Source organism: Nelumbo lutea, chromosome 7, assembly GCF_056320005.1.
Source record: "Nelumbo lutea isolate HS-2025 chromosome 7, American lotus-T2T, whole genome shotgun sequence".
In the NCBI taxonomy this organism is placed as follows: domain Eukaryota; kingdom Viridiplantae; phylum Streptophyta; class Magnoliopsida; order Proteales; family Nelumbonaceae; genus Nelumbo; species Nelumbo lutea.
In genome coordinates, this window is record NC_142690.1 from 34421931 (window position 1) to 34566109 (window position 144179).

The 144179-nt window shown below is 38.2% G+C and overlaps 2 protein-coding genes across 4 annotated transcripts; both read left to right on the forward strand.

Moving 5' to 3' along the window:
• Positions 1–9525: 9525 nt before the first annotated feature.
• Positions 9526–91302, forward strand: HIT1 (Membrane trafficking VPS53 family protein). 3 transcript variants are annotated; one of them, XM_088954406.1, is made up of 26 exons: positions 9526–9970; positions 10093–10372; positions 10679–10765; positions 14210–14304; positions 19362–19418; positions 19649–19799; positions 38017–38087; positions 43397–43521; positions 44571–44731; positions 44847–44988; positions 53855–53918; positions 54872–55057; positions 55144–55185; positions 55693–55797; positions 55891–55950; positions 62290–62367; positions 63835–63942; positions 64024–64089; positions 67322–67399; positions 67529–67662; positions 67767–67860; positions 79188–79265; positions 87610–87672; positions 88840–88908; positions 89596–89691; positions 90812–91302. In XM_088954406.1, the coding sequence occupies exons 3-26, from the start codon at positions 10717–10719 to the stop codon at positions 91106–91108; spliced, it is 2469 nt and encodes an 822-aa protein (XP_088810532.1). In that variant the 5' UTR covers positions 9526–9970; positions 10093–10372; positions 10679–10716; the 3' UTR covers positions 91109–91302. The 3 variants fall into 3 exon arrangements, with proteins under 3 accessions (XP_088810532.1, XP_088810533.1, XP_088810534.1); XM_088954407.1 differs by having other exon boundaries at positions 9679–9970; positions 10093–10475; XM_088954408.1 differs by lacking the exon at positions 9526–9970 and having other exon boundaries at positions 10193–10328; positions 10677–10765.
• Positions 91303–95989: 4687 nt separating this feature from the next.
• LOC148846055 (disease resistance RPP13-like protein 4) lies at positions 95990–97864 on the forward strand. The gene has a single exon (XM_088955914.1). The coding sequence runs from the start codon at positions 95990–95992 to the stop codon at positions 97862–97864; it is 1875 nt and encodes a 624-aa protein (XP_088812040.1).
• Positions 97865–144179: the final 46315 nt, after the last annotated feature.

Consider the following 144179-nt stretch of genomic DNA (forward strand, 5'->3'; position numbering starts at 1 on the left):
TGGAGACCACCGCACAAAGAGCATGGGTGATGGGCCGACCTATTATGGTGTTGTACGGGGAGGGATTTGCGACCACCAAGAAGTCATAGTTAAGCCTCACTATGCACCAGGTGCCGACTTCCATAGGTACTGTGATTCTCCCCAGAGGCCTGCCTTCCTCTACGCTGAAGCCTACCAAGGGAGTACTTGCAGGCTTGAGATCATTCTCCTGGAGCTGAAACTTGTCGAATGCACTACTTCAAAGTCATTAATCCTTATCTTTACGACAAGCACGTCATCGTGGGGGTAGTGGACCCCACAAGCCTTAGTGAAGAAGATCGGGTCTTCTGTCCTTGGCCGCTTTGGGGGTTCTGCTCCTCCCTTCTGACGTCTCGAGCTGAAATCTGAGCTGCAGCCAAAGTGTAGCCTGCGATGATCGAACCTCCGACGATCACATGAATAGTCCCCCGAACTGGTCTCTCTTCAGGGGGATGCCTCTTTGGCTGCTCTGCTTGCCTGCTGCTGGACTCGGGAGCATCTCTATCTTGCTCCCCCTGTCGACCTGCTTTATTATTACTGTTTTGTACAAAATTTCTTAAGTATCCACAATGGATGAGCTCTTCTATCTCGTTGCGGAGATTCTTACAATTCTCGGTGCTATGACCGTGTTATTTATGAAAACTACAATACAAATTCTTATTTCTTACATTGGGGTCCCCTTTCAGCCGGGGTGGCCACTTCACATACGGGGCATCTTTGATCACCATAAGGATCTTGGCCCGCTTCCCGTTCAGGGGTGTGTAGTCAGTCCTTTCTACTGAAGGAGCTCGGAAAGGCTGCCTTGGCCTTGCCCCTCGAGCTGGGTCTTTTTTCTTCTTGTTGACCCCTTGGATTGAGGACTCACCTTCCCTTTTCCTTTTCTCGGGCACACTTTCATTTTTCTAGTTGATCTCCTCCTCCGTTCCTATGAACTGGTCCACGAGCTTAAGGAACTCGGTTACAGTCTTGGGCTGATTGACCACCACATACCACTTGAACTCTTTGGGTGTGATGTGTCTCTTGGCTGCTGTAAGCCGCACTACGGGGTCCAAGTCGGGTATCTGCAAACAAGCATCATTGAACCGCTTGATGTAACTCCGGATGGACTCTCCTTCCCTCTAAACTATGCCGAGGAGGCTCTCCTGGGTTACCGGGCACCGCTTGCTGTGACGAAATGAGAGGTGAAGACTTGCACAAATTGCGCCCAGCTTTTTATTGACTCAGGCACAAGGTTTTTGTACCATGTGCAGGCTACCCCTTTGAAAGTGGTGGAGAAGGCCACACACATGCAAGACTTACTGGCCCTTGCCAAGTTTATCTGCGACTGGAAGGCGTCGACATGGTCATTCGGATTAAAGGATCCGTCATACATGTCCAAGGAAGGAAGCTTGAAGTCCTTCGGCATTGGGACGGCAGAAGTTCTGGAGACAAGGGGGACGACACTGAGAGGAGCGGAGTGTCTTTCACTTCATTCGAGCTGACCTCTTCCTTACACTTGAGCTCGGGCAGGTTGTGAGTGGCAGTTCGGCAAGCTTGGTGGCGTCTCTGCTGCTTCGTTGGCTCGACGTTAGTATTGCTTGCTTCTGTGTTGCCGAGCTCGATGGGCCGACGGTGGGGCTCAAATTGCTATTGATGGCTATGAACTGAAGGGCCTTGTCTAGAGTTCGCACCTAGGACCTTGAACTGATTTTCGGCGAGCGGAAGCTCAAACTGTGAAGGCTGAGATGACGCAGGTTTGACTGGCTGAGAGGCCCCCAACTTGACTATAGGCTGTGAGGTGGGGGGAGTAACTTGTCTTTCCCCCTACCGACCTGGCTTCCGAGAGGGTTCTGGGTTCGAGAGTTCTCTCCTTGGCGGGGGAGACGCTCGCTATGACGGCGGGGCTGGGCTTGCTGCGTAACGGGGTGTTGAGGTGGAACTTGCTATTGATGCTAAGGTAGCGGTGGGAACTGCTGTTGGTACTGCTGTTGGTAGACGTGGTGAAGCATTTGCTACTGGTACAACTGGAACTGATGGACCTGTTGCATTTGAGCTTGCATAGCTCGCATGCAGTGTACCAGGTTTTCCAGCTAGTTCTGTCCGACCACTAGGAGAACTGACGGTTCTACAAAGGTTGCCTCCGCCGACGAAGGGTGTGGAACATTTACTGGCACCATGACTTGAGGCGCGCTCAGGGTAGGGGCTCCGTCTGCGGAGAGGGGTACAATGAACTGGCCAATGCAGACGGTAGGGAGCTGAGGTCATTCCCCAGAGGTGTTTTGGTCAGCACTTCGTCCGGCGTTGGAGGAAGTCATTGAAGTCTTACTGAAGTTGCTTGGTGAGAGGCTTTTTGAATCGTTTCCCACAGACGACGCCAAATGATGTAGCACGATTTGGTCACTCCTAGCTGGTAGGGGCCTCGCTCCTAGCTGGCAACGAATAGAACCTGAGAAGGAGAAGAAGACGAAGGATTCCCAGGGAGCTCGCCCGGCGGGAACACTCCGATGCTTAAGTTTGAACTCGGTGGAGAGCTTAGAGAGTTGTAAAGGAAAATGAGCTAAGAGTGGAGATGCGCACTTACTCAAAAAATTAAATTACCTTGCCCCTTGGAAATCGAGGCCTTTATGTACTGACGCTCTATCAAATCGGGTGTAACCGCTTCTGATTCTCTGCTACAGCTGTTATTCGCTATGTTGATTTGATTAGTGCAAGTAACCATCACAGAGTATGGTCCTGTCAGCTGAGAGACATTATGCAGAGCTGGCATGCACGACGCCGCTTGACGTGAAACGTGGGCGCAGTCCTCTGGACTGGCAGGTGCTGCGCCGCCAGACAAGAGGCATGGGAGCAGTCTGACAGACACGGTCTTGTCGGATAAGAAGTTTCTCGAAGACTTCGAGTTACTCAATAGCGAGCTCCTTTGTAGCGAGCTCCCTTGTAGCGAACTCCTTTGTAGCGAGCTCCAATAGCGAGTTGCCTTGCAGCAAGCCATTCTGTAGCGAGCTATCTTGTGGCGAGCTATTCAGGCTAGGTTTTAGCGTTCTCATTACGTCGAGTTGTGGCCAAGCTGTCTTGCTGAGCCGTCAGTACGTCGAGTCATGTCCACGTGTCACCTGGTTAGGAGGTCGGGTCAAATCACCCCCATCAACTAGCATATTCTTGTACTATGTTTTTGAAAATAGGTTGGTTTTATTTCAAATTTTGAAACCACTAGAATAATGTTTTTTTTAAAACAAAAACTATAGAAATTATATGATTTATCCGGATGAAAACGTGTTTTTGCTTTCAGTTTTGGAAATGAAAATACATTATGCAACCATGAACTGTTTTATATGTTTTTATTTTGAGCATACTTTAGGCATTTCAGTTGTTGATTGATTAATCCTTGCTTTCTTTAATGGCATGAGCAACATATTAAAGTTATCTTGGGTTTTGCTCGAACCATTAGATTTATTTTCGGTCTAATAGTTGTTTAATTTAATTAGCCATTAAAATTTATTTGTTTGAATAATGAATAGTTGAATACTTGAAACATAAAAGTTGGAATTTGTAAATTTGATCTTTGTTGGTAACTTGCTATCATATAATTCACTCTTAGGCATATGATTCATTAAGGCACAGTAAGTTACTTGATTCTATGGACTATTGACATTTGGTTAATGGTGAAAGTATTTCAGATTATATTATAATATTATGTAATCTGAAAAGTTATATTTTAGTAATTTTATTATGTTAAACATTTATTTTAGCAATTTTATCATGAAATAGCCTTGGCTCTCTCTCTCTCTATATATATATATATATGAATGCTATTTTGGTTCTTGTATTATTTATTTTTATTCATTGTCAATTGTATAGGTAGGATATGTCTCAAAAAGTTAGCTCCCAACATTCTATACCAAGTGATAATTTCAATCCATCAACACCGGTTTATAGCTTAGCTTTGGACTAAATACACCAAATAAAAACTCAAATCCATCCATAGAAGAAATGACAATGGAAAATTAAAGTATTTGTACTTTAGATGGTAAGAAACTTAAAAGTGTTGTGTGGGAATACTTTAAAAAAGAAAAAAATAAAGAATGGTGAAGACAATTGCAATTACTTTAGTAAATTACCTAGGGGTGCTTCAAAGAATGGCACAAAACATTTACATGAGCATTTAAAGAAGTGACCAAGGCATAGAGTGGTTGATATAAGGCAGAGGGTTTTTAACAAACAACTTCTTCAACACCAAAGCAGAGATAATTACTTATACATTTGATCAAGACATTGGAAGGAGACAACTTGCAATTATGATCATAATGCATGAATATCCCCTTTCTAGGGTGAAGAATGTTGGATTGAGGAGATATCCAAATGCTCTTCAGCCTTTATTTGAATGCCCTTCCAAGAACACTATAAAGAGTGATATTTAAAGATTTATTACTTTGAAAGAGTGAAGACAGTGAAAATGCTTGAGAAAAATGAAAGCAGAGTGGCCATAACTAGTGACATGTTGACATCTAGCAATCAGAAAAGGGGGTTTAAATTTAATTAATATTGTTTTTCTTTAGGTTTATTTATGTGCCTTGTTTGCATACAAGTAAGGTGCTTTGTGAGGTTTTATTGGATTGTTTGATTGGAATTTAGATACAAAATTGTACCACCGATGATGCTATGGTTAAGGCCATTAAAGGTAAATTGCAACTTGATTCATTTTTGAGTTTTGGTAGTTTGCTTCATATGCAATTTTGTGCACATATTTTGAATTTGATCGTGAAATATGGATTGGATGTCATTAAGATAGGGATAGGAAAAATTCGTAATAGTGTAGTGTATTAGACTGCAACAATTAAGAGACAAGAAAATTTTGAGAAAATAGTTAAGCAATTGCACATTCCTTGTACTAAAAAACTAGGTTGTCAAAATAGGTGGAACTCCACTTATTTGATACTTTAAACTGCTATAGAATACAAAGATGTGTTGTTCCGGTTGAAACATCATGAGTCTTAATACAATACTTTGCCAAGTAATGATGATTTGGAGTTTACAAAGGAAATTTGTGGGAGATTGAAGTTATTTTATGGTGTCACTGAATTGTTTTCTAAATGAAGTATCCCACTGCTAATATGTATTTTCTAAAAATCTGTGGGATTAAATTAACATTGTCTTATTGGCTCAGGCTTCCTAGTGTGGTGATTAATAAGATGGCTCAAAACATGTTGCAAAAAATTGATAAGTATTAGATTGTGATTCATGAAATCATGGGGATTGCAACTATTTTGGACCCAAGGTAATAATACTTAAAAACTATAATTTTCTTTTTTCTCTAAACTTTTTAGGGTAATTGATTTATTTATTATTTTATGTTTATATACAACAAATGGTGAGTAGGAATGTGCAAGTAGTGGATGCTTGGTTATCTTTATGAAGATGATTGGTCGAAGACTTGAATTCAAATTTTCTCATAGATGCAAGTGATGGATGGCTTAAAGGACATGTCACCTGTTATACATTTTTCTATCATGGTTTTAATTTTTTATTTGAGGGTTATATTTATGTTTGTGATGGACATATAATGATGAATTTTTGCTATGAGGACTATATTTGTGTATAATAGAGAGTAGAAAGGTTTACTTAATTACTTTGATATGATTGCTACGAGACCATCTTTGAAACTTGTGATTTGTTTTGGCTTAGTTTGGAAGGAGTACAAATACACATTTGTAGAGTGCAAAATCTTATATTTTGTACTATTTTGTATGTATTTGCACTGTACGTATTTGTATTTGTACTCTTTCCAATCTGAGCCTTTGCGAACATTCTTTAGAATAAACTTTTGTTTTAGCACTTAATGCAGTTTGGATACCAATATATTTGTATTGTTGCCAACAATGCATGCCTCTTTTCCTATTTTCCTAGTTATTCTTCCTTGCCTTTGCTTGTATATTAGATATGTTAACCAGTTTTGTATGCCCTTAGCTTCAATCAAAATGATGTACTTTATGAGTTTATTGTAAATGAATAAAAGTGCATATTTGATTCATGTTCCCTTTGTATGTTTCTGTGTAATACCCTTAAACTATACACTTAATGAGACTCGTGTTAATTTAGAATGTTCACAGCCAGTGGGTCGGTCTGGGGAGACCTATCCTGACAAGGCTGACAATGTGGTGCCACCAAGTCGGTTGGGGTGGCTTGTCTCAACTATCGGGGTGAAACCCTAGGCACATACAGTGTAGGATTAATTGAATCTTTGAACTAGACCAGATTTTCAGTATTGCTCTGGACCTTGGAGATTGATGGGCAAAACTGAAAAGTTACACCCGACCCCTAGACTCGATTATGATACTGCACTAGGTGTCGGATTAGACTGTCTTTGATGTACCAATCAGTCAAATCCTTAGCGGGGGTCAAAACCTGGGTATGTTGGGACAGTCTGAGAATTCATCTGAGTGGGTGATCATAGTGACAGGATCAACCCCTTTATCGGACAAAGGTAATGATCGGGGATGCACTCTCACTAATGGAAACCAAGACTGTCGGCAACCGATTTTAATCGTTGAGATTTGTTTTGCAAAATATATTTTATATGAGATATAAAAGTATATATATTATGGTTTTGAAATGTTTGCAAAAAGGTTTTAATTCCCGAGATCCATACTAGAGAGAGTGCAACACTGTTCCTTGTAGCCGAGGGAGAGGTCCTCTCTTGTCGGACAGTGTATGATCATTATGGGCTGAGAGGTTAAGTGTAAGACCATTGAGGATAATACCTGATGGGCTAATCTTGCATCTACCCATAGTCCCTCGGTGTTACAAGGTGGTTTGGCCCAGGGATCACTTAGGGTAAGTGTTGGGCCCATAGAGCCCATCTGATGGGTTTCAGGGGGTGCACTGTTCATAACAGTGTATTCGGCCATGCCTTGTAACAAAGGCTGGGCTGAACCCATGTGGCTGATGTGTAGATCAATGTTTGGGTCCCACACCATACAAGGAAGCCCATTTCGAACTGGGCTAATTTGATTAGTCACTTAAGGGGCGAATTCTGAAATAGATCAGCTGATAGGATTGGGCCCACATCCTATCCACTCAGAGAGTCCAAGATCTAAATGAGATTTAGATCTAGAAACTTCCTAATTAGATTAGGAGATGGCTGATCTAATCTGCAGATAAGATTGGGGTTATCCCTTATCTTAAAGGGACTTCTAATCCATATATGATTTGGGTTAGCAACTCCTAATGGGATTAGGAATTGATCCCTTTAAGTCTATAAAAGGAAGAGGGGGTGGCAGCCTTTAGACACACAATCACAAGCAACAAATAGTTTTGTTTTCAGAGCTGAAATCACAAAAGAGAGAATTCTGCACCCTGCAAATACTCTCTTGCCGCCTCCTCCTGCAGCCGCCACCTCCAGCAGTTCGATCTCCTGTTCTTGGGAGAAATCAAGATTGGATCTTGATTCCAATCTTTTGGAGAAAAGATTGGTGGGAGTTGTATTCACAAGCCATCCAGGTGATTCTTGAGAAGGATCAAGTTCTTTTGGAAGAACCCTGTTGATTCTGCTCCACCCTGCACTGTGCCATTTTCAGTGGGAGCAGATTTTGGATCATTCCTTGGGCGTGAACACCTCCATTGAGAGATATTATTTCTCTGTATCAGGTATTATCTCTTCCTACTCCCTTTTGGTTCAGATCTGGTTCAGTTTATGGTTCATGAATGATCATTGAAAATATGATATTCTAAATAGGGAATTCGATTCTCAGTTGAAGGGAGAGAAAATTTTTTTGAAATCCGCCCCCTTATTCTGCAATCTTTGGACGTCCATATGATGGATTTCCTATCCCTTCAAGATATGACCGACAAAGTATATTTAAATATGTATCCATACTTATGCAAAAATAAGATGCTTTTTGTAATGCTTGGATGATAGAATAAAGCTCCACTTGTTTCACCCTTGAGCCTTGTAATTTTTTTGGGAAATTATCTAAAACTCACTATGACTTTTGCGTATTTCTCTTAAATTTGCCATGACTGCTCAAAATCTCCAAGGAGCCCCATATGACTGACCTACAGTTCCAAATAAATAATTTTATTAGATTCCGAATACTACTCTTTCAAATATTCCCAAAGTCATAATGTCAAGAGGAGCACCATTTATCATCTTCTTCCTCTATATCCAAACGAGAGGTCTCTCTCTCTCTCTCTCTCTCTCTTCTTCAACTTCCTCTTTCCTTTTTCCCCCTTTCCCCCCCTTCCCTACTATACCAGAATGCAATCAGTTCCAGTAAACCAAACATTACAATAAGTGGTATTGAAGATAAGAGTAGGGATGGGGCAGCCCTCTAAAGCACACATGCTCCCCATTTCCTTGCTAAATCGGGAAATCCCCTGTGTAGAATTGCCATACTATTTGGTCTAAAGAGAATGGTTATGGAACCTGGGCAATTGTTTGCATCCAAACATGCCACACTAACAGTTGCTATGCTAATTTTCTAATTAAGTGGTAAGATTTGTAATCCATCCCCATGGAATCCCGATTTTGATTTTTAAAAGTCATTTTGTGATTGAAGCAAGGTTTTTAAAACTGAATCGAACAACAAACCATTCAGGGGCCTGATTCTTAGGTCGAACAGTCAGATTGTTCGAATCAAATAGACAACCCATTCTAATAAAAAATAAAAAAATAAAAATGGCCAAAAATCGTTATCTGGATCATCACTTCAAATAGTTCGACTGCTCGAGTTAATGATTTACTGACCAAATCGATAGTTTTTGGCCAAAAGACGATTTTGAGGTGAAATGAAACTTGTCAAATTCCCAATTTTTCCAATCTGGTATGCTTTCGAAAACGTTGGGTTGAAGAGCAGTAGATCTTCCCATAAATAGGAACCTATAGCAAGGCCTTGATAATGATCTATACAGAAATAAGTCAAAAACCAATGGTAATAATCCCTTTTTAAAAACCAAAAAGCATCCACAAGAGAGGTGTTCTATGTGTCGTATATGCAATGTGGTGGCTAAATCCTAAACGGTCGTTTACTTCTGTAGTGGCTGAATTTAGGGCTGTCAACGAATTGGGTCCAACCCGATGGACCCAAACTGATCGAGCCAGTTATGGTTTTGGAGACTGAAACCAATGGATCAGTTCCGGGTCATAATTATTATTGATTCGGAATCAATTCCACTTAATCCTGAACCGATTCAAACCTGACCCAATATATATCCGTTAACAGTGTCTTAACTGAATCTTGTGCACCTGAACAGGTTAGGATTGGAGTTAAACCTCCATCTTTCTCTCGATATGGTGAACCAGCGGTTTGGTTTTCTTCTCCGAGGAAGAGATCGATCGTGCTTGTGAACCCTGTCGTTTTGCCGGAGAAAACGGATTGTAATGTTGTATTAACGGCAAGGGAGGGTTTAGTCAATTATTCGAAAAGTTAAGAATACTCCAAATTATTATTGAAAGAATAGGGTAAGTTTTAGTTTATTTGATAAAACATAGGGTAGTTTGTATTTTATCCTTATTTTTTCATGCACACTAGCCAGTTCAGATCTGCTACCAACTTGACGCTCCCAACATTCCCAAGCAGCCATCGCACTCGCATGGGAACATCTGCCTTGAATCAGATGTTCCCAATGTACGGCTACAACGTTTTATCGGCAGTATTGGGAGCATCTAGTTGGTAGCAGATCCCTGCCCTTTCTGAACTCCCTGCTTTCCTTGCAGACACCGGAAAATCCAGCTTACTACGCTTCATCCGGTTAAAATTATCAATTTAGGAGTTCTCTTCAGCACAAATCTGCAATTTTCAATGTGGGCATTCACCATTCGGAAATCAAAAACTTAAAAAATCCCAGAATTCTACAGATAGAGAGAGAGGAGGTGGATCCTATTAGTGAAGGGGGCGGAATCTATTACTTTCTGCAAAGAGAGAAGGAAGAGGGCACCTGCTTTATGTTCGTTGAAGAGAAGAGATAGGGGAAGAAAGTGGGATCTTTTTTTCTTTTTAATTTTTTTTTTCACTTATTCCTTTTGTTTTTCGTTGTTTTCTGGACTCATTTTCTTACTGTTTTTCCTTTCTCCTAATTATTTGTTTTCTTTCATTGTAGTTGTATCCAGAACGACCCTTCATCTCTTCTATCTGGCATACAATAATTAGGCGGTCAAATTAGAGCTTCAAGGCGGTGCTCAAACTAGCAAAACTGCTACCGGAGTGATTTCGGAGGATCTGGGCTCCCAAGAGAATGCATTTTGGTTATCAATAATTCTGAGTCCTGATTTCCGACTCGGGTGTTAGCGCTTTTACGTAGTCGTCACTCTCAACGCCCATAGTCGGATTCATAGAAGGAAAGAGAGAGGCCGCAATTTTAGTTTATGATTCATTCCTAAGTTCGTAAATTTTATAATCTAAGTTCTTGAATTCGATGTGCAGAAAAGCATTCTCAGATCTTCATTATTAGTCCCGTTTCAATTTGAATCTGCTTTCTTCTTGGTCTCTCAGGAAACCTCAGACTTTATTTTTTTTTTCTATTTATTTTTAACTATACGGTTTTAATAATTTTTTTTTTGTTCTTTTCTTGATCTGCAATTATTGTGTCGCAATAACTACGTTTTAGTTGTTAGTTCTAGATCACTAAGAAATGTAAAAATTTGACTGGGTCCAGATGAAGCTCTCATTCATTCGTTTTCTTGCAGGTATAATAATTGAAACTATATCTTCAGTTCTAATCGCAATGGACAAGTCCAGTGCTCTCGAATACATCAACCAGATGTTCCCAACAGGTCCCTCTCTCTCTCAACCACTTAATTGGGTTATTGAGTTATTAATACTGTCATGTTAACTTATGAGTGCTTAAAACATTTGTCATGTATGGTATGTAGACTACATGAAAAAGATAGAAGAATGCCATCATGGAGTGAAACATTTATCATTGAAAACTCTGAAACTAGAAAAAAAGTGAAGCTCAAACAAAATCTCATAACTGAATGAACCATAATGTAAATATTCTTGCTAGTTTGCTTGAATTCAAATAGATAATGAAGACCAATCAGTTTGCCCAAAAATAAAGACTAATCTGGCAATCAGTTGATTATTTGAAATAAATTGGTTCGTACAATAAGCTGTTACAAGAACATGAGCTTATTATAACACTTTCTAAATGGCTGAGAAGGAGTTTAGGATTCTCTAGATCCTTTTTCAAAGTTTATCATCTTCTGCCTATAACTCATTTTCCCCGTACAATATATGGAGTTCTTTTGTCTCTTTAATAGTGGTCTTTATGGTGGAAGTGTCTCATCATAGTATCAACATGTACTACATGCTTCAGCAAAGGACTGAGGACTTTAGGATTCGAAAAGAAAAAAAAGAAAAAAAGACTTTAGATCCGTTGCTCTTCATTTTTGTCCTTATGTATGAGCAGAGAATTGATCTATCTTCTCTTCATCATGAGACTGTTTCCTACATTTTTGCCATTCTATTATCACAGACTGCAAATTACTTGGTTGTGCATTTCGACTTGCTCTCCCTTTTCCTTAATACTGAATTTTGTATTAGGAAGAAATTATGAGTCATGCAAAGAGGAGGCTACACCATGAAACTAATACTTTACAATGACAAGGAAGTCTCAATATAGAAAGTACTGCTTTACCTAATTTGTCAAGCTTGTATGCCAAGCCATTTGCCTAAGTCATAAAATTGTCTTTTTGGTGCTAAGTCAGGCGGTACCTAAGTTAGTGAGGGCTAAAGATATCCATGGAGCTTGCGTAGAGGCTGGTAATATGGAGGTGTATGTGAGTATGGCCATGGCCAACTGAGTTTGCTCAAGAGGAGTAGGGTGGGACGATTTAATTTGGATCCAGATGAGGAAAATGTGAAGGAGTGGGCGGTTGCTGTGTGGAAACCAAATGGTTTTTTCCAAGCGAGGAAACTGTATGCTGGTTTCTTTTTGTTCATTTTCAAAAATGAGGAGGCAGAGAACATTTTGCTTTGAGAACATAAACAGTGCTGGCCTCCTGATCTGAGGATTGGTAGATGGAATCTATTGGTTGGCGCTATGAGAGATGTTGGACCAACAATCTTGGTGTGGATTAATGTTTACGGCATTCCTTTCCATGCGTGGTCTTTCCAAACTTTTGAAGCTGTGGGTGAAGCCTATGGCAGGTCCAGATTTGTTGATCCAAGAACAAGCTCCTGGAGGAAGTTAGTTTTCACATGTATCCTGGTTCAAGTGGATGGAATCCATCTAGTGCTTTCCTTGTTGAGGGCTTGTAAGAGACATATGACTTGAGATGGGTGGAGAATATGACTTGAGACTCGTATTGATTGCTTGTATCTGAAGAGATGGGTGGAGAATATGGTTTTGTGGGGGAAGAAACCCTACTGGTTATTGTCCCCTGGCTGGTGTATCATGTTCAAATTGAATTGTGAGACTGCTCACCACCTCTTATTCTCCTGGACTGGATAGATCGTTTGCCATGTTTGTGATGCTCAAAAAGAAGGGGTAGAATCATGTGGAAATTCACAAGGGCAGCTTTTGATCTGGACAATTTGGGAAGAAAGGAATGCAAGGATCTCCAAGGAGAAAGAGAGAAGTAGGGAGGCATTAATCGAAACCATCACTTTAAGAGTGGCACATTGGGTGAAGACTTTGGAGCTATTCTCAGATCTCACTGTAATTGAAATTATCCGTCATCACTTTTAGAAATTGGGGAGCAGTAGTATGTCCTCTTCTAAAAAACCTAAAGGAAAAAAAAAGAGGGTTGGACAATTGGGCACCTCCAAAGGGTGGTCGAAGCTAAACTTTGATGGTAGCAGTATGGGTAATCTAGGGCCTTTTTGAATATGGGTGTTGGTGGTAAGGGATGAGAACAGAACCATATGTGCTATGTATTTAGGTCCAATAGGAGAAGGTGATTCAGTAAGGGTAGAAGCATTGACAGTAGTATTTGGTGTGCAAAAAGCTAAAGAAATAAGGGTGGAGAGGTTGATGATTGAAGGTGATTCAAAGGGTGGTGGGGAAAGACTGTAGTGTCTATGCTCTTTTTTGTTTTTTTCGTTTTTTGTTTTCACAACCTCTTGTTGTAACTCACTTAATTTTTAATTTTTAATGAATTCTTCTCTTTGTTGCTACTGATAAAAAAAATCTGATCTGGTTTTAAGAGGGGGGGGGGGTGGAGAGGGAGGATCTGGTCTATGTCAAACCATATAAATCCCAATTTGATCAGGTCTTGAGAGAGAAACAGCCTTGGGTTACATAAGGAGCACCTCATGAACTTTTAATTTAATGACATCACCAATAAAAGTAATTCTTCCATGTGAGCCTAGTAACATGAGACTGGAGCTTGAGGGCCTTGGGTTACCTAAGGTGCACCGATTGAAGTTTAATTTAATGATGGCATCACCCAAAGGAGGACACCTCACTGGCCAGGGTGGATGCGGCAGCCATTAGAAGTCCATGTAAATGAATGAATGAATGCCTCTCCAACCATCTGAGGGACTTATTTAAACTTTAGGGGCAGGATCCTGTGGAATTAAAATGGTTGTAATAATGTAGTTTAAATAGCTTGCATGGTGGATTCCCTCTCACAAATATTCTCCTGTTTCATTGGCCATGCAAATACTAGGTTACCATTTCTGGAACAGTGGAATGACCCCTAAACAATTTTGCTCCTCCAAAAAGGTTTGAACTGAAGAAAATGGTCAATCGTGTCAAATGTACAAGCAGACAAGTATATAAACAATGCCAGATCCATTTATAGAATATGCACCAAACTATGCAGTTGGTGTCCTTATGCCCAAAGAGATGGTTCATCAGTTTACTGCTCTTGCTATGCATGTGAAATGAATACCTTAGTCTGAAGCATGTCCATATTAAGCTTGTAAGGGGCCTAAATACACGTGAACTTAAACTTTTAATTTATTTAAGGCTAGCTAGTGATTTATCAAAAAGAAAGGCTAGCTAGTTTGAAATTCATAGGTGCAGATTTGCCTTGCTGCAAATTCAAAATTATCTCTATTTTTTGATTGGTATACAAAATTATCCTCTTTTCAATCTCATATAATTCAAAGGACAAATAATGTTTCAAATTCAAAAATATTCCTCTTTAATAATTTGGGTTAAATATATGTATGAAGCAGTAACTTATGCAGTCACATCTTTTTCCTCTTGTTTCTCTGAACTATCACTTTCTAATATATTGACATTGTGGAGAATCATCAATATCCAGAGGCATCTTTATCTGGTGTGGAACCCCTTATGCAAAAAATACACAGCGAGATTCGCCGTGTGGATGCAGGGATATTAGCAGCTGTTCGCCAACAGGTAATTCTTTTTCTTTTTAACTTGTTATCCATAAGAAAAAGTTGACTTTCTTCCCCCTTTCAGATCTTTATACAACTCTAGTTTCCAGGATTTTATTGGTACATTCTGATGCTCAGGATTATTGGGAACTAAAATGCATTCGCTTGTATTTCCTTCCTGTTCCTATTGCAATTGTATTTTTCTATAATACAGAGGTTATTAATCCTCCTGATAGGGACCTTACTGCAATGCTTTTGGAGGGTTTTCACCCAGATTCTTGCATCTTTTTGCTCAGGCCTAGGCATCTTGTAATTTCTGCATTAGCTCTGCTAGGCCTGGCTACCTTCATTTAACATATACATGATTTAGATCCTGTAAAATAGAACATACTCCAGACTCAAAATACAACCCAAACCCATACATCTAACACACCTTCAACAATCAGAACAACAGACCAAAGGTGGCAGACAACTAAGCCCCCACAAAGCTGAAGTGTTGAACAACTGAAAATAAACGAAAACTCAAACAAAGATCACGCTAGGCAATGCTTGATTAGTTCACTCCACCAGCAGGATGAAACTGAATCCTCCATGGTTACTTCACACCGTCAACATGATTAGTCTGAACTCCTTTGAACCTCGTACTAACTTTCTTAACTATCTTCACCTTCTTGACTGTCCCAACCCCAAATAAACCCCCTTTCAATCTAGCAAACACTTTCGAGACTTGAACAGGGTGGTGATAGTTCCGATTTATGAAGTGTTTAACTGCATTACAGAAGTGCTTGAAGTCCTGATTTTTATGACTAGCTTTGATTCTCTCTATTTTTTTTGAAGAGTAAAGTGAAAATTCATTAATAAAAAAAAGTGAGTTACAACCCAATAGGTGACAAGATGGAACCTCGCCAAACACATCAAAACAAATTCTAATTAAGAACAAAAACTGATCCAAATTACAGCAACTGAATTTCAAGAACATTCCAAAAATTCTCCCCCAGCTTTTCTTTACCCTTCTGACACCTTGATTCAAATTAAGCCGTAAGATCAAAATCTTTCGGTTGGTTTAACTCCAAAAAAGAGGAAATGCTTGTGGTGCCTTTCCTGGTCAACAAGTCCTCTCTTTCCTTCTTTGTGTAACATTCCATCTGTTGTTTACTCGCAAATTTTCCTTGTCCGCATGTTGAACCATCTGTCACCTTATCATCCCTTACATTGAAGTCTGCTCTGTACAAGCTCACCTCCATTGGAGATGTGATCCAAACCTTGTAGGCATAGTTGTCAAGGTCGCCTAGGCACCCTTGGCTGGGTGCCTCACCCAAACGCCTTGACTTTTAGCAACTAGGCGCCCTTCTAGGCGACTAAGCACCCGCCTAGGCGACAAAAATGACAAGGCGGACGCCTTTTATAATATCATTTATATTGTTGTATCTTACTTACTAATGTATGTGTTACTACATTTTATTATATGCTATATATCAATATACTTTGTTTTAATGTTTTACTATTGAAATTTAAAAGATCAAAGGTTTTTGAGGAGAGAAAAATAAAGAAAGAAAGAAAGAAAGAGGAAAGAAAGAATAGAATTATAAAGAGGTTCTGTTTTTTTCTATTCTCTCTCTAATTAAATAAAACAGAAACCCCATCCTTGTTTTTTTTTCTATTTTACTTTCCATATTGAATATTTTTCATATAAAGTTGACCTTCTTTAGCTGCTAATTGACATCAGTATTATTTTTAAAAATAATTAAATTAATATATGTAAAAGATTTTTATCATTTAGATGTGATGATTTTCTACATTTTTAGAGGAAATTTAATGTTCTTAACAAAGAGAATTGCTATTTTTTCAATTAATATACATGCTGAATGGTATATAAAACTAGGGAACTAGCCAAAAGTTAGATTTTTATATTATAAAATTTTTATCGCCTAGGCGATGCCTAGGTGCCCCACTGTCGCCCAGCATCGCCTAGGTGCCTTGAAAACTATGCTTGTAGGTATCACCTTTGTAATGGATATGAAGTGCTCGAGGGATTGCATCTGCTGACTTCCCTTCAATTTTAATCCTCTCCCACCGAAGACCAGTCAATGTCTTTGTGAGTTCATGGATTTCTATAAGGCCGCCACAACACTTGCTTGTTTGATAAAAGACCTCTAGTGTCCAGAGATTGAATGGCAAATCCCAAATTTCCAGGTCAACCTTCATCTTCTTCAAATGGTTTGTGATAACATTGGATATTGGAACCTTGCAATCAGTTTACTTAGACCCCAATTTGGAGGATTCTAGATTCTGGGTAATCCCCCTAGATGGGATCTTTTCTTGCTCCTCTTTTTTTAGTCATCTTGCTTCTGCTAGGCCCCAAGGGGTGGCTCCCCTAGTGAAAGAAATTTGGAGCAAACCTACCCCACCAAAAATCCAAGCTTTCTGGTGGGCCCTTTTCCTTGGTAAGGTAAATACTTGCGACTTGCTGCAGAAAAGGAGGCCTTCCACTAGCCTCTCTCCTCATTTGTGTTTTCTTTGTAGGAATAGTGGAGAGTCCCTCTCCCACTTGTTGATCTCCTGTCCATTTGTACATCGTATTTGGAAATTTTTCTATTCTCTCTTTGGTTGCAGATGGGACCTTCCCCAAGAGGTGACAGACATTTTCAATCCTAACCTCTTGAGGCAACCAAAGAAGAGAGGGAGAATTATGTGGAAATTTACCAAAGCGACAATTGCTTGGGGAGTATGGGAGGAAAGAAATAACATAATTTTCGCTGGAAAATCTAGAACTTTGGAAGAGGTCATTGACAACATAAAACCGAAGGTTGCATTGTGGATAAAAACCTTGGATAGTTTTCACGTTTTCTCTATAACTGACATCCAAACTCCAAAGGGCATGGAAAGAGTAGTCGATCAAGACTACGATCAGTCTTGAATCCCAACTGATTTTGGATTGAGAAAAATAGAAGGAAGAGGAAGAAGAAAGGAGAAGAAGCAGAAGTGCACAAGGGGTTTGAAAGGAGGGACAGATTGAATAAGTCTGCCGCCGCCACTCTCTTAATATTTATAGGTTATGTTCACTACATGTAGGAAAGGACAGAACTGCCCTTAATACTTACATGGCAAATAAAACAAATAAAAGACTGAAATAAATAACAAACTGAAATAACAAGCTGTCATACGAACACAGTGGGACCACAGCCGTGGGGCCCACATCAGTGTTCTCTACAGAAAGAAATAGCACAGTCCTCTAGGGGCAAGGAAACCATAAGAGTTGAGTGGAAACCACCATAGGTAAACAAAGTGAAACTGAATTTTGATGGAAGCTCTATGGGCAACCCGGGAGTGGCAGGAATTGGGGGAGCAATCAGAAATGAAAAATGCAAGATATTAGCTCTATATTCAGGGCCAATTGGTATTACAAACTCAACAAAGGCTGAGTTATTGGCATTATTACAGGGCCTCCAATTGGCAAAGCAATTGGGTTTTCGTCAGGTGGAAGTGGAGGGGGGACTCAAAAAAGTTGTAATCTCTTGGGCAAAATGTAATAGACATGTCCCGTGGACCCTCAAGCATATCTTCAGAGAAGGGGAGAGATTAGCAAAGGATATAAATGCTGATTTTAGGTGGATCAGGAGGAGTGCAAATGGGTTAGCAGTTACTTTAGCCAAACAAGGGGCTGCAAGGCAGCAACTATATTGGGCATCGTTGTAACTTGGGTTATAATCCTTGGGGATGACTATTGGGTCATCAGTCTGTAATTAACTCCACATATTTTAATTAATGAAACAATCTTTTTGCTGATAAAAAAAACATTGGATATTGGTTTCCAGTTAGAGATGGCATAAGACACCATACTGATAAAAAGAAATGGCATAAGACACCACTGAGAGGGAAACACTGCTGCTGTAATCTCGGTGACCTCTTTGATCAGTCAGATAATTGCTTGATTAGAGAAGAAAGCTCTGATAGTAGCTCCTGAGAATCGATGAAACTTATAAACTATAACCGGCAACACCTACTCCCAGTTGGGTTTTTCCTTGACTGAGACCACATAAGAATTATTCCAGTTCAAGCTATTAGTTAACCTGTGTGTCACTAACTGCGACTTTGCTTTTCCCCCCCTTCTCTGCTTCCTGCTGCAGTATCTTTTCTTTATACTGGTCCTAAACCTCCTTGATTTGCTTCCTAAGAGGGTGGCTAACATAACATGTATGCAAAATATGGCATTGTATAGACACCTCTAGAAAACACCTTGTTTCCTAGGCATTGACTTCATAATTATGCTCCTATACTCTTGGAAAACATTAGCAGTGAAGTAAGCAATCTACCCTTTTACCAAAAAAGAAAGGAAAAAACAGCAATCCACCCTGATAGAAATCAAATCATTTTGGCCTAAGATTGATTCTGAAAAATCCTTGCAATCCTCTTCTTTCAGATGCCTATATTATAGCTAGAAAGGCATATCTTTACGGCAATTCACCTTTCATATCATAAGGCACAGAATACCATCTTGACATAATGTCTTAACATATCTCTAGAGTCACCCATTGTATTGCAAAGCTTGAATGCAGTAAAAGCATATTTGTCTACAAATTGGCATTGCATAAGAACTGTTTATTCTCATTTCTATGCATATACTACATGACTTAAAGTGATAGCTTTCCAATTCCTCCTTTTTCTTTGTCATGGTGCATGTAGTGTCTCTCTCTCTCTCTCTCTCTCTCTCTCTCTCTCTCTCTCGTTAATAATCTCCATCAAAAGGCCCTCACAATATGAGGAGACACAAACTTCTGCTCTACTTTCTCATGAAGAAGATTCTCTATATCAGTGTTTCTCTTTTGAAAAAGGTTTGATGGATTTTTTCTTTTTATGCAGAAAATATATGTGAAACCTGCAATATAGTTGACCTTTATTTCAGTTCATTTCTTTTTTCCTTTTACCATTTCTGTTTTCTTCAAAAGCTTCCTGTCAATACAAGCTGGCCAGCTTTTAAATTTAAACACAAATTTTGTCCTGTGATTGATCATGACATTACCCTCCTTTTCTTTTTGGGTCATTCAAGTTAGTTGATGTGTAAATCATTTATCATTTCAGAGTAATTCAGGAACCAAGGCTAAGGAAGATCTTGCTGCAGCAACACGTGCTGTTCAGGTTTATTCTTTATGCACAAAATTATGACTACAAATTTTTTATTGATCATCAAATATAAATATCTAATTGTAAATGAAATCTAGTTTTGAAGGCATCATTTCAGTATTCATTTTTTGGTTTTGTTAATCAGTGATGGGAACCCATTAAAATCCTAGTCTTCTAAATGCTCGATCGAGTATTATGATTTTTCTTAATTGTATTTGGTAGTTATACTTTTTTTTTCTATTCAGGAACTCATGTACAAAATCCGAGAGATAAAAACAAAGGCAGAGCAAAGTGAGACAATGGTTCAGGAAATCTGCCGTGACATTAAAAAGTTGGATTTTGCAAAGAAGCATATAACGACTACAATAACTGCTCTTCATCGTCTAACCATGCTAGGTTAGTTTTCTTCTTCCTTCTTTTGCTTTTGTTTTCTTTTTGTGCTGATAAGTTACTAGAAATGATTGATATTGTATTCTTGCTGTATTGATGTTAACAAAAAGATGTATACAGAATATATTTAGAAACCATGATCCAGACTCATATATTATAAATCAGTTTTTTAAAAAGAGTGGTCCAGGTGAGGTGCCCCAAAATGCCCTGAGGCATATGTTTTTGATGATAGAGTGCCACAATTTATTTGCTTCTAGAGGAAATCTCCACAACCATTTCTTCAATACTAACCTATTCCTTTTGACAGTTTTCACCAAATCTAAATCCCCATCCTTTTTTCCTGCACACAATTTACAACTTAAGAAGATGGCATCTTCTATGTTCACCCGATTCCCACTGAAATCTCTCATCATCTTCTCCAATCTTTTTGCCACTTGCATAGCTATTTTGAAGACTGAAAGAAAGCATACTGGAAGACTGAAAGAAAGCATACTGGAAATTTCTTTTTTAAGAGGCTAGTTTCTTATTGAACCTGCCACCACGGGGTTCCAAAAGTTGAGGGACCTAGGATTCTCTCCAAAAGGTAATCCTAAGTAGGTTTCTCCTTGAGCTTGGTTTGATAGGTTTAAAGGAGCTGTTCAAAGATGTGGTTGTCAATGGCATGCTGATCACACTCTCTTTGTTAAGAGGAAGTGTGAGTTGGTGACCATGTTGATTGTGTAAAGGTAATCCTAAGTAGGTTTGTCTTTGAGCTTGGTTTGATAAGTTTAAAGGAGTTGTTCAAAGATGTGGTTGTCAATGGCATGTAATAGTCATGCTTCGGGAAACAAAACTTTCAGGAACGAAAGAGTGGAATGAAGATTCTTTGTTGGAATTTAAGAAGGTTAGGGAGTGCAAAGAAGAGGAGAATCGTCAGGATGTGATAAAAATTGAGAGATCAGTAATAGTCATGCTTCAGGAAACGAAACTTTCAGATTTGGATGGAAGATGGATAAGAAGTATCTGGCGTAGTAGGGGTCTAAGTTGGCCTTTGGCCCCATCTTGGGGAGCCTCGGGTGGTATCCTTACAATTTGGAAGAATGAGGAAGGGAATGTGTATGGTCCTAACTCATATAGAGAAAAAGGATATCTTCTAGGAAGAGCTAGCGGAATTAGGGGCCTTTGGGAGGGACCATGGTGTTTGGGAGGGGACTTTAATGTGAGAAGGTACATAAATGAGACAAATAACCCCAACCATTCCATAACAACTAGTATGAGACACTTTAACTCCTTGATTGAGTCCCTAGAACTAAGAGAACCCACCTTGTTACAAGCCTCTTTTACTTGGTCAAATCTTGAGGAAAGTCAAGTGTGCTCAAAGTTGGAGAGGTTCCTTTTCTCCATTGATGTGATAAGGTGCACAAATAAGATCATTGCAAAAGATCTGGCTGGTTGGCTGAAGATTGTCTTGCCCTTTATTGTTTTTTAGAACCAAGGAGCTTTTATAGAGGGGAGACAAATAATGGATCAAATCTTAGTGGCAAATGAATGTGTGGCAGCGAAGAAAAAAAGGGTGGCAAAGGCTTGACTTGTAAATTGGACCTAGAGAAAGCCTATGATATGGTGGATTGGTCTTTCTTGACGAGTGATGAGTCTCATGGAAAAGATGGGTTGAGGTGAAAGATGGAGACCGTGGATTAAAGGATGTATTAGCTTGACACATTTCTTTGTCCTTTTAAATGGGGTAGCAAAGGACTTCTTCCCGGCCAAAAGAGGACTGAGACAAGGTGACCCCTTATCCCCCTTCTTGTTTACCTTTGTTGTTGAAGCTTTGAGTAGACAAATCATCAAGGCTGACCAAGAAAATCAGTTTAAAGGTTGGAGGATTGGCAGATCAGAGGTGGTGGTGTCTCACCTGCAATTTTCAGATGATACTATCATTTTATGTGAGAACTGTGATGGACCTAGTTTGAGGAATCTGAAAAATTTGGTGGATAAGTTTCAGCGGGCCTCAAAACTAAAAGTGAAATAGGGAAAAAGTTGTATTGCTAGATTAAACTTGGAAGAGGGTGACATCCAAACCATGGCAGATTTACTAGGCTGTGAAGTGAAAAGCAGGCCTCTAGAATACTTATGTATGCCCTTGGGGGGAACCTGAAAGCTGAAAGCTTCTGGAAATCAGTTTTAGAGAGATTCAGTAAGAAGTTGGCAATGTTGAAGAGAAGTTATATTTCCTTGGGGGGAAGAATACCTTGATAAAATCCACCCTAGCAAATAGGCTCGTTTATTTCCTCTCCACCTTTAGGATCCTGGCGAAAATAGCCAGGAAGTTAGAAAAGATAATGAGGGATTTTTTGTGGGAACCCGGTGATGAAAAGAGAGATAATTTAGTGAAGTGGGAACAAGTCTACAAACCTAAGGAGCAAGGTGACCTAGGTATATAGAACATCTTAAAGACAAATACAGCCCTCCTAGGGATGGCTGTGGAGATTCCCTTGTGAAGAAGATAGGTTGTGGCATAGGGTCATTAAAAGCATTCATGGTGAAGCAGAAAACGGTTGGATTGCAAACCTTTCTTCACTTTATCCTCTTTAGTGTTGGGTGTGGCGATAAAGTGTTATTCTAGGAAGACCTGTGGGTAGGGGATTTGCCCTTCAATGTTAAATTCCCTGACCTTTACTCCTTGTTAGACCTTAAAAACAAACCTGTTGCTAGGGTTGGCGTGTTTTCAAACTCGGGGCTCTCTTGGGACTTTGGCTTCCGAAGGGGTCTGAGGGAAAATGAATGTGCTTCCTTATTGCTCTTGATCTCAACCTTAGAGATGGTCCACTTAGACCAAAATGTAGCTGATAGCAGAATCTGGTCCCCAACCCTTGACGATTTATTCTCTTGTGCCTTTTTCTTTAGTCTGCTTACTCATTCTGAATTTTTGGAGGTGAATTTCCCGGCGAGAGAAATCTGGTGCAAACTGATCCCTCTTAAAGTACAAGCCTTCTCTTGGGAAGTATTCCTAGGGAAGGTAAACACTTGTGATGTGCTACAGAAAAGAAGGCCAAACAAATGCCTCTCTCCTCATGTGTGTGTCCTTTGTAAGGCTTGTGTTGAAACCCTACCCCATTTACTCTTATCTTGCTCTCTTGTTTCTTGTATTTGGGAAATTGTTTGTTCTCTCTTTAGATGCAGATGGGCTCCCCCACAGGATGTAGTAAGTCTATTCAGCCCCTGTTTCCTGAGGCAATAGAAGAAAAGAGGAAAGTGCTTATTGGAAGGCAGAAAGAGCTGCTGTGTGTGGACTATATGGGAGGAAAGAAACCAAAGAATCTTCTTTGAAAAAAGCAAATCAAAAGAGGAAGTCATTGAAGCCATAAAAATTAGAACTGCACATTGGGTGATGACCATGGAACTATTCAAAAACCTCTCCACAAATGACATTCTAAGGAACTGGACTGAAGTGGCACAAACAGATGTACCCAAAGAAATTGTGAGTGGAGTGGAAGCCACCTGCCCTAAATAAACTAAAACTAAACCTTGATGGGAGTTCCTTTGGCAACCCGGGAAGGGCAGGTATAGGGGGTGTGCTTAGAAATCATCAAGGAGAAGTTGTGGCACTTTTCTCAGGACCAATAGGTATTGGTGACTCAATTCAGGCTGAATCTCTGGCTCTCCTACAAGGATTAAAGCTGGCTGAGCAGATTGGAGCAACAGATTTAGAAATTGAAGGAGACTCACTACTAGTCATTTCTTGGGCTAAACAAATCACATCAGCACCTTGGAAGCTCAAATTTATCTATAGGGAAATTGACATACTTGCAAGGAGGTTCAATTCTCAATTTGGTTGGGTAAAAAGGACTACAAATGGTTTGGCGGATACCCTAGCAAAACAGGGGGCAAATAGATCTACCTTGTTCTGGGCAGAACCGTAACTGTTTGTATGTGTTTGTAGCTTGGGTCATTGCAATGCTGAAACCAAACTCATGTAATTCAATATATTTTTGATCTTAATAAAAGACTTATTTGCTGATAAAAAAATTAGTATATAAACACATAAAATGAATAGTCAAGTTTAATAATGTCTATTTTATAATTATAATGTCAAAAAATTAAAAATATAAAAGCATTTTTAATAACCCAATGCACAAAACTGCTTGGCAATTGGGCAAAGGGCGCCTAGGCGTCGCCTTGACAACTATGTGATTATTGAGAAGGAGGTTGTGTGTGAATACTACAAGAAGCCGAAACACTTGAAGGATACCTGCTGGAAGTTGCATTCAGAGCTCCTACATCCTAGAGGGTGAAAAGGGGAAGGTGACAATGCTAATGTAACCTCCTCCTTAGAGGGTGAAATGGGGCAATGTGATGAGAAATCAGTAGGGGAACAACTTGCAGCCACCAGGGCTGAATATGAGGATAATCTTGCAAGTGAATCAGATGAGGAAAATGCTATTATCAATGCTTTGTGTGTGTGTATATTATACGCGCAATTGTATGATAGGTACATATATTCAAAATAGATAATTATAATTTTTTGTTTTAGTTTCAACTTTTATGTTAAGAATTAAGATGAGGGAAAAAAAAGCATTCTAGGCAAAAATAGTGGGCCAGTGTACCTTCAACTCCTTGGAAACATGTAGGCCTCAAAAAGTTACCCAAAAAAGAAAAAAAGATCACCCCAATTAGACATCTGAGCACAAAGTTATGGCCTCTGCAAGTTTGCCTCTGTTTGAAAAAAATTTCAAAAAACTGACCAGTTTCCTAAAACGGGGATTGGTTAACCAGTTTTTCTGTTGGACTGGTTTAGTAAATGGTTTTGGGTGCTTTTTTGTTTTTTTTTTTGATCAGCAAAAAAATTTTAATAATTACAGAGAAATATTGAAATACAATGGATATAGGTTGCAGAAAGCATTAACCCAATCTGCAAACACTACAAAGCATTTACAGTTCTGCACAGTACAAGGTAGATCTATTTGCCCCCTGTTTTGCTAAGTGTCTGCTTACCCATTTGCTTTTTTGTTACTTCTGGTTTTAGGGGTACGATCGATCTGGCTGGGGCCTCGGGTCATGGTTCAACTGGTCCGACTGGCTGGTCCGATCTGGTTTTCTAAACGTTGGAGGCCTACTGATTTGGAGACAGTGGTCAACAAAGAAGTAGAAGTAAAATTTTGGGTTTGTCTTTTTTTTGGAGAGCAATTTGCAAGAAAAACCTTTAGGAAACTGGAAGAAAAATCTTGCATGTTGTCGTAGGATAGAGGGCATAATATTATGGATTCTTGTGAAGCAAGATTTTGTGCAGCAAAGGATGGCGTGCAAAGGAGACAGAATTTGTATAAGGGTGTAGGTGGTAGTGGAAACGATGATGTAAAGGCAGACCGATTTTGAGAAAAATGTGGTCCTAGAATTTGAAAGGACAAATGCTAAGGGAAGGGATATGAAAGGCATGGAGATGATACCTAACGCAGTTAGAAGATTCAAAAATCAGAAAATTTAGGGAACAATCCTGGTTTCAAATGTTTTTGCAAGATTGGGGGGGGGGTATTTGGGATGAGTCTCCTTAAGAATGTAAAGAAATCAAAGATCATTAAGAAAAGCAAAGAGGCTTTGGTCCATGCTATTGGAGTAAATTGGTAATAGGGTTTTAGTGCTTTTTTACTTTATTAGAAGGGCTGAGTATGTTATAGTAGGGTGTTGTCTCTTTGGGTTGAAGGGTAAAATGCTTTTAGGGTGGAGGGTTGCCTTATGGATAACAGGAGTTTTGGTTTGTTCTAGATAGGGTTGGTTTTTTCTTCTTTGTTATGTATTCTTAGGCTTTCAGGAAGAGGTGGTTGGAGCTTGTATTGGGTCTTTCTTTTTTTGGTTTTGGGTGATTTCTTCTTTTTTTGATGAATAATTAGAATTTTATTAAAATTCTTGAAGTAAAGACTTTACAATCATCCCTTAGAGAGGCATGAGCTGCTACCTCTCATACAAAGAAAAAAAAACATATTACCACTTTGCCCTGAATAAACTAGACCTGTTCACCCCTTGTTTATCCAAAGCATCCACCATCCCATTTGCTGATCTTTTCATCCATTGTATCCTTAAATTCATATTCCTGGTTAGCCAAGTTTCGAATCCCCTTCTATCACCGCATTTGTCAAGTTTAGCTCACTAACTATATGCACCCCTTGAATTTCGGCAAGCAGTTCAGCTTTGAGAGAGTCCCTCATACCCACAGGATCAGAAAACAGTGCTATAAGTTTACCTTCTCCATCTCTCACCACCCCTCCAATTCCACAAAGGCCTGGATTACCTCGGCAACTCCCATCAAAATTCAGTTTAGCAAAACCTTCAATCTGTGGTGTCCAGGCCACCTCCATTCTATCTTTCCCCTTAGAGTTTTTAGCAACTATCTCCCAATTCCTCCAAATGTTGTCGAAGGTGAACTGGGAGAACAACTCCAAAGTCTTTATCCAGTGGATGACTCTAACCATCACATAAAACCTGATTTCTTCCTTGCTTCTCTCCTTCTCTACGAAGATTCTTGCATTTCTTTCTTCCCAAATGGTCCAAATCAAGGCTGCTCTAACACATCTCCACATTATCCTCCCTCTCTTCTTTGGCCAATTAAAACAGGAGGGATCAAATAACATAGTAACCTCCATAGGTAACGTCCACCTGCACCCTAACAACGAAGAAAACCAAAGCCAAAAATCTGCAACAAAGGGGCAGGAAATCAGTAAGTGGCAACAACTTTCGTTATTGGATTTTCATAAGACAGACCATTTCGGGGAGAGACAAGATTTAGGTCTTCTCTTCTGAAGCAAGTCCATAGTATTTATCTTCCCATGAACTATTTCCTAACAGAAGGCTCTTACCTTGGTTGGAATGGGTCTACACCAAAACTCTTTGATGGGAAAGGAAGAAACTGAAGAATCACAAAAGGTCTTGAACAAAGAAGCACAAGAGAACAAGCCCTTAGGGTCAGGGGCCCAAATCTGCTTATTAGGTTTACTACGTTTCAAGCAAATATTTTGAAGGAGTTGTAGAAGGTTCGAACAAGCCAAAATTTCATTATCTCTAAGACCTCTACAGAATGCAAAGTCCTAGCTGAGGTCCACAGGATTTGAAGGGGAAACAACAAACCTTGACATAGACTCATTTTTGTACAAAGAAACCAAGTATAAGTTCCATTAATGGACAAGAACCAAACCAAATATCATCCCAAAATTTAACCGAAATCCCAGAACAAACATCATACTTGACGAAGCGGAGAAAGTGAGGTAGGATATTGTGAATAGCTTTCCAAGGTGAGGCCAGGGTAGCTTTGTTGGATACACCTGCATCACAATCATTTCCCAACCTTTCATGTATGCTGGCTATTACATCATGCCACAGTCTATCCCTTTCCACCATCCACCTCCAAAGCCATTTCCCTAACAATGCCTTATTCTTTTTATCCACACTACCAATACCCAATCCTCCTTGTTGAAGATTTCTACAAACCACCTCCCATTTAATCAAATGATCCTTCCTTCCATCACCTGACTCCCACAAGAAGTCTCTCATAATCTTCTCAATTCTCTTGGGTTCTTTTTGGGGAATTCCAAACACTGATAGGAAATAGATTGACAGGTTAGCAAGTGTTGATTTGATCAGGGTAATACTTCCTCCCAAAGATACATAATTCCTCTTCCAAGCTGCCAGTTTCATTGCACATCTCTCCACTATGGGGTTCCAGATTCTACTTTTCTTGGGGTTTGCACCTAGAGGAAGTCCTGGGTAGGTCAAGGGCCAACTAGCGGTAGAACACTCCAAAATATTTGCAACAAAGTTCAATTCCTCTTCCTCTAAGTTAATTCCTGCTATGCAACTCTTATCCCGTTTCCATCAGTTAAGGTGTGATAACCCTTAATTTTGATGGTTGTGCCTTAGGCAATCCGGGCTTTGCAGGTATTGGTGGTACAATAAGGGACAAAAGGGGCAATATCTGCTGGACTTTTAGTGGCCCTATCGGTTGGGCCGACCTCACAAAGGCTGAAGTGATGGCTGCTCTCACTGGAATCAGGATAATTAGGAATTTGGGTATTCAGAATTTGATCATTGCAGGTGATTCAGCAAATACAATAAAATGGTTAAGAGATAAAAAAGGGGGCCCTTGGAGATTTTATCACTATCTGACTGAAGCTTGGGATGCTTTGGATGGATTGAATGTTAACTTAGTTTGGATTCCTAGGGAATACAATCATACTGCAGATGGCCTAGCTAAATTTGGTGTGTATTTGGAGCATCTGTATAGCGACAAGCTTCCTCCTTTGTAACTTGCAGGGGTTCCCCCCCTGTTTTGTATCTCTCCTCTTGTTCCCCTCACCCCCTTTTTATTCTCAATAAATCTTGGTTAAATTTTCTCAAAAACAAAGGTTGACTTTCAGATTAGAGATGAGCTCAAAATTCTTCACCAGCTCCTTCAGATTTATTATCAAAATTTGCTCTCCACCCTCATAGAAGATTATAGTATCATCAGCAAATTGCAAGTGTGTAATTGGGACCCTATTTCTTCCAACTTTCCACCCTTTTATTAAGGTCTCCCTATCAGCCTTTAAGATCATTTTACTAAACACATCTGCTACTAGGGTGAATAAAAAGGGTGAGAGAGGATCACCTTGCCTCAAGCCCCGACGAGCTGGAAAGAAATCTCTGACAATCCCATTAACCAAAATGGAGTAATGGCAGGATTTAATACAACCAAAGATCCATTTGCACCATCTCTCCCCAAACCCACAATTTTTCATCACCTCAATAAGGAAGGTCTATTCCACCATGTCATAGGCTTTCTCCAAGTCCAAATTACAAACAAAGCCTTTCCTCGATCTTTTCAAATCCTCCACATATTCGTTAGCAACTAGGATTTGATCAGCTATCTGCATCCCCTGAATGAAAGCCCCTTGATTTTGAGTGATTACAGCTGGGAGAGCTAATTTTAATTTCAATGAAAGGACCTTGGCTAAGATCTTATAAAAGCTGGTTACTAAGCTGATTGGTTTGAAATCCTTTGGATGACTAGCATCAGCTCTCTTTTGTATAAGAGCTAAAAATGTTGCATTTACCCCCAGGCTAATTCTATGCCTCTCTGCAAATTCCTTGAAAATCTCAATCAATCACCTTCCCTTTAATGCTCTTTCTTCTTCAACAAATTTTCTTCTTTATTTATTATCAAAAAAGTAGGCATTAACATAAACTATCAGGAGCTTGAGATAATAGCAGTGATTTTAGGCTGATCCATCAGATTTGTACATTAGATATCTTGGCCTTCCACTTGTAGAGAATCTATGGCTGATCCATTTGCTAGGAAAACAGTCTCTGGCCCCAAATCCTGCATCTCATTGAGAGCTGACTGGGTCATAAGTCTTATCTCTTCTCTCAAAAGTTCTCCCAGGATAACATCCAGGCTTGGAGTGGTATCTTTACTCATAATATCAGACCTAATTACTTGATATTCATGTTGCAAATTCATTAAAAAATGTATGATCTTTCTTCTATCAAAGTGACTCTTCATGGTTTTAATGCAACAGGCTTTCAAGGATTCACCCATATGCACAAGTTCATACTTGGTCCACAGATTTATTATTATTTTTTATTTCTCTTGAAGGAGCTGCACACTCCCCCCCAACTCAGCTGCAGGCGGGATTCGATCCCAAGTCTCGCTACGACCAGCAGGAGACCTTACCAACCAGTTGGTTGGCGCCAACCAACTGGTCCACAGACTTATGAAGCTAGCATAATACTCCCAAATTTTCTCCTCCCCTTGGGAATCGGAGAAGATCTCAGTTTCAATCTAGTACTGTCTGGAAATATTAGATTGTTGTAGACCTTTTTCATATAATCAAGCATCTCATTTGCAATCTTTAGGCCTCTTATTTTTATGGCAATATCAGTTTCGACCGATTCAAGAATCCAAGAAACTATCTTAGCATTATCTATTTTCCTTTGTCCAAAGCCATTGCAATAAGGATTTTATAACCAAGCCAACAACAATAAAGAGTATTTTTTTATTGAAGAATAAGGAAAATATTTCATTAAAGGAAAAATGAATAAAATAGAAAGGTGATAAGGTATCACCTGAAAGAGATGCACAACTAAAAGACCCTTACAGAGACAGCAACAATCCCATACCAACCCAAAGCCACACAAACAGGGAGAGGCCAAACTCTACCGGAGAGCACCTAAAAACCCCATAAAGAAAATGGAGACCCCTTGGACTTGGAGCACCACCAGCCAGATACCTGAATTGCTTGAGCCTCTACTAGTGAAAAGAGCACAACCTCAATCTTCATCCACTAGAGCATCTTGCCCTGAATCATCTTCATCCCAAACCTTGCCTCCTTCCATTTGAGCTTTTTATTGAACTTCTCATCCCTTCTTTCTCTCAAACTCCTCGAAGGCCCTTCTAGCAAATTCCTCACCACTCCAAAAAAATAAACCCAGGCTTTTACCTATCGTTACCTCTCTTTCCACTAAATTCTGGATAGACACGCTATCTGAATCCTCCTTTTTGTCTCCTGTTTGAATTGGCAAGTTCTCACCCGAATTAACACCATCAACACTTACCATGTTTACTTGTTGCTCCTTAATTGGGAATCCAATGATTGAACCTGCATTGTCCCCTTTGATTACTTCCACCTATCTCATTGTTTTTTGCACCTTTTCTCTTATAAACCCTTTCGTAGTTCTTTGTCGGACCTGTTCCAACCAGATCAAGCTTCATCTTGAAAAAAACTTTTGTCACATGGACATCATTATGATTTCTTGAGCTGTGAGGTTTTTTTAGTTTTAACCTCATTAATTGCCATCTTCTCCTTCTCAAACTTTTTCCTTCTACCCAAGGCTACTCCCAACTTTCCAACCCATACCTCCTTAAAACATAACTGGTCACCGATATGACATTGATTCTTATCACCACCACACCACCAGTAGATGGAATCCCCTCTTCTCTGGTCACATTTTCCTTTTCGGATTTATCATCGATGATGGGAAGTTTGCTTCTGTCTTTCTTTTCTCCGTTCTCCCATCCCCCAGACCCCTTAGGAACAGGTCTCAAAGCAGCTGTAATTGCAGAATCAGATCTTAATTCTTGGGAATCCACCTATTCACCCCCAGGTTCAGAAATGGTGCAGTTCTCTGTAGGCCCACTGGTGACATATAAGCTCCTCCCAAATTTGCTCTCCACAGAGGAAGTTTGGCTGTCAACAAAAAAATCCCCTATTCCTCCGACCAACCTCTTCTTCCCACTTCTATCATATTTGGTGATCACCCAAACCCACCTCTCCCTCTTTCTTTTCTTAAACTCCAACAATGTACCTCCTCTAGACGTCCTATGTCTTTTAACGGTTGATCTATTGGGGCCTAATTTCGATCTCTTGTCCACTTAACCTCTTCCAAAACTGCTGATTTCCCTATCATCACTGCAGCTGGTACTTGAGGTCTAACCTTCGCTTGAACCTTTTTCTGAGCGAGGAGTCCTTGAATGAGTTGACTGGGTGAAATGGGATGATGATAGACTAGAACTAACATCCATAATATGAGCCACATGCCTTTGTAATATCTCATGTAAACCCATTTTTTCACACTCATTATCTGGGCCCGCTTTCTGGATTGGCACAATATCCACTGTAGTCAAATTAATTGGTCTCCAAATGCTTCCTAGCATCAAGTTAGATTGATGTAGGGAATTTCGCTCGTCGAATTGAGTTTACCACCAGAAACAAATGGTCTAGTTGACCAACTAGCAAAGCAAGGGTTAAACAGGGCGGTGTGTCTTTGGGCTCAGTTGTAAGACTGAATATTAAATTGTCTTTGTATTTTCTTGGTGGGAGCCAAGGCTTCCTTTGATTTGTACATTTCTCTTTATCTAAGTAATAAAATTTGATGTTGATGCTGATAAAAAAAAAACAATTACAACACTTTCATTTTTGAGGCCTACCTCGGTTTGGACCCCAGCTTTCGACTGCTCTCCTTCCAGAAAACACATGCCACTTAACTCTTTATCTCCTTCCTTACCTCTTTCGCCACATGTACTCTTAATTGCCAAATCATCTTTGTCTTCAATCTCCAGCCCATTCTTCCAAAGCGTCGATTCATATTCTGTCACCGACAATACTTTGGTGCAGAGACCATTGGCGAGAATGTCAATTGTCTGAGGGTCATGTTTCATATTCCTCAGACAATACTTTGGTGCATAGACCTTTACCACCAGACCCTGATGGGGAGATGTTTCATATTCTTCTCAGGGTGTTTGGGTGTGTCTGCTTTGCACATATTCTTGGTCCTCACCGCTCGAAGCTTAATCCCTAGGCAAAGAAGTATGCCTTCCTTGGATATGCAGAAAATCAGAAAGGGTATTGCTGCTATGATCCAGTCTCTAGGAGCCGGTATGTTACCATGGATGTCACCTTTTTTGAATTCACATACTTCTTCTCAAAGAATCCTTGTTAGGGGGAGTGTTTTGGGGAAGTGAGTCAACAGTCTATTCCTCTCCCAGTTCTAATCCCTGTGTTTACTCCTGTGCTTGACCCTCCTGTGTCACCTACCTTACCACCTCCTTTGCGTCTTGCTTCTCAGCATTACTTACGACAGAGGCTTCACAAGGAGGTTGATTCCACTACAACAAAACTCACATCACTTCTTGTTGGTTCCTTGGAGACTCTAGATTCAGCTGACATGGACTCAGGTATTCCTCTTGGTCCCACTACTGTTTCAGTTCCCATTGATTCTACTAACCCTATTATAGATAACCTCGACCTTCCTATTGCTCTTAGAAAGGGAAGAGAAAGTGTACTGCTCATTGTATTTCACAGTACTTATCCTACAGTGGACTTTCTTCTTCCTACCATGCTTTTCCTTCTTCTCTTGACTTTGTGTCTATACCCAAGGGTGTTAGTGAGGCTCTCTCCAAACTTGAGTGGAAGACAACTATGCTGGAAGAGATGGAAGCTTTGATTAAGAATCAGACATGGGACATTGTGGATCTACTAGAGGGCAAGGAGATAATTGGATGCAGATGGGTTTACACAGTAAAATATAACGCATATGGAAGTATAGAACGGTACAAGGCGAGACTTGTTGCAAAAGGGTACACATAGACCTATGGCGTTGATTACTTAGAGACCTTTGCACCAGTTGCATAGATGACCTCTGTTCGGATACTTCTTTCTCTTGCTACCTCATACTCTTGGCCCTTGTTTCAACTTGATGTGAAGAATGCTTTCCTAAATGGGGATCTGCGAGAGGAAGTGTATATGGATCTTCCTGCTGGCTTCTATGGTGATGCTGAAAAGGGAAAGGCATGCAGGCTTAAGAAGTCACTTTATGGCTTGAAACAATTTCCCAGAGCATGGTTTGCCAGATTCAGAAAGGCCTTGATTGCTTTTGGCCACACTTAGACTCAATCTGATCATACCTTGTTTGTGAAGCGGAGGGGATCTTTGGTGTCAGTCCTAATTGTTTATGTGGATGATATTGTTGTCACGGGGAATGACCTAAGTGAGATTGATTGTCTGAAGTGGAATCTAAATAAAGAATTTGAAATTAAGGATCTTGGAGAACTGAGATACTTCTTAGGCATTGAAGTTGCAAGATCAAAATATGGAATTTTTATCTCTCAAAGGAAGTATGTCTTGGATCTTCTTCAAGAGATAAGGAAGCTTGGAACAAAGGCAATCAGTACCCCTATTGGCTAGAACCATAAAATCAATGCATCAGAAGGTGAGCCAGTAAAGGACATTGAGAGATATCAGAGACTTGTGGGTTGGCTGCTATACTTGTGTATGACAAGACCAGTCATTTCCTATGCAGTAAGTGTGGTAAGTCAATACATGCATGGTCTACGAGTCCAGCATTGGGAGGCGGTTGACAAGATTCTTGCTTATCTGAAGGGACACCCGGGCAGAGGCATATTGTTTACTGATCATGGACAGTTGAAACTAGAGGTTTATACAGATGCAGATTGGGCAGGATGCCTTGATGACAGGAGATCAACTTCAGGAGTGTGGACCCTTGTTGGGGGTAACCTTGTCTCGTGGAAGAGTAAGAAACAAGTGCTGAAGATGAATATAGGGCCATGGCACATGGAGTTTCAGAATTTCTTTGAATCCGTTCCCTATTCGAAGAAATTGGTGTACAAGCAGAAGAACCTATGATGTACTGTGATAACCAGGCAACAATTAACATTGCCCATAATCTAGTCCAGCATGATCGAACTAAGCACATTGAAGTGGATAGACATTTTATCAAGGAAAGAGTGACTTCTGGAGAAGTTTGTCTTCCATACATTGCTTCTGATCTACAACTTGCTGATGTTCTCACAAAAGGTGTTGCAAAGAACAAGCTGGAGCATGATCTACACAAGTTGGGAATGTGTGACATTTACTCCCAATTTGAGGGGGAGTGTTGAGTTGGGCCTAGTTGTTTTTATTCTTATTTTAAGTTATTTAGTTAGGAAGTTATTGGGCTTTAGGCCCATTAGTTTATGTTTTTAAGTTGTGACTGTTCAGCTACATTGGTAGCCGCCCTACTAAGGGCATCCTTGTAATATCTCATCCTTTAAGTTAAGTATAAATTATAATGAGGGGTTGGTGGCTAGGGTTAATTTAAGAATCCTGGTTGACTTCCTACTCTTTTCTCCTCTTTTTTTCTCTACTGCTGAAATCTTCATCTTCCTCTTCTTTCCCTTCACAAGGAATTCAACTAAATATGCAATCAGTGATTTCTAGTCTATGTGTAGTTGGTTTATTAACTAGAGAACCAACATTTTGAGATATACTGCTTTTTTCATTTTAATGAAATTTCTCTTTATCCTTCAAAAAAATTACCGTTATCGGCCTTGTATCCAAAATAGCTCTTCTGTCCTCAAAGGGAATACTGAAACTCTAGAGGATACTCGTAGTTTCTCCAGTCAGGAACCTTCTTCTCAGCCTTTAAAATCAATCTCCTTTCCCAAACTCTACTATCATTTTCCGGAACTAAACTGTGAAACTTTCCTAAACTCACCACTGAAAAATGTTGCAGCATTTTCTCTTGTTTATTTGCCACTGAGGAGTATAATTGCTCTTCCTCAGGTTCACATTGCTCAGATTCTCTTTCGAATAGACAATTACCGGAATAGAGCTCTTAGGGTTCTCCTTCATTCAAGGCCGAGAATCTGTAAATGGCCACATCACCTGCCTTCCGCATCAGAAAATTTTGAAGCTTCTGTGACACCAATCTCCAACCCCAACTCCTTTTTCCTTCTGGGATACAGACGCACTGTCATCTATTTCTTCCGAAGAATCCTATAAACTCCAAAAACCACCCTTTTCGGTTATTTTTTAGAGTCACTTGATACCTTCTACTTGGCATATCTAGATAGCTTTTCCACCTGCCAATCTTAACAACGAATAGAGACCCATCCGTGAAACCTTTCAGCCACTGTGCTGCTTCTCCTATTAGAGAAATAGTGGCTCTCCCTTCTTCCCTGATCGTTAATATTGAATGGTTTCAACCTTTACTTTCTTCTAAAACAAAGATCTTCTCAGTCGTCACCTTGCTTCTCCACCGTCTCTCCATCGCCACCTTCAAGTCGTAGGGATTGAAACCCTTCTTGAAACATTCTAGACTCCAAATAAATTAGATGTGAACAAGGTTTAAAATGTCGATGTTGATGGAAATGTCGGTCATCCAAATATAAGAAACGTGTCAGAAATATCGGAAATACCATATGGAAATATTGTAAAAATTATAGACATGGTGGAAACATCGTAAAATATGCAAAATATAGAATGATATTTTATGAAATGACAAAAGAAGCATAGGCACACCTTTTTAAATTATTGTCTTGTTCCAAATTATTAAACAAAACTAAGAAACTAATGTTGTAGACAAAAGAATATGTTCTGAAGTTGCCCTGTAAACCTTAAGCTTTAGAACTTCATGATAGAATTAGTTAAAGCAAAATTTAAACTCATAGAAAATGTTAATGGTTGTAATCATGTAAGTTAGGTCGACAATAATTTGTTACTTCACAAGTTCACATATCTACAATATTGTCACCAACTTATGTTATAATACTCTCTCTTGTACTTCACATAGTACTGGTAGTGTTCACTAGGGAATATGTCAATTCTAGTAAAATTTCATGTTGCTACCCATGGAAGTGAAAATGGAAATATGTCGTGGATATTATTTCTTGTACTCCACCTAGGTTTGGTAGTGTTCATTGGGGAAATGTCGATTCCAGTAAAATTTTGTGTTTCTACCCATGGAAATGGAAATATGTCATGGAAATATTAGGGAAATTAGGGACATTTTAAACCATGGATGGGAAGATAAAAGACCCCAGGGAGCCATAGGATCTAGAGGCCCATGTCTTTGGTTCAGCCGATTGAGAGAAATGAAAGAAATCCCAACCTGAATGGTGTCTTTCTTGAGAAAACAGATGAACTTTGTATTGATCAAAGCAACCTTCAAAAGAGATCCAAACAGGTGTCCAACAGCAGATCTGAGTGCTCTTGAAATACCCTTTTAAAAGCTGGTTCTGAAGTTTGATCAGATGAGAGGAATGTGAACCTGCTTTGGTACCATGTCAAAGACAAGTTCTGGAAGGGAGAACAAGAAAGAAAGAATATTGTTTTTTTGATCAGTAGAAAGAAAGAATAAAAAGAATAAGTATATGGTACATAAGGTACTTTGGATTGTAATTCCTTTTTTGATTAATGAATTTTCATTCACTCTTCAAAAAAAAAAATGGTACATAAGAATATAGGATACTTGATAAAAAAGTGCTCTGAGTAATAGATCAGCCTGTAGATTCTCTACACCACTTGGGGAAAAGGCTAGCTACCTTTGGGATGCAGTGGTTGGGAAATTTTCTAGGAAGTTAGCCTCATGGAAGCATTTTTACCTTTTGTTTTGGGGGGAGAATTATATCTGTTTAGTCTCCTATTGTATTTCTTATATCTGTTTAGAATACTAGCATCTATATCTAATAGGTTAGAGAAAGTGATGAGGGATTTTTTGTGGGAACCTGGAGAAGAACGGAAATATCATCTTATTAGTTGGGAACTAGTTTGTAAAAGCAAGGAGGTAGAGAGTTTAGGAGTGGGTAACCCTGGCCCTTTGGGGATGGGGGAGTTACCTTTGTTGCTCTCTACTCTGGCCAAATAAGTGAAGGACACTCCATAAGAACATAACTGCAAGTTGTCTTTGAAGTCCTAAAAATATGCAAGAACCTTAACCTGCAAAATTTAGAGGTGGAAAGAGACTCTATGATAGTGATCGGCTGGTTAAGAAACAGTTCTAAAGGAAGATGGCAACACTGAAACACTCTAAGTCATGCTACAACTCTAGTAAGAGAGTTGGGAGTGGAATATTCATGGGCACATTAGGGCAGCAAACAGTGAAAATTTTCACTGGGTAGTTGCTTTGTAATACATATGAGAATCTCCCTATGGGAAGGGTTTGGGTAGCAATAATATACCCTAATATGCTGTAATATTCATGTAAATATTTTTTAGGATATAGTGCAAAGTTACAACTGAAAAAGAACATCAAGAGTAGAGGAAAAGGCTAGTAGGTTGATCAGATCTACTTCTCAGAAACCATGTTTTTGTGTGATTCAACATGCAAATCAGCAAGACAACAAGAAGAGATACAAGGGAGAAGAGTGAGCAGAAGATAGAAGGGGGAGATCATAGAAGGAAAGAGAGGATCATGGGAGAGAAAATAAGTACACTCCTTATTGGCCACGGTTGCTGCATCACAATATTTGTGAAGGTAGATGTTTTGTATCCAGTATGAACATCTTAATTCAAATGAAAACCAAGGTCAGCCAACATATTTGCTGATAGTCTTTTTAGAGAGTATCAGAGATCATCTGTTCCATCTTAAGTTTATCCATGGTTTTTGCTAGCTTCTGTTTGTTGATTCATTTTGTCTATGTGCTATCCCTGATTTATGCCTTCAGTCTCATTTCTGTTTCTGATGAAAGAAAAAAAGAAAATCACCACAAAAAAGAAAGACAAAAAATTCTGTTTCTGATAAAAGAAATTATTTGAAAGGTCTATGCATGCTCCTTATAATATTAAAACATGCTTAAAATATCTGGTAATGGAACACTTATCAAAAAAACAAAACATAAAACAAAAAAATCTTGTAATGGAACATCCTTGTGTTCGGAAGTGCAGAATATAGATGTCCCTCCTACTATTCTTAATGCATGACCCTTTCCTTTGCATTGCAGTGTCAGCTGTTGAACAGCTCCAAGTAATGGCTTCAAAACGACAGTATAAGGAGGCAGCAGCACAATTGGAGGTAGCAAAGTTATTAATTTATTTATACTAATCTATTAACGTCTTATAGTTTCACATGGTAGAGGAAAAGCATCTAAAATCTGATGAATTCTATTAACCCCACATGGCGTATCCAACTCAGACAATCTTTCTCAACTTTGAGTATAAAAAAAAAAGATTGCATAAATTTATTCTCAGCTTTCCACTTTTTTGTCCTTAACCCAGCTTTGGAGTATGGAAGCCAATGGTTTTCAACATGGAAAAGGGAGCAAATAGGTCATCGTCATCATTTAAGCCTTGTCCCACCTATATGGGGTTAACTACATTAATCCTGTTCCACCATTCTGTTTTGTTCAGTAGCATATCTATTATGGATATTTAAATCATTTCTCACTACTTTTTTCTTGGTAGAATATTTTTCACTACTTCTACCCTATCCTTTTTGGTCTGCCTTTAGCTGTTCTGGCCCTTTCAACATGTAATAGATCACTTCTTACTGGTTTTGTAGATAGATATACAACTTGGGTGAGCCCAACCTGACCCTAGACCGACCTAGTCCAAAATTTTACATGGACTGGGCTTGGATTTTTGATTCTCAGGCTGGGCCTAGGTCCAAAACCCCAGTTATTTTATTTTTTTCTTTTCTTGGATGGGCCCATGAGGCCATGACGTCCAAGCTCGAAAATGTCTTGAGCCCAACCCAAATGTTCCACCAATCACAAAGTCCAGTCGTCCAGAAACAGCAAGGAAATTGCCCAGTTCAGTATTTCTCAAAAATCTATAGTGGTATTGCCTTCCAAGTCAAGAGCTTGGAATCACCCTCATTTTCTCATTGCTTGCTCGAAAGCCTTGAATCACCCAAGGAAGAAGATCGACTATATTCTCGGCATATTACCTTACCCTTCTTATTGAGGCTCACGTGATCACTTAAGAGCCTGCGTGCCAGTGTAGACCTATGTGTCACTCCTTATTTGATCTGTTTATCTGGTTCTGTTTTGTTGCTACCCAGACCAGTCCTGGGCCGGTTCTCCACAGCATTTTCTTTAATAGCCATGCTACACTTAACACTACCACTGCTTCAGCATAGGTTCTTGAGTGCCTATATTCTATTTCTAAACTTTTGGATTTCTTTTTGATGGGACTAAGTGAAAACTGAACATCTTCTGAAATCATCCATTCCTCTCCTGCCATGTGTTATAGTCTTCACAAGCTCATTGTTGCCTTCAACCTCTGGCCTCCTACTCCTTAGCTTCTTCTCCATATCTGAAAGTATCCAAGCTTTGAGGTTAAGTCTTTTGCATTTGATTTACCACACGAAGGATTTGATGAGGTCTATCTCCTTTAATTTTAATGATCACAGCACTAAGATTATCGAAATTTCTACTTTGCTCCTCTGTTTTCACAGAGCCACAACAGGCATCCCCAATCTTCAGAAGGACCTCCTTCCATAAGTTGAACAGCAAGCCTAACACAACAATATTTGTGGTCTCAGGCTGATGGTACAGCTGCAGCTTATTCAAGCTTGGATACCAGTTTGATACTAGGAGTTGACCACAGTCTAATTCCACCACCATAGCATCAACTTCTGGGTTCTCCTCAATGGAGATTACTGCCTGATTCACCAAGAGAAGGCTTGAGAGTAATCCTTTCTCCAAACTTATTCTCATCACATTCTGCCCTGCTCACCAGTCTGCTATCAAGTACTTTGCTGAGGTTACCTTGTAATCTTCCCATGGTGCTTTACCTTTAACTACCATGTGGAAGGTCTAGATACTTCTGCTATGGTTAACATTTTCTTACCTACCTGTGCTTGCATTGATTGCTGACTTTGTCTCAAGGATCCTTACTGGTGGTTGGAAACCTACCATCTGTTCTTGTAACAGGCCTCCAAAGATTTCCATCCTGCCATCTTTCTGTACTTTGGATTTCATGTTGGTTGCCTTCTGCTTTACTCAACATATTCCACTGGGAACAATACATTGTCATTTGGTGTTTTGTCTTCTGACTGCAATATATGACCTGATGATCAACTTAATTGTATTTGAGTGCTCACCATCCAGACTAGTGAAGAGGACTCCATCTACAAATACTTTGAACTGGACTGAACTCTTTTCTTCCAGGATTATCATCCTTTCCCAATCTCTTATATCATCGACTTCCTTCTGTTTCCTTTGCCAAGTTCCTTAAATATGAATATCATTGCTTCGACCCTCAAGTCTTGGCACTTCTTTTTTACTGAGGCGATCACTCCATTCTTCGCCATGATCCTCATGGCTGTTATTCTTCAATCCATCTGACTATAGTTCCCTACATAACAACATACATTGCTTCCGTGGAATTAGCATGGAGTCACAATAGTCATATCAGTATTCATGTTTCTAAGAGTTTGACAAAAGTTTACTTGACACCATCTTCTCTATCCAGGCTTGGGACTGAGTGTAAGAAAAGCTTGTGTGAACAAAAGAAAAGTGAGGAAATGGAAAATCCTTAAAAGAGGAATGCTAATCCTACTCACCATGCCTATTATCATAAGTAGAGTTAGAGATATACTATTGCCAAACCTCTAGCACCCTTGACATGGGTAGATGTAAAGAGTTTGGATCTTTTGACCACAACATTGATGGCCATGTTCACCCAGCCACACATTGGGAACATCTCTTGTACTTAATAATTATATAACCGATGTTCCTGATATGTGTCTGGGTGAACGTAGCCAGCAATATGTTGTGGTCAGCAGATCTGGACTCAGAGATGCACCGGTAAGAGTAGATCTCTAATCCTACTCATGAGAGTATGATTGGCTGTCCTTATCCTCGAGATATCTGAGACAAGATTCTGTCATCGTCTTCAGTGCTACTTTCCCATTTGAGTTTGTATTGAATTGTTTTGCTTGTTTTTTAATAGGTAACATATGACAAGGGTTCAAATCTTGGAAACAGCCTCTCTGTGTATCTGCAGGGGTAAAGCTGTGTACATCTATCTTTCCCCAGACCCTGCATTGGCGGGAGCCTTGTGCACTGGGCTGCCCTTTTTTTATCTGTGTTTGAGAAATAGTAATACAAGTTGCATATGCAAAGGGTTATAGATAAGGGAAAAATAAAAGATACGCTACTGCTCTCTCTCGAGAAAAGGCCTGTAAGTTTTAGATATAATTGCAATTTTATACTTGAAGAGAGTGGTACACTAAGCCACCTTTGAACTTGAACAACTTCTGAATCATGTATAACATGAAACCTCCCCTAAAATTTCCACCTATCAAACGAGAGGTTTGGGGCTGGGAAGAGTAAAATTATTCAACAAGGAACTCTTAGGGAAATGGCTGTGGAGATTTGGGCAAGAGGGAGAGAGGGAGGAATTATGGAGGGTAGTGGTTGGGAAATATGGGGTGGTGAGGTTCATATGGGATAAGTGTATGGAAGGGAATTATGAAATTTAATCAGGACTTCATAAGTTTAGTTAAACTTAAAGTGGGGGAAGAGGTTAGGATAAGGTTTTGGGAAGATGAGTAGCTTGGGGTTGGAAAACTGTGTGAGATGTGTCCCAGGCTTTATAAGTTGACAGACCACAGACCAGCAAGTAACTATTGATCAGTGCTATGAGTGGAGAGGGGAGCAAGTGATTTGGAACCAAGAAGTGGAAGAGTGTATTCTGCTACTGGAAAAGTTACAAGATACAAATATATCCAGAGCTACAGCAGATGGATTATGGTGGAAAGAATGCAGAGATTGAAGATTTTCAGTTAAATCTTTCTACAATGCTTTGATTAGAGATAGTAGGGAGTCAGACCAGATTAAGGGTGTGTGGGGAAACCCAGTGCCCTCAAGGGTAGAAGCTTTTGCTTGGTTGGTGGCACATGACAGCATCCTAACATTAGATCACTTGAAATCCAAAGGCATACATTTAGAAAACTGCTGCTATATGTGCAATCAAGAGGAAGAAACAGTTCTTCATCCCTTCCTCTCATGTAGTGTGGTAGATTTTATCTGGAAATTCTTCTCTCTCCTGTTTGGAGAGAATGTATTTCTCCCTTCAGTTCCAGCAGAGATTTTCTCCAAATGACTGAAAATCAGAGCAAGTAAGAAAGCTAAAATCCTATGGAGTTGCATCCCATTCGCAGTATGCTGGACCATTTGGAAAGAAAGAAACAGAAGGGTGTTTGAGGACAAGAATAAAAGCATTGAGTGTTTGATAGCAGGAGTGGGTAATCTGATTTCAGCTTGGGTTCTCAGCCTTCCAGAGTTTGACCAAGTGAGCAAATCTGATCTGTTAGGAAATTTCTGGGGCACCTTGGATCTGAATCCTTGTAGTTTTGATTCTTTGTCAGTTTGAGCTGATCTGTATTTGGTTTGTGAACATGACAACCATCATGTTGAGATGTACTGCTTCTTTTTTAAATTTAATAAAATTTCCTTTTTATCCTTCAAAAAAAAAAAAATCCTACCAATGCTTATCTTCTGCATATTTCCTTCTCAAGGACCTTCTCTCCTCTTCTTTTATTTTCAATTACAATTCTTCTTGTCCTGTCCACTTGAACATCCTCCTTTGCTGAAGCTTTCTGTTCATTACCCTTCTCAACAGTTCTTTGATGTTGATAAAGCCTCTCATTGGTCATCATGCCTTCAAAGACTTTTCTTGACATTTACACTATCTCCTTATAGTTAGAATGAATTAAGTCTAGATGAGACCAGATATGTTACATCTTTTCTGACAGGCCTTAACGCCACAGATGCTGATAGACTGCCATCTCTCGAGGATTTATCAACCTTACTGGGTTAACATTAGACTTAAAAAGTCTTGGAAAATAGGCATTCATAACTTTTGAGTATTACATTAGTGTTTGTGGTTGGATTGACACTAGTTCAGTCCTAGTTCAGAAACAAGAAAGAAAGAGAGAAGAAGAAGAAGAGAAATAAGAGATGAGGGAAAGAAAGGGTTTGGCCAGAGAGAAAAATCATCTACTCTCAGCCGACCCACCTTGTATTTATAACTTATCCATTAGGATTTAAAAGACAACTATGTCCCTCATTAAGTATGGGACACACAACTTAAACACAGATAAAATAGACAACTCACTTTAAATTAAATGACAAAAAGATGAAACTACCCCTTATTCTGCCGACTCTAACAATTAGGATCTGTGATAGTGTTGTAACAGATATAGGTTCCTTGATATTGTTATGATTATAATGTCCCAAACTAAAATCTTGTTTCCTTCTATTATGTTTTATCTATTACTTGTTTCAGGTTTTGATCTAATTTAATAATTTTTGTAGAAAGGCACATCACTATTGTATTTTATGTTCACTGACATAGGATAATAATTATTTCCAGGCTGTAAACCAATTATGTGGTCATTTTGAAGCTTATAGAGATATTCCAAAGATTACTGAGCTTAGGGAAAAATTCAAGAACATCAAGCAAATACTCAAATCTCATGTATTCTCTGATTTCTCAAGGTATGTTAGTTTAAAACTTCTATATCTATAACCCTTTCTCCAACCATCATTTAGGTACCTCATTATTTTAAAAACATGCCAAGATTTTATTGTAAGTTATACATCATTCTAGCATTAATTTTATCCATTGGAACACTGAAACTATATGAACTTAACTGTCAAATTTATCATTTCCCTTTTTGTTCTTTTCTTTTTCTATTTTTGGATCAGTAACAATAAACTTTATTCATTGTAAAAGAATGTATAAGCTGTACAACAAGTGCCAAATACGAACAACCACCCCATCCCTGGTAGCCGCAAGCACACCTCACCCCCTTCCCCTCAATACATATCTATTTTGTTTACCACAAACTTTCTGGCCTGTCTGCCAAGCTGTGTCCTTCCCTTGGGATATATTGGGTCTGAACCCTCAATTCCCTTATCAAGGTCTTCGTCTCTCTTATTGAACTTCTGTACCTCCATGATCCTTGATTTTGCATTCAGCAGGCTGTTTACTGTACTGCTAGAATCACTTTCTGCTGAGAAATTGCTGAGATTGGGTGCCAACCTTAATCCATAAAGTAACATCATCATTTCTTCTTTTAAAGCCTTTTCCTTTCCTATTGCACCTGAGAATGCCCTAATCTGTCACGTGTCCCTTATAACTCCATCAATGCCTGCATTCCTTGAACTTTTCAGGCTACTTGTCTCAAAATTTAGTTTGAGATTGTCTAAATTAGGGGCAGCTGCTAAGAGTAATTAGTCACTATTCTTGCTTCAGTAGAGTAAGCTATGTGGTTCCAGCTCCTCAAAATATTCTCAATAGGAAAGGTTTCTAACTAAAGAAAACTGGAGTATAGGTCAACTGACTGTGATTCTATACTTTGTATTATTCGAATGACATGATGAATGGTCCATTAAAATTGATAGATCTTTTACATTTGTTTAAAATGATTTTCCTGTTGCATCCACATCCATTTGTCCTAGTTTCTTTGTTTCGTTTTTAATTGAAATGTTAAAATGGTATTAGCTTTCATGCTCTTCATAACATCATATTATGATTTTGGCAGCCTGGGTACAGGGAAAGAGACAGAAGAAGCAAACTTACTGCAGCAGCTCTCAGATGCATGCTTAGTAGTTGATGCCTTGGAGCCATCTGTAAGGGAAGAGTTGGTCAGGAATTTTTGCAGCAGGGAGCTTACATCGTATCGGCAGATCTTCGAAGGAGCAGGTTTATTTTTTTGGGTTTCGTCATGCATTTTTTCATGGATGAGCTAGGGTTAGCAGTGCAACTCAATTTTTATCATTAGTTCTGGAGTTTCTTGATATGTGCTATTTTCTATTAGAACTGGCAAAATTGGATAAGACTGAACGGAGATATGCATGGATTAAGCGTCGTCTGCGCACAAATGAGGAGATATGGAAAATCTTCCCTCCTTCATGGCATGTTGCATATTTGCTTTGCATCCAGTTTTGTAAGTTAACAAGGTTTGTCTTCTTTAGCTTTACATTTTTTCTTGTTAAAAAAACCATTCTAAGGTTATTTGCACACCTTTCTATTTCATAACATTTACCATTTGAGGTATGGAAGCTTCTAGACATTGAATAATTTGAATTGCTAGTAGGAAAGGTGTCCAGTTATAAAAAGTACACATGACCACTTCTTAAAATGATTTTTACTGTCCTGGATGTCATTGACTGCATAAATGCTCTTTCCAGTTATAAATGTCCTGTTTTGGCATGCCCATACATGGTTGGAGAAACACAAATATTTTCATCTGTTTCTAGATGCATTTAAGATGTTTTTATATTCTTTATAATGTTATCTACCCATCTTCGCAATTGTCCTACTTATATAGTTTGACAACATACACAATAAACAAGCATGGTTTTGGTGTTTTACATTCACTAAATTAATTAGAATATGGTTCAAGGCATCTACTTTCTCCCCAGGTCATATAATGCAAACTTTCTTTTGAATAAAACTCTTTAGGATTCTTTTCTGATAATGCTAAGTATAAGGTGATTACAACTGTTCTCAGGACTCTTATACAAGAGTTTGGATGCCCTGTTACTGGGTCCCATGAATCAATATTGTGACAGGCAAACTACTCTCAGAATAGCGCATAATCTAGTTCAATATGTTTGAACAAAGAATATCAAGGTGGATGGGAATTTTATTCATGAGAAGGTTGCTTTTTGAGGAAATTTGTCTACCCTGTTTTGAGGACTGGTGATGAATTAGCTGATGTGTTATACCAAAGCTTTTGATGAAACTTAGTTAACGGAAGTTCTTGATAAGCTGGGCATGTGTATGCACCAGCTTGAGGAGAAGTGTTGTCATATATATATATATATTTTACACTAATAGCATCAGTCAGATTACATTGTATCTAATCAATGACATTTGTTGTAATCTTATTCTTCCATTCACTTAATTAATAAAACAACTCAAGAAGGGTGTGGCTCTTATTGCACAATTTTTTCAAATCTTCTCTTTCTTCTATTTAACTGTTCTTTCTCTTTCTAAACGACCAATCCTAAAATTATTAAACTGTAATAAAGATCTTTTCTGGCCATTCTTGTCCTCAAAATGTGTTCAAGAAGTATTTATCAGTTTGGGTAAGCTTCTTATATTTGATGAGGAAGAATGTTATACAAGGAACCTTTTAATACCTATGAAAACTCAAGAGAGCTGCTTAGCTATATTTGAATTGTGAAGAGTTTCAAATCTATGACAGAAATTCAAGTTTTATATCTGATGAATAATTGCTTTTCTTCTTTATATTAAACATTTCAACCATGATGCCGTGGTCTGAAGGCCCATCCTTCACGATATGGTATAGCCCATAGGGGTATTTCCTTTTGTTGTTACCATGAGCAATTGGAACTTCCAGGTGAGGCACACCTTGGTGCACAGGCTAGGTGCATTTCAAGGCATGTGCTTCTTTGGAAAGGTGTGTGCCTGTTGCACCTTGTGCGTCAGCTCAGAGTGCACACATTTTTTAAATGCATCATTTTTCGCTATATTTTTTGTGGATTCACATCACTGTAATGGTTTATCAACCTCTAAATTATCTTTTATTGCTGTTCATACACTAGTAGTGCTCTATCAACTTTTAAAATAAATTGAAACAAAATTTTTACAAATATCTGAAGTGTTAATTCTTGCAAACATGGTTTGTATCAATATTGATTAACATTTTACCATGTATAGTTTCGAGAAGTTTTGGAGATATTTTGCTAAGATATTTGGGAAATCTAAAAAATTAGGAAATTTTTCTAGAGACATGGAGTTAGTTAATAAACCTTCAAGAGATCATTAGAAGAAATATAATTGCACATTTAAGGCTCAAAACCGTAACAAAGAACTATTTAAATCAAATAGGAGAAATTAAGAGACTAATAGATTTGTTTCTCTGTCTCCCTTTTGGTGTTTAGCCATCTTCTCTTCTTTATATATGCCAATTATTTGCCATTTTAACTTTTGGCTTTATTGTTTCTATATGTTTTGATTAGATTGAGAATACTCTTTTGTAGTTATATACATTTTTCTTTTTCTTTTGAATTAGTGACGTAGTAAGTAAATCATATCAAAGTAGTAAGCCAATTATCCAATCACCAATTCCCTACTGGTTCTTGTAGGAAAATATTTTAAAAAAATTATGATGATTTTAATGAGAAGAAAAACAACCTTTTGAGAAGAGATGACTGTTTAGAAAGTTGCAAAATTTCAAAAGAAAGTAGTAGAAATCAGAGTTTAAGAGGAGCGAAGAAGAAGAAGGTGGCGGCAACTTGGGTTCAGAGAGAGAGGTTTTCGAACATAGTCTCTTCTCTTACTCCCTTAATTCTATTTCATTAAGTTAAACTTTAGTAATTTACAGAGAAGCCCCTAGTTAGGCAGAAAATTAAAATGACATAACATAAGAAAGAATAAAGCCCAGATTAAGGCCCATTACAACAAAGGACATAAAAGATAAAAAAGGATAAAATAGCCTATGGGCCATTCAGCCCATCTTCTTTACACTCCCCCTCAAGCTGAGCATAGATGTTAATCATGCCAAGCTTGCTAGTATCACGCTGAAGTTTAGCCTTGGGAATGCCCTTGGTGAGGAAATTAGCTAACTGTCATTCAGAAGTGATGAAAGGTAGACACACTTCTCCAGAAGTCACTCTTTCTCGAATGAAGTGTCTGTCAACTTCAATATGCTTAGTTCTATCATGTTGCACTGGGTTGTGAGCAATGTTGACGGCTGCCTGATTATCACAGTATAACATCATTGGCTTATCATGCTCAACACTCAGTTCCTCCATCAAGGATCTAAGCCACAATAGTTCAGAAACTCCATGAGCCATGGCTCTCTGTATTCTGCTTTGGCTGAAGATCGAGCAACAACTGATTGTTTCTTGCTCCTCCAAGAGACAATATTACTTGCCACCAAGCTACAGTACCTAGAGGTAGATCTTCTGTCATCAATGTTTCTAGCCCAGTCAATATCTGTGTAGGCTTCAAGTTTCATATGGCCATGCTTAGTAAATAGAATTCCCTTTCCAGGGGAGCCCTTCAAATAACACAGAATCTGCTCTGTTGTTGCCATGCGAGTATCCCTGGGAGCATGCATGAACTGACTGATGCAACTGACAACATATGCAATGTCTGCCGAGTCATGCATAGATAAAGAAGTTTTCCAAGTAGTTTTTGGAAGACTCCCTTATCTTCTAACAATATTCCATCTAAAGCAGAGAGTTTATGGCTCATATCGATAGGAGTGGCAACTAGTCTAGCACCCATCTTCCCTGTTTCAGAGAGCAAATCAAGAACATACTTTCTCTGAGAGATAAGAAACCCATCATTGGATCTAGCAACCTTTATGCCAAGAAAGTATCTCAATTGCTCTAGATCTTTGATCTCAAACTCTGTATGAAGGAAAGACTTGAGATCATTAATCCCTAAGACATCATTACCAGTCATAACAATATCATCAACATACACAATCAGGTAAACGACCAATGATCTTCTCCTCTTCACAAAGAGGGTATGATCAGACTGTGTTTGTACATAGCCAAAGCTAACAAGGGCAGCCCTAAACCTTTCAAACCATGCTCTAGGGGATTGCTTGAGTCCTTAAAGAGATTTCTTCAGCCTGCAGACCTTTCCTTTCATATATGCTTCATACATCCCTAGAGGAAGAGACATATAGACCTCCTCATGTAACTCTCCATTCAGAAATGCATTCTTTACATCCAATGGGTAAGGTGGCCAGTCTGAGTGTGCAACCAAAGATAGCAGAACTCTCACAGAAGTAATCTTGGCAATAGGGGCAAAGGTCTCTAGATAATCAATCCCATATGTCTGTGTATAGCCTTTTGCAACCAGCCTAGCCTTGTACCTTTCAATGGTGCCATCAACATGATATTTGATAGTAAAAACCCACTTACAGCCTACTGGATCCTTCCCTTAAGGCAAATCAACCATTTCCCAGGTGTCATTCTTGTGTAGGGCATCAATTTCTGTTCTCATAGCATCCCTCCATTCTGGAATATTAAGAGCTTCTGACACAGACCTGGGAATTGGGTTAGAAGCAACAGAAGAAAGGTAGGCAAAATATGAAGGAGAGAGCAAACTATAAGAAAGGTGTTTGGAAATGCAATGTGCAGTACACTTCCTTTTTCCTTTCCTAATAGCAATGGGGATATCAAGGTCTGGGAAGGATGGCTCCAAAGGGGCTGTAACAGTACCTGTTGTCTCATCTGTAACTGGAAGTGCACGAGGCTCATGTGTTGTAGGGGAAACAATCTGCTCATTTCTGGTTCTCTGCTATTGGTACAGCCAGGGATTAAAAAGAGGGTGATGAGGTAAAGGAGGAGGAATAGGAACACTAGAATGAGAGTGAAGTGATTGATCCTCCCTTGACTCATTTGAAGGAGGAAGAGACTCAACAAAAGACTCAACTGGGAGAGGAAGAGGAAGAGCAAACACCTATGACAAATCCTCCCCCTTTGGACAATGTCTCTCCAGAGAATAACCATAAAAAGAAGAAAGCTCATCAAAGGTGACATCCATTGAGACATACCAAGTGCCAGTCTTCGGATCAAAACAACAATAACCCTTTTGTGTGAGGGAATAACCAAGGAAGATACACTTGTGGGCTTTTGGTTCAAATTTATGTCTCTGGACACTTGGGATATGTACATAACAAGTGCAACCAAAGACATGAAGAGGAATAGGAAAAAGATCCTTGTCCGGATGAAGAAGACTTAAACACTAAAACCCTGGGTGGCATACGGTTTATAAGGTAGGTAGAAGTGAGAACAACATCACCCCAAAATTTTGTAGGGACATGTGAGGCAAATAGAATACTTCTTGCAACTTCAACAATATATCTATTTTTTCTTTCACCAACTCCATTCTGTTCTGGGGTCCTAATACAGGATCTTTGATGAATAACCCCTAAATCAGTGAGATAGCAGGTCAGGTTTTTCTCAAAGTATTCTTTTGCATTGTCGGATGTGAAAATTTTAATTCTGGTATCAAACTGGGTTAGGACAAATTCATGGAATTGCCTCACAAGTCTGGGAACCTCATCACGGGACTTCATCAAAAATATCCGAGTGAACCGAGAAAAGTCATCAATGAACAAGATAAAATATTTGTAGCCACCCATAGAAGGTAAGTGGTAAGGCCCCCACACATCAAAGTGCACAATATTAAAAGGAGAAGATCTTTTATTACTTAGAGGATAACTGTTTCTACAATGTTTTGACAGTTCACAAGACTCACAATGAAGAGTGGACAAACTAATTCCCTTAAACAGTTCTGGGAATAAATGACTTAATGCAGAAAAAGAAAGATGACCCAAACGAAAATGACATAACATGACTCGACTGATAGACTCTGTAGATGTAGACCCAAAAGCAGCTTTTCTAGGTTGTTCATGGCACTATCCAGGAGTATCTAGTAGATATATTCCATTTGCTTCACAGCCACTCCCAATCACCTTTAGAGACTCCAGATCCTGAAAAACACAGTAGGAAGGGAAGGTTACACAACAATTTAATGACATAGTTAGGCTACTTACAGATAATAAGTTTGTATTTAGTCTGGGTACATGAAGAGTAGAAGGGAGAACTAATGAGTCTGTAGCCTTGATGGTTCCTTACCGGAGATGAGGGCAAGAGAGCCATCGGCTAGGGTGATTTTGTCACGTTCAGGAAGTAAATCATATGAAACAAACAAAGTAGAAAGGCTGGTCATATGATCAGAAGCACCAAAATCAATAATCTAAGGGATCCTACGGATTACCTGAAAATGGTTGCATGATTGGCAGAAGCCCGTATACCTAAATGAGCAAATGCATAATAGGTTGAATTTCCTAGAGGGTTGGAAGAAGAGGTCACACCCTCTAGGTGACTGATCATCCTCCCAAACTTCTCATATTCTGCCTTCATAGCTACGAACTACTCACTAGCCGTCATCTCTTTAGTTTGGTATCTGTCACTAATTGGACTAGTAGCAACATTGGCACTCCCTGCCTTTATATTGCCAGACTTTTTCTGAAACTAAAGTGGTAGGAGCTCAGTATGCAATTTCCAGTACTTGTCTTTAGTATGTTTTAGCTTTTTATAGTACTCACAGATAATCTCTTTCTTCCCTGAGCTACTTGGAGTCCCTGCAACCCCCTTGGGTTTTACTCTCATATTAGCAAAGTGATCATTTAGACCAGCCCCTTGGACCTGGACAAGTCTTCTGCTTTCTACACTACTTACCAAGACATATGCTTGAGATAGTGAGACACTATCCTTGGATAAAATATTTTGCTTTGTAATGTCATACTTTGGTTTTAGCCCTGTCAAGAACTCAAACACCCTGTTTCTCTCAACCAGTTTTTTGTAGGTCTCAACACCATTAGTGGTGTCCCAAGCTATAGTTTCTATCAAATCTATTTCTTGCCATAAAGACTTCAGTGTTGAGAAGTATATAGCTAATGGTTTCTCCCCCTGTTTCAAAATTTTCACATCACTTCTCAACTTGTAAACCCTGGCCACATTTAATTTTTGGGAATAGGTTTCAGCAACACTATCCCAAATTTCCTTTGCTGAATTTATCCACAAATAGTGATGACTAATCTGTGGTTGCATTGATTTCACAAGCCATCCAATAACAGTATAATTTTCTTGCATCCACTTTTCATATGATGGATCATCTTTCGGAGGAGCCTTTTTGCTCTCGGAGATAAAACCCCATTTGTCTCTACTACAAATATGAATTTTTACTAATTGTGACCAAGCCAGATAATTAGTTCCATCTAGCTTGACTGTGGTCACAGCCAGTAGAAAGTCTATAGAGGCTCCTGGAACCTGTCCGGATTCAGCAATATGATTGTTTTCAAAGTCTGAGGAGTTCATCTTCTTAAATACTTAAAAAATGACTTCAAACAACTTCTAATAACAACAAATGAAGACAAAACAAAAACTTTGTTGTGAGCCAACCTCTATGTAGCCGTACCAGTAACCTACGTCACACCTAGAAGCTAGGAGAAACATAGAAAACTCAGTCACTCCTTGTAGACTTCACAGAACACCAATCCACTTGATTCGATCTTCAAGAAGAAGAATGAGAAGGCCTTCAGTCACTGAGCGCCTAGGTCAAACTCCCTATGGGGCCTGCAATCAGATTTATCCAGAAAAATAGGGTTTCGGGCAACACACTTGAATCTGTCAAGAGGACGACAAAACCAGTTCCCTTCTCTCTAGAAACCACTAACAATTGGGATGAAATAGTTTTCTTTAACTGTTCATACGATTCAGTTCTCCATACACACTGTGTATGGGAAAAATGGTGAAAAAAAGGGAAAAACGAGCTTGCTCTGATACCAAGAAGAAAAACAGCCTTTTGAGAAGAAATGACTGTTTAGAAAGTTGCAAAAGTTCAAAAGAAAGTAGCAGAAATCAGAGTTGAGAGAAGAAGAAGAAGAAGGTGATGGAAACTTGGGTTCAGAGAGAGAGAGATTTTCTAACATAATCTCTTCTCTTAGTCCCTTAATTCTATTTCATTAAGTTAAACTTTAGTAATTTACAGAGAAACCCCTAGTTGGGCAGAAAATTAAAAAGACATAACATAAGAAAGAATAAAGCCCAGATTAAGGCCCGTTACAACAAAGAACATAAAAGATAAAAAAGGATAAACAGCCTATGGGCCATTCGGCCCATCTTCTCTACATAATGAAATACTGAAAAGATTTTAATTGTTTTACAATTTAAAATTTAAAATGTATAGTTTATCAATGAAATCTAAAATATTGCTGGCATGTGGGCAAAATATCGGGGATATTGGAAAAAAAATTCTTGAAGATTTTGTGTCACCACATAGAAAATGGGGATATATTGCCAAATATTGTTGATATTGCGAATGGTGTTTGCGAATAGTATCTCAAATACCAAAATTTCCATTAAAGAAGCCACAAGAATATGGAGGCAGGAAACTTTTTCATTGTTGCGAATTGTTGAAAGCAAAATTTATAATAAGACAAAATGGGCTTAACTGTGAGCCCTTGATATCCAATAAATTTAAAATAGTTTACAACCCAATTAGATGTGTTGGCTAGTGGGCTAACTAAAGCCCATTTAATTAAATGAAGCGTTCTATTGGTATTCCCTCTCTTTTAAGTTGGAAGGCCAGGTGTCATTGACCTATGAGGAGGAGGTAGTTGCATTGGGTCTCAACTTGTTCCAGATTGTCAATTGCTCATTTATTTTTACAAAGTTCTATTTAAGTTTGTCATTAAAAAGAACTTAAGATTGGTTGTTTGGTCTGCAACTACAGCTCTGGAGTGTCTGCTCATTGTTTTTTTTTCTTGTATGTCTCTGTTTGATGTGTAACATCATTTTCACTTGTATTTGTCGAAACCATTTTTGTTATACAAATGAAAATGTATTCTACACATTTGTATAGTGAAATGTATTCTTCACATTTGTATAGTGAAGAGCTAAGTTATTTTGGGGCTAGCTTTACCTTGGGAGATTGTAATTTTGTATGTAAACTTGTGTAGGGATGTTTTATGGGTTGGGTTGCCTCTGGCCTCCTATTGCTAGTATCAGGTCTTGCTTCTAGTATATTATCCTCGTTATTAATAAAAAGTTTATCTTTATTGATAAATAAAGGTTCTAAGGAAGTGCTCCTTTTATGAAATAATATGATTGAATGGGTTGAGTAGGAGGAGCTTTTGGTGATGTTATCATGCAGGTCTATAGGATTTTTGTTGTAAAGGTTTACTATACAATGTATTCATTCCTAAGATTTAATTATTTTTCCAAGTGATTAAAATGAACAAATTTATTGCTTCTGAATTTTCAGGGCCCAACTTGAGGAGATCCTTGATAATCTTAAAGAAAAGCCAGATGTTGGGACATTATTGATGGTATGTTTGGGCATTTGAAACAACTGTCATGTAAAAGGCTATTAGCAATATTTTCTGTATTTGTAGTTCCACATGTTCTTGATAAACAGAAAGGCTGAAAATGGTTATATCTAAAGTAGCTTTGTTCTAAATAGGAAAAAATTATTTTCTTTATTATTTCTTATTTTTTAATGAATATTTCACTAATTATAATGATCTATACAATGCAAAATTTGCGTGGTTGAGCTTGCAAGCAATCCTGTGTGCTCAAAATTGGATAGATTTTTGGTGAAAGTAGAGTGGAAGGATTAATTTTGTTTGTTGTTATTCAAAGCACTGGCTAGAACAACTTCGAATGATTTGGCTCTTAATGTTTGCAACTAGAGGAACTTACAATGGGTCCCCTCACCTTTAGGTTTGAAAATATTGTGAAATTGTTTGAAAACCATTTCATAAAGACTTAAACTTATTAGAACATTTATCTTTTTAAGCCTATTTTAGATTTTCCTTACTATTTGTATGTATATAATTTATAATATAGGATATGGCAGAGGCACATACTTTAAACTTCTTGAAATGCCAAAGTGTGCAATGCCCAAGCCTCTGTAGGATGCTTAATTCTCTTAGTGACACCTTTTCAATAATGAGGGGATATCTTCTGCTTGGTTGGTAGATAAACTAAAATTGCCATAAAGACCATTACTGTAGAAAAGAATTACTATGTAAAGGATGTGGCACCTATGTTACATGCAAGGTCCTTTCTGTCCTGGAAGCATGCTATTTTAAACATCCTATTTCAAATATAATTGGTTTAGTTTTCTCTTTTTATTTATTTGTAAATAGTTTTTGAGTCTGGTAAAATTTGTATAAAAGCAGTTTCCTTAACAGATCATTATGTACATCCATCTTACAATTATGCCATTATGGATCAAATTTGTTTCATATTGGTGATCTTTGTTTGTTGACCATTCTAGGCATTACAAAGGACTCTTGAATTTGAGGAGGAATTGGCAGAGAAGTTCAGTGGAGGAACCCGGAATAAAGAAACTGGGAGCATCACTGAGGAAATGGGTAAGGGCGAGAATGAGAATCCAACTGTATTGGATATTCGTAGAAAATATGAAAAAAAGCTTGCAGCACACCAAGGAACCGAAACTGAAGTATGTATTATATTTTTCTTTGGTTCATTTGTGGGAATCAAGTTTTCCTTGGATTTAAATGCTTATTTTACATACTGTAATGGCAGGGAAAAGATGGACATAGAGATCTGTCAGTGCCTGGTGCTGGGGTATTTTTTCCAATTCTGAGTTTGTTTTGTCTATTTTTTTATACCTTTTACAAGCATCTATTGCACTTCCAGATAGATCACATGGATGATTAGCCAATGCAAAATTACATATTTTACATGTGTATTGGGAACAATCATTCTGTTTGATATATCCAGCACGTATGAGCCAAATTGATCCTATTAGGTTGTCATACATGTTTGATCTTTCATGCTCTGTTTGGACATCCGAAAGAGAAGAAGGGGGATGGAGGCTGTCATCCATGTGTGTTGGTTGATGGGATTCTATGATCATATGATCATCTGTCACATGGGCCTCCAAGATGAGATCCACCAGAGGGTGGCGCATGCCCCCCACATCTAGAGATTGCCATTTTTATTGTATGTTTTTGTTTTTTCTTGGTTTCTTTTATGCTTCTTTTGGAGGCATCTGTGATTTTCTTCTTTAATTTTAGTCCTATTTTTGAAGTTATATCTCCTCAGAAGTATCTGTTTTCATTTATTTGACAGTTCAACTTCCGGGGCATTATTTCATCATGCTTTGAACCTCACATGACAGTGTATGTAGAATTAGAGGAGAAAAGTCTTATGGAGCATATGGAGAAACTTGTTCAGGTATATTTGTATTTGTGGATAACTGCAGCAATAAATGCATTGCTTGGTTTCATGGTTTCCACAGACTGAAACTTACTAGCCTAGTTTTAATAGGAGGAAAGCTGGGACATTGAGGAGGGAAGTCAGACTAATATTTTATCAAGTAGCATGCAGGTAATGTAAAATTGCTCTTAATTGTGGTTTTTTACTTTCTGCAGTCTTCCCCCTCCATCCCCTCCCACTTTTCTTTCTTGATGAAAGATTTTTTGTATGGACAATGCTGAAAAAGTAGTGGGCATAAAGGTTTCTTTGGACATGGCACCTGATACTGATTGCTCAGAATGTCCACCTCTACCCATTTGCAACACTACCTCTTTGTTTGATTTTTTTACCTATAATTCTATATTAATACAAAATGGTTGGTGATACATTCAAGAAATAATCTATTTATGACTTGGAGAACTTAGGTGGTGTTCAGTAAATCTGTGTTCTGACCATTTGGAAATAAAAAAAAAAAACAAAAAGCTTTGAGCTCAAACCATGGAAAATTTGGAGAACTCTAGAAAAGATTGAGCTCAAACCATGTATAATTTGCTTTTTGCTTTTGCAGCTCGCTGAATGTAATGAAGTTGTTAGGTAATCTGAATGCCGTGATTCCTGAGAATGGTTTAAAATGTCCCTAATATCCCTAATATTTCCATTTCCATGGGTAGCAATGTGAAATTTTACTGGAATCAACATATTCCCCAATGAACACTACAAGCACTATGTGGAGTACAAGAGATAGTTTCCACGACATATTTCCATTTCCACTTTCGTGGGTAGCAACATGAAGTTTTAATGAATTTGACATTTTCCCCAGTGAACACTACGAGCACATTGTGGAGTACAAGAGGTAGTACTATAACATAGGTTTGTGACAATATTGTAGGTATGTGGAGTAACAATGTTATTGCCCACCATTTGTAACATTTGTTCCTTGTGGGGATTGTTTGGACTTATTGTAGTATCAAATTTTAGTTCTTTTTAATAAAATTCTCAGTTTTTTGCTGGTCAAAAAAAAAAAAAAAGAAAAAACAATGTTATTGCTCACCTAACTTTAAGTTAAATATTAGTTTTGTTTGTGTAATAGATTATTTAGTTGATCTATTACAACCATTTACATTTTCTATGAGTTATTTTTTTTTAACTCATTCTATCGTGAAGTTCTGCATCTTAAAGGTTAGAAGGGCAACTTCAAAATGTTTCTTTTGTCTATGACTTTAGTTTCTTAGCTTTGTTTAGTGATTTACAAGATAATAATTTAAAATGGTGTGTCTATGCTTCTTTTATCGTTTCATAACATATCATTCTATATTTTTACATATTTTACAATATTTTCACCATGTCTATAATTTTTACAATATTCCCATATGATATTTCCAACATGTTTCTTATATTTAGATGACTGATACTGACATTTTAAACCTTGCTTCAGAGAAATGTCTGTTTACAATTTTCCCCTTGATTGAATCTGTTCTGTATTTCATGATGTTATTAACTTAATGCCACTGAACATCATAACTATTGCTTATAGATATATAATTTCAATAACATAATGAATAAGTTGAAAACAATAAATGATAACAAATATTCTATAATATTAACATGACTTAGCTTAGCAAGGGGTGCATGAGGCTGCATCTCGCATCTCTCTGTGGGAAGCCTCATTGTATAAGTTACTGTTATGATTATTTAATAGAACTTTTCTTTACTTATAAAAAGACTAATATTTTTAAATTCAAAAAATAAATAGAACATGAACAGAAATTTGTAAAATATATAAAATGAATATATAAGCACAATATAATTATGTAAGTAGATACATAATCAAATTTTTATACATATATAATCAGTTAATTTTTACATACAGAAAGAATTTTATATGCACATATACATATAAACAGATTATTTGCATAGTATTTTGACAAACAATAACACATTTTGCAAAACAATTATGATACTAGCAGAGGGCCCCTGCATGGAATTGTAACATTGCTATTTGCTTCATTAAAAAAGACAATGGTTTCTTAATAAGAAACTTGCAATTATAAGTACTCAAGTCTTGAAACTCATATAAAGACTTAAAAGAGATCATCATGTGCTTGTTTTTTAAATATTGTTTCAGCAAAGCATCTCATGTAAAAGAACACGATCATTCAATGATAGTTCTGAGTTCTACTTCATAGCTGTCCTTTGTTTCATATTGAGAATTCCGTTCAGAAAATGGAGTCCAAAGTTCTGCTTTGAGACGGAGCTAAACATACATGCAGTCAAAGAAAGAGACAAAGTAGATTGCCTTGTAAGAAAAAAAAAAAACTGCACAAGAAAACCCAAAGAAAAAACAAAAGGGAAAAAATAAAATGGTGGTAAACCCTAGACTGTTTTGGAGGATTTTGAAGAAGACCAAGCACAAAAAAGCAAAACAAAAATAGAAAATGAAGAAAAAGGAACATACCACACACGCTCGAATAAAGCCCACAGTAGAAGAAACCTTTGAATAGTGAAAATCCAAAAGCATAAAAACCATGGTTTTTGAACCACCGTTGACCCGGATGGACGGACATTTTGGCCTGGGAACCATCTACGCAACCGGTTTCGTTTTACTCCAATCCTGGTCCCTGGCCAATAGCCATTGAATCGGTTAACAAATCATTGACCCAGGCGGTTTAACCGTTGACCCGTTGACCCGTTCAATGGTTTTTGTCCGTTTTTTTTTATATTTTTAATTGGGAACCATCTAGCAACCGGTTCCGTTTTATTCTAATCCCAGTCCCTGGCCAAAAATCGTTGAATCAGTCAACGACCCATTGACCCGAGCGATCGAACCATCGACCCGTTGATCCATTCAATGGTTTTTGGTCGCTTTTTGTTTATTTTTTATTTTTGTTGTTAGAACGGGCTGTCCATTCGAACTGGATGGTCGAATTGTTAACCCGAAAACCGGTGGCCAGAACGGTTCCGCGCTCGAATGACATAACACGTATGGTACTGCTTAATGGACCTCACACACTCAATTTTTTGCCTATAATTTTTGTTGTCAGAACGGGCCCGTCCGTTTTTTATTTATTTATTTTAATTGGAAACCATCTAGGCAAATGATTATGGTTTTCCCCAATCTCGATCCATGGCCAAAAACCGTTGAATTGGTCAATGACCCATTGACCTGAGTAGTTGAACCGTCAACTCATTGACCCATTCAATGGTTTTTGGATGTTTTTTATTTTTTTTAATTTTTGTTGTTAGAACGAGTCGTCCATTCGAACCGGATAGTTGAATCGTTGACCCAAAAACCAGTGGCTAGATCGGTTCCACCTTCGGTCGTATGAGTCACACGCTCGAATGACATAACACGTATGATACTACTCAATGGACCTCACACTGAATTTTTTGCCTGTAATTTTTGTTTTCAGAACGGGCCACCCGTTCAAACTGGACGATCGAACCACCAACCTGAAAACCGGTGGCTAGAATGGTTACGTAATTTTTTGCTTGTAATTTTTGTTGTCAGAATGGGCCGTCCGTTCGAATTGGACGGTCAAACCATCGGTTGTCAGAACGGGCCGTCCGTTTGAACCGGACGGTCGAACCTTATGTTTCAATGAAGAATCTTATATATATATATATATATATATATATATATATGATTATTGACTATACATAAATATCAGAAAAAGAAACAAGAAAATAAAATAAAAATAGATTGCAAACTTCTATCTAGTGAATGGAAGTCTATTTGTATGTCAAAAGTATAAACCATTTAACATTGTAGAAATGTTGGGCTGGATGGACCATAATTTAGTTCAGCTCTATGCTTATTGTTTTTTGAGTTAATGGGCCTGTTAACCTGTTTTCTTTAGAAGCAGGTTAGAGAGAGAGTATGTTGACTCTTCTCCTTCTCCTTCTCCTCTCTTCTCTTCTCTTGCTCTCTTGCTCTCATACTTTTTCTTTGCTGTATTTTCTGATTAAACAAAAGAATTAATTGTTGGTTAGTTTTCTTCTTGGTATCGAAGCAATACAACTACCATTTTTCTTTTCTTTTTAATCCCATACACATCCACAATGTCTATGGAGAATTGAATGGTTGATTGATTAGAGAAGATAATCAACCTAGTTGGTAGAGGATATTGGGAGAAAAGAAGTGTTCAGACTAGTGCCGAAGACAGTTCTTGGAGTTCTTGTCTAAAACCCTAGCTAACTGGAGATTTTAGAATTAAGGATCCCAGAGGGGGTTCCAACCCACTGCTCAAGGCTTGAAGGGTTCCTTTCTGATCCCTTTACAGATCAATCCAAGTAGAATTGAATTCTGGAAGTCCTATAAGGGGCAGCTTGGTTTTTCTGTTTTCTCCCGGGTTGCCTGGTATGGTGAACTCACAGTTCGGGGATCCTGTTGAGGTCAGTAGCAGTTATCTTTTTCAGTCATTCGTTTTTACTATTTGAAGATTGTTCCTTGAAGTTTTAGAAGTAATGGAGCACTTTGAAGTAGAGATCAAGCAGAGCTCAAAGTTCAAACATGTTTTAGGAGCTTCCGTTGATCCTCTACTGGTTGTGACTACAATGAAGCTTGATGGAACCAATTATTTGTCTTGGTCATAGTCGGTGAGAATATATGTTTGTAGTAGATGAAAGAGGGATATATCTTCGCTAGTAAGAAGAAACCTAAGGAAGATGATTCCTCCTACAGGAAGTGGATACAAGAAAATTAATGCAGCCTCATATTAGCCAACATTACTTGTGGGTAAATTCTGAGAAGGGGATTTGGGATAGTGTTGCAAAGACATACTCCTAGAAATTGAATGGGGCTAAAGCATATAAGCTGAAAAATGATGTTTGATGGAGGTAAATGTTTGGGACAGTAAAAAGGATGTTGAAACATATAGAAGACTTGTGGAAAGAAATAGGGTGTTTGAACAAAAGCCACTATTTCTTCCTGCCTTACAGACCAAACTGTTAGAGAACACCCTAAACCTTCGACACAGAAGGCCTCTAAGGGATTCAGAGATTCCTGAATTAATAGACTTAATTCAGACCCTTGAAGGAGCCTGCACCCCCCTCCTATTCTGACACCCGAATCTGGACCCTTCACCTTACTGGCGAGTTCTCTTCTAAGTCTATGTTCAAGGTTTTGATTGCTGATGAACAACATTCCTCCTTTCCTTTTAAGAAGATCTTGTGTAGCCACATCCCTTCAAGAGTTTGTTTCTTTGTCTGGGAAGCTTGTCTCCAGAAATTAAATACTTGTGATCTCTTGCAGAAAAAGTTTTTGGGAAGACTTTCCATCTCTCCTCATGTTTGCATTTTATGCTTCAGTGAAAGTGAATCAGCAGATCACATTTTTCTTCACTGCAAGTTGACCCAAAAGATTTGTTTCCATTTCTTGAAAATGGCAGGTTACAGCTGGGTTGTATCAGAGCACATTATGAACTTTCTGCATCAATGGCATGTAACAAGTTTAAGTAAAAGGGGTAAAGTTTATTGGCAATCAGTGCTACATGCAGTCTTGTGGGGAGTTTGGGATGAAAGAAACAAATGCCTCTTTGGCAAAAAATTCAGGCCCTTGGAGGAGTTAATTTCAGACATTACTTACCTTCGCAACCTCTGGACGTTGAACTCAGATCACTTCCAAGGACTCTCAGTCAATGATCTCAATAGAGACGCTTACCCCTTTTTGTTTCTCCTCACCTCCATCAAACATCCTTGAGACATCCTGACCCCATCAGTGAAGGAGTGATGACCCTAAACTTCGATGGAAGTGCCTTAGGTAACCCTGGCCTATCTGGTATTGCAGGCGCAGTAAGGGATGAAGGGGGCAACATTTATTGGACTTTCAGCGGTCCAATTGGTTTGGCTGATTCCTCAAAGACTGAAGTGATGGCTGTTCTCACAGGAATCATAATAATATAAAATTTGGGAATCCAGAATTTAATCATTGCAGGTGATTCAGAAAATACTATAAAATGATTAAGAGACAAAGAGGGGGGACATTGGAGATTGAGTCACTATTTGGCAGAGGCTAGGGACTATTTGGACTGTTTAAATGTAAAATTAGTTTGAATTCCTAGGGAACACAATCATACAGTAGATGGCTTAGCCAAATGTGGTGTGCATTTGGAGCATTTGTATAGCGACAAGCTTCCTCCTTTGTAATTTGTAGGGGTTCTTCCCCTGCTTTGTACATCTTCTCATGTACCTCTTCTTCCTTTAATGAATCCTGGTTAATTTTTTTCTAAAAAAAAAAAGAATTCCTTACAGGGTTGAATCTGGAATATGACATTAGTAGACAGAACATATTGGCAAAAAATGATGTAACCCTCTCTTAGGCTAATTCCATGGTGAGTAGTGAGGAAAGCAGAAGGCAAGTACAAGTTTAGGGGCAATTTGCATTGATCCAAATATTATGCATTTTTTTTTCTGGTTTAGCATCATGAAATAAAGTTTATGTATGCTTCTTTAACTTGTCCTTGTCTTATGCAGCTATTTTTGGTAATCAGGAGATCCTTGAAGAGATGCAGTGCTTTGACAAAGAGCCAAACCTTATTTAATATGTTCAAGGTAAATTCTTGATTTGCATTGTTTTTGAAGGTATTGAGAGTGGTTTTATGTTACAGCTTTAACTCTAAAATTTGGAAGGCATTTTTTATTAAAGCATGACTCCATTCACACATACGAGGTATACATCTAGTAAATACCAAGAATAAGTCGCATGGTACAGCTTTAAGTGTTGGATTGATCACTAAGCTATCCAATGGTGGAAACCTTGTTTGCAAAATCCGGATCATCTAAATCACATGCCTTATATTTCTCAATTATGTGCTTTTCATTGTGGCCTTGCTTGATGAATTCATCTGCTACATATTTTGTCCAAATGGGTTTTACTTTCTTAGACACTAGCTGTCGTCATCACTCATCACCATGGCTCAAGACCCATCTATATGGCTTCAGCTACATGAATCCTGATTTGCCATTCCGTTCTGTTCAGTGCCATATCTTTCGAATTGCATGATATACTAGATTCTTTTTCTTTTCATGATCATTCTTCTTTTTCATTTCTCATTCTTTATATTGTATCATAGTTTCAAGGCGCCAAAGCAAGCCTAGGCGGTGGATTTTTTCAAGTAAAAATATGTATCCTAGGGTAGTTCCCTAGGTTCCATAATCATATTTCCTTAATAATTATCCATAGTTTTCATGAGAAAAGTATAAACTTCATGTTAAAGTATAGAAAATCAACATATTCCAACATATTCATGAGAGAAAAAGAACAAAGAAAAGAAATTTCAAAAAATATAAGGGCTGAACCCCTATTTCTGTTGTAGGAAAAGAAGAAAATAAAAGGTGGAAGAAGAAAAATTGGTATATAGTATAGACACACTAAATTAGTAAAGAAAAAGAAGTAAACATGTTGGTTAGACAACATTTTAAGTTCTTCCTTGTTGGTTCAGGTTTTGAAGTCTTTCAGGGTTCAATACAGCATTTAGCAATGTTTGTGTTGATTAAACCCTAACAAATAAGAAAATAATAAAAAGAAGTTAGTATATAAACACACAAAATGAATATTTTAGTTTAAAAATGTCTATTTTAAATTATAACCTCAAAAAATTAAGAATATAGAAGTTTTGTCTAACACACTATAGAAAACTGCTTGGCGATTAGGCAAGGCGAGCCTCCAAGGGCACCTTGTCGCCTAGGCGACTAGGCGTTGCCTAGACAACTATATATTGTATGTGTCCTGGATTTGTCATCTGTGTCAGCTTTCTTCTTGCTCAATGAATTTCCTTTTTTTGTCCTTACTTTAGGATATGATTTTTATCATCCCACTGTGAAATTAGATGACTTAAGTGAGGTTCTTGTATTATCAGTCAAAAAAAAAAGGCAAGGTTCTTAGTATCTTCAGCATGCTATTATTCATGTTATCAAGACTTTGTGTTAGCGATCTTTCTTTGTCCATATTTTTAGTGTTTCTTAAGATGGTTTTATTTATCTCACAAAGAATATTACTACCTGTATGTCCATTTTTAGGTATTTCAAAAAATTCTAAGAACATATGCCACAAAGCTTTTTGGAAAATTACCTAAGGCTGGTACATGGATTGTTGCAGCTGCCACGGGTACAGATGGACAGATCAAGGTAAGCATATGCATGTCTTACATGTCTCACTGAGGAAAACGATCTATTCTTTTTTACCTGTTCTGTGACAACACCTTGCAGACATCTGATAGGGATGAGAAGGTGATTTGCTACATCGTTAATACAGCTGAATATTGCCATAAAACGGTTAGTTGTATTCTGTATTCTTTAATATTCCACTTATTAGAATATTGCTTAATTTGATTAAAGTGCATGTGGTAATATATTGATTCTTATATAAAATTTGGGCTGATTTTTCCAGAATGGCCACATATTTTTGATTTTTGAATTTGTTAAAGATGATCCTCATTACATTTTCTTAAATAAAAAAGAAATAGTTTTAACTTTTACATTCCTTAGTTATAAGAAGATTCTCTATTTTTAACTGGTTGAGTGAAGAGATGCGTAGAGTGGGGGAGAGGAAAATGAACAAGGAGGGTGTATTAGGGGAGAAGAAAATAAATGTACCAAAATTTTTGCATGGTGGTCTGCACTCGAAGCCAAAGTAAGTATTGACATTTTATGGTAAAGATTGTTAGGAGAGTTGCATAATATTGGACAGGTTCAAAGATAGTGAAGAAATAGATAATAATAAATTTTTGGCTACCGAGATATACATCCATGTTGAACTTTCTACTTCTAATATGTTGAGTTTGCTTATTCAGCCAATTGATCCAGTTATATCGGGTAGCCACCATTTTGTCAACATGATCAAGATTTGGATTCTTCCACCAATTTCCATTACAAGTTAAATGGAGACCCTTGGTATGATATGAAAAATCACCTACCATTTCTGGACCCATAAAATGGATTACCGGTAGATCCATTAATACAATGGATTTAGATGAGACACTAGGGCTATGGGATCAGTCAATTTTTGAAAGCATATTGATTAATTGTGGGCTCTAATACTGAAGTGATGTATGGCAACTTATTTACTAAATTGATGTAGGATGGTTCATTGTCATTCAATGTAGGACAAGTATGATATAGGACTGGGATATGTGTTCTTTTATATGATTTCTGTTTATTGAGCTACTTGTTCTACTTGTATTGGGGCATATTGGGATATTTATGACTTTTCCCCTCATTGTCTCAGATCTAATAAATAAGGAGTTTGCAGTGATATGAGACATACAACCTGCATATGATTCATGGAAAAGTGAAAATAAGATCATAGAATAAATCAAGCTGGTATCAGAGCACTTATGCAAATGGAGAAGTTCATCACTGCTGGTGACATGATGACATCATCAGCCCATATGGGTGTGTCAGCGGTTGTACCATATAAGTAAAGTTCAGAAGGTTTATACCATTAGATTACTCTCAAATTTCGGAGTTTTTTCATATAAGTTCCATACTTGAATGGTTAAGCTTAACATTTTATTTTGAGATTTTCTCGTAGAAAAATAGAAAAAAAATTAGTTTCTGGTTTGTTAAGCCATGGAATACAGTTGGATGTAAATGGATGTTTACTGTGAAACATAATGCTGATGGTTCCATTGAAAGATATAAGGCCCAGTAAGTTGCAAAGGGATTTACTCAGACTTATGGTATTGATTACTTGGAGACTTTTGCACTAGTAGAAAAAATGACCACTATCAGAGTGTTATTATCTCTTGCAGCCAGTTTACTCTTGGCCCTTGTTCCAAATGAATGTTAAAAATGCATTCCTCAATGGAGACTTGCAAGAAGAAGTGTACATGCAATTACCTCTGTTTTTAAAGTACAGAAACAAGTAAGAAGGTTTGTCGATTGAATAAAGCTTTGTATGGACTAAAACAGTCCCTTAGAGCTTGGTTTGATAGATTCAGACAATCCCTTGAAAAGTTTGGCTATGTGCAGGCTCAATCAGATCACGCTTTGTTTATTAAGAAAGTTGATATTTCCTTGACTCTACTTGCTGTATATGTGGATGGCATTGTAGTAACAGGGAGTGATAACAGCGAATTGAGTCTCTTAAGAAACTTCTCCATCAAGAATTTGTGGTAAAGGACCTGGGAGAGCTACGATATTTCTTGGGTATTGAAGTAGCTTGGTCCAAGCATGGAATCTTTGTTTCTCAAAGGAAGTATGCCCTTGATTTGTTAGAAGAAACATGAAAGTTGGGTGTTAAGCCAGCTGATACACCTATTGAATAGAATCACAAGATTAGTGCAGAAGGTGGAGAGCCTTTTGATGATAAAGCTATGTTCCAAAGGTTAGTTGGTAAAATACTTTATCTTTGTCTTACACGAGCAGACATCAGCTATGCAGTCAGTGTTGTTAGTCAGTATATGCACTTTCCCAAAACTACCCACCTACTTACTGTTGAGAGGATACTGGCATATTTAAAGAGGTGTCCAGGCAGAGGTTTACTATTTAAGGATGGTAATCACATGAAGATAGAAATTTACACAGATGCAGATTGGGTTGATTGTCTCTTCCATATATCAGCTCCAACATGCAGCTTGTTGATCTTCTCACCAAGGCAGTTTCAAAGAAGTTAGAAGCAGATCTATGCAACTTGGGAATGACAAACATCTATTCCCAATTTGAGGGGGAGTGTAGAAATCACTGATGTGGTCCCCACCTCTTTCTATTGTAATCATATACAACTACTATGTGGTCCCCACCTCTTTCTAATTTACTTATATACAACTACTAGTTATTTAAGTGTCAGTCCACAATTAGTTGTTAGTCTTTTATTAGGACTTTAATTGTTGTCTTTTATTAGGATTTTAATTTTGCCATGTAAGCAGTCTTATCCTTACTTCAGAATTAATATAAATAGAAAGAGGGGGGGGGGGCGGCAGATTAAGCATCCTCTTCTTTTCTGAAATCCTTCATTCGGAATCTTCATCTCTTCTTTTCTCTTTCTCCCCCCATTCTTTCCTCTCATCCTCTTAATTTCCCATTGATTATACACCACAGCTTGGGCTGTCAGTAGTCTCATACGACTACAGAAGTAAACTCCAATATGTGATGACGAAAAAGTCAAAGTTAATGGTGAACAACCATTACTATGAGCCTGCATTTTCTATTTGGTTGACTTCTTACTAAGTGGATGACATACTCCTAGTGTAGATGTTCCTTCAGTTCCCTTGTTAATGCTTATCTTTATTTCTGTAGCCATAATATGATATACAAATGAGAATAATTTAAATTCAGGCTTTAATATTTTAATGGTAATACTTGTGATTCGCCAGATTAAATTGGGTTTGTTTGGCAGTCCCAAATATGAAGTTGCTGAATAATTTCATTCCACTAAGCAAATTAACATTTGATTAAATTGAGTTTGAAAGGTTTTCATTTTTCTTGGAAAACATTCATTTCAGAGGTAATTTAGGAAGATTAGCATGTAATATTGAATAACTGTTGTACCTTATTCTAATGACAGTCAGGTGAACTGGCTGAAAATGTATCAAAAATGATTGATTCTCAATTCTCAGACAAGGTCGATATGTCAGATGTCCAGGTAATTTGGATGTTTCATATCTGAATAGTTTTCTTTTTTTTCCTTTTGTTTTTTTTTTTCCATGGGAGAAGGGGAGGAAAAGGTTTGTAACGGTTTCTCAGTTCACATGTGTGAGGTTTGCGTGTGCAGGATGAATTCTCTGCAGTAATAACAAAAGCATTAATGACATTAGTGCATGGTTTGGAGACAAAATTTGATACTGAAATGGCTGCAATGACACGTGTTCCATGGGGTACACTTGAGAGTGTTGGTGATCAATCAGAGTATGATTCCGATAATTGAGTTTGTTTTATATTCAATAGTATTGTCCTATTGTTACAGGCTTCAATTACCTGAAAATGATTGTGAGAACTAATTCCATGCCCAGGTACGTCAATGGCATAAATTCAATCCTTACAAGCAGTATTCCTGTGTTTGGAAGCCTTCTATCTCCCATCTATTTCCAATTTTTCTTAGACAAGGTATTCATAAAGAAAGGGCTGTTAACCTTGAATTGTTACATTTTCTTTTCTCTGTTGGAAGTAGTCAAATATTCATTTGCACAACAGCTAAAGCATAGATGGCATCGGTGTGGGATATATTTAGTTCCTTGAATTAGGATTTAGTGTCTGTAACTCCATATCTGGTACCAGGAAAAGTTTATGGAGTGTAATATTAATTTTTGTGTTTTTATATGTTTTATGTGGTAATACCCCATGTTCCAATAACTCTTATTTGTTAAAACTAACACCATAGGTGTCAATGTGACAAGGCACCCATGGAGGTTTGTTTCACTTGAATACTTGGCAAATTTTTACATGGTGCTATGAAATATTTTTATATTCCTTATTTTTTGTGATTATAATAGACTTTTTTTTTTATAAGTGGTAAAGATGATTGTATCAGAAATAACTATAGGATGGTGAGAAACCCTCAAGCATATTTGTTTAGGGAGATGTTCTGCTGGTTGGGTATTTTTGTTTTGTTTGATGAGGATGACATGATTCTGAAGCAAGTTGTGGGTTAAAAGTTAAAAGTCATTATTTCTTTTTTTGGGCTTCGGAGCTTGTGCTTTTCTTGGTTGCTTTGTCTCTTGTAGTGGGTGATATCTTATCACCTCTAATGTACCTTTTTCTTTTTCTTAATAAAATTACTTTTTATTTATTACCAGAGTAAAAAAAAAGAAACCCTCAAGCATATACAAAAAGCGTGTCTGTATGTATGCACAGAAAATATACATTCAGATCCTATATGGAAAGATCAAAATATGAGAGAGAGAGAATTATTGGTGAATTGAATAGCTGGAGTTCCCTAAAAAATACTTGAAACAATGGTGCATCTTTTCATTGTTCATTCCACCTTAGAGATGATCGCTAAAGGAGCAGATTTGGCTTCAAAAATTCTGCAATTTTGCTACTTCCACACTGCCCAACGGATTGCTGAAGGCAAGCAGTTCTACAGAAACTTCCCTTTGGATGAAAAGATTCCCAAACTCCAAGAAGATAATATATTAGCCACTGAGAGAGGAAGAATCCACTGGACCAAAACAGCCTAAAAAAGTGGCACCAAATCTGATAGGTAAAAGAGCAATGGAGCAGTAGGTGATTAGCAGATTCTGGCTCCAACCACATAGACAGCAGATGTTATTCAACTTCATTCCCCTTCTTGCTAAGCCTCCATGATCTGAATCCTTCCTCTTCCAGCCAGCCACACAAGAAAAATGTCTATTTTATTAAACTAAAACATTCTTTTACTGGATTTATCTACCATGTTTTATTATTTTCTTATTTGTTTTGGTCCAATCAACATACATTTTGGTTGGTGCTTTCTTGAATCCATGAAGACTTCAAAACCTGAACTGATAAGTAAGTACGAATTAAGAACTTAAAATTTCTTCTTCTTCTTTCTTCTCATGAATACGTTGATTTTCTATCTTTTAATATGAATTGTACTTTTTTATGAAGATTAAATATAACTACTAGTGGAAGATGGTTTCTGCTTGCCATGGAACCTAGGGAATTATCCTAGAATTCATGGTTTTTATTTTATAAAAATGAAAAAAAGACATCCAACACCTAGGTAGGGGTGTAAACGGATTGAATTCAGATGAAAAACAATCCCAAAAGAATTAGCAAAACTGATTAAAAGAAGGAAGAGCAGAAGGAGACAACAAGAAGAGAAGAAGGGAAGAGAAAGATTGAGAAGAAAAGGTTAAAGAGAAGAGTTGTTCGTTTAGCTCCTATTTTTCCTAATCCTTTTCATTAGAGATTAAGCACTAACTATTAGAATTTACAAGTAAGCCCTTAGCTGGGTGGCAAGCTAATTAAACATAAACATAAACTAATGTTAACAGGCCCATAAAGAAAAAAGGCCCATTAACAGAACAAAACATAAACATAAAATTAAAACATAAGCTGTGGGCTATGGGCCATTTGGCCCATCTTCTCTACACTCCTCCTCAAGCTGAGCATAGATGTCAATCATGCGCAGCTTGCCTGTATCATGTTGTAACTTGGCCTTGGAGACTCTTTTTGTAAGAATGTCAGCTAACTGTTCTTCAGATGCAATGAAAGGTAGACAAACTTCTCTAGAAGCCACTCTTTCTCTAATGAAATGCATGTCAACTTTAATGTGTTTCGTTCTATCGTGTTGTACGAGATTGTGAGCAATGTTAATGGCGGTCTGATTGCCACAGTACAACATCAATGGTCTATCATACTCAACACCCAGTTCCTCCATTAGGGATTGAATCCAAAGCAACTCAAAAGCTCCATGAGCCATAGTCTGTATTTTGCCTTAGTGGAAGATCTAGCAACCACAGATTGTTTCTTGCTTCTCCAAGAAACAATATTACCTGCAACTATACTACAGTATACTGAAGTTGACCTCCTATCATCAGTGTTACCTGCCTAGTCAACATTTGTACAGGCCTCCAGTTTCATATGCCCATGCTTAGCAAAAAGAATACCTTTCCCTAGAGTACTCTTCAAGTAACATAAATTTCTCTCTGCCGCTGCCATATGTGTATCTCTGGGAGCATTCATGAACTGGCTAATGCAACTAACAACATATGCAATGTCAAGCGAGTCATACATAGATATAGCAATTTCCTTAGCAACCTTTGAAACACTCCCCTATCCTTAAATAGTTCCCCATCTAAGGCAAAAAGCTTGTGACTCGTATCAATAGGGGTAGCCACCGGTCTTGCACCCATTTTACCTGTTTTTGTGAGCAAGTCTAGCACATACTTGTGTTGAGATATGAAGATTCCATCTTTAGACCGAGCCACTTCAATCCCTAAGAAATACTTCAGTTCCCTCAAGTCCTTGATCTCAGACTCTGCTTGGAGAAAGGCTTTAAGGTCATCAATCCCTATCACATCAGTGCCAGTCACTACAATGTCATCTACATAGATTATAAGATATGCCACCAATGATCATCTCCTCTTCACAAAGAGGTTATGATTAGACTGAGTCTGTGTGTAACCAAAGTTAACAAGAGCAGCCCTAAAGCTCTCAAACCAGGCTCTAGGTGATTGTTTGAGCTCATAGAGAGACTTCTTCAGCTTGCACACCTTACCCTCCATGTCTGAACCATACATCCCTGGTGGAAGAGACATATACACCTCCTCATGTAAATCTCCTTTCAAGAAGGCATTTTCTACATCTTGTTGATAGAGGGGCCTGTCTGAATGAGTTGCCAAAGATAGTAGGACCCTCGTAGAGGTCATCTTTGCAACAAGAGCAAAAGTCTCCAGGTAGTCAATCCATACGTCTATGTATAGCCTTTTGCAACCAATCGGGCTTTGTACCTCTCAATAGAGCCATCAACATGATATGGCACACACCCACTTACAACCCACTGGCTCCTTCCCTTCAGGCAAATCAACCACTTCCAATGTGTCATTCTTGTGCAGAGCCTCTATCCCAGTTCTTATAGCATCCCTCCATTATGGGGTAGAAAGTGCTTTTGATACAGGCCTGCGTATAGGGTTAAAAGAAATAGAGGAAAGGAAGGAATAGTATGAAGGAGAAATAAAGCCATAAGAAAGATGTTTAGAAATGCAATGTGCAGTACACTTCCGTTTACATTTTCTTATGGAAATAGGGACATCAAAGTCTGGGGAGGGAGGCTACAAGGGTGTGACCTCAGTACTTGTTGTCTCTTTAGCAACTGGAAGTATAGGAGGCTCATGTGTTCTAGGGGAAACAATCTACTCACTCCTGGTCTTTTGCTGCTGGTACCACCTATAAATAGGAGGATAAGGAGGCAATGGGGGAGAAACAGATATAGTGGAGAGATTAGAAGGTGATTGTTCCCTTCTGGACTCAATAGAAGAGGACTTAAGTGAAAAAGACTCAACAAGAACCAGAAGGGGAAGTGTAAACAACTGTAACAAATACTCTCCCTGTGAACGATGCTCCCCTTGAGATGAATCGTAGAAAGGAGTAGACTCAGCAAAAGTGACATCCATTGAGACATAACGATCCCACTACTAGGATCAAAACAACAATAACCCTTCTATGTGTAGGCATAATCGAGGAAAATGCACTTATGGGCCTTTGGTTGAAACTTATGTCTCTGGATTCTAGAAATGTGAACATAACAAGTGCAGCCAATGACACGAAGGGGAAGAGAAAAAAGTTCCTTATTTGGACAAAGAAGATTAAAAGGAGACTTAAAACCCAAAACTCCGGATGGCATACGATTAATTAGGTATGTTGCAGTGAGAACAATATCCCCTTAGAACTTTGTAGGAACATGTAAAACAAACAAAATGCTCCTTGCAACTTCAACTATGTAACGATTCTTCCTCTCAACTATTCCATTTTGTACCGGAGTACGAACACAAGAGCTTTGGAGGATGACCCCAAAGTCAGTGAGATAAGAGGTTAGATTTTTCTCAAAGTATTCTTTTGCATTAAGTAGAAAGCCTTATGTGCTGATTTCGACCAAGCTTCTTGTGAAAGGAAGAGTAGAAAGTTGGGGATTTCAGCAAGAGACAGAGGAAAGGGAAGAAAAGAGAAGAAGGTCGACTCGGATAGATTTACATAACCCTAGCTGCCAGCCCCTCATTCTATTTATAATTAACTTAAGTATGAGATATTACAAGGATACCCTTAGTAGGGCAGCAACTCAAACTAAGTAATTACAGCTCTTTAAAATATAAAAACTAATGGGCCCAAGGCCCAACATCTTAATAAAAGAAAATAAACTAAACACAAGTCGGCCCACTCAACACTCCTCCTCAAGTTGGGAGTAGATATCATACATCCCCAACTTGCGTAGATCATGTTCCAGCTTATTCTTTGCCACGCCTTTTGTGAGGACATCAACAAGCTGCAGATCAGAAGAAATGTATGGAAGACAAACTGCTCCAGAAGTTACCCTTTCTCTGATAAAATGTCTATCTACTTCAATGTGCTTAGTTTGATCATGCTGGACTGGATTATGAGCAATATTAATTGTTGTCTGGTTACCGCAGTATAGCATCATAGGTTCTTCTGCCTGAACACCGATTTCTTCCAACAGAGAACGGATCTAGAGAAGTTCTGAAACTCCATGTGCCATGGCCCTATATTTGGCTTCTGCACTTGATCTTGCCACAATTGTTTGTTTTTTACTCTTCCATGAGACTAGGTTACCCCCAACTAGGGTGCACACTCCTGAAGTTGATCTTCTGTCATCGAGGCATCCTGCCCAGTCCGCATCTGTATAGGTCTCTATCTTGATCTGTCCATGATCAGTAAACAATATGCCTCTGCCTAGATGTCCCTTTAGATAAGCAAGGATCCTGTCAACTGCCTTCCAGTGCTGGTCTCGTGGAGCATGCATGTATTGGCTCACTACACTTACTGCATAGGAGATGTCCGGTCTTGTCATGCACAAGTATAGTAGTCGACCCACAAGTCTTTGGTACCTCCCAAGGTCCTTTACTGGTTCACCTTCTGATGCACTGATTCTATGGTTCTGATCAATGGGGGTGCTAGCTGCCTTTGTTCCAAGTTTCCCTGTTTCTTGGAGAAGGTCCAAGACATACTTCCTTTGAGAGATAAAAATTCCATGTTTCGATCTTGCAACTTCAATGCCTAAGAAGTATCTCAGTTCTCCAAGGTCCTTAATCTCAAATTCCTTATGCAGGTTCCTCTTCAGACTATCAATCTCACTCAGATCATTCCCAATGATAACAATATCATCCACATAAACAATTAGGATTGGCACCAAGGATCCCCTGCGCTTCACAAACAAGGTGTGATCAGATTGAGTTTGAGTATAGCCAAAAACAATCAGGGCCTTTCTGAATCTGTCGAACCATGCTCTGGGGGATTGTTTCAAGCCATATAGTGACTTCTTCAGCTTGCATACCTTTCCCTCTTTAGCATTATCATAAAAACCAGCTGGAAGATCCATATACACCTCTTCTTGCAGATCCCCATTTAGGAAAGCATTCTTCACATCCAGTTGAAACAAAGGCCAAGAGTATGAGGCAGTAAGAGAAAGGAGTATCCGAACAGAGGTCATCTTTGCAACTGGTGCAAAAGTCTCTAGATAATCAATGCCATAGGTTTGTGTGTATCCTTTTGCAACAAATCTTGCCTTGCACCTGTGCTACCTGTTGCAAAAGTCTCTAGAAACATAGTTTGCAGTGACATGTGGACTACCTGTGTTGGCAAGGGAGGTAGAGTGAGTTCCACCTGTGCTACTTGTACCTTGTTCTTCGGTTGCGGCTGAATTGGAACTAGCTGTATCCCTCTGATTCAGAAGTAACCCAAACCTCTCAAGCTCGGCCCTTATTGTAGCAGCTGCAACAGACTCCAAGGCAGCTGTAGTAGGGGGGGGGGTCGGAGTGTCACCAGTAACTGCCATATGTGCATTTCCTTTCTTATTCTTCAATCTGGTCGGCACAAGATGTGGGTGAAGCTTCCAGCAAGTGTCTCTTGTATGCTTCGATTTCTTACAGTAGTCACAAACTAAGTCCCTTTTATCTTCCTTCTTGTTCTCATTGCCATTCTGTTTAGGTTTCACAGCACTTACCATAGTAGATTGATCAGACATGAGATTCTTCATTATTACATCCCTCCTGCACTCCTCTCTTGACACGAATGCATATGCTTGGGAGAGAGTGACATTGTCCCTGGAAAGAAGATGCTGTCGTGCAATGTCATACTCAGGGTTAAGGCTAGCAAGGAATTCGAACACCCTATACTTCTCTAAGTGTCTTTGATAGGTAGCTGCATCCTTGGTGGTTTCCCAAGCAAAGGTCTCTAGATGGTCAATCTCCTGCCATAGGGTCTTAAGGACTGAAAAATAAGCTGCAACAGATCTATCTCCCTGCCTAGTAGCAATAATCTGATTTCTCAGTTGATAAGCCCTAGCAACATTCTCCTTCTGTGAATAGGTCTCTACAACCCCATCCCATATCTCCTTAGCAGTGTTTGCCCATAAAAGGTTTTTACTTATATTTGGCAACATAGAATTACACAACCATGTCATTTCCATATAATTTTCTTGCACCCACCGGGAGTTGCCAGTTTCGGGTTTTACCTCTTCACCAGTAATATACCCCAATTTTCCACGAGCCCCAATGGCCATCTTTGCAGATTGGGACCATTCCAAGTAATTTGTACCATCCAACCTAACTGTAGTAATGGTTCCGGCTCCGAAGGGGTCTCCAACACCTCCTTCCACTGGTCCCATTTCATTCCCGGGCTTATATTCAACTCTGTGTCCCTCCATGTGTCTCAAAGAGGTACAAAAAACAGCTAAAAAATGCAACAAGAATAATCAGAATACCTTCTGGAACCAACGACACTCCTTTGGTGTCCTAGACTTTCTTCCCACGAAAGATTCCTTTTCGGTGGGATGGGGAGAAGAGAGAGAAGGAGCAACCGCCCTCTCTAGAGGTCTCCAAACCACATGGAACTTGAATCGCCCCTTACAAAAAACCCAGAGGAACCCTAAAAAAAATAGGGCGCCACTACCTAGGTCAAAATTGAAGAGTCCAACAAAATCAGGACTCTTCCCCTTTCTCTAGTTTTTCCTGATTCTGATGAGAAACCCTAGACCAGCTACAGGGCATACAAATCCATCAAGAAAATAAAAAAACTGGGCTTACCTGAAAGCTTCGATCAGCCTCTTAAATCTCCATACAGTCGGCCGATCTAGGGCTGCAGGAACGAATCTCTTCAAGAACCTTCAACCTGCTCTGATACCAAGTAGAAAGCCTTATGTGCTGATTTCGGCCAAGCTTCTTGTGAAAGGAAGAGTAGAAAGTTGGGTATTTCAACAAGAAACAGAGGAAAGGGAAGAAAAGAGAAGAAGGTCGACTAGGATAGATTTACATAACCCTAGCCGCTAGCCCCCCATTCTATTTATAATTAACTTAAGTATGAGATATTACAAGGATGCCCTTAGTAGGGCGGCAACTCAAACTAAGTAATTACAGTTCTTTAAAAAATAAAAACTAATGGGCCCAAGGCCCAACAACATCTTAATAAATAAACTAAACACAAGTCGGCCCACTCAATACATTATCAGACCGGAATATCTTTATTCTTGTATCAAATTGGGTAAGAACAAATTCATGGAATTATCTCACAAGTTTGGGAACTTTGTCACAAGATCTCATAAAAAATAACCATGTACACTGAGAAAAATCGTCAATGGACAGGATAAAATATGAATAGCCACCTACAAAAGGCAAGTGATATGGCCCCTACACATCAAAGTGCACAATATGGAAAGGAAAAGTGGATCTTTTATTACTCAAATGATAAGTGCTTCTACAATGTTTTGATAGCTCACGTGACTCACAATGAAGACTAGACAACTTAATTCCCTTAAACAACTCTAGGAATAAATGACTCAAAGTGGAAAAGGATAAATGACCCAAACGAAAATGACATAACATGAGATGAGTAAAAGGCTCTGAAGAAGTAGACCCAAAAACAACTCTCTTAGGTTGTCCTTGGCTTTGTCCAAGAGTATCTAGTAGATATATTCCATTCGCCTCATGACCACTCCCAATCACTTTCTGAGACTTAAGGTCTTGAAAAACATAGTAAGAAGGAAAAATGTTACATTGGAGTTTAAGGATTTAGTTAGGCTATTCACTAATATCAAATTAGTATGAAGCTTAGGTACATGAAGGACAAAAGTAAGGGAAAGGGAGTTAGTGGCCATGATGACTCCCTTGTCAAAGATAGGAGCAAGAGAGCCATCGACTAGGGTAATCTTGTCACAACCAGAAAGTAAGTTATAAGAGCTAAATAGAGTAGAAATGCTGGTCATATGATCAAAAGAACCAGAATCTATAATCCAAGGGATCTTACGATTACCTGAAATAGCTACATGATTGGCAGTAGCATGTATACCTGAATGGGCAAATGCAGACATAGTTGGATTGCCTAAAGAGTTGGAGGAGGTGGCTGTACTCTCAAGATGGCTGATCATCCTCCCATATTTCTCATACTCTGCCTTCATAACAGCTAACTGCTCACTAGTAGCTTTCTCATCAGTGGCACTCTTGTCATTATTTGAAACTGTGGCTGCATTGGCATTGCCAATCTTCCCAACTTCGGCCTTCTTTTGAAAACGGGGTGGAATGAGGTCTAGATGTAGCTTCTAACATTTATCCTTTGGTTTCTTGCAATATTCACATACAACCTCCTTCTTCCCTATAACCACCTTAGGTTTCACCCCCATATTGGAAAAATGGTCAATTGGAATAGTCCCTTGAACCTGAACTAGCCTCCTACTCTCCTAACTGCTTACCATGGCATAAGCCTAAGACAAAGATACATTGTCTTTAGCTAGGATATTCTGCCTGGTAATGTCAAATTCTGGATTCAAACCTGTCAGGAATTTTCTATATGTTTCTGCATCATTTGTACCTTCCTAGACAACAGTTTTCATGGGATCTATCTCTTGCCACAAGGATTTCAGCATTGAGAAGTAGATTGCTAAAGGTCTCTCCCCCTGCCTTAGATTGTTCACATCACTTTTTAACTTATATGCCCTGGCCACATTCAGTTTTTGTGAATAGGTTTCCGCAACACTATCTCATATTTCCTTAGAAGAATTCACCCACAAATAGTGCTGATGAAATTGCAGTTGCATTGAATTCACTAACCACCCTATAACAGTGTAATTCTCTTGCTACCATTTCTCATAAGACGGGTCATCTTCCTTCGGTGCTTTCTTGCTGCTGGTAATATATCCCCACTTGCCTCTACTACAAACATGTATCTTTATTGATTGTAACCATGCTAGATAGTTAGTCCTATCAAGCTTGACTGTAGTCACAACCAATAAAGAGTCTACAGGTATTCTCGGAACCTGTTCGGACTTTGAGCCAAACTTATTTTCAACTCTAGAAATATCCATCTTCCTCAAAAACTCCCAAACAAATTTCAAGATGACAAATGGTGAGGACAGAAATAGAAAAACTACGTCTTACTTGGTAACCAGTAGAAATAGAGAAATAGTAGCTGCTCCCTGTAGGCTTCATAGAACTGAGCTATGCTTGGTTCGATCTTCAAGATAATCAAAAGGAACTCCTTCAATCACTGAGTGCCAAGGTGAAGCTTCCTATGAGACCCGCAATCAGAACTCTCTAGTTAATTAGGGTTTTGGGCAAAAAATTGAAAAACTGTTTAAATGATGAACATGATATCTTCTTTTCTCCAAGAAACCACTACCAACCGGGCTGAATGTCTTCTTTAAACAATCATTGATTTAGCTCTCCATACACATTGTGTATGGGGAAAAAAAGGAAAAAAAGGGAAAAGGAAAAGGGGCCCGCACTGATACCAAGATGAAAAACAGTCCCAAAAGAATTAAGAAAACTGATTAAAAGAAGGAAGAACAGGAGACAACAAGAAGAGAATAAGAGAAGAGAAAGATTGAGAAGAAAGGGTTAAAGAGAAGAATTGTTTGTTCAGCTCCTCTTTTCCCTAATCCTTTTCATTAGAGATAATCACTCTATTAGAATTTACAAGTAAGCCCTTAGTTGGGCGGCAAGCTAATTAAACATAAACATAAACTAATGGTAATAGGCCCATTAACAGAACAAAACATAAACATAAAATTAAAGCATAAGTTGTGGGCTATGGGCCATTTGGCCCATCATCTCTACTAATTTGAATCGAATCAGACAATATCCGAGTTCGGTACGATATCCAACGGATATTGAAAATTAATATTCGAATTCGAATTCAATTTGGTTCGTATTGGATCAATTAATTATTTTAGGTAATTAATAAATATATAAAATAAATCTTTTATTTACACAAGGTATATAAACATATAAATTATTTATATAATTTAATTATTATATATAAATGATATAAAACACTTAAGTATTTTATATATTATATATAAGAATTAAATAATCGGCCGAATTCAGATATTTATCGAATCAAATCAGGTCATATCAGAATCTGAATCCGATTAGCTATTTGCTATGAATAGGATATCCAAATTCAACCAATTAGATATTCGAATTATCCAAATTCGATCCAATTATGTTGAATCTCGAATTCAAAATCGGATTTTTGAATACTGTTGACACCCCTACACCTAGGTGACTAGGTGACAAGGCATGTCCTGCCACCTTGTAGTCTTAGCACCTTGAAAAGTATGTCTAACACTTGAATATCATTATAAGAATTCCAATATGGGTTGCATCAATAAGGAGCAATTTTCTATGATAAAGAAGTTGAATTTGGAAATTTCCTTCTTTCAGATGTTTTCTTGTTTTTTCATTTTAAATAATTTATTACCTTACTTTATCATTTCTGGATTGCAGCTTGCTGCATCGCTTGGTCCTCGTTTCTACCTCAACATTTACAAATGCAAGCACATATCAGAAACTGGAGCCCAACAGGTAGGGATCACTGTCAATGTGTTTCTTCATTGTCCTGCAATCCAGAGAATAGATGGTGCCAAAGGGGGAGACTTAAAATACTAAACATTTTAATCTTTGGCTAGAATTTTACATATTCTAAGGTGGTGTTGACCAATGTATATGGTTTTGTTTTCTAAAACAAAAATGACTGTCACATCAACAAAAATGTGTTTCTTTTTTTGACATGGAAGTTGTTTTTGTTGTTGAAAACAAAATCATTCATATTGGCAAAATTTTTCTGTCTATTTTACTATAAAGTAGATATCTTTATCTGATCAGAATCATGGTTAGTAATATTGGTGGGATTTGGCAAAATTTCTCTGAAATATCCTTATTTTTCTAGGTGACAATATGAAATTTTCAGATAATATATTAGTAGAAGTTCAGGACTGTTATCAGTCTTGAACTCTAATGGATTTCAGGATCAAAGATAAGAAGAAAGGTAAGAGGAAAGAAGAGGAAGAGGGAGGAGAAGCAGTAGAACACAAGGGTTGAAAGGAGGAGCAGAAGCTTAATGTCCTGCCGCCGCCACTTTAATTAATATTTATAGGTTATGCTCATTACATGGAAAGGACAGATCTGCCCCTAGTCTTTACATAACAAATAGAGCAAAAAATAAGACAAATAAATAACAACTGAAACAACTAAATGACCAATAGTTAACCCTAAGCAGACTAGAACATCTTCTACCCTACGAACACAGTGGGACCGTAGCTGTGGGGCCCACATCAGTGTTCTCTACACTCCCCCTCAAGTTGGGAATAAATGTTTATCATTCTCAACTTGGATAGATCTGCCTCTAGCTTCTTCCGTGGTACAACTTTGGTGAGGATACCTGCCAGTTGCATATTGGAGGTGATGTATGGGAGACACACTTCTTGTGATGAGACCCTCTCTCGTACAAAGTGTCGATCAACTTCAATATGTTTAGTCCTGTCATGCTACACTGGGTTGTGTGCTATATTAATAGTCGTTTGATTATCACAATACAACATCAGGGGCTTCTCATACTCAATACCCAACTCCTCAAGTAGTGATCTCAGCCAAAGAATTTCAGCCACTCCATTAGCCATTGACCTGTACTCGGCTTCAGCACTGGATCGGGAGACAACACTCTGTTTCTTACTCCTCCAAGAAACCAGGTTACCTCCCACAAGAGCACAATATCCAGAGGTAGACCTTCTGTCATCAACACTCCCAGCCCAATCGACATCCGTATAGACTTCCACCTTCATGTGGTCATTGTTCTTGAACAGTATATCTCTACCTGGGCATCTCTTCAAGTATGCTAGTATTCTTTCTGCTGCTAGAAGGTGCGTGGTTCTAGGAGAATGCATGTACTGATTGATAACACTAACGGCATAACTGATGTTTGGTCGGGTAAGGCATAGATATAGGAGCTTTCCCACTAACCGCTGGAACATAACTTTGTCTTCAAGCAGCTCCCCACTCTCTGCACTAATCCTGTGGTTCTGTTCAATGGGTGTATCTGCAGGTTTGACACCTAGCTTTCCAGTTTCAGCCAAGAGATCTAAAACATATTTCCTCTGAGAGACAAAGATCCCCTGTTTAGATCTAGCAACCTCATTACCCAAAAAATACTGTAGTGTACCCAGATCTTTCACCTCAAACTCTTGATGAAGGAGCTGTTTGAGGGACTCAATCTCATGGTTGTCATTTTCTGTCACCACAATATCATCAACATAAACTGCAAGTCTGAATCTGTCTGGGCCTGTACATAACCGAACTTCCCAAGGGCTAGTCTGAATCTGTCGAACCAAGCTCTAGGTGACTGCTTCAAACCATACAATGCCTTATTGAGCCGGCAGACCTTCTTACCTGCCTCTGTATCATAGAATCCAGGAGGCAACTGCATGTAAACCTCTTCCTGCAAGTCCCCATTCAGGAAGGCATTCTTAACATCCATTTGGTACAAAGGCCAAGTGTAACTTGCTGCAAGAGATAATAGAACCCGAATGGTGGTCATCTTGGCTACCGGGGCAAATGTCTCCAAGTAATCTATACCATAAGTCTGAGTGAACCCTTTTGCAACTAGCCGAGCTTTGTACCTCTCAATGGAACCATCCGCATTGTGGTTCACAGTAAATACCCACCTGCATCCAACTGGTTTCTTTCCTTTGGGCAAGTCAACTAGCTCCTAGGTATTATTTTTCAACAGGGCATCCATTTCAACTTGCATTGCACCTCTCCACTCCGGGACTGATAGGGCTTCTTGCACTGTTTTCGGAATAGGGACATTAGCAATGGAGGTGAGATAGGACCTGTAGGAGGGAGATAGGCGATCATAGGACAAAAACTGGGAGATGCAGTGGGCTGTAGATGTGGTGCAATGCCGTTTTCCTTTACGGAGGGCAATGGGAAGGTCAAGGTCATCTGCAGAGGGTGAGGTAGCAACAATGGGAGGAGTCTCTGTGGGCCCTGGGATTGTAATATCTGGACTTGGAGCCGCAGAAGAGATTGGAGCTGGCTGGGACTGCTGATGACCGGGATCAACCTGCCTGCATCGCCTGTGATAGACTCTCAACTCTCGATCCCTTTAACCACCCTCGCTACTACAGCCCTCATCACCAACTGGAATAGGTAAGGGAACAACCCCAAAGGTATTAACCCTGTCCTCACTGCACTCCTCCTGAAGAAAAGGACCCAAATCTCCACGCTCACTACTCTCTCCCTGAGGAGAGACCCGAGAATAGTAGGGTGTCTCCTCAAAGAAAGTGACATCCATGGATACAAACTTCTTCCCTGAGACAGGATCATAACAACAATAACCCTTTTGAGTTTGTGCATAACCAAGAAAGATGCATTTGGAGGCCTTGGGTTCAAACTTGGAGTGATGGGGACCGAGAAACTGAACAAAACAGGTACAACCAAATGTCTTGAGGGGAATAGTGAACAACTCCTCATTGGGGTATAGAAGGGAAAAAGGAGGTTTCATATCAAGAACCCGAGAAGGAATCCGATTAATAAGATATACCGCTGTAAAGATAGCATCACCCCAGAAGCGAATAGGGACATTGGAAGTAAACATAATACTTCTAGCCACCTCCAAGATGTGCCTATTCTTCCTCTCTGCAACCCCATTCTGTTGAGGTGTATGAGGGCAAGTGCTCTGGTGGATAACCCCATGATTAAGGAGGTACGATGCCAATGGCTTAGCAAAGTAATCCTTTGCATTATCAGATCTAAGCACTTTTATCCTGGCATCAAACTGGGTTAGGATCATTTGGTGGAAGTTTTGGGTCAGGGCAAGCACCTCATCTCGTGATCGCATAAGATAAACCCAAGAAAACCAGGTGTGGTCATCAACAAATAACAAGAAATACCTGTACCCACCCATAGAAGGAATGTGATATGGCCTCCAAACATCAGTATGCACAATATCAAAAGAACTATTACTCCTTTTATTACTCAATGAATAAGAGTTTCTACAATGTTTAGCAAACTCACAACTTTCACACTTCAACTGAGATGACTCAACAGACTCAAACAAAGTAGGAAACAGACTCTTCAAGGACCGAAAAGATAAATGACCCAATCGGTTATGCCAAAGCATAACCGGACTCACAACCTGAGAAACAAGTAACTTCTTATCCACTGACTCTTCCCGACGAGAACTCTCCCCGAGCAGATAGATCCCATTCGTCTCACAGCCAGTCCCAATCACCTTCTTCATCTCCAGGTCCTGAAAAACACATTGGTCAGGAAAGAAAGTTACTGAGCAGTTCAAATGTTTGGTAATACTACTAACGGAAAGGAGGTTAGTATCCAGTTTAGGAACATGCAAGGCAGAGGACAAGGATATAGTATCCGACGGTTTGATGTCACCCTTGCCAGAAATAGGGACAAGAGAGCCATCAGCTATAGATACTTTATCCCTACCAGAAAATAAGTGATAAGTAGTAAACAAAGAGGGCAAGCTAGTCATATGGTCGGATGCACCTGAATCTATTACCCAACACGGTTCAGTAGTACCTGGAGCAGAGGCATGGTAGGCTGAGGCTCGAGTACCTGAGTGTGCAAAGGCCGATGTGGCCAGAGCTGATGATCACTGCGGTAACTGAGCTGAACTGCCAACTTCCTTCTCCAATTGTATTAGAGCAGCCCGAACTGCAGCTAAGGTCTCTAATGGTGTGCCTCTCGTGCCAGATGAGGATGCTGAATCAGTAGTCATAGCCACATGAGCATTACCCCTTTTATTTCTCAACTTTGTCGGGACCAAATGTGGATGCAGCTTCCAACATGTTTCTTTTGTGTGTTTAGGTTTCTTGCAATGCTCACACACCACATCCCTTTTATCTTCCTTCTTTCTGTCCCTCTCTGAATCACCCTCTGTTTTGGGTTTGACAGCTACCAAGGCAGGTGTAAGCGGCTGAGGTTGCATCATGACTTTCCTCTTGGTCTCTTCTCTATGCACTAAGGAGTATGCCTGAAAGAGGGTCACACTATCTCTGGTCAAAATCTGCTGCCTTACAATATCATATTCTGAATTCAGTCCTGCTAGGAACTCAAACACTCTGTTTGTCTCGATGTGCTTTCTATCTATTTGAGCATCTTTGGGACTCTCCCACTCAAGAGTCTCTAAGTGATCAATCTCATGCCACAGGGACTTCAAGGTAAAGAAATAGACCGACACCGGTTTCTCTCATTGTTTAAGGGAATTCACCTCACATTTCAACTCATATGATCTGGCAACATTAAGGGGTTGGGAGTAAGTCTCTTTCATCACATTCCATATCTCCTTGGCTGTCTTTGCCCATAAGTAATTTCGGCTGATATGGGGCTGCATAGAATTACAGAGCCATGTCATAACCAAGTAGTTTTCTTGGACCCACTTGGTATACATTGGGTCTCCCTTGGAAGGTTTTGCCACATCTCCCAAGAGATACCCTACTTTGCCCCTTCCCCCAATAGCCATCATGGTTGATTGGGCCCATTCCAAATAGTTTGATCCATCAAACTTTACGGTTGTAATCTGAAAACCTGTCTCAGAACCACCACCATAACTGCTGTTCCCAAAACTACCTTCTGCCTTATTCTTAAACTCCATTTCGGTCAAGAACCAGAAGTCTCAAAATTATGGTTACTACAGTCAAAACCAGCACTAGGACTCCCAACCAGTCACAAAATCAGTATAAAACCAATCTGTACTCACGGTAGATGTGCATGAAACATGTATAAGACTGATCTGAAATCAATAACCACACACAACAGCAACAGTCCGAACTGTTTTCACCCCTTTAGAAGTGTTCGAAACCCCAAAAGAAAACTGAAAAACAGTTTGAAGAGCAATCTGATATGCTGAAGCCAATTTGAGGTTTTAATCAGTCCTAAGAGCCGTACACTCCAGACAGTACCGTATGGATAAGGTTTGTATTAGGGTTAATATGAAACCCTAAAACTGATCAATGTTGAGGAGAACTATTAGGGTTTGCCGCAGGGATAAGATCACAAGGTTCGGCCTAATACTAGGGTTTGCCGCAGGGATAAGACAAAACCTTAGAGAATAGAGAGATAAAACCCTAGAGTGGTTCGGCCACCCTTGCTGGATAGGTCCAACCTATCTTCTCTGATGTTACTTCTCTCAGAAAATAAAAGACTTACAATAGGATACAGTTCGTTGCCTACCAAGGTTACTCGAACCCTAGCCTTCTCTGATTCTTCCTGATCACCAACTCGCTGCAACTGTGGCACTTCTTCAAACAGCTGCTAATCCTCTGGAGATCTCCAAGAACCAGTCAACGAACTCTGCTTTCTCAGCTTCCAGTCTTAGATGGTTCTCATGTGGTCGGCTGGACTAGAATCACATGAGAAGCCCTAGCTCTGATACCAAGTAGAAGTTCAAGACTGTTATCAGTCTTGAACTCTAATGGATTTCAGGATCGAAGATAAGAAGAAAGGTAAGAGGAAAGAAGAGGAAGAGGGAGGAGAAGCAATAGAACACAAGGGTTGAAAGGAGGAGCAGAAGGTTAATGTCCTGCCGCCGCCACTTTAACTAATATTTATAGGTTATGCTCATTACATGGAAAGGACAGATCTGCCCTTAGTCTTTACATAACAAATAGAGCAAAAAATAAGACTGAAATAAATAACAACTGAAACAACTAAATGACCAATAGTTAACCCTAGGCAGACTAGAACATCTTCTACCCTACAAACATAGTGGGACCGTAGCTGTGGGGCCCACATCAGTGTTCTCTACAATATTTTTCCTAATATTTTTGATAGATTGTTGATATGTTAGCAATTTTCGGATATCATTGATAGACTACATATATGCCTTAAAATTTTAGAATATTATTAAAACTTATCATGATATTTATTAGAAAAATCATGATTTTTTAAAATATCTTTTCCTAAAAGGAACCAATGGAAAATCAGTGATTGGATGATTTTTACTAAGTCACTATAATTTAAAAGAAACAGAAAAATCAACTACGAAGAGGATTCTCAATGTTGTTTTTTTCTTTTTTTTTCTTTCATTTTTTCATTTTTTTTTTTTTTGCACAAAGTGTCCACTCTCGGACTGGAACCCACGTTCTCACACACTCAAAATGGAAAGTGACATGTAATGAAGAGATGGCCAAAAGACTAAAGGGGAGACAAAGAGAAAGATACATATAAGTCTACTAATATTGTCTTAATTGATTTATACATTTGTTCTTTGAGCCTTAAATGTGCAATTATGCTTCTAATGGTTTCTTGAAAGTTTATCAACTAATTCCATGTTACTGGAAAGTTTTCCTGTTTTTTGGATTTTTCAAATATCTTAATGAAATTAGTGAAATATCCCGGAAATTTTCTGATCTCTACAGGGTGAAATGTCCATCAATATCAAAATTGCACCAATGAACTGTTGTGTGATACATGCAGGGGTGCAGGACTTAGCTGATAGAAAATTAATTACTAGATGAGCATTATCATTTCTGATCGTATTTTCAGTCTTAACATCGAGAATAGAGGCTAGAAAATGAAAAAAAAAATAAAGTATATATTTTAAAGATCCTGTTGCTCCATGTATTTCTATTGGACTGTCCCATGACACCAACTGTAACATTAAATGTTTCTTGTACATATAAAGGATGGTCAGGATTGACGACAGCTTTTATCCATGTGGCATAAATAGGTGATCTGGTTCACTCATAATTAGTCTGTTAAGCCGAACCTTCTCTAGGCCACATAATAGCATTATCCGGTTCACTCATAATTAGTCTGTTAAGCTGAAGATACTTGGCAAGAGAGCAATGGAAGAACAAGATATCCTTGGCATTTTATAGAGCCATAAATTATATTTAGAGACTCACCATTATATCACAGTTGTGCTTTTTAGAGGTTTGTCATTTCATATTGAAAAGAAAAAAAAATGGGCAGGGGTTTTAAAGGTGTAGGAAATCCATAAAATCCAGAGACAGCATTTGTATTCAATAAATTGGAGGGCTCACCATATGAGGGTGCAAATTGGGTAGACTAAGGTTGGGGATTTGTTAAAATTTGATTGGGCCCTCTGCCCAGTGTCAATTCTTCAAATCAAGTCCCAACTTGCACCCCAATGACCATATCTATAAACTAGGCAGATTAAGGGAAGCATTTTTCCTTGCCACCATATTTATGATGCGTGCTGCTTTTATTGTTTAATCTGGGATTGAGAACCTGTTTGACCCAAACCTCGTACCTTGCTAAGAACTACTCCTGAACATATGTCAGCCATGTATAACCTTATGCCCATTTTAGAAGTCTAGAAGATAAGGGCCATTCATCATCGATATAGAATTAGGTGCTGTTTCGTGAGTTTTTTCTATGTAGATCTTTCGACAACCCAGCAAACCAGAAGATGTACTCAGCTTTTGGGGTCTTGTCTTTAAAGACCAAGACTGTCTGGTAAGCATCTTGGTCGACTGGGATGTTAAAAACAGATCGGAAGGCTATTTTCAAGTGTCGAAAGACCAAACGCTTCATTTGAAGCATCCTAATTTTCAGCTTTTTGGGTCTTTGTGTACTTGTCTTCTGGTCTTCCAATCTACCGGATACCAAACGGAGAAAGACCATTTTTTGGTCTTTCAAGCTTCCTAACGGAGAAAGACCTTTTTTTTTTTTGTTTTTCGAGCTTCCTGCAGGCAAAAAAATGTGCGGAAAAGATGTGCTAAACATCCTCTAAAGTTCTAGCCATAAAAATACCTTTTATTAATTTGCTTGTTTATTTATAGGTAATATGAAAACACTTTTTATTAATCCCCAACAGTCTAGAAGACTGGGTTGCCCTGTATTTTTGTAATGAGTTTTATTTGTTGTTTTGATGCAATTGCAGATGTTGTTGGATACTCAGGCTGTAAAAACAATTCTTCTAGACATTCCTGCCCTTGGAAAGCAGGTAAATTGTTGAAACATAGTTGTATATTAAATTTAATAGGCTCTATCTTCCTTTGATACAAGCTTTGTTTGCTGCTTTTTTGACTGATATATATTTTAAAGCAAACATTTTCTGTGGCTGGATATAGAAAAAAGAACATGCATTTCGTACAGATGCTGTGCAAGCAGCAAATATTCTTGCTATTATGTACCATTGGCACATATTGTTCAATCCTCAGTTTCATATAGTAAGCAGCAATACTTGAATAAACTATACCTGAAAATCTGCACGACCATTATTCTATGTTATAAAGGTTTTTGTCCAATATGAAACAATGTGTATACATGCATATACATATATATACACAATATACGGACACACACACACACACACAGTTTTCATATAATTATGGAAACTATAGAGATAAATCCATAATGAGTTGGTGAATTAATACAGACAGAGTCCTTGTCAAATAAAATGTTAGAAATGAATGGCTTTGGCTTCCAATTTTGTTATATATAAATACAATCTATCCATGTGACCTGTCTGAATCATCATTATATTTTTATCATTATCACCCTCCTTTATTTTATCATTAACCAATAATAGCAAAAATCAGAGTAAAGATACAAAAGATGAGCATAAGGGTATAGAGGAATCACTTGACTCCTCATCCTTGATACAGAGAAAATCCTTTGCCTAGCCCATTAATATATCTTTTAATGGTCTTAATGATATTTTGATTGAACTTTATTGGTATGCTTCAGTAACGTAGAAACCTAGAAGGCATTTTAACTTCATTCAGGGAATTTTGATTCTGAAAAGTAAAAATCTCTTTCACTTCTGTATGAAAATCATGGAAAAAGTTTATTACAGTATATTTTTGAGACAAGTTCAAATAGATCCATTTACCAGATGCCCTCTCCATCCCATTGTTGTGATTTTCTCAATGGCTGTTGCAAATAAAAATTATACTATGAGGATCAGGAGAAATGTAGAGTTGGTTGGATTGTGAACATGAATCGATGTGTTAGCTGTGGTTAGATGAGATATCTTTGATATATTTGTCCATGCATTTGTGTGTTTTGACTTCTTGGAACTCAGAATATGCAATTGTACTTCATTGCCTTCAAATTTTAGTTGAAATCTTCATTTATCATCTTCAGTTGATAACTCTCTCTCTCTCAGACATCAGGTGCAGCCAGCTACTCAAAATTTGTCAGCCGTGAGATGAGCAAAGCTGAAGCACTCTTGAAGGTGGGGATTTAAGCAGGGATACCTGTTTTTGGTTGCTAATATTCATGTTTATTAAGGAAAAGGATGACTTTGATTACAAAGGGAAGTGTACCTAGCACCTTCAAGATATATGTCAGTTCTTCTGCCTTACCCAATGGTTCCAATTTTTATATTCATGTGATTCAACTCCCTGAGTTAACAACCCATCAGTACAACTGATTTCTGTTCACTCCCTTCCTAGCTAATGCCCTCAGTTCCAAAGCTGGATTTATTTCTCTCAATATGTTTCTACTTGTTTTGGGGCCAATCAACTATTACTCTTGAATACCTTCCACTATAATATCTCTGTATTTTAGGGATATACTCAATGCCCTTGGAAAAATTCCAATAACTCAGTTCTAGTCAAATCTGTTGACCAATAGGTTCTGATTAAATATCAATGATAGTGTACCATGATGATCCCTAAGTACTCCAATACCTGAATCCCCTGTGTTACCTAAAGTCATCAAATTTTGATTTATATGGTCATCCAAAGATGGGGGAGACAATGATATGTAGCTTTGCTTCTAGTAGATGACGATCAGGCCAGAGACCACCTGCATCCTAGAAAAAATAAAAACTCCCAAATGCTTGAGACACAAGGGTTGGGCATTCCCTTTCAGGTGTAATTATGAGCTAATATATGTAATACTTATTTTCACTCTTCAGGTCATTTTATCTCCAATAGATTCTGTGGGGGATACATACCGAGCACTTCTTCCCGAGGGAACACCTTTGGAGTTTCAGAGGATTCTTGAGCTCAAGGTTTGCTGCATCACTTCTACACCTTGTATTGCAGTATCATTTATAGCTTCTATTGAATATAAAAAGCTTCTGGCCACATTTGCACCTTATCTGGCAAAGAACAATTTGGCAACTGTAAGGCAATAAATTGACATTGAGCTGGGTTGGTCCCAGCCAAAGTCACTTTAAAGTTAATACCAAGATGATATTTGTTTGAGAATTGAGAGAAGATGATCTATGGCGACTTGTCTTAGGAAACAGTACTCACTCAGATTTTCATCTCTTGACTGATACTCTATTGCACGTTATGTATGTAGATAATGCCCTAATATAACTACTATTATTAAGCAAGTCTCCATTATGATCATTATAATGTGCTTTTATTGTCTTATCTAATTTAGTATATAAAATATAGTATTTTCAATAACATTATATGTATATTATCTATAAATGAATCCACTGGCATATTCATCAAAAAAAAAAAAAAATCTACTGGCATAACAGATTTTTTTCACTGTTATACCAGTGGAAATAGTCTACCTCTGTTACTACTCCCATTAAACATTGTAAACCTCTTCGGCAAAGGCCCTGATCCTCACCCTCAAGTAAGAAAGGCAAATTTTGTCTGATATTTAACCATGTCTATGTTGGCATAGGATTTGTTGTTGCAAGTTTGTAGAATTAAATTATGGAAGTAAATGATTTGTAGGATACACAATGAAAGGAAATGGTTTTACTCCATTGAACATTTTTGTCTTAGAAACCTGGTGCCAGAGTGAAATAACAAATCAGCATTTTAAAGAGTAATGCACCTTTTATTTGAATGACGAAACAGAAAAAGATCAAGAAACTTATACCGAAGGATTGAGGTGCTGAGCCTCGCAATGAATTTTCAAATATTTACTCTTTAATGTAACTGTTGGGGATGAAGAATGCTGAAATAGTTGTGAGCCATCAGCTTTAGTCTTAGATGATTCTGAATGGTGGATTCCACAGTTTTTTTCAGAGATGACATCCTGTACATAGCAGCAGTAGTACAAAATTGGCCACTAATCAGGAACCAAGTTTCAGAAAATCATGTTCCATGTATCTTGTTTAGATTTGTTTACACACTAGATTCACTAATGTGAGAGGTATGCAGGGCCTGAAGAAAGCCGACCAGCAAACTATACTTGATGATTTCAACAAGCATGGATCAGGGATCACACAACCCCCAGCTGTCCAGTCTGTTGTTCCAGCTGTCCCAGTTGCACCGACTGCTCCTGTTGCTGCAAATTCGGCCTCAGCTGGAGTAATTGCCTCCAGAGAAGATGTACTCACTCGTGCAGCTGCACTTGGAAGGGGGGCTGCCACTACTGGATTTAAAAGATTCCTTGCCCTAACAGAAGCTGCAAAAGATCGGAAGGACGGGCCTTTCCGAAAGCTCTTTAATCCATGAGACCCAGATTACATTTATATATAGGGTTAGTGTTGACCTGCATTTTTTCTAAGGTTGGTTTGCATTTCCAACCAATGTACAGAAAGTAATGTATTGCTCACATTTATAGGAAGCTTGTTTTCCTTCTTGCTGTTTTCTTTGATCTTTTCTTATAATGAAAATAAAGAATTTTCGTTTTCTGTTTCAAAAACAAATTCTGAAAATTTATTTTCAAGTTTCACTCTTTCGACTTTTTTCACTTTCAATGCATTGAAAGAATAAAGCAATATCTATGGTACCCAAAAGGTATGACTGGTAGAGTTTCGACAATCAAAACCCGTTTGAATTTGATTAATATACTAGCAAATAGCAAGGTTCAAAATATCATTATTGTAAAGTCTGTCATTAAGCTTGGAAATGAATACGCATCATGATACACTGGATATCGGATATGCGTGGAAAGATTATAAATACTAAGGTTCTAAATATCGATATGTATTGACCTGTATTGATGCTCTTTTTTGTGTTTTATTTATTTATTTTTTAAACTGGTTCAGAGGGGTCGGTTTAAGTCTTGGTTACCCTCTGAACCATAGCCTGACTTGACACATTTCTTGTAGGGGTGTATCGGGAAGGCCCTGATATGGGCCGATATATGATGAAATTTTCATCCTTGACAAATACAAATATATAAAGTGCAGTGACCCTTGGGGATTCGGGTCTCCGATGGAGAATTCATCCCCATTGGGGTCGGGGATAGAGGAGGATTCCTTTCCCCGACGGGGATCGGGGATGGGGATGGGGGGTGATTTGGGGGTCAAGGTCGGGGATGGGGAATGTAATCCCTGCCCCGTTGCCATTCCTAGTAATATATGATATTTTGATCATTTTTGGTTTAACTCATTAACACTATTCAATATTTGACTGCAATCTAAATTCGATTCGAATCTAGTATAAATCCAATAGATATGATCCAATTTGAATTTTCCTCCCCAATTTGACTGGAATAGCTTAATTTTTACATCAAATAAATTTTTAACATGTTTAAATTTGAGAAAAATATGAAATACATCATATTTTTGGCTCAAGAAAAAATCCAAGCCAACTTGAAAAAGCATCTATAAATAAAATATAATACTTAACTCCACCATTAGAAGATACTGGGGCAGCTCCCCATACATTAGAACAAACTAACTCTAATGGATGATTATAATAAGTAGAAGATGTTGAAAGATGTAAACGACGACTTTTGCCAAGTTGACATGATCCACACACTATTGAATCAAATGAATCATTGTATTGAAGACGAAAATGTGAAATAGCATGTTAAATAATTTTGGTAGAATGTCAGATTTGAACTGTGGCTTTCTCTCCAATGAATGTAACTGCATTACTAATAGACGATTATGAAGACAGATCAATCCCTGTTAAAGTTGGAAACTGATAAAGTCTAACTTTACTGGGTCCTCGGAGCAACAAGAGGGAAAAGGATGAATGAAACTCAAAAATAATTGTTATCTTTGGAAAATTTACTAATTGACAATGGAGATTGTCAAGCTCGAATGTGATGTGATATCGCTCTTGAGTCAGGACACCATGCTGGACCAAACTGTGAAGAGTTTTCGGTGTGGAATGCGGTTGGTTTAGGAGTGGTGGGATTTGTAGCATTTTGGCGATCACCACTAGGGAATGAGAGATCAAATCGACGATTACTCTTCCATATCCCATGGCCAGGGATGTTGCACATTGACAGACAATGTTGTTATGTCTTCTACTGCAACCCAAACCATTAGTATAACCACCACGACCACCTCAGCCTATGCCGTGCTATGAAATGTTGTGTGGCTGTTGTGAGTTGTTCTTGCTGCCAAAGGAAGCAATATTAGCAGAGGCATGGTCATTAGCTTTAGAGTGTTGATTGTTTTCTCGAAGCCAAGACTCATGATTAAGTAGTTGACCAATAGTATAAAAAATTCTTAACTTATCAAGATCAAATCAATTAGTAATAGCAGTAATAATTGATTCATACTCTAGGTCCAAGTCCAATTAAAATATACAAAACAAGATCTTGTTTTGAAATAGGATCACCAACAATCGAGAGATTATCAACAATACTTTTGGCATTTTAAACATACTCAAAAATAGAAAGTGCACCTTTCTTGAGACTCTGAAGTTGTTTTCATAGTTGGAGAACTCTAGATCTTCTAATGCACTCCAAACTGCGACTAAGGAAGACATGCCTATGACCTAGCTGAGAACACCTTCAACGAGTGATGAAACTATCTAGTTTAGTACTAGTTGATCCAACTGATACTAGTGATTATATGCTAGGTCGAAGATCTTCCTTGATGGATCTTTTGGATCATTGATCTCTTTGGGAGGAGTTGGAGTTTTTCCTTCAACCATTCCCATCAATTTGTGAGTTCTAAGAATAGGAAGAAGCTGCGCAAGCCACAATAAATAATTGTTGTCGCTTAACTTTATAGGTAAGTAGTGTTTAATGTTTGGCATCGACATTGCAGCTCGTGGAGTCACAACAAAGACTAACAATCCATGACCGTTGGCTTCTATTTTGGCTAACCTATTGATCAAGGACATGGTGGTATTGGCTTTGATACCAAGTTTGAAATAAAGTAGTAAAGAAGAATGAATTGAAAAATGGTTCGGTGGTGTTGATCACCAGAACCTTGTTCAATATGTAACATTAAGAAGCAGAGTCCAAGTACAAGACTATCTTGTATAGATTACAACAAGAAGAAGATAAAGAGATAGAGAGGATAAAAATAATCGATCTAGAGAGAGGTTATCCTAGATCGACTAGAAGTGAGATTATCCGGCTCCAGTGGAGTCTTGGTTATTATCTAATGATGTGGCAACCTTTTATGGTGCAGCAACCTTACTCCTAATATGGTCAATCACCAAAGAGTTAATTACTACCCACGCTTGCTTCAAGATGAGGTAGCCAGCAACTTCAGCATCCTTTGTCGTCTCGTGGAGGAGTGGGATGGGCAGGTGGAGTCGGAGTTTCTCTTTTATTACACACCTAAGGAAAGTTATCTTGTCAAGATCGAATCCTGAACTCTTCATTCCAAACCCACGGCATCCAACAGTTCTTGTTGAACTCTCTCTAGATCCTCTAGACTTCTCGTCATCTCAGCCATGACCCACTCGATTTCCAATGCAACAATCTTCGCGCCACCAAACATCACATCCTATTATGTAAAGAAAATTAATAATTTTTTATAAAATCAGAGATATAATCGATAATGAGATGAAGAAATGGTAAAATATATAAATCTGGTCTGGTGGGTCAATAATCGTTTTCCTTCTTTTTGAGTTTCATTTCATATAACATGATAATGGCCTTGATGTTGTCTTTGGTTAAGTCTTCTGATTCATTTTTTTTTTTTTTTTTCATCTTCTTCATCATAAAACGCAAGCAGATCAAGTATAGACTAGGTGTGTTTTTCTTTAACGTCTCAAAACCACTCTCTTTATCGTAGTCATTTCAATTAACTTCAATGGAGAAGACAATGAATAATACAAAAATGGTAGTTTCAACATTTAGAAAACTATACATAGTTGGATGAGAATATTTTTTTTTTGAAATTAACTGATGGAACACTAATGGAAGGGGGTCTTTGTGGCTAAAATTTAGGGGGGTGTTTGTCACAAAAAAGTATTGGGGGACTTTGTCCCTAACCCCATAGTACAAGGGGGGTCTTTGTAATTCCCCAAAAAATTCACTCCTTTCTCCAAAAGAAACCTTAACCATTTCATTTGAACATTGAGTCTACCCAGAAATTTGCAAGGATCTATTGGAGCAACCGAAAGGACTTCAATGTTACATTTAGAAAACTAATTGAAATATAAATCGCTTAAATAAATGTGATTATTGAATGTGATTATTTTTCCAATTTAACTCGCGTAGCTTGTTATTACTAGAATTACAATAGAAGCCTTAAACAAAGACTACATAAATTTCCAAAGCAACTGATTCACCTCTGTCAAAGTAATAGCACAATGATGCTTTGTCAAAGTAATGTAAAGCTCACGCACTTGTGATGAGCATAGAAGACCATCTAAAACTTGCAATGGGCATTTCTTTGGGGACCTGTGATGAGCAAAGAGTACTACCTGAGACCTGTGATAGACATAAAACAATATTGCAAGTCTGGACTTGACTTAATACACTACCAGTACCCTACGATGAGCATAAAATAGCAGTATGTTTGATGAACAATTGATAAAGCCTAAAACCAGTGATACTTGTTCACAAGCGACTTATGCTCCTTCCAGTCACAGCAAGTTATGATGAGGCCGCGAGAGAATCCATAGATGGATGTAAATAGCAAGAATCCATATCTTACTAGACATGTGGCAAAACCTCAATGATAATCATCTAATGGTTGACGCATGGACAAAGATTTCTTTCCTCAAATAGAAAAGTCCTCTTTTGGGCTCTTCTCCATATAACCTCGAGATTGCCACTACAAAAAGGAGAGAGAGAACTTTAGGAATCCACTATCCGAAAATCCTCTTCCCCTTTTCTCTGGACTCTTGTCCAAAAAAACTTGCGCTACCTACAAAGTACAAAGCCTAACCTAAGTCCTGCAAGAAGACCATCCCAGATCACCTTACCACCACAATTATACGCATAATTCTGGTGGGAGTATTTGTTACAAAGTAAAAGTTGAGGGAGTGTTTGTGCAAATGAAAAGTATTAATAGTTTGAATGAATTGAATTGTCCAACCCAAAGTCTTATTTGAAGTCTCCATTTTTCTTGTCCGAACTGTCCACTACTGTCAACTGTTCATTGCGGAGTTTTTATGAGTCCTTCCGAGAAGAAAATCAAGAGCACAGGCCGCAACTTTTCACCTCTCCAATAGGAAGTTTTTGACATGTCTAATCTTCCCGGTTCTTCTTCAGTCGCGGTGACCGGAAGAATCTCCGAAGATATTCTGCCGGATTTGCTGAGGCAACTGGAGGAATTAAAGCATCGCAGAACAAATAATTCATCTCAGATGCAGGAATGGTTGTTCAACCTCGCGAAGAAAGAACTGCAATCCATGCAAGACTACGCCAGACTCGGAATCAAAAACTGGGAGCAACTCATCCTAGAAGACTTGAATGCTTTATCAAGATTCTTCCATCAAGATGCTAACCAAATTAATGGCATCCCTTCCAACCTGCAACATATCATCAATTGCATCGCCAGGATGAAAGTGCGAGTATCATCTCTCGTAGATAACATAGATTCCAACAATTCCCCGTCCTCTTCTCAGTCGCAGCCGGAGGAAGATCCCGACGTTGTTGTTCGAGAAACGTCACAAAAATGGAAAGATCTCCATATGGAAGAGGAGATTCTAAAGAGCCAGGGCATGACCGAGCTTAAGCTGAGTTACGACAATCTCGAACTCGCGGAGAAGCTCTGTTTGCTTTGCTTCTCCATCTTCCCAGAAAATTATGTAATAAAGAAGAGGCCCTTGATATACTGGTGGATCGGTGAGGGATTCGTAACTCCCACCGCAAACCATACCGCCGAGGAGATGGGCAATCAATGCTTCCGTAAGCTGATGAGTGTTGGCTTGATCGAGCCCGTCTACGAAAGAGGATCTAAAGCCGCAAAGTGCTGCAGAATGCATCCTTGGATTCGACGTATGGTGATTTCTGTCGCTAAAGAATTGAGATTCTTTAACTTCGATTCGAGCGGCAATCCCATATCTCCCGCTGAATTTTCCCGATCTGAAAATGGCGCAGATGAATTCTCTCGTCGAGCATGCTTGGTAACAACCAATAGAGGATCTCCAGATCTACGAAATTTCTATCACGAGGACCTGCAGACACTGTTTAATGTGAATGCCCAGTATCTTGATTTCAAAAAGGATGGCAAGAGTGATGGGTTATCGATGATGAGGAAGTTGGTTGTTCTTCAACTGGGTAAATGGCAGAGATGGCCGAAGCATCACATTGAGGTGGAGGACGAAATTTTTCTGAAAGATTTGGGATCTATGAAGCATTTGAGTTATCTGAGTCTTCAGGGCATATACGGAATAACGAAGCTTCCAGTTTCAATTGGCAGGCTCATCAATATCAAAATTCTGGATCTCCGAGCATGTCAAAATCTGGAGGAACTGCCGGCCGGGATAGCATCTCTGAAGAACCTAACTCACTTGGACCTGTCTGATTGTTTCTTGCTAGAGTACATCCCCAGGAGTCTTAGCTCGCTCTCTGAGTTGCAGGTGCTGAAAGGATTTATAATCTGTAACTCCAAGACCAAAGATGTATGCAGACTGAGCGATTTAGTTACATTGAAAAAACTAAAGAAGCTGAGCCTGAACATCAACATAGAAAACAGAGCAACTACTGAAACAGGAGAATTTAAGTTGAACGGGTTGGAAGCTCTTCGTTCGCTAACAATAACATGGGGAGCTTCGAAAACAATTCCGTCTTTTTCATTTCCCTCGAACCTTGAAAAACTCGACGTTCGATGCCTACCAGAGGAAAATCCACCAGATTGGCTCAGTCCCAGCGAACTGAGTAACCTAAAGAAGCTGTACGTCAGAGGAGGAAAGCTTGAACGGCTGGTGACTCATGGCAATACCCAGCGTCTCACATGGAAGGTCCAAGTTTTGCATCTAAAATTTCTGGAGAAGTTCCAGATGGAGAAGGTCGAATTGCTGCAAGTGTTTGCGGAACTCAAATACCTGTACAAGTTTGAGTGCCCCAAGCTAACCTCATTTCCCTGCAGTGACAATGAAATCTGCGAGAACTGAGAAGGGATTCGTTCTTAGCATTGGTGGATACTGGATTATTTAATTATCTTTCATTCATTCTTTTGGTTGATGATAAGTTAATTGTAATTTTTTTTGGATAAATTAATTGTAATGTTGGGGTGGATTCGAGCAGAGACGAGCCGAATAGTTCGAGCCTGGTTTGACCCAGAACCTTGAGCTCGAGCTCAGTTCGAGTCAAAAGTTCATAAGTTCGAGCTCGGCTCGGCTCGGCTTGTTTTATATTTTATAAAAATATCTATTATATATTTTATAAATATTTTATTATAAAAATAAAAACTATATATAAAAAAATTATTTTATATTTAAAAGTTAAGAATTATAATAATTAATAATTATACTATTTTTATTATATATGTTATTTTCTATAGTTTTATTATATATATATATATATTATATATATTATATATATTCGAGCCGACTCGTGAGTCTCACGAGCGGAGCTCTAGTAGGCTTGAGCTTGGCTCGTTTATTAATCGATCCAATGAGTTGGGCTCAAGGTCGAACTCGAGCTCGTTGCCACCCCTAACTAAGTGTACCCTCCTTACTGTTTGAAAATTGACTGACACTATCCTTGCTGCTTCTAACAATTCACTAGCTCTAGTTTTATTGTTAGAGTCTGTTAAAACCCATACAAAATGCCTAAACTACCCTTAAACTCGTGCAATTCGCTGAACCCGTCGCTATTGGTTCGATTTGCAGTGACGGGTAGAATGCAGGGGAGAAGAAGAAGATCGAAGAAGAAAAGAGACAGAGAGAGAGATAGAGAGGAGAAGAGATGCTGGAGGTGAAAGAGTTGTCACTGTCACTACTGCCGCCACTACTGTCGAAGAGAGAAGAGACAGATCAACTAAGGACCACCGCCGCTCAACCGAGAAGATAGTGAACATTATAAAGAAAAATGGAACAAAGAAGGGTAGGGAGAGAGAGATCGTGATCTGGGAGGTTTGTCATCGTTGTCGCTTGATTTCAGTTTCAAGGACGAGATGAACAATTCCCAAAACCATATTGGAATGAGAAGAAGCAAAAGAGGAAGAAGAAAAAAAAAAAGAATGAGAGGGAGAAAGAGAGTGAGACAGGTCTGGGTTCAGATCTACTGCCGCTGCAACTTGCATCGGTGGTGATGAAACAAAGGGAGAGAGAAAAATGGGGGGAAGAAGAAGAAGAAGAAGAAAGAGAGAGAGGGAGAGAGAGATCAGAGGGGGGGTGAGGAGATCGCCGCCACCTCCTCCTCTGTTTTGAGCAAGATGATGGTAAACAATGAATTCTCGACAAAAAAAAAAGAGAAGAGGAAGAAGAAGAAAGAGAAGAAGAGGAATAAAGGGCCTTGGGCGACGATGGAGGAGGAATAGAGGGTTTGCCTCTGCACTAGAGACCAAACCCTCAGATCTGAGTTCCTTATCTAAGAGATGCAAAAACCCTTTGAGATCTAAGAGATACCTCAGATAGATATAAGATATAAATAGAAACCCCCTTGCCAAGATCACTTTATCTTCTCCACTCGATGCAAGTGCGAACCATGGTAGTAACCTCCCTCCACCGAAGATTACCAACAAAAGTACGAGGACCAGTCTATGTTTGATCTGTTAAGATAATTGTTTTCTGCACGTTTATGTTTCTAATTGTAGTCTCAGTCAATGAGTCCTAGTCTTTAGGAGATTAGTTACAGTACTTGAATAATGAGTTTGTTCAGAGTCCATAGTTAATGTAATTGTGCAGATAGAACGTGGGTTTGTTTGGAGTCCTATTTACATGCATTTTCTGTTATGAATTTGTCTATTTATTAGGTTCAAGACTTCTGAATAAATATAGTGAGAAAAACGTATTTCTCTTATCCTAGGTTCTCTGTTTTTTCAATTGCCTTTGTTAACAGTATGCTCCTTTAATTTCTTTCATTGATAGTGGTATCAGAGCCTTTCAAAATGACTTCTGAAAGTTTTGTTCAACCAGCCATTCCACGTTTTGATGGCCATTATGATCACTGGAGCATGCTGATAGAGAATTTCTTGCGGTCTAAAGAGTACTGGCATGTTGTTGAAACTGGTGTAGCAACACCTACGGCTGGAGCGAAATTCATAGACGCTCAACACAAGGAGTTTGAGGGACTAAAGTTTAAAGATCTGAAGGCGAAAAATTACTTATTCTAGGCTATATTGATCGATCTATCCTGGAAACTATTCTTTGCAAAGAAAGTTCCAAGGATATTTGGGATTCAATGAAGAAGAAATATCAAGGCTCTTCTAGAACAAAGCATGCACAGCTCTAGGCCTTGAGAAAGGAGTTTGAGGTTCTATAGATGAAGAATGGTGAATCTGTAACCAGCTATTTTGCAAAGATCATGACTGTAGCAAATAAAATGCGGTTCCATGGTGAAAAGATAGAAGGATGTTGTCATTGTTGAGAAGATATTGCGGTCCATGGCACCCCAGCTCAATTATGTTGTCTGTTCAATTGAAGAATCCAAGGATGTAGACACACACTCCCTTGATGAACTCCAAAGTTCTCTGCTGGTCCATGAACAGAACATGAATCGAGATTCAACTATAGAGGAGCAAGCTTTAAAGACTTCTACCCCTATTTCTTCCTCAAATTCTAGAGGTAGAAGTAGAGGCAGAGGAAGGGGTGGCAGTGATGATCACTCTCAAGGTAGAGGCAGAGGACGGGATCAACAATCTGCCAAATCCAAAATAGAGTGTTTTCGATGTCATAAATTCGGTCATTATCATTCTGAATGTTACACTAAGCTGCCTAATGACAAAGAAAAAGAAGAGACTTCAAATTTTATTAAGAAAAAGGAGGCAGAAACACTGTTGATGGATGTTCAAGACGGAAAGGAACCCGAGTCAAAAATCTGGTACGTGGATACAGGATGCAGTAACCACATGAGTGGAAGTAAGTTTTCATTTTCTTATTTAAATGAAGATTTTCATTCTACTGTAAGTTTTGGTGATAGTTCTACTGTGAAAGTGATGGGAAAAGGTGATATTAAGATAAGAACCAAGAATAGTCTTGTGGAAACAATCTCTAATGTGTTGTATGTTCCTGACCTGAAAAGTAACTTAATGAGTGTTGGTCAGTTACAAGAAAAGGGCTATGTTATCACTATTAAAAAGGGTCTTTGTGAAATTTATGATCATGTTAGAGGTGCTATTGCAGTTGTTCAAATGAGTTCAAACAGATTGTTTCCATTAAAGATTGAAAGTATTCAATCTTGTTTGATGGGTGAAATAAAAGATCCTTCATGGTTGTGGCATTTTCGTTATGGTCACTTGAGCTTTGGTGGATTGAAGACCCTTCAACTGAAGAACATGGTCACAAGCCTTCAAGAAATTACTGCCCCTTCCCAAGTCTGTGAAGAATGTGTTGTTAGCAAATAACATCGTTCTCAATTTCCCAGAGGAAAGTCATGGAGAGCAAAGGATGTTTTGGAGCTAGTACACTCGGACATTTGTGGACCAATAAACCCATCTTCTAATGGAGGTAAAAGATATTTTATTACCTTTATTGATGACTTTTCAAGAAAAACTTGGGTTTATTTTTTACAGGAAAAATCAGAAGCTTTATCTACATTTAAAAACTTCAAAGCTCGTGTGGAAAATGAAGTAGGAAAGACCATTAAGAGCCTTCGTACAGATCGTGGTGGTGAATATTGCTCAAAAGAATTTGAAGTTTTTTGTTCAGAACATGGCATTCGAAGAGAGCTTACAACTGCGTATACACCACAACAAAATGGTGTATCAGAGAGGAAAAATAGAACCATTCTCAACATGGTGAGAAGCTTATTGGCAAGAGGAAGAGTTCTAAAGACTTTTTGGCCAGAAACAGTAAACTGGAGCATTTATGTTTTGAACAGAAGTCAAACTTTTGCTGTTCAAAATATGACACCAGAAGAGGCTTGGAGTAGGAGAAAATCAGCTGTGAATCACTTTAGAATCTTTGGATGCATCGCTTATGCTTGTCCCGGATGAGAAAATGAAGAAACTTGCTAAAAAGGCTGAAAAATGTGTCTTTCTTGGTGTGAGTGAAGCATCCAAGGCATATAAATTATTCAATCCACTGCCAAAGAAAATTGTGACCAGCCAGGATGTTGTTTTTGATGAAACGAACACTTGGGATTGGAATAGGCAGCAACCTACCCAAGTCCTTTACGACAACAATGATGAACAGGAAGAAATTTCAGCACCTTGTATGCATGAAAATTCATCAAGTACAGCCCCAACAACCACTGAAACTTCACAAACAGACACTGAAGTCAATGAAGAAGAAGCTCAAACTCTTTGTCGTGTTAGAAGAAGGCCTGCTTGGATGGAAGATTATGAGATAACTGGAATTCAAGAACCAATTACTCACTTTGCTTTATTTTCAGATTGTGATCCTACAACTTTTGAGAGTGCTGTTAAATAAGCAAAATGGTGAAAAGCGATGGATGATGAAATTGATGCCATTGAAAGAAATGATACGTGGGAACTATCTGACCGTCCAAAAGGACACAAAACCATTGGTGTAAAGTGGGTCTACAAAACAAAGCTGAAAGAAAATGGTAAAATTGACAAGTACAAGGCACGCTTGGTTGCCAAGGGATACAAGCAGCAATATGGGATTGACTATACAGAAGTTTTTTCTCCCGCTGCAAGACATGACACAATTAGATTGGTGGTTGCTTTGGTGGCACATAATTCTTGGCCTATTTTTCAGCTAGATGTCAAATCAGCATTCTTGCATGGGTACTTGAAGGAGTATGTATTTATTGAACAACCCCCTGGTTATGTCAAGATTGGAAATGAGCATAAAGTTTACAAATTGAAGAAAGCTCTTTATGGGCTAAAACAAGCCCCACGGGCTTGGTATAGTCGCATTGAATCTTATTTTATTAAAGTTGGTTTTAGAAAATGTCCTTACGAGCATACACTTTTTGTGAAGATTGGAGATAAAGGGAAAATGCTCATTGTTTGTTTGTATGTTGATGACCTTATTTTTACTGTAAATTGTGATGCCATGTTTGAAGAATTTAAGAAATCTATGATGAACGAGTATGAAATGTCTGATCTTGGTATGATGCATTACTTTCTTGGAATAGAAGTAGTGTAATCATGTGATGGGATATTTATTTCTCAGAAGAAATATGTGGGAGAAATTCTGGACAGGTTTGAGATGAAAGATTGTAATCCTGTAAAAACTCCATTTGATGTTGGCTTGAAACTGCACCAAGATCATGAAGGGAAGAAGGTTGACAGCAAACTTTACAAACAAATTGTGGGCAGTTTGATGTATCTAACTATAACAAGACCAGACATAATGTATTATGTAAGCATAATCAGTAAATATATGGAGAAACCTATAGAATTGCATTTGTTGGCAGCTAAAAGAATCCTTTGTTACTTGCAAGGAACTAGGGAATTTGGGTTGTTTTACAAAATGGGTGCAAAGTCTAATTTGCTAGGATTTACTAACAGCGATTATGTAGGGGACCAAGATGATAGGAAGAGTACTTCGGGTTACTTTTTTATGTTTGGGATAGGTGCTATTTCATAGTCATCCAAGAAGCAATCGATTGTCACCTTGTCAAGCACAGAAACTGAATTTGTTGTTGCAACATCTTGTGCTTGTCAAGCGATTTGTCTGAGGAGAATTCTTGAAGAGTTGAAATTCAAGCAACCAGATGCTACTACAATTTTTTGTGACAACAATTCAGCCATCAAATTGTCCAAAAATCCTGTGTTACATGGAAGAAGCAAGCATATAAATGTGAAATACTATTTTCTAAGAGATCTCAGCAGTGATGGCACCATTGATCTGAAGTATTGCAAAAGTGAGGAACAGTTGGCTGATATATTTACTAAGCCTCTCAAAATCTCTCCCTTCCAAACTTTGAGAAGGTTGATGGGTGTTTGCACTTTGAAGAATGCTAATGCTGCTGCTGCACAAGTAAATTGAAGCACTGCAGTGTTCAGTTTAAGGGAGGGATTGTTAAGATAATTGTTTTCTGCACGTTTATGTTTCTAGTTGTAGTCTCAGTCAATGAGTCCTAGTCTTTAGGAGATTATTATAGTACTTGAATAATGAGTTTGTTCAGAGTCCATAGTTAATGTAATTGTGCAAATAGAACGTGATTTGTTTGGAGTCCTATTTACATGCATTTTCTGTTATGAATTTGTCTATTTATTAGGTTCAAGACTTCTGAATAAATATAGTGAGAAAAACGTATTTCTCTTATCCTGGGTTCTTTGTTTTTTCAATTGCCTTTGTTAACAGTCTGCTCCTTTAATTTCTTTCATTGACATGATCTACCCAAACCGAATAGGGCGCTTTCAACCATACAAGGGTATATTACGGATTTTCAAAAAATATAACTATCACACTTTCAACCTGATTCTCTCATGTTGTGGCAAGAAGGGAGGAGACTTTTGAGAAAAATAAGGGCAGATTTTGTGTTTTAATCTCTATGTTTGGTTTGAAGGAAAAGTAGGGAAAGGAAGGGAAAGATAGGGAAACCTTTACAAACCTTTTATAGGTTTCCCTACCTTTTCCTTCAAACCAAACATAGCCTAAGGGCCTCTTGGTTTTTCACTTTAGGTTGAGTTTGTTTGCAATACAAAAGCTGACTTGTACCTCGGTTCGCTCTTTGCGATCATTTGGTTATCATACAAAAAACATAATGATTAAGATGTCAAAAATGTTTTTTTTTCTGATATATTTGTGTCGTGAGAAGAATATACCAATTTTTTGGATACAAATTTGTACTCTTTTGTCTATTTGATTGAAAATTCAAGGCATTTAATGATGAGGCCCATGTTTTTGCACCAATTTTTTTGGCTCTCAAAGTCTTAATGATGGGGCAATGCTAATACCAAATATAATACTGCTCAAAATACTTGTTTTAGTGTAGTTAGCTAAGTATGTACCAAACAAGTTTCATGTCAAAATGCCTATATTGGGTTTCTGGCATGAAATGCCATTGCCTCTCTAAAGAAATTATCTTTCTTAGCTAGCAAAAATAAATTGTAGCTATGAATATTAGTTTGCATTGGTGTGACCACTTTCTTGCAACCCCGTAATAAAATATTGATGCCAATGATGGAGAAATTTTCAAATGATACATTTTTGCTTCATTTCCATGCTAACACTTGGTAAAATTTCAAAGTTTGGATTTCCTACCCACAAACTTGATAACCTTCAGATTCAATCAAACTATGATGGGATTGATCATGTGAAAATTGGTAATGGCGCAGATTTGCAAATTAAAAATATTGGTTCTTCTGTTATTTCTCACCACCAATTTCACCTGCAAAAATAAATTATAGCTATGAATATTAGTTTGCATCTGGTGCAACCACTTTCTTGCAACCCCATAATCAAATATTGATGCCAATGATGGAGAAATTTTGAAATGATACATTTTTGCTTCATTTCCATGCTAACACTTGTAAAATCTTAGAGTTTAGATCTCCTACCCACAAACTCGATAACCTTCAAATTCGATCAAACTATGTTGGGTCTGATTAGGTGAAAATTGGTAATGACACATGTTTACAAATTAAAAACATTGGTCCTTCTGTCATTTTTCATGGTGACCACTAATTTCATTTGCAAGATATTTATGATGTTCCATAAAATGCAAAAAAAAAATCTTCTATCAATCAACAAATTTGCTAATGATAACAATTTTATTTTTGAATTTCATCCATCTTATTTTCTTTTGAAGGACCATACGGGGATAGTACTACTTTAAGGACCCAATAAAGGTGGATTCTTTCAGTTTCCTACTTCAGCAACAATTGATCCATCTTCTTCACCTAGTAGTGCTATTGCATTTGTTGGAGAAAAAGCCTCAGTTCAAGTTTGGCATCATCGACTTGGGCATGTTTCTACCAGAATTGTTCAAAATGTTCTTTCATTGTTTGGTCTTTCGTATAGTGGATTTTTTAGTTCACAAGTGCAGTGCATGTTAGTTAGGCAAAAGTCATCATTTTTCACTTTTAGTACCTTCTACTTCTTATAGTCATCCATTAGAGTTAGTTTATTTTGATGTATGACCTGCCCCAATTGCTTCTAGTTCTAGTAGTGGCTTTAGATATTATGTTTTATTTGTAGATGCCTTTTCAAAATTTTCTTGGATTTTTCCCATGCACAAAAAAAATTTGATGTATTTGACATTTTTCTTAAGTTTAAAAGGCATGTTGAAAATTTATTTGATGTAAAAATTAAACTTTTTCAATCTGATTGGGGAAGAGAATACCGACAGCTCACACAATATCTCGACTCACAAGGCATTAGACATCGGCTTTCCTACCCATACACTCATGAATAGAATGGTATTGTTGATGCAAGCATCGACACGTGATAGAGTCCACCCTCACTCTATTGGCATCCTCCTCTCTCCCTCAGATTTTTTGGTCCAGTGCTGCTGAAACTACAATATTTTTTATCAATCACCTCCCCACACCAACACTCAATGGCAAGTCTCCATATGAAACTCTCTTTCACCAGCCACCAGATTACTCTCTACTTTGCACTTTCGGCTGCGCTTGCTATCATTTTCTATGACCATAAAATCGTTACAATATGGAATTCAGATCCTCTCTTTGCATCTTCTTGGGTTATAGTTTCTCATACAAAGGTTATCACTGCTATGATGTGAAAACTAGTTGCATGTATATCAGTCACCATGTTGTCTTCGACAAGCAATACTTTCCAGGTGTACCATCGCCGACATCATATCCAATATCTAGCACCGACGGAGTTTCACTTCTTCCAATTTATACGGTTATGGTATAGAGTCCAACAACTCCACTAGTTGCAATCCCGCACTCTCCCTCACATTTGACGTCACCTACTTTATCTGCTTTTGGGTTTGCTTCTATGGCTTCTAATCCCAGCCCGGTTAGCTCGGGCTCTTCACCTTGAGTTCTCCAGCGCACTCGACTAGTTCAAGAGATCTTGGATACCACTCAATCAATTCTTGTTCCTCTAGCTCACACCCATTGTATAGTGACTCGTTCCATGAGCTCAACTTCTTCTCCATTTGCTTCTATTGCTACTCGGTATCATGTACCTCTTTGTTTTAACTCTATAGTCGCGACTACCGAATTTGAACCCACTTCTTACTACAAGCTTCCAAATATAAACATTGGCGTGATGCCATGGCAACAGAGTTTGGTACTCTAGTAGAAAATGGGACATGGAAGCTTATACCACATCAACCCTCCATGAATGTGGTTGGTTCTAAGTGGGTATATAAAATTAAACAAAAATCAGATGGATCTATGGATCACAGTAAAAACCGCTTGGTAGCTCAGGGTTTCACCCAGATACCAAGGGTTGATTTTTCTAACACTTCCAACCCTGTTGTTAAACCAGCCACCATACGCACTATCTTGTCCCTTGCGATCTCTCAATGGTGGGATATTCGCCAACTGGATTTTGACAATGCCTTTATCAATGGGCTTGTCATTGAGAATATTTGCATGCAACAGCTAAAGGGTTTTGAGGATGCTGATCGTCTCTCTCATGTTTGCAAATTATCCAAAGCCCTTTATGGGCTTCGACAGGCTCCACGAAGCATGGTTCTCTCAGCTTAGCACTAAACTTACTGAGTTGGGTTTGCGTGCTTCTTGTTGCAATCCATCATTGTTTATTTACTCTAGACGAGATCATCATGTTTATTTGTTATTATATGTGGATGACGTGCTGCTCATTGGGACTTCCCCATCTCTCATTCAGTATCTTGTTCATAGCTTGGCCCATACCTTCAAACTCAAGGATCTTGTACTAGCTCCAACCCTTCATTGTGTTAATGTGGGTGCTTCATATCTTGTTGTTCATCTAATTTTTCATGCTCACACCCACCATATTGAAGTCGACTTCCACTTTCTCTGAGATCTTCTTCTTAAGCATTCACTTCAAATATAACATATTCCTTCTCTTGACTACCTCACTGACATCATCACCAAGCCTCTATCATCTCCATAGTTCACACCAATAGTAGGCAAGCTGCATGTGCTTCCTATGCCCATTAGCTTGAGGGGGCGTATTAAGGATAATGGTGACATGTCACCAGAAGTTACCACATCATCAGATAGATATCAAGACTCCACTCAAACTGGTTAATCTCAGTTATAGTTTATCTAGGATTACTCTTCTCTAGATAAACTAGTTAGATAATCATTATCCTCCAATCTCTCCTGTTGTAATCCATACTAGTTAGTGTTGTACTTGGAGTCTTCTGACTCAACTATAAATATTGATCATGGTTCTGGCAAAGGCACCATTCAAACCATTCTAAAAAATCTTGTTCTGCTTTTATTATTTCAAATTCGACCCATCTCACCTTATCACTTGAAATCCACCTCTACTCACCCTCTATTTTTATAGATCCTTGTTCTTTTCCCCTTCCATTTCAGTGGGTGGAGCCCTCCTTTGCCTCGATTTCCCTTGAAAAATCATCCTTTCATTACATCTTCAACCCAAGTGACCACTCTCGGTGCAAATTGGCTAAATTCCATATAATGCAGCATAGTTCGCTTGGTTGTTTCAAAAAGGTAGTCCTCGCACTCAAGTTCATGCTTCTACGGCAAGCCACCAATGAAGATAGTGATACCGTTCCCTTGCTATGGGAGCTTGTGTCATGATGGATGCATGACTACTACTTAGATCCTGCAATAGTTGCACAAGGTCACTAGAAATTGGAAGAGAGTAACCATCATTCCCGCCATCACAATTTTGGTTGTGCCCTCATTTATCTTTTTCTACAGTTATAAGAACATTTCTGAGAGACTGCTTGGGGTTAGAAACTCCAATAGAGGCTAGGAGAGGACATCCCCCTTGACTAAAATCCTTGAACAAAGCAATGTTTTTCTTGGTGTAGGAAAGGTGAAGAATAGTAGACGCATTTGTCTTATAGGTCTTTTACATACCGCAATACCAAGTTTGAGGTTGTCAACAAGGGATGAACCATACTACTATGTAGGGTTGAGCATTCGGTTTTTCCTGTTAAAAACTAAACCAAATAAACCAAAATTTTAAAAACTAAATTAAAAAAATGAAAACCAAACTGATACTGACTTGTAGAATAACCAAAATAATCGAAACCAAAATTTTTGTATTGGTTTTTGGTTAAAACTGAATTTCAAGAATATATATTATGAAATCAATTTTCATTATATTATATACTAAATACTATATGTTATATATTATATATTATATATTACATATAATCGAGGTTCAAAATATTGATACAGGTCGATATGCCCTATTGGTGTATCAATAATATTTTTTATGTTTTTTTTTTAATTTTTGAAATTGGTTTAGAGGGGCCGGTTTAAGGCCGGCCTACCCTCTAAACCACTACCAACCCGAAACACCCCCTGTAGGGGCATACTGCGAAGGCTCCGATATGATACATATCGGCCAATACGTGACTAAATTTTGATCCTTACATGTCATATAGAAAGGTTCAAATAATTTGGTTTTTCTCGGTTAACTGAAATTTTAATTCTAAAAGCCAAAACCAAAACCAAAACTGAAATATTCCAAAACCAAAATAACCAAAATGAATTAGCCAAAAACTGAAATAACTGAACGGGAAAAACACTGAAACCAAAATTTTTGGTTCAGTTATTGGGCTACTAACTTTATTGACTACACTAGCTCTCTAGTTCAACAATTTGGGCTTCATTTTCTAACATCTACCAACTGCTAATCATTTTACAATTGATTTTATTTACTGTTTATTCATTATTCAATTATATCTATCCTTGAGATTTGGATAGCAACTACCAAGTGCTTGAATCTCAAGTTGATTATATTGGGATAACTAGTCTTTGTCTCAACTATCATATTGTAGCAAGTCCTTCTCTCCACTACTATTTGTGGCTAGTCCTCTCTCTCCAGCTATTTTTCAGGCACACACCACTAGGTGCAGCTGCCATTTACTTTTGTTGTTTATTTACATTGCCCATTTACTTTCTATAGTTATTTACTTTTAATGTTATATATATTTGATAACCATAGAATGATTAACTTGATAGCAGTTTACAGACTTCAAATGTTCTATTTATTTTTTTGTTGATATTATCTTGTTAGTAGTCCTTGTTATTATTGTTTATATTTGTTGATTTCTAACCCCTACAGCTCCTGCTATCATATTGATCATTTGTTTTGTAATTACAACTCTTATTCAACAATTGTGTTAATCAATGAGTAACATCTTATTTAACTGTTAAACTAAAATCATTAAGCCCTATATCCATTGCGTCTTGATTCATATTGTTATGAAGGCTTAGATTCAATTTTAGGGGAAGGGTTTTGAGCTTGACTTGGTAAGAGTTAAAGAATTCATATTTGAATTGAAATTTTTAAAGCTTTACCCAATTAACTCACCTATTGGGTAAGGCCACCGGTCCAAATTTAGCAAGTGGTATCAGATTAGGTTCACCTATACATAAGCTTAGTAGCTTGGTGAATAATGTCTACCCAAGCTAGTGCTCCATTTGCCTAGGGATACTTTACTTTCCTACCTCCTGTGTTTAATGGTACTAATTTTATCCACTGGAAAGGTAGGATTAGAACCTACCTCATCTCCCTAGACCACAATCTCTAGGAAAAACTATAGAGAAAGGGCTATCTATTGGAGAAAAGGCAAATAGTAAAGACATAAGCCTCCTAAAGAGAGGTTTGTGCTAAGAAGAGATTGGTAACATCACTTCTCAAACATCAACCTATGAAATTTAGCAAAGATTATAGTTCTTGCATGAAGGGATTTCATATGAAATGGTTGCTGAGTTTGTATGTATGAAAGAGGATCAAACCAATCAGGATTCACTCATTGATGTTCCACACACAACTAGCATAAGGAAAATAAGGAAGAGACCTCTATTACAAAATTATATGATGATCATTGTGATGGCCCAATTTCAAAAATTTGACCGAAGGAAACTAATCCTTTCTATCCTGAAACTCAACGAAAAGAGAAAGTATATGTAAAAGAATTCATTGTAAATGATCGACAGAGCTATAAGTAAGGGCATGCTGAAAGAAGAGTACGAGACTGCATCAACCGACGATTCAACAAGCAATGGCCCTCCACTAGCAAGGGAAAGTGCTCACATTAAGGTTACCCTAAAACGGTCCGACCGTTTGAGCCTGTTCTAACAAAAAAAATAAAAATTTAAAAAAAAGTCAAAACCGTTCAAACGGTTTGAATGGTTAACCTCTTGATTCAGCGATTTTCTGACCAAAATCAAAGTTTTTCTTTTAGAAAAACCGGTTTTGGGGGGAAACGGAACCGATCTCCCAATTTTTCTGATCCGACCGTCTGGTCCAGTCCGGTCTGGTTTTGAAAACCATGATATATAGTAGAGCCCATTAGGATAAGAAGTCCACAAAGGAACCTATTAGACAAATTCAAAGAAGCTTAAACATGTTTATAGTCAATTGGGTTGGTTTAATTTTAAGAAAATGTTAGGAAGACTAATGCCAATGTAATCCCTAACCAATCATAAACCCATTAGATTATGTTGTGGACTATGAAGCCCGTCCATTAGTGACTAGATGTTAATCTTCAAATCAATAATTAGAATGGAAGTCATTGCACTATTTAAGCCCAAAACAAATCAAATCCCTTTGTCTACTATAAAAGACAGTCAATAAACTATCTCAAGTGGTTGACTACTAAAATCAGTTACTCGACTACTTAGAACAATAATAATCAATTATATATATACGTAGTCACTAGTCAGTCAACTATATAAGCCATGCAACCAGTCATCCAATTTTGAAATACCAAAGGCTATTCAGGAACCTCCTCACACTCTATATCATTTTCTATTAAGATGATCTCAATCCCAAGTCTAATGGAAGTATCTAATGGCTCTAGAAGTGCTACAATAATAGGAATCTAGTTTACGGGTATTTTGGCCAATGAAAAGGCTTAGAATAAAGTCTTGGCTTGATAGATAGGTAAATAGGGGGATTTTGGTAAAGAAGTAGGGAGTTGAATTACAAAGCTATTGCCTATTGGGAAGGTTTGATTATGTCAGGGACATGTGGATCCTAGGTTTTAGGTTCGAGAAATGTCATACTACTAGATGCATCGATATAGAATCTTTGATGGATGAACGACATAATCAAGGAATTTAGGTCCAAAATTTGGTGTGATTGGATGCTCAAAGGTTTTGTTTCATGTGATGAAGTCTGATTGGGGGACAGGTATGGTGGCGTAGCACAATCATGACCATCGAAAGGGAAATGAGCGTAGCTAATGAAAGTGATACTTTGATGAAGGGATACCCCAATTTGGGTTGGTAAACTAACATGGTTAATGGAAATGGTCGCATGTTAAACCTAAGTAGGGGAATCAAAGTTTTTTATATACTTTTCCAATTGGGTTCATTCGTTGTTCACCAAAAAGGTTTGTCCTGTACTAAATGTCGATTTCTTAATAATCAAGGACTTATTGAATGGAACGAAACGTGTCTTAGGATGAGGTTCAGAAATGAAGGGTAAATAATCTACATAAGTATCCTATGATTGAATTGATAGCTAGGATATTGTGGGAACAAGCACTCTTTCTTTCTCTTTTCTTTTTTATCTCCTTTATGTAGCCTTAGTCGTGGAATATGTTCTCCATGTCTTTCATCGATATGTGTCACACTTTCTTATTGATCAGGGAGGACATTGAATTAAGACAAAATGTATATGAGGGTAAGGAAGTTGAAGCCAATGAATTGATGCCACTAATGAGGGCTTGTGAGACCATCATAGCTACTCCAGTTGTTTTTTCTATTTTTTTTAACTGCTTTTTCTTTTAAATCCTCTTTGATTAATCCCTTTGCTTCTGTGAGCTATACTCTAGTTCCTTTGATTAATCCCACCTTTCCAAAAGGATACTTTCCAAAATTTTCTTCTTTTTTTCTATTTTTCTATTTCAACTGGATGGATACCCCAGTTTTCGACACCCACTTGCTTCAAGTTGCTTGGTAAAAGAAGGGTAACATGGAAGGCTCAAAAAGGGAGCTAGTGGAAATACTTTGCAAGTTTTGAAGTGGAGTTATTAGGCGAGGAAAACAGCCAAGGATGGCACCTCTTCATTTCATTACCGATTGAATGATCCATATAAAAGAAATTCATGTTGAGCATGCCTTGCCACGTACTTGCTTGGTGGTAGATTGACTTTAAGAGCTTCTCTCTCTCTCCCTTTTTTTTATTTTTGAATTATTTTCTTGGCCATTGGAGAGTGCATCTTAAGGAATTTAGGCTAGTTTACCAAAGGAAATGTCTAATTGATTATCTCAATGGACTAATTAAGGACAAGAATGAAGATAATAGGGATAATTGAGAGATTTAATAGCCAGGGGTGGCCTCTAGTCCTTTCTTTGATCGATTGGCATGGTACCAAGTTTAACAATGCCTCACTCTAAGCTAGCTTAGAATGGATTTTCTTTCAATAGACTTAGATTTGTGGATACCCTAGTTTGGGTTATTTGAAGTTGATCTTGGTAGAGGTTTGATGCTTTCAATGACAATTTCAACATAACAAGGTTACCCCCTTCATATTGAAAAATTTCTGCATGTAAATCCATGATACAACAAACCTTTTGCAAAGACATACCCCTGGGACTTATCACAAATCCATGGTCTAGCTAGGTCTTTAATTGTACAACCATCATGAAAGGAGATAGACACTCTTGTTTCTCTAGGGTCAACATAGCCTAATTAAACCTACCACCTTGTTATGAATAAGTATCGAAGCCAAGAGAGAAGAGACACCAAATGAAGGAACAATCATAGAAATGATGAACTCTTTTTTCTTTTTTTTTTTTCTAATCCAAGTTAGACATAAGTTCCACTACTTGGGTTGCCTATGTACCCCTTTGAAGGGGATCAGACAGTAGTAATTCTAAGCATTTCTATAATTGCGAATAATTGATAACTACTTTTGATTGATTCTTTTAGAGACTTTTCCACCTTTGAAGATGTTGAGGATTAAGAATGTAAATAAAGGCTCATTTCTTTTATTTCTCTCTATTACTTACTGCTTTTTGTTATTTGATCCCTTTCTCTTGCCCATTTTTATTTATTTTATATTATTTTAATTATTTCTCTTTTTTTTTGTTTTTTTCATATATTTTTTTAAAGGGTCTTGCATGCACCCCGGGTCTAGGTGTAAGGAAGTGTCTAAAAGGTAGGTTTTAGGTTAAGGGTGAATAGGGCTGTTTGAGGTTGGCTCTATGTTGTATAAAGTCTAGATGAAGTGAAACCATTTAAGTGGGCTGAACTTAGGTGGAGTGAGTTCTAACTAACTTACGAAAACTAGGTTTCATTTAGAGTGATGAACCTGAATTGGTGGTTGTTGAGAAAGTAGGTTAAGTCAGGTTCAAGTGGGTTAAATAGGCTCGGCTTGGGTCAATTTGGTTTATCTTTAAGGGTTCAGGTAGATTGGTTGGACTTGGTTTCGGGCTATAGTTGGTTTGATTGGGTTGACTCAATTGAATTCTAATGGACTTAATAGGGTTGAGTAGATTAGGTTTCAATGATGTGCAAATTGTTAAATTGGTTCAGGCTCCACTGGTACTAAGTGTGTTGGGTAGGTTCTAGAGGATTATGATGTGCTAATCGAGGTTAAGTTTATTGATGTTACTGATGGGTTATATGGATAGGATTTGGTTCCCTATGATGTGGGATGCTTGATTGAGGTTGGTCCTTGTGGGCTTTGCAAAGGTTAATTCAGGACTTGGAGGGATATGGGCTAGGTGAGCTATTGGAGATGATTAGGTTAAGGGTTGAGCTATTTGGACTTCGAAAAAGGGGATAGCTTGGTCATGATGGGTTATAGACTATGTTTGGGTCTAGGTTTGTATCATAAGTTGGATTTGGGTCTAGGTTTGGACTTGGTGGTTTAGGTTTGGATCATGGTTTGGTACTGAGTCTATATGAGGGTCATAGATTTGGCTTAGGTTCTGGATTTAAGATTTTAGGTCATGGATCTTGGATCTAGGTCTAGTTATGGGTATGGATTTGGATCCAAGTTTGGGTTTGGATCTATATAGGCATCTAAGATATGGATTTAGGCTTTGGATTTGGGTCTGGGTTTGGATTTGGAATATAGGCATCTGGGATATGGATCTAGGTTTGGATCTAAGATTTAACCCGGGTTGGCATTTGGATCTAGGTTTACATCTGAGTCTTGGATTTAGGATATGGGCATAGGATCTAGATGATAAGTTAGAATTCAAATCTAGGCTTGGATCTAAGACCAATATCTTGGTTTGGACATGGAATTGAATATGGATCTAAATCTAGTCCATGGGCCAAGATCTAAATCTCGGTTTGGATCTAGGATTAAGGTTTCAGGTTTGGATCTAGATTTGGATTTTAATCTGGGTCTAGGTATGGAACTGGATATGGATCTAAGTTTGGGTCATGGATTTAGGATCTGGATCTGGGTGTGGATGTGGATGTAGGATCTGAATATGGGTTTAGATCTAGATTTGGGTTTAAATCTGGGTTTGGGTCTAGGTTTGAATTAGATCTAGGTTTGGCTCTTCATCATGGATTGATTGTGGTTCCTAAGGCCAACTAGGGTTGAGTGAAAGCAAGACTTGGAAGATGGGAATTTATTTTACTTTCTTTTCTTCCTTTCTTTTTGTTTAATTTTGAACTTTTATTTTAATTTGGGCCTTTCTAAAAAATAAAAAAAATAAAAATAAAAAATGCAAAGGAACAATCAACAAAACAAAGATGGATGACTCTCTAGTGACTTAAACCGATACACAATATACAATGCATGAAGGTTAGTTTGACACATAAACTGAAGGTTGCAACAAGGTTGGCAGTCTTCAAACCTCTACCCATTGGACCAATGGGCCTCTTAGTTTGGTGACTGTTTGGAAGCTCTTCACAAGAATCATTGGGTGTAAGGTCCTAATATCCTTTGTGTACCGGCCCTCGCTTATAGGACAATAGGTTCCTAGAATTCTAAGATGATGTGCAATGAATGTAGATGTGCAACAAGCAATAAAGGGTAAAAAAATACAAACATAATCATGTCAAATCATAGAAAAAACAATCAACATGTCCTATAAATATCAAACACCTTAATGTTTATTATTAGAGGTAGAAGGGTTGGGTTGAGGTGGGCCTAGGTAGGTTGGTTTGGGCATTGTTCAAATTTGGATCAAGGTCATAGGTCATGTATATAGGTCGTGGGTAATGGATATGGGTTATGGATCATAGATCAAGGGTATGGGTCATGAGTCATGGTTCATAGGTCATGGATCATGGGTCAGTGATATGGGTCATAGGTCATGAATCATTCGTCAAAGTTATGGACTGGGTTAGGGTCATGGTTCTGGTCCGGGTCAAAGTCAAGGACTGGGTGATGCTAGACTATGGCTTGGGGTGTGGCTATGGAAGCATAGCTTAGTTTATTACTGGACTATGGCTTGGGGTGTGGCTATGGAAGCATAGCTTAGTTTATTACTGGACTATGGCTTGGGGTGTGGCTATGGAAGCATAGCTTAGTTTATTACTGGACTATGGCCCAAGAGGCCTAGGCTATGGCTGGACTATGGCCTGGGCGGCCTGAGCTGACTAGGCTGTGGCCTAGGAGGCCTGGGCTACGGCTGGACTATGGCTTGGGCAGCCTGGGCTATGACCCAGGCTAGGCCATGGGCTGAACTAAGTTGCGGCTTGATTTTAAGTTGGAATTGGCTTGGGCCTAAGGTAACCTTCTAGGTTGCAATGGATTTGATCCTAGGCTTTGGCTTTGTTGGATACTGGGAGAGAATGGGCTTGGGCTTACGCCTATTTCGCTTTAGCCTAAGCTAGGCTTCTAGGTGGCTATGGACTTGGGATGGAAATGTGCCCTAAATTGAAGTGGTCTTGGCCTAGGCCTATTTGGCATTGGCCTTAGTTGAGCTATAAGATGAAATGGACTTTGGGCCAAAGCCTTCTTGCCCTTGGCCAAATTGGGCTTGGATGGGAAATGGGCTTGGGCTTGAACTCATCCTTCTTATTTTCTTCTCTTCACTTTTTCTTTTTTTTTTTTTGTTGTTTTTGTTTTAACTTCATAAGGTTGGCAATTATTTCAAATCAAAATAAGTCCTATCCTAGGAAAACTATGCTAATCTCTTTATTATTATTATTATTATTATTATTATTATTATTATTATTATTATTATTATTATTGCATTATTATTGCTATTATTATTATTATTTCATTATTTTCCATTTTTTTTTTCTTTTCCTCCCCCCACCCTTTGAATCCTTGTTAGAACTAGAGTTAATTTCTGCTAACGAGATCTCATCCTATACTCCAAATGGGCCTACATTTTGATCAACATTTACTCTTGAGTCCCTTCAAGTTTAGCCCATTAAATCCATCTTTTAGGAAGCTTGACATTTCTCCTAGTTAAGAAACAATATCTTATTAATCTTTCAAAATGATAAATCTGAAAAAAATCTCCCCAATCTTCTCTAACATTCTAGTTCCAAAGGATTAGATCAAACTCAAGAGGGTCTAAGCCTACCTAAACTGAATTCTTTTTATATTTTTTGTATTTTCATTTTTTAACGTTTTTAAGGAATAAAGGGAAACTCTAGTTTTTTGTCCTAAGAAAATTATTCATCTTCAAGAGACCCTAAAATTAACATAGCTACACCTAGAACTATGCTACCCCTAGTTCTTGAACCTAATTAAAATCCCACCATGATAACCTATTTACAAGACCTACTTGCCAGCCTAAGAAAGATTTATTGATTTTTTTTTCAAAATTTACTTTCTTGATTATGTGAATCCTAAAGTGACAATTTTCATATTTGGGTTAGGTGAATTTGATTATCAATGTCATAAATGACACTCAAACCTAACACATTTCAGTAAAGGAGGTTAATCATAAAGCATGCCAAGTTTCAAACATAAGCATGTAAATTATATTTCAGCACCAAAAAAAAAAAAAAAAACTTATCTCTAAACAATTTTCTACTTGCACATTCCATCTTGGAAACACAAAATATGCACAATTTAAGAGTATGGGCTCTGATGCAAATCATCCTATGTTTTACAGACATATTCCACATTTCAGCCTTAGAATCAATCCTAAATCATGACATTCCTTTCCTCTTGTACCTAAGAATGCACAAGGAAAGTAAGATTTTAGCATGGTGATTGGTTCTACAACGTGGCATCGATCACATAGTAAGATGGAAGCATGAATTTCAGCATTGACATTAAACCTTAAACTAGCATTTCCATCATTTATTAGGCCCACAATCTACTTGAAACAACATACTTCTAACTTGGTAATTGATCCTAAAGCAACATAAGACCATATTCCAATGCTAACCTATCATTGTATTTTTTCAAGAACCGCAAATTAAAACCAAATCCATGTTGAATTTTCATTACATAAACATGTAAGAGTTCTCCACTATTTGACAAGCTATGGGAATCAAAAAGATAAAGAGAACAAGAGAACTTGCCTCTCCTCCTTGTGCTAATCATCAATCTAAAAGCATCACCAAAGAAACAAAAGGTGTGGCAATGGAGAAACAAAAAAAAATAATAATAATAACATGCTGAAATTCACTAAATGATAATACAATTCAGGCATGTACAAGTCAATTTAACATGTTCAAAGGTGGGAGAACACCAACACATGCCTAATGCTTAGGTCTTTAGTCAACACAAGAAAAAATAAGAACGAGGAAAGAGGGGGAAATTCGATTCATCCCCTTGATGACAGCACTAAGAAATAACAAGAAATATCACATATGAAGCATTTTCAACATCCAAAACAAGCAAGTTTCAAGAAACTATTAATATAACAACCTAAACCACTTGATTTGGGACCTAAACAAGTAATTATATACATCATTTCAAATCTGAAAACATAGATTAAAGAGAAGAAAAAAAACTAAAGACAACCAAAAGAAATTACAAAAAGAAGGAAAAAAAGATTAGACAACTTTGCAAGCAAATAGAGGTGGGTTGAAATCATTTTTCCACTCAATGGTAAGGGAATGATACATACATATCATTTCTTCCCCATTGGAGTCGCCATTTTGTGAACATTCCAAATGGTTTGGGGGTTCACTCCATGGCTGAAATGGTATGGAGCCGCCACCCATTTAAGAAGGAAGCATGAGAATGATAGGCCTCCCATGTTCAAGAAAACAAGACATGACTCATGTGCCCAAAGATAAGCTATCTTAGGTATTTTTTAGAGGAAAGAGGGAAGGTATTAGGCACCCCTCTCCCATATTCAGCATGTAGTACCATTCCCCAAATTAAGTGAAAAGAAAGAAAAAAAAAAGCTAAATAGAAATAAACCTATAAGAATGCTATTAACCTTAGCTATCAAAGAAAATGCTAATCTTGGTGGACTTGTCTCCCAAATGATTCAATCCTTTCATTCCTCATTTGGGTGTGAGGAACCATCAGAGGAGCAAAGGAGTAGGCAACTATATGTATCCTCCCTCTTTATCCAAGGTTCTTCTCACTCTTACTATGCAAATGAGTGAGGTTAAAATACAAGGGACTCAATCCCCATGAGTTACCTCTCTTAAGGTGATTCCAACCTAAGATATAAGAAAAACAACATAGAAGCCAAAAAAAAAGCAAAAAAAGCAAAGAAGAAATCTGATTTGAATCATGATTAAAACAGAAGTAATAATACCATTAACATATATTATAGAATTTGAATAAATAATTTTAGCATGCAATGTTTCACTTATTCTACCCAAAACTGAATTGAAAAGCCATAAAGATAAATGCAAAGATTGTGACACTACATTTCCTAGTCAAGGAAGAGATCTTTCCTTATGGGTAGTATTTTGATATGCTTCATCTTATATAAGTTTGTTGTCCTTGGGTCTTCATAGGGTGGTTGAATCTAAGGACTATTTATGTGTAAATGTTGGGCCCAAATTGAGCCTAAGCTGATTGGGTCAGGGGTTCACTACCCCTAACCAGTGAATTCAACCAAACATCTACTAGAGGTGGGGTTGAACCCTTAAGGACTTGTGTGAGATCTTTGTGGGTCCCATGCCATACAATATTCAGCCCAAATTGGCCATGCAACACCTTGGGACATGAACCATTAGAGAAAATGGGCTTAAGGCCCATTACTGATCTAGAAAGAAAATGGGCATGGATCTGAGTATGGAGTACCCATTCTATTAAGAGATTTCTTATCTATTAAAGATAAAGTCTTAATCCAAATTTGATTTGGATCAACTCCTAATTAGGTTAGGAAAGTGCTGTATATAAGGGACTAAGAGGGGAGGGACAGATTAGCCAATTCTCTCCACTCTCTTGCTCTCTTTGTCTCCTAGAAATCCTAATTCAACCCAATTATAATAGGAACTAATTTCCATCAGTTCTCCATTGTGTTTTTGTAAGAAAAACATCAAAGGGTATCAACCTATCAGGTTCACATACCCATTTTTTATTCAAGCAAGTTGAAGATTGGTTTTGCTGAAATAGTGTTGTTGAATTGACTTCACATACAAACTACACCATCTTCAATTGGAGGTTGATTTTGGGACTCATATTAGGCAGAACCACCACTCTAGGATTTGTATATTGTAGACTCTGTATCAAGTATAATCAGTTTTTAATTTGGTTTTAGATCTGGTCTGATTTAGTGAAAGATCAATCCCAAATTTTTAGATTTCAAAATTACCAAGAAATCATATCCTAAGTAGAGTTAGAAAAATTTTAAAAATTCAACCAGCCACTAAACTTGATTCGACCATGTTTAATCTAATTTCTAACCCATTCAACAAAAAGAACATGGGATAATCATTCAAATTGACTAATAAGCTTCTTTAATTATTCCTACATTTAATCATTATGGAACTAACTAAAACAAAGGCATAATAGTCATCTATCAAGAAGATAAACAATGCTAAAAAATAGAGAACCACCTAGGATATCACTAAAATTCAAGAGATGAAAATGTTAAAAATAATAAAAATAAAAAGTAAAAGATAAAAAAAGTGAGGTGAGTAGTCTCACCCTCTTGTGACCTTTGATTGAATGTGTTATAGAGGATGGTGCTGACATCGTTGATAGTCAAATTCAGTTGATGTCTTGCTTGAACTGACTAAATGGAGAGGGTGTCTCGAATTCCCTCCACCCTTATCCTACTTCTTCACTTGGATGAACTACCAAAGCTGTTATAGGATTTTTCTTCCCTTTTTTTATTTCCTTAGTGGAGATGGAGAGTGGTGGTTCAATGGTTATGTTGATAGGAGAAGGTATAGGACGATTTTGGTTTTGATGTTGAAGTAAGATGCATGTAGGGTGAGGGGAAGGAGGAGGGAGGGATGTTAGTGGAGATGGAAGTTCGGTTGAAAAAGGAGGAAGAAGATAAGATGTTTGGTGGTTTCGTGGTTATGTGAGGGGAAGATGAGAGATGGAGTAAGGATGGAAATATGAGAGGGAGAGCCTTGGGTTTAGTTTACCTAGAGAATGGTGGTGGAGAGATCAATATTTCTCTTCTTTCTTCCCTTTTCCCTCTTCTCTCTACTTCTTCTTCCTTGCTCTTTTTCTCTTTTTCTTACTTTCTTAGTTGGTTCCTCTAAGAGTCTTCTTCTTTTTTTTTTTTTTTTTTTTGCATGTGTTGCTTGGAGGAAAAAGGTGGATGGAGATGATGATTCGGTGCTGAAGATGGAAGAGGAAGTTAGAGGAAGATGCTGGTTTGTTAATGGAAAAGGAAGATGGAGAGGATGATAGAGGAGGAAGAGGATTATGACTTGAGAGGCTAAGGTTTGGTTCAATCTTAGGGTTGTGAAAGGAGAGGAGGAAGGAGATGGGGTTAAGGTTCGGTGATGATAGAGATGTGAATGAGTGTTGTTGGATGTTTTATGAGAATGACTATTATCCTAGGGTTGGTTCGGTTTTGGGTTTTTCTTTTTACTTTTTCTTTCCTTTTTATTTTGTTGGTTTCTCTTTGAACCGAATGGAGGGATTAGAACATGTTCGATTAGGATTGGTTTAGGTTTGGTTAGGGGCCTTTGGTTGGGTTAGAACTGAACTTCGGATGGCCTAGTTAGGGTTTAAAAATTTGACAAATTATCGATTGGTAGGTTTTGGTGATGTTTGGAGGTTTTAGATAATATGTGGCAATGGATATCTTGAATTTGGAGAGTATTAAGTGACGAGGGTGGTCCATTTAGAATCTTTTAAGTGAAGGGTAAAATAGTCATTTGAGAGTTTAAAATTTTATGGATTGTCAATGAGGAGATTTCGATGGGGTTTGGAGGTGTTGGATGATGCATGTCAATGAATATGTTGAATTTGAAGAGTATTGGATGATGGTTATTATCCATTTAGAATCTTTTTAAGTTAAGGGTAAAATGGGAAAATTTGATGGATTGTTAATCAGGAGGTTTTGGTGGGGTTTGGAGGTGTCATAAGATGTGTGATGACAGATATCTTGAATTGGAGAGTATTAGGCGATGATGATGGTCCATTTGGAATCTTTTCCAGTAAATGGTAAAATGAAAATTTTAGTGTTTGAAATTGGCTGGATGGTTGATTGGGAGGTTGAGAAGGTTTTGGTAGGATTGAGTGGCCTTAGGAGAGTGTGTGATGATGGAGATCTATGATTTTGAGAGTCATGAACAACGAGACGAGAGTGGTCGATTTGAAATTTTTTTGTATGAAGGGAAAAATAGGTGTTTTGGGGTCTAAAATTTGATGGTTAGTAAATCAGGAGGTTGATGAATGTTTAGGAAAGGTTTGGGTGTCTTAGGAGAGGTGTCGTGATCGAGATATAAGGTTTTGAGAGTAGTGAACAACAAGAGTAGTCGATTTAAAATATTTTTATACAAAGGGAAAAATCAGTATTTTTGGGTCTGAAATTCAATAGATGGGTATCTTAGGATCTTTGGAGTCTAATGGGAATGTCTATTGGCTTTAGTGGTGTTGGGTAATGGGAATCTGGGTTGCAAGGATTTCGACTAATGGGGGGCTTAGAATGGAATCTTGGCTTAAGGGATAGGTAAATGAGGGGATTTTAGGTTGAAACTTTGTAGAGTGGCAAGGAGTTGAATTACAAGGCTATTTTCTATTGGGAAGGTTTGATCATGTCAGGGTCATGTGGATCATTGGTTTTAGCCTTGAGAAGTGTCGTAGTGTTAGACACGTCGAAATAGAATCTTTGTTGAATGAACAGTGGAAGCAAGGAATTTAGGGATGAAATTTGGTGTAATTGGATGTTCAAATGTTTTTGTTTCATGTAATGGAGTCTGATTGAGGGACAGGTATGGTAACATGGCATAATTATGACCATTAGAAGGGAATCTTATAAATTTAACGGTGGGTTTGATTTGAGATTTGGTTTCCTAGGGTTTTGGCACATTATAAAAAGATTTGTGAGATTTAATCTGGCATTTAGAGTGTGAGAAGTGGGTTGGAGAGGTGATCAAGCAAAAATCAGGTGCTGATAGTTAGGTTGTAAATTGTCAACAGATGATGGATCTATGTAGAAGTTGGTGTAGGTAATTGCCGTCATTGATATTTGAAAGACGTTTTGCATAGTTATGAAACTTATGAAGAAATTCAAAATTTTCACAATTGCCCCTACATAAATAAAATGGTAGGGAGTTAATTGGACAAATAAAATTTGGCTTTTTAAATGAGGTTCTTTTTACATAGAGGTGAATAGGTAATAAATAAAGAAAATTTTACAAGAATGACACCTATATCCTTATCTAATGTAGACCAATTTATGAGGTTTGGGACTTGAGATTTTAACTTTTACATTTTCTATTTTTCTTTTTTCACTTTTGTTTTTTGTTTTTTTATCTCATTTCATATCCCTTAATAGCTCAATCTCCTCACTTTACTTCCGTATCCTTTGACCTAACCTCCATTCCACAACAATCAGTCGTAATAGATGTTTCTTTTTGAATATATTATTATTTTTATCTTTGCATTGATGAGATGTTTTGTATTGATGGCTATTTCTATTAAAAAGTTGATATTTTTAACGTTGAAAGGACTGATTTAAGCCCAAAAGGTTGAAACTTACTAGGTTTACAGGTACAAAAATTAAATCTTTTATCAGCCCAAGAATAGAGAATTTGAAATTCACATGGAAAAATAATTTTTTCATATGATTGATCTAGGGTTAGATGATCGAATTTGATGTCCAAATTAAATTGGGATTCATACTTGATATAGATACGTAGTTCACACCCAAAACTTTGGTCCAAATCAAGTCCAAAGCTGATGGTGGGACAACCCCATTCAAGAACTTGACCTAGCAACTCTATGAATCAATGTGCATTCTAAGATTCTCCTTTATATGTAGTTGTTGATGACTTATATATTCTTGGTTTTTATTGGAAAATCCGAAAGTGAAAAGAGAGAAAAGTTTTCCCTTTAAACCTTGGTCGAAGTGTCGAACTAGGGTTTGGAGGTATGAGAATGTATTGCAATCTCTCTCAAAATCTTCTCCCACTCTATCTTAATTAGAAGTTCTCTAATTTGAATCTCCAAATCATATTAGAAGTAAGAAATATCCAAGCCTATATTCAATTTGACCCATATAGCCTAACTATCCTGTCATCTAGTGAAAATAGTCATACACTAGTCTTTAATGTGAATTAGGCCAATTACTCATGTCATTTTAATTCACATAATTAACTAGCACATTTGACCTGAATATTGTATGGCGCGGAACCCACTAAGTAGTCACATTAATCCATATGGATTCATCCCATGTAGAGAACGACATGAGTCGAATTCACTAGATAAACCTAGTGAACCTCTCACATAATCTAATTGGCATTAGAACAAGCCCAATACTTAAACCCAAGTAGACTTCGGCTTCAGCCAATGAATTAATATGAGAAATAAGCCCATCAGGTTTCAACCCATAGACTTTTGTTCTTAACCTCTTAGCCCATTATACTATTAAGTTCTCACACTAATCCATATGGATTTAGCCCATGTAGAGAACCACATGGGCCAAATTCACTAGATAAACCTAGTGAACCTCCCACCCTAATTGGGCTTAGAATAAGCCCAACACTTAAATATAAGTGGACTTCGGTTTCAGTGACCCTATGAAGCCCAAAGCCAATGAATTAATATGAGAAATAAACCCATTAAGTTTCAACCATGGACTTTTGTTCTTGACCTCTCAGCCCATAACACTACTAAGTTCTCACACTAATTCATATGGATTCGACCCATGTAGAGAACCACATGGGTTGAGTTCACTAGATAACTTAGTGAACCTCAGACCCAATTTAACTGGGCTTAGAATAAGCCTAGCACTTAAACATAAGTGGACTTTGATTTCAATCACCCTATGAAGCCCAAATCTAATGAATTAATATGAGAAATAAGCCCATTATGTTTCAGTCATGGACTTTTGTTCTTAACCTTTCAACCCATAACATTACTGAGTTCTTACACTAGTCTTGTAATCCATATGGATTTGGTCCATGTAGAGAACCACATGGGCTGAATTCACTAGATAACCTAGTGAACCTCAGACCCAATTTAATTGGCTTAGAATAAGCCCATAACTTAAACATAAGTGGACTTTGGTTTCAATCACCCTATGAAGCCCAAATCCAATTAATTAATATGAGAAGTAAGCCTATTATGCTTTAGCTATGGACTTTTGTTCTTAACCTCTCAACCCATAATATCTAAATACTACTTACAAGAAGGACTTCTTCCTTGACTGCAAAATGTAGTTTCACACCCTCTACTCATATGAATCTTCTTTTCATAAAATAATTTTTTTATAAATATAAATACATTTTGAAAATTAATTTCAAAGTACATTGAAATCCACTATCAACGGTTTTAGGTTTCCATCAGAGCGTGCCCCATGAAATCGGCTTTGGTCCTCAAAAGACTGTCCTCATGTTGTCTTCACAATCCCTTATGAGTCTGGATCTGCTCCTCACAACATGTGACATCTCCCATACTTGTATCTTATTATTCATGGGAGATGTTCCCAATACATAGTGGGATGTGGCTGTGAGGCTGGTCTAAGGAGCGCTTTGTGAGAAGTAGATCCCAATTGAGTTTGGATCTGCACTCCACTGCTTGGCACCCCAAAAGCATCCCACACAATAGAAATCCATGGCATGTCTTTCCACACACATGCCCCTGACCCTAGTTTATTATTCACTCTCCTCCATCCAATCTGAGCTTGAAATCCATGTGTTCTCTGATGCATCTTCCATCTGAAAATGAATGAAGTTGAACCATATTCCATCTCCATCTGATTTTAATTTCTTAATCTAGATCATTGAAGATAAGAGAATCATTGAATGGAAACTAGAAAGGCGGTTGGCTAGTTCCCCTTCTTCCAATAGTTCGAGGTGGATACATTTTGTTCTCCATTGCTCGAGTGGGAATGGCAGTCTGGGGCAATTGCTTTTCGCTTTCTAGTTCCACCCATCTCTTTCTCTCTCTCTCTCTCAATTTTGATTTTTTTTTCTATTGGAGGGAGATTCAAAATTTCAAGAATCTCTCTCCTTCCTCTCTTGTTTTTGCCTTTTCTTCTTCCCACTCTTGAGTGCATGGGAAGACTCCTTGTCCCACATTGCTTGGGAAAGGAGTGGAAGTAAAGTATATCTATAGTTTTTCTCTCTCTATGGGTAGGGACCCATAGGAGGAGAGCATTATAGATATTCCATGCATGTAAAGGGGGGTGGGGGTGCCTTTCACACGCGTGCACCAAGCCGAGCCGAGCCAAGCCAGGTCATGGCGTGGGCATAGGTGCAGGTACATGTACGTGTACATAAGCGCGATACACTGAATCGCTTATACTTTTTAACCAAATTTGAATTTCTAATTAAATGTTTTGTGTCTACTCAAGCAGGTGTCTATTCGAATTTCGAATTTAGTTTTTAAAATGCTTTCTCTTTCTTTATTTCGTGTCTCATCCTCTCTGTGCCTCTTCAAGCAGATGCACTGTTCTGAAGAGGCTTCTGTTTGAATGGACACTTTTGTGTCCATTCGGGTCTGAGACCAATCTATAAAAAGGATGTTGGTCGACCTAGTTTACACACATCAATTTTTGACATTCTTCTTCTCTGTCTTCTCTATAAAACCTGAGCATCATCCTTTTGTGGTTCGTGGAGGTCTGGTAAGTGAGTGCACACCTACCAATAGCCTATGGATAGTTTTATCTTGGCGACCGATTTGTGATCACCCGGTTGCACTGTAGGGGGAAAATGCGGTTTTAAGGAGAGTGACCAAGTGGCACGACTCGGCCCTCCTTCTCTCTGCAATTCCCAGTTTTGAGATTCTACAACAACAAACTCTTGCAAGTTTTGATTTGGATATCGATTATTGATAAGTTCCATTCTGACTTCTTTATTATTTTACAACATTCTTAAAATCGCATTTATGGAACCTATCTCTGCTAACCCCTTCATGAGGAACCAGATACTGACAACAGTTCCCGATTTCTCTAAAATTGAACCTTTCAATGAAACCAACTACAAGCATTGGAGAAAACGCCTGCTATTTGCCTTAGAGTAGTTAGGGGTAGCATTTGCTCTAATCGAACCGAACCCACTAAACATGGAGAAACCAGTCTGTTCTGTTGTTGTAGAACACTGGGCTATAGGCGACCACCTCTACACCAACCATATCCTTAACTGTCTGTCCAATGAGCTTTACAATGTCTACTCTTCCTACAATTATGCGTATGAAATTTGGAATGATTTGGACAATAAGTAGGCTCTAGAAAATGCTAAAAATAAGAAATATGTAATTGCCAACATCCTGTACTTCACCATGAAAGAAGACATGGATGTGTTTTCCCAAATAGATGGTTCTAGGTTCTTGTGGGGGAACTAGAAAAATAAGACATGATACTGCTAGATGAATTCATTGTCGGTTCTCTCATAGGGAAATTGCCACATATGTGGAATGATTTCAAGACTAGTATGAAGCATAAGAGGAAGGACACTACTTCGGACCAAGTAGTGGTCCAAATTAAGATAGAAGAAAAGAACAAAAAGAAAGATAAGGACCAGTTTTCCAAAACCAATCTGGTTGAGGAAAAAATTGCAAAATTCAAAAAGAACTTGAATGTGAAAAATGATAAAAAATTCAAGAAGCAACAAAAGAAAGGAAATTGCTATGTATGTGGCAAACATGGGCATTACAAGGACTGCCGATATCGAAAGGACTCTAGGAAACTAAAAGTCAAATTGACTGAGTATGTTACCGCAATCATGATAACTGAAGTAAACTTAGTTGATAAGTCGAAGGAGTGGATACTGGACACTGGTGCTACCAAGCATATATGTGGGGACCGCAGTTCCTTCTATGAGTATACAAATCAGTCTAAAGGAGAGCAAGTCTTCATGGGAAACTCACAAACTTTGAAGGTCATCGACAAAGAAAAGGTGCTCCTGAAACTGACTTCAAAAAAAATTCTAATGCTAAATGATGTGTTGCATGTGCTAGAGATCTGACGAAACTTGGTATTGGGAGCACTCCTCAACAAAGTAGGACTAAAGCTCACATTTGAAGCATACAATGCCATGTTAACTAAAAATAATGTTTTTATTAGAAAAGTATACAATGCTGGAGGAATGTTTGTACTGAATATTTATGATATTGTTATGCATAAAACTGTTTTTTCTTTTGCTTATATTGTTGAATCTTTTGATACTTGGCATGCTAGACTAGGACATCGTAGTGCTCCTTATTTAAAACAATTATGTAAATTAGGGGTCTTGAATGTTCCTATTAATTTTATAAATGAAAAATGCAAAGTATGTGTAGAAGCAAAATTCACTAAGAAACCTCATAAAAGTGTACAAAAAAAACTAAATTATTACAACACAATGATCTAGGAGACCTTAAATGTCATGAAGTTAGAGGAGGAAAAAGATACTATATAACATTTACAGATGACTTCTCTAGATATGCAAAAGTAATTCTACTTAGATCAAAAGATGAGACTGATCAAGCTTTTATAAACTACAAAACTGACGTACAAAATCAGTTAGGAAAGAAAATAAAAAGACTTAGAACAGATAGAGGGACTAAATATGATGGACAAACTATTAGAAATTCTTTGAAGAAAATTGAATCATATATGAAACCACAGCTCCCTATCAACCTGAATCTATTGGAGTTGTAGAAAGACTTAACAGAACATTAAAAGAAATGATGAATGCAATGCTAATTAGTTCATGTGCACCTCTGAATTTGTGGGGGGAAGCAATCCTAACGGCTTATCGCTTATATAATAGAATACCACCCAAGAAGAAAGGATAAATCCCTTTTGAACTTTGGCATAACAGAAATCCTAGTTTGAACTATCTAAAAGTTTGGGGCTGCCTAGAAAAGGTTGGAATACCTGAACATAAAAGAAAGAAATTAGGACCGAAAACTTGTGGTTGTGTTCATTGGATATGCATAAAATAGTGCAGCTTATCGGTTCCTTGTGATTAAAACAATTGATAATGTTGTAGAAAACAACACAATAATAGAGTCTCGAGATGCAGACTTCTTTGAACACATCTTTCCTTGGAGAAAAAGAAACAGTAAACAGGGAACCTTCCCAAATCCAAAATAGAAACCAAGAACAATTAAGTACTCCAAGAATCAATACTTCTCTTAGTCAAGACAACCTCGATTCTAGGAACCAAGAATCAGACCTAAGGAGAAGTAAAAAACAAAGGAAAGAAACAAACTTGGGTGACGGAATGTTCACATTTCTTATGGACAAGGACCTAGTAGCCTATTAGGAAGCCGTAACTTCACCTGATACAGTATTTTGGAAAGAAGCCATAAAAAGTGAGATAGACTCTTTAGTCACCAATCACACTTGGGAACTAATAGATCTCCCACCTGGAACTAAGGTACTAGATTGTAAATGGATTTTTAAGAAAAAATTAAAACCAGATGGTACAATAGATAAATTCAAGGTTAAATTGGTTGCTAAAGGATTCAGAAAAAGAAAGATGTAGACTTTTTGACACCTACTCCCCGATTGCAAGGTTAACAATAATTAGAGTTTTGTTTGTTATAGCATCCATTTGAAAACTAGTAGTTCATCAAATGGATGTGAAAACAACTTTCTTAAATGGGGAATTAAAAGAAAAATATATATTAAGCAACCTGAAGGCTTCATAATGCCATGACAAGAAAACAAAGTATATAAACTAATTAAGTCTCTGTATGGCTTAAAACAAGCTCCCAAACAATGGCATGAAAAATTTGATAACGTGTTAGTAACTAATGGATATAATAGAAATGGTTTTGATAGATGTGTATATAGCAAATTTGAAAATGATAAAGGAGTCATGATCTTTTTATATGTTGATGATATGCTAATAATGGGAATAAGTCTAAAGATAGTAAAAGAAACAAAACAATTTCTAATGTCCAAATTTGATACTAAGTACATGGGTGAGGTTGATGTAATCATGGGGATTAAAATCCATAAACAATAAGAAAACTTTATTCTCTCTCAATCACATTATCTAGAGAGTATTCTTAGGAAATTTGAACACTATGACTATAAATCGGTTAAAACACCTCTTCATTGTAGTGTTCACTTAAGAAAACATGTATAAGAACTTGTTTCACAAAAAGAGTATGCAAGTATAGTTGGATCTATGTCTTATTTAATGAACTGTACAAGACCAAACATATCTATAGTTGTGGGAAAATTAAGTCAGCATACTCATAATCACGGAAATAAACATTGGGAAACTCTAGTGAGATTATTAAAATATTTAAAAGGAACCACAAATTTTGGTTTACACTACTCAGGTTTTCCTCTTGTTTTAGAAGGCTTTACTGATGCGAATTGGATTTCAGATTCAAATGATAGAACTTCCACTAGCGGATATGTGTTTACTCTAGATGGAGGAGCAGTATCATGGAAATTGGTAAAGCAGCCATGCAATACAAGTTCAACAATGGAGGCCGAGTTTATTGCACTAGAATTGGCAGGGTCCAAGGCAGATTGGCCAAAGAACTTACTAGCAGATATACCACTTTGGCCATGGCCGGTTCCGTCAACATCTCTCCATTGTGATAGCCAAGTAGCAATAGCTAGAGCTAAGAACTAGACGTACAATGGTAAAAGAAGGCACATCCACTTAAGGCATAACCTGGTAAGACAATACCTCAGTGAAGGTACAATCACTCTGGACTTTGTAAGGTTTGAAAAAAACCTTTCATGTTCATTAACCAAACCACAAACTTCTAAAGTGGTTTATGAGGCAATGGTAGAAATGGGGATGAAGCCTGTTACAAAGTCATTAGTGATGGACACCCAACCTATGTGAAAGGAGATCCCTGGAATTAGGTTGAATGGGTAAAAACGAGTCACTAGATGACTTGGGAAAGCAATATCGTTTGTGTCCCATTTCAAATGCTGAGGTAAGTAAGATTGTACTCACTGCAGTTTGAGGAGGTTGAGAATGAGGCTCTTAATCGGTTAAGAATAGTGTGTGTAGTGCACGCTAATAACTGACTTAAGTGAGTGTGAAGTGTGACCACTTCTAAGAGAGATCTAGGAATGATTCTCTAAAAAATTCATGATTCCAAGAGGGGAACAAGGCCAAAATGTTCCAAAACAAAAGAACCACTAAAGAACTGGTGAGTTGAGTTGGTTGGCCGGTTAGCTAGTTACAATAAAGAGGAAAGGTTAAAGGAGTCTGACTCCACCCGTACTCTGTGACATAGCTTGTCATACCTAATTGTTGATTGAAGTCCAAAAGACATCACCATGAATACTTTTTTCACCGTGATGCTTAGATTGTTCGATCTTCTTGTAATTTTGAATCTTGTGGGGGATTGCTGGAGGGAGATTCAAAATTTCAAGAATCTCTCTCCTCCATTTCTTGATTTTGTCTTTTCCTCTTCCCACTCTTGAGTGCATGGGAAGACTCATTGTCTCATATTGCTTGGTAAAGGAGTGGAAGTAGTGTATATCTATAGTTTTTTCTCTCTTTATGGGTAAGGACCCATAGGAGGAGAGCATTATAAATATTCCATGCATGTGAGGGGGGGGGGGGTTGGGGGTTCTTTTCACACGCGTGCACCGAGCTGAGCCGAGCCGGGTTCCAATGAACTTTGATTGTTTCAAATTATATATTATTGTGGATTGTAAAATAAATTAATTAAAACTCTATTTTCTTCAAATTAAATTTACTTCGATATCTAAATACATACCCCCACAAACACCAATTTGGTATAGAGTTTGATCATCCTACAACTCAATATTGTGGTGGATGAGTTTTAGCCATTCAACTGAAATGTTGGTGGCTTGGCAAATTTTGTGCACTCCCAGAAGAGTCCGAATGTGCTGCTCCTCATAGCTTAGCGCCTCAAAGTGTCCATACAAAACGTGAGAATGCCATGCGTCCTCAAACACATGTGAACTCTATAAATGAGTGGAGGAGCCTAACAGTCTTTAGGCCTCCATTCCGTCAGTTCCCCTCCCCCCCTACCCAAGTCTTATTTGACATTTTCTCATTTTCTATTTAATTCCCACTTAAAGCCCTTGACTCTCCTCTTTTCTCTCCAACAATGAAAGAATGAAACTCTAATGCCCTCCACCGGTTGTAGTGTTTTCTCCAACGGCTGGCGATCTCACCTATGAGAATAGATTCCGGCGACAATACCCTACAGTCATCGATGAAACGAGATTCCAGCAATTCTGCTTATTTCTCTTTTCTTGTCCAAACTGTTATCCCTGTGCAACTACAACATTAGTCCATTCAGCATCTATGCCTACGCTGAATTCAACAAACTACAACTTTCATTCTTGTTGAGATAGTAGTTCTCATATGTAAATAGAACATCTAGAAGAATTAAATGTGAATTCTCAACTTGTTACTCAAGGAGATTCTGTGTAGCCACCATCTTCTATGCTTAAGTGCAATAGTAATATGTTAGCAGACTAAACAGTTGTTTCAACCAAAGCGACTACCTCTGAAATTGAATAAAGTACATATTTAATTCATGTAATTATGGTGTGTTTCTATGTAATACCCTTAAACTTGACACAAATGAGACTTGTGTTAGTTTAGAATCTTCACAGCCATTGGATAGATCTTGGGAGATTTATCTTGCTAAGGCTGACATTGATGTGCCGCCAAGTTGGTTGGGGTGGCTTGTCTCAACTGCCAAGGTGAGACCTGAGGTACATGCAGTGTGGGTTTTCTTAAAACCTAGGACTTGACCAGAATTCCAGTATTGCCCTGGACCTTGGAGATAGATGGGCAAAACTAGAATGTTACACCTGACCCCTAGACTCGATTATCATACTTCACTAGGTGTCAGATTGGGTTGTCTTTGATATGTCAATCAGTGAGATTCTTAGAGAGGGTCAAAACCTGGGTATGTTGGGACAGTCTAAGAATTCACCTGAGTGGGTGATCATAGTGATAGGATCAGCCCCTTTGTCAGACAAAGTGAATAATCGGGGATGCACTCTCTTTGATGGAAAGCTAAACTGTTGGTAGTTGATTTCAACCGTTGAAATTTGTTTTGTAAAATATATTTATATAGAGATATACATATACTATATATATATATATATATATATATATATATATATATATATATATATATATATATATATATATTATGTTTTCAAAATGTTTGCAAAAGGTTTTAATTCATGGGATTCATGTGAGTAGAGAATGCAACATTGTTCCTTGCAGCCGAGGGAGAAGTCCTCTCTTGTCGGGTAGTGTTTGATCATTATGGGCTGAGAGGTTAAGTGTAAGACCATTGAGGGCAATACCTGATGGGATAATCTTGCATCTGCCCACAGTCCTTGGGTTTTTATAAGGTGGCTTGACCTAAGGACCATTAAGTGTAAATGTTGGGCCCAATAAGAGCCCATGGTGATGGACTTAGGGGTTCACTGTTTCTAACAGTGAATTCGGCCAGGCCTTGTAACAGAGGCTGGGCTGAATTTGGGTCCCACGCCATACAAGGATAGTCGACTGGGCAACAGTTTGGAGGTTAAGTGAGCATAGAAACTTAATAGGCCTAAAGGCCAATTTGAACGTGCTTAATAAGATTAATTAAATAGGGGTGGTTCTGGAATTTAGATCAATAGATAGGATAAGGGATTATCCCTATCTACTAAGAGAGTCCAGATAAAAATAAAGATTTGGATCATGAAACTTCTAATTTGATTAGGAAGGCTAATCTTTATTTACAGGTAAGATAAGGGATTATCCTTATATCTTAAAGAGAGTTCAGATCCAAATACAAGATTTGGATTAGGAAACTCCTAATGGTATTAGGAGATACTCTCTTTAAAGGCTATAAATAGAGGAGCAAGGTGAACCTCCAATTACACAATTATCAATTCGCAGATTTGATAGAGAGAAGAGTTTGTAGTTTAACTGATCCAATCTTATGCTCTTTCCTGCTCTTGCCACCCCACCCAGTTCGATCTCCACCTGTGGGAGTGATCAAGAAAGGTTCTTGATATTACCTTTTGGTAGAAAAGGTAATCTGAAGTCTTGCTTGTTAGATAGTTTTGTATGCCCTTAGTTTCAATCAAAATGATGTACTTTATGAATTTATTGTAAATGAATAATAATGCATATTTGATTCATGTTTCCTTGGTATGTTTCTGTGTAATACCCTTAAACTGGACACTTAATGAGACTCATGTTAGTTTAGAATGTTCACAGCCAGTGGGTCCGTCTGGGGAGACCTATCCTGACAAGGCTGACACTGTGGTGCCACCAAGTCGGTTGGAGTGGCCTGTCTTAGCTGCCAGGGTGAGACCCTAGGCACATAAAGTGTAGGATTAATTGAATCTTTGAACTGGACCAGATTTCCAGTATTGCCCTGGACCTTGGAGATTGATGGGCAAAACTAGAAAGTTACACCCGACCCCTAAACTCGATTATGATACTGCACTGAGTGTCGGATTTGGCTATCTTTGATGTACCATTCAGTGAGATCCTTAGCGGAGGTCAAAACCTGGGTATGTTGGGACAGTCTGAGGATTCATCTGAGTGGGTGATCATAGTGAGAGGATCAACCCCTTTGTCGGACAAAGTTAATGATCGGGGATGCACTCTCACTAATGAAAACCAAGACTACCGGCAGCCAATTTCAATCGTCGAGATTTGTTTTGCAAAATATATTTTATATGAGATATAAAAGTATATATATTGTTTCAAAATGTTTGCAAATAGGTTTTAATTCCCGGGATCCATACCAGAGAGAGTGCAACACTGTTCTTTACAGCCGAGGGAGAGGTCCTCTCTTGTCGGGCAGTGTATGGTCATTATGGGCTGAGAGGTTAAGTGTAAGATCATTGAGGATAATACCTGATGGGATAATCTTGCATCTGCCCACAGTCCCTAGGTGTTACAAGGTGGCTTGGCCTAGGGACCACATAGGGTAAGTGTTGGGCCCAAAGAGCCCATGAGATGGGTTTCAGGGGTGCACTGTTCTTAACAGTGTATTCGGTCAGGCCTTGTAACAAAGGCTGGGCCGGACCCATGTGGCTGATGTGTAGATCAATGTTAGGGTCCCACGCCATACAAGGAAGCCCAACTGGGCAGCAGTTTAGAAGGCTAAGTGAATACATAACCTTAAATGGACCTTAAGCCCATTCGAACTGGGTTGATTTGATTAGTCATTTAAAGGGGCAAATTCTGAGATAGATCAGCTGATAAGATTGGGCCCAGACCCTATCCACTTAGAGAGTCCAAGATCTAAATAAGATTTAGATCTGGAAGCCTCCTAATCAGGTTAGGAGATGGCTGATCTAATCTGCAGATAAGATAAGGGTTATTCCTTATCACTTAAAGGGACTTCTAATCCAAATATGATTTGGGTTAGCAACTCCTAATGGGATTAGGAGCTGATCCCTTTGAGATTATAAAAGGAGGAGGGGGTGGCGGCCTTTAGACATGCAATCAACACACTCTTGTCTTCAGAGCTGAGATTACAAGAAGAGAGAATTCTGCACCCTACAAATACTCTCTTGCCGCCTCCTTCCTGTAGCCACCGCCTCCAGTAGTTTGATCTCCAGTTCTTGGGAGAAATCAAGATTTGATCTTGATACCAATCTTTTGGAGAAAAGATTGGTTGGAGTTGTATTCATGAGCCACCCAGTTGATTTTTGCGAAGGGTCAAGTTCTTTTTGAAGAACATTGTTGATTTTGCTCCACCCTGCACTGCACCATTTTCAGTGGGAGTAGATTTTGGATCATTCCTTGGGTGTGAACACCTCCATTGGGAGATATTGTTTCTCTGTATCAGGTATAATCCCTCTCTACTCCTTTTGGTTCAGATCTAGTTCAGTTTATGGTTCAAGAATGATCCTTGAAAATATGATTTTTTAAATAGAGAATTCGATTCCCAGTTGAAGGGAGAGAAAAATTTTTGAAATTTGCCCCCTTATTCCACATTCTTTGGGCGTCCATGTGATGGATATCCTATCCCTTCATTGCTCACCAACCCTCTATTACATTCTTGTTGAAGAATTCGGTTCTTGCTGAAGAACCGTCTTGCTGATTTTGCTTCATCCTGCACCGTGTCATATTCGGTGGAAGCAATCTTTGGATTTATCCTTGGGCGTGAACACCTTCATTGGGGGTTTACCATTACTTTGTATCAGGTGTATCCCTTTCCTCCTTATTGGTTTCAAATCTGGTCCAGTTTGATTTCAAGATTGATCATGGAAAATGTAGTTTTCTAAAATAGGGAATGTGATTCCCACATGGGAGAGAGAGAAATTTTTGAAAATTTGCCCAACCTTCCTGTAGGGTTTGGCCATCCATATGATGGATTTCTCATCCCTTCAGTGGTATCAGAGCCAGGTTCAAATCTTGAACCAAAATAAACCAGATCTGGATCTGCGCAAATCGGGTAGACATTCAACCCGATTTGCGCAGATAATGTTTTTTTCTGGGAATTGGTTCCTAGTTTTTGGGCGATTGATCTGAAATTAAATCTTTATTAATCTGATTAATGTTTAGAATGGTTCTATATATTTTTCTTGTTTTTTGGGTTGTTCGTATGGTGGAGATCGAATTCTTTAATGGCGCAAGAAATCTGTGCACTTGCTATTCTATTCCTTCTTGGTCTGTAATTAATTATTTTTTATTTCTTAATTTTAGACAGAATGTATAGGAATTCAATTTTGATGTAACATTGATTGAAAATTGGTTTTCTATTTTATTTCATTCAAAGACGAAGCACAAAGTGCAAGGAAGAGAATTTCGCAGATTAGGGTTCGGCCATCTGCGATTTGCAGTTTTGGAAACTACATACTACGAACTAACCTCTGTTTAGCAGGGCAGCAGACTTATGAAAGCCCTCCTATTGATTCTTGATTGTCTTGTATTAGTAATTTAATTTCAGATCATGTTCTTGAATTAAATCTTGATATTAAACATCGAACCCTAGACCCATTCGAACCAGATTGGACCAAACTAGTTGGACCGAATCAGTGGTTCGATAGGGGTTGTTATCAGCCCTATCTTTTCATATGGGCCGAGGCTTTGATGGTTAATTGCAAAATGCAATTCAGCACACTGCTGCAAAACCCAATTTTAATTTGTTAAAACTGCTTTAAGTCCAATTCAGCAGAAAAGCTATAAGGGCCAAACTGCTCTTTGCAGTTCAGCCCATATACCTAAATAATATTAATGGTAATATTGTGATAATTTCTAGGCTTAAATTATGGGTTTTACAGTTATTTAATTGATTGGATCAATTATGGTTTCCATGCATGTGATGTATGGATGTGTGATGTGCTGCATTCATGGGCCATAAGAACTTGGCTCATGTAGATTTGATAGTGGCTCTTACGCACACCATGGCTGAATGCACATCATTGCCATGGTGTCTTTAAGATCATTGGATGATTTCCTTTCGTGGTGGCCCCCACACTAGTTTCCTACCCAAGAGAAACTGTGCGGATCCCTAGCCGTTTAGGGCCCATCTAAATCTGGCTTTATGAAAGCCAGTGTGAGCCACTTTGGTTTGACCTAAATTAAACTAGGGCATAATCATTTGTTCCCTCCTAAAATATGAGTGCATGTGATAGGGAGATTCATGTGATGAACTCTCTAAAAGCCTTCCATCATTAACATGAAGATGGGTCATTCAGTAATGAGGAAACACACCATAAAATTGGGCTATCCATTTGCTGTTGGATCTGTTGGAATGTTTCATGAGATGATAGGGGCGTCATAGACCGATGTGGGAGGGGCCTATCCTAAAATAGAAGACTCTCTCACGGTACCTTGGCGTTCACGAACATGATGGATGAGCACTCACTGGACAGAAAGGTTAAACTAAAATGGCAATGAACCTTGTCTGACAGAGGCCAAAGGGAAATGTCATAAGATAAGTGGATGTGATCCTTCATAAAAGGTGGTGGGGTTATGTAGCTGAAACAATTGACTCCATGCTCCCTATGTGATTTCCCACATTTCGAGAAACATAATTTGTAGTCTTCGTAACTGAGATAGGAGTGAAATCTCAGAGATGAATAAATGGAAATGGAACATAGGTTAAAAGCCATATCTATGCAGATAACATGAATCAAATATGGTTGTGGACTAATATTTGCTTTGCCCTTTATCAGAAATGGCAAATGGTCAATTCACTAAACTGTTGAAAGACAACAAGGTTAAGGACCCAAACTATGTGGACTGGTTCTGAAACCTTATGCTGGTCCTAACGTCCAAGAATTTGGACAAATTTGCTAAAAACCCTGCTCCGGATCGTCCGAGTGACAAGGCTTCTGAGGCTAGACAAAGAGAGTATCAAGAATGGGAGGAGAAAAACTCTCTTTCCCAGTTTTATATTATAGTCTCTTTAGATAATCTGATATAGAGACAATTCGATAAGATCGAAGTGTCCAAGGACATATTGGATAGTCTGAAGACTATGTATGAGGAGCAAAACCATTCTACTCGTTAGAATGTCATAAAATTGTTTATGACTACACAGATGACCGAGAACCAACAGGTTCATGACCATTGTATAAAGATGATGGGTTATATTAATGAACCGGAGGCTCTCGAGTCAGGGCTGGACCATGACACCAAAATTGATGTTGTCCTCAATTCCCTGCCTCCCTCATTCAATCAGTTTACCATGAACTATAACATGAATAAGCTAAACGTTAGCCTTCAGGAACTCAACAATATGTTGCAGAGGGCTGAAGAACTGATCAAGAAGGAAAAGTCGATAGCCATGCTTGTTGAATGTGGAAAATCAGGCAAAAGAAAGCAGAAGGCTAAGGGGAAGGCTCAGAAGAAAAGTAGCAAAGCTAAGAAGCAGAAGAAGGATAAGGCATCAAATGCCTATCACTTCTGCAAACAGGCCGGCCACTGAAAGAGGAATTGTCCTCAATTTCTAGAGACTAAGAAGAAAGGCGTTCAAGATAAGCAGAAGACTGAGTGATAGAGAAGTGATGCTCTACTTGGGGACTTCTGCAACAGTTGCAGCTACAGCCATAGGAACTGTAGAATTAGTTTTCAGAGAAGGAACAATTGTACTGAAAGATTATCTTTTCGTACCAAATTTAAGAAGAAATTTGATTTCTATCGCAAAATTGTGCGTGGATGGTTATTCTAACTTATTTAGTAATATGATTACTATTAAATGGAATAACAAATTCCTTGCATACGGAGAACTTGAGAACGGTCTCTATGTTCTCCATCCTTCTCTGGAAACAAATATAACCAAAACTACATCGGAAATAATCCTCAAGAAAAGAACCCGTGATACAGTTAATCCCATGTGCCTGTGGCATTACCGATTTAGTCACATTAACATAGATCACATCACAAGGTTGATAAAGGATAGTCCTTTGGATTTTCTAATTGTAGAAGATCTTCCAACCTGTGAACCTTGCCTTCAGGGTAAGATGACGAAATGGCCATTTAAGGGTAAGCCTGAAAGATCGACAGGCATGCTTGATCTTATACATACTGATGTATGTGGTCCCATGAATGTTAGGACACGTAACCAGCACCTTTATTTCATAACATTTATCGATGATTACTCACGGTATGTTACGTGTACCTAATGAGGCACAAGTCTGAATCCTTTGAAAAGTTCAAAGAGCTCAAACAAGAGGTCGAGAAACAATTAGGGAGAGAAATTAAGACCATTCGATCAGATCGAGGTGGCGAGTATCTTTGACGAATTCAGGGACTACTTAAAGGACAATGGGATAGTATCACAATTAGATCCTCCTGCTACATCACAGTTAAACGCAGTTAAACGGTGTTTCAGAAATGAGGAACTGGACTTTATTGGATTTGGTCCGATCACTTCTCGTACACTCAGAATTACCCACATTCTTTTGGGGTTACGCATTAGATACTGCGATATACGTGCTGAACTAGGTTCTAACCAAATCAGTTATGAAGACTCCCTATGAGCTTTGGACCAGCAAGAAACCAAGTGTAAGACACTTGAAGATTTGGGGTTGTCCGACACATGTTAAAAGAATGAGTTCTAACAAATTGGAATCCAAGACTAGTCGTTACCCCAAAGGCTCTGTGGGTTACTTATTCTATGGTCCAAAGGAACAAAAGGTGTTTTGCATCCAAAATGCCCATTTCTTAGAAGAAGATTACATCCTAGATAATCATCATCAGGAAGTTGATCTTATGAAGAGAGCCCAGGGGTAGTGGGAGATGTCCTACCAGCTCCAGAAAATAACCAACCTAGGAGATCTACCTGGGTTTCTAGGCCTCTAATTCGTTTCGGCTATGACCAAAAAAGTTACTTGGTGGAAGCCCCGACCAGTGAGGAGGATCCCATAACTTAAACGAAAGCTATGTTGGACATAGATTCCTTGAAGTGGGTAGATTCCATGAGAGCTAAGATGGACTCAATGGAGACCAATGGAGTCTAGACTTTGGTAGATCCGCCCCCTGGGGTAAAGGCAATTGATTGCAAATGGATCTACAAGAGGAAAAAGGGCCCCGATGGTAAGGTTGAGACCTACAAGGCTCGTCTTGTGGTGAAAGGGTACACTCAGAAAGAAGGAATCGATTATGAGGAAACCTTTTCGCTTGTGGCCATGCTTAAATCCATTAGGATCCTACTAATTGTAGCAGCATACCATGACCATGAGATTTGGCAAATGGATGTCAAAAATGCATTCCTGAATGAGATTTTACTGAAGATATCTATATGCAACAACCATAAGGTTTCATAGCTGCTAGTCAGGAACACATGGTATGTAAACTTAATCGATTCATATATGGACTTAAGCAAGATTCTAGGAATTGGAACATCTGGTTTAACTCTACCGTCAAGAGGTTTGACTTTGAGCAAAATCTGGATGATCCCTATGTTTACAAGAAAACCAATTGTGATAAGGTTACGTTCTTGGTTCTGTATGTAGATGGCATTCTACTCATTGGGAATTATGTAAGATTGTTAACTATGGTGAATGTGTGGCTTTCACAATAATTCTCCATTAAAGATCTTGGAGAAGCCTCCTATATATTGGGTCTTCAACTTTATAGAGATAGATCAAAGAGGATAATCCAATCTAGTTACATTGACAAAATAGTCGAGAAATACAACATGGAGAACTCTAAGAAAGGAAATGTTCCTTTCAGGCATGGAGTCACTCTCTCCAAGGGTATGTCTTCCAAGACTCCCGAAGAGATTGAGGGCATGAAAGACATTCCCTATGCCTTAGCCGTAGGAATCATCATGTATGCCATGCTGTGCTCTCAACATGACATCTCTCAGGTAGTGAGTGTAGTAAGCAGATTCCAATCAAACACAAGACAGGAACATTAGACTGCTGTGAAAAACATACTAAAATACCTTCGAAGGACAAGAGTTTTGTCTGGTATTCGATGGTAGTTCACTATAGATCCAGGGGTATACTGATGTCGATTTCCAATCAGATCCAGATAATAGAAAGTTTACATCCGGTTATGTTTTCACAATAGGGTTGTGTTCCGTTTGCTGGAAAAACACCAAATAGGGGTCCATGGCGGATTCCATAACTGAGCCCGAATACATTGCCACAAGTGAAGCTACCAAAGAAGTTGTATGGATGAAGAAGTTTATTCAGGAATTGGGAGTAGTTCCATCCAGCACATCACCCATTCCACTGTTGTGTGACAATACTAGAGCCATTGCTCAGGCTAAGGAGCCATGAGCTCACTCAAAGTCGAAGCACATCGAGAGGAAGTACCATGTACTACGGGAGATAGTTGGAAGAGGGGACATCCTGATTCAGAATGTAGCATCAGCGGAAAATGTAGCAGATTCATTGACTAAGCCACTGACACAAAAAGTGTTTGAGAAACATGCAGAAAGTATGGGACTCCAGCTTATACCCGATTAGACCTAAGTGCAAGTGGGAGTTGTTAGACAGTGTATGCCCTTAGCTCCAATCAAAATCATGTACATTATGACATTTATTGTAAATGAATAAAGTACATATTTGATTCATGTTATTATGGTGTGTTTCGATGTAATACCATTAAACTTGACACATATGAAACTAGTGTTAGTTTAGAATCTTCATAGTCATTGGATAGATCTAGGGAGATTTATCCTATAAAGGCTAACACTGATGTGCCACCAAGTTGGTTGGGGTGGTTGTCTCAATTGCCAGGGTGAGACCTGAGGTACATGCATTATGGGTTTTCTTGAAACCCTGAACTGGACTAAAATTCTAATATTGCCCTAGACCTTGGAGATAGATGGACAAAACTGTAATGTTACACCTAAACCCTAGACTCGATTATGATAATACACCAGGTGTCGGATTGGGCTGTCTATAATATGTCAATCAATGAGATCCTTAGAGGGGGTCAAAACCTGGGTATGTTGGGACAGTTTGAGAATTCATCTGAGTGGGTGATCATAGTGACAGGATCAGCCCCTTTGCCAGACAAAGTGAATAATCGGGGATGCACTCTCTCTGATGGAAACCTAAACTGCCGGTAGTTGATTTCAACTGTTGAAATCTGTTTGCAAAATATATTTATATAGAGATATACATACATACATACATATATATATATATATATATATATATATATATATATATATATATATTATGGTTTCAAAATGTTTGCAAAATGTTTTTAATTCCTATGATCTTTGTGAGTAGAGAGTGCAACACTGTTCCTTGCAGCCAATGGAGAGGTCCTCTCTTATCAGGCAGTGTTTGATCATTATGGGCTGAGAGATTAAGTGTAAGACCATTGAGGGCAATACCTGATGGGATAATCTTGCATCTGCCCACAGTCCTTGGGTTTTTATAAGGTGGTTTGACCCAAGGACCATTTAGTGTAAATGTTGGGCCCATTAAGAGCCCATGATGATGGACTCAGGGGTTCACTATTTCTAACAGTGAATTTGGCCAGGCCTTGTAACAGAGGCTAGGTTGAATCCATGTGGCTAATGTGTAGATCAATGTTTGGGTTCCACGCCATACAAGGATAGCCAATTGGGCAGTAGTTTGGAAGTTAAGTGAGCACATAGACTTAATAGGCCTAAAGCCCAATTCGATCTGGCTTAATAAGATTAATTAAATAGGGGCGGTTTTGGGATTTAGATCAGTAGATAGGATAAGGGATTATCCCTATCCACTCAGACAGTTTAGATTCAACTAAAGATTTGGATGAGAAAAGTCCTAATTTGAGTAGGAAGGCTAATCTTTATCTGTAGATAAGATAATGGATTATTCTTATCTCTTAAAGAGAGTTCATATCCAAATACAAGATTTAGATTAGGAAACTCCTAATGGGATTAGGAGATGCTATTTTTAAAGGCTATAAATAGAGGAGCAGGGCGAAGCTCCAATTACAAAATTATCAGCTCGCAAATTTGATAGAGAGAAGAGTCTGTAGTTTAACTGCTCCAATCTTCTGCTCTTTCCGCCCCACCCAGTTCGATCTCCACCTATGGGAGTGATCAAGAAAGGTTCTTAATATTACCTTTTGGCAGAAAAGGTAATCTGAAGTCGTACTCACCAGCCCTCCATTACATTCTTGCTGAAGAACCGTCCTGCTGATTCTGCTTCATCCTGCACCGTGTCATATTTAGTGGAATCAGTCTTTGCATTTATCCTTGGGTGTGAACACCTCCATTGGGGGTTTGCCATTACTCCGTATTAAGTATATCCCTCTCCTCCCTTTTAGTTTCAGATCTGGTTCGGTTTGGTTTCAAGATTGATCCTTGAAAATACAGTTTTCTAAAATAGGGAATGCGATTCCCACATGGAAAAGAGAGAATTTTTTGAAAAATTTCACAACCTTCCTACAGGGTTCGGCCATCCATATG

Excerpts from the sequence above, each read along its gene's own strand:
- HIT1 (XM_088954406.1), top strand. The coding sequence starts at position 10,717 with ATGGACAAGTCCAGTGCTCTCGAATACATCAACCAGATGTTCCCAACA. Across the intron at positions 10,766-14,209 it reads CAACCAGATGTTCCCAACAG|AGGCATCTTTATCTGGTGTG; the intron begins GTCCCTCTCTCT and ends ATCAATATCCAG. Across the intron at positions 64,090-67,321 it reads CTGAATATTGCCATAAAACG|TCAGGTGAACTGGCTGAAAA; the intron begins GTTAGTTGTATT and ends TTCTAATGACAG.
- LOC148846055 (XM_088955914.1), top strand. The coding sequence starts at position 95,990 with ATGTCTAATCTTCCCGGTTCTTCTTCAGTCGCGGTGACCGGAAGAATC.